At 37.9% G+C, this 121,896-nt stretch overlaps 1 protein-coding gene and 1 long non-coding RNA gene across 6 annotated transcripts; both read right to left on the bottom strand.

The window, feature by feature from the left end:
• Positions 1-881: 881 nt before the first annotated feature.
• On the bottom strand, positions 882-96,078 carry LOC124174223 (myelin regulatory factor-like). The gene is made up of 21 exons (XM_046553318.1): positions 95,588-96,078; positions 45,480-45,573; positions 24,983-25,249; positions 23,723-23,805; positions 22,123-22,686; positions 20,845-21,052; positions 20,037-20,130; positions 19,536-19,714; positions 17,344-17,551; positions 15,881-16,081; positions 14,711-14,950; positions 13,867-14,023; positions 13,590-13,785; positions 13,405-13,482; positions 11,343-11,625; positions 10,120-10,228; positions 7,216-7,373; positions 6,555-6,723; positions 6,258-6,438; positions 5,058-5,265; positions 882-2,918 (listed from the first exon to the last, which is right to left on the bottom strand). Exons 1-21 carry the CDS (start codon positions 95,769-95,771, stop codon positions 2,835-2,837), a joined length of 3,945 nt encoding a protein of 1,314 aa, XP_046409274.1. The 5' UTR covers positions 95,772-96,078; the 3' UTR covers positions 882-2,834.
• Positions 32,151-35,582, bottom strand: LOC124153684. Of its 5 annotated transcripts, XR_006863730.1 has the most exons (7): positions 35,253-35,582; positions 35,049-35,172; positions 34,590-34,810; positions 34,132-34,329; positions 33,619-34,025; positions 33,145-33,350; positions 32,151-33,003 (listed from the first exon to the last, which is right to left on the bottom strand). It is a non-coding gene; the product is annotated as an uncharacterized LOC124153684 (long non-coding RNA). The 5 variants fall into 5 exon arrangements; XR_006863728.1 differs by lacking the exon at positions 35,049-35,172 and having other exon boundaries at positions 33,619-34,036; XR_006863727.1 differs by lacking the exon at positions 35,049-35,172.
• Positions 96,079-121,896: the final 25,818 nt, after the last annotated feature.

The raw sequence follows: 121,896 nt of genomic DNA, 5'->3' as shown, positions 1-121,896 counted from the left end.
GCTTCTCGGAAGTTGATGCGGTATCTTTTCCGAAAACATATATCGAGTTACAATTTATGAGTGGTGCTATAAATCTTTATTGTTACAGTCCCAGACGAAGGGATATTTTCTCAGAATATTTGGTTTCTCCCTGATAGCAATTCCAATTCATCTTCTTATCTCGTGAGAACTTCCAAAGATGGACTGAAAATAATTGAAGAAAATCCGGTGGAGAAGAGCTTGTATTTCACAAAATGCCTCAGATTGTCAGCTAGCACTTGGCAGCAGGAGTGGGGGTAAAGCGATGTTAGTTGAATTAATTATATGCCCAATTGTTTCCATAAAATTAAAATATTCCATTAATCAGCTAAATTCCTGTTCGAATCCTTTAAAGGAAATCAAAATTACTCCCCAAAATATTGTGTTGCCTGCTGCATAGGCAACCGAGTCAAACATTCCAGCATTCATCGTTTAGTATTCGAGGTATTCGAATATTGGAGCAATGATTTAATATTCGAATTCGATATTCGAGTTCGAGAAATCTGCTATTCGACCCATCTCTAACGGTTAGTGTAATAAATCCAAGCAGCAGCAGCAATATTACCATTTACAAAAATACCACTTATTATTATCAAGGGAGGAAAAGTGGATGTAATCAATAAATTGACTTACTATCAGATGCAGCAAATAGGGTGTAACCTATCCCCCATTAAAAAATTTGTACAAACCTGTATAAAATTTGTATACATTCTTATAAAATTGTATACATTCTTATAAATTGACTTAAGTGGATACATGAGGAGGAGATAAACAAGATTCCTCAAGATAACATCTTAATTCACCCACAATAAAACTTCAGCTTTGAATTAGCGGGACATATTAGCTAAATGATGGAAATGAGGTAATTTTTCACCAGGCTCATAAAATTATGTTCCGTGGCTAGATTCATGATTTTATTTCCCATTAGAAATACAAAGGTAATTGGTATCTTCTTTCTACATTATATTTTAACATGGTTTCCTTTACATGTTTAATTCAGCAAAATATATGTACAGCAAATATTGATCATTTCTTTTTACAATTCATAGTGTAATTTCCAACTGCTTGTTGACTGCAGTTGGAAAATATTATTAAAATCTATAATAATTTGAATCACCTTATATTTTTACAGTTTAAAACCAGTTCTTGTGAAATATAGATAAAATTTTCCAGAAATTTTCTGAACTTTAATGACACTGATTATAAATTGTGTATTCACTATGTACAGTATTATTTAATTTTAAGTTGATTTTGATTTTGCAGCCACCAACCAATGAGTACTGTTTTTCTCAAGATCATAAACCACAGTGACTTAATACCTAAAAGATTGAAGTATCTACACAGTTTTCACATTGTAAGGGCTATACATACATGCAAAATTACATTTATGGTATCATTTATGTTCCTATGTGAAAAAATATTATACATTATCTCAACCCCAAAAATTTACCTTAAAGGCATTAGAGTCACATTTATTCCTATTTTGGCCCCCAGCTTCGATATACTGTACTTGCATTTACATTACAGAGCCTTTCAAAAATATGAATAACATACAAACTTTAGATTAAAGTATCCAAAATAAATCACAGATTGAAAACAAAAATAAAACCTACGGCATAAAAAAATCTTTGATTCGGAACAGGTACGCAGAGAAAAGAAAATAGAATTAACTTCCATGGACTATTAATCAGCCTGCCTATAAAAAAGGATGAATTTATTTTGGCTAACCAATACCTGTGCCAATACTTCAGCCTTCTACTTTATTTTTATGGCCCCACTTATCCCCCTCCGAAATCTAAAGGAGAGCTTCTCCCTTGACGATGACATAAAAAACACAGACAATGAAAAATGAAGCTAACGCTTTATTCTTATAAGTTTTACCTCAATCTGTTTCCATTGTAGAGATCAATTTCATTTGTACAGAATCTACACATTCAAACCTTCATTATTTAAACAGTTAAATTGTACATCCTTGATTTAAGGAACTGCACCATCCATCCCACTGTAGTTATTAAGCACTTTGAAGATGGAAAATCTTCTCAGAGATGATATATTTGATGTATTTGGTAAGGTAACCAGTTCACACTCGTTTGTCCCTTGATTTCTTTCTCGTGAGTGAAACTTGTCGATACCAGTGTGTTTCACAGCTTCAGGCTTCATTGGTAATGAAGACAACATTACTATAGTGTAGCACACCAAAGCAGAATCTGATGTAATTTCAAAACTGCCCATTCTTAATCTCCATTACGCAACTCAATTGAGTTCTATAGACTGCATGTCATGTGCAGTAGCTTTGTATATGGAAAACATGACAAGATCCACTACACTGTTAAAAACTACTTCTTCATGACTTCCTTTGAAGGGCCAATGCTGCTCAAAAATAAAAATTCATAACAGCTTAATTGAACAAGATTGACATATGTCAGTATATATTTGGAAGTCCTACATATTGTCTCTTAAGTACCAGATTAATTCTCAAACGCACTCTTGAAAGAATATATCATAAATTAATTGTTTGACATTTCAACTTTGATAGCCAAAACTGGCAAATGTACACGTACATATCTCTATATATTTATTAACTAATGGAGCTGTGTTCAGGGTTCATAATAGACCACCACCTCAGCATCCACTTTTTAAGGACTAGTTCAGCTTAAAAGATAGTAGAACAACCAAAACAGTATTGGGAGTAATCTATCTTCAATCCAAACACCTAAATTGGTGGTTAGATGATTGAATGGATAGCTTGACTCAGAGGTCTAAAGCTCCTTTTAAACATCAATCTACATGAGAAACAAACATGTTCCTTACATGGGTCATTCATCACATATTCTATAAAAATGTAAATTGTACTCCAGGAATTCAGTTCCCAAATCATTTTCAGGAAGCAAGCAGGGGTTCTGAAATAGAAACATTATAAAATTAGATATACATAATTATGGAGATCCATGAGCAGAATCCATTTGCATAAAAAGCATAAAATATTGGTTTCAGAAATAATGAATGACTCTTTACTTAGGCATACTCATGATTATCTTGCCATTTTTTCATCCTTTTTATCAATTTATAAAAAAAGGTTTCATGAAAAAATTGTTGGGTAACTCTTAAAAAGTTAAATACATAGTTGAATGAAAAGCGGCGTAAAAATAATAAAAATGTCAAATTTTGCTTCCCAGCCGAGAGAAAAATTGTTTGAAACAAATTGATGGACCAAAAATATTAAATAAATATATTTGCATACATTCAAATACACTAAAGCCATTAAATAGCTCGTTCAACAATCCATCCAGCCAGAAATGATGATGGGAATGGGGGAAAAATTCTGCGGAAGAAAATATTTTTGCCTTGACCACTATTCGAACTCAGATTCCCCCAAATTTATTCGCGTTCTTTATTTACTCGCCACCATCACCCCAAAAAAGTGGAATTACATATTTATCATCTCCACTTTTGGGGATTTTCCATAAGCAACAATGGAGAATCACAAACATCGATGCCTAAAGCAGGGGCAACCTACCCAAGTGGAACTTAAACCTGTGACCTTTATTTTGATAGGTGAAAACTTAATCCTACCTCAACCAAAGCCAAAAACTTGTACCAAGATCCACGAGCTAAATCAACCAGAACATCCCACAGTATCTATATCAATATAGGAATATGGCTGGTTAGACCATGGTTTATTTCTTACACTTAGTTTTGTAGGAAATCCATGAGATTGTTCATCAAAACAGTACCATGCATAGCACAAAAGTAGACAAAGCCCAGAACATTCCAGTTCTTTTGTAACCTGAGGTCATGGGCAACAAACAAGTTACCTTTACAGAAGATCTGAGCAACTATTTTTCAAGCATGATGTACAGTGGAAGGGCTCGATTGTGGAACCATGTCATGCAGCAATTGCCTCTAGATGATGTTACTATGTGGCATGGTGTCTACCAGTGTAGTTTCCGATATTTTGTATTTCTTTGAAGTATCTTTACAAATGCATCCCCAGATCTGTGATCACCCTGCCGTGGATTTTTGTAAAACAGCACTTAAGCAGCAGAGTGATATGATATAATTTGTTCCAATGATTCTTTTGAATGATTTGTAATTGCAAAGGTTTTGTTTGAATGCAAATTACAAGATGGTCAGTCCCTCAATGCCATACCCTCCTCTCTCTATCCAACCCTCCTATTCCTTCTCACTTTTCACACTTGTGGAGTAGGCCATGTTCAAATATAAAAAAAATTGATTCATTTTGTTCACAAAGAGGCTTTTCTAGCAGCAAGCAATTCAGGTGCATTCATGGAGAATGCTGATTTATAGTAATTAGCGCATTCACCAATTCTTTTTTAGTAGATTGTGATAGATGATTAAAATTGCAAGATTGATATTACATATTCTATTTCTTGATCCATTGTCTATTGTCTAGAGCTATTCATGGCAAAATTATGACCGCAAATCAATCGCAGATAAGTTGATGACACCATATGCTCCTACCTAATGGGTCAAAGTTTGTTAGCTATTCCACCCTCCTTAAAAGTCGACAGCAACTTTCGATTTTTTACATTTTACTTTTGACAGGATTGTTCAATATGGAAGATTTTTCCCACATAACTTATTTGTCCCTTGCATCTGCCAAATTATTTTTATGAATGATGATTTTGAGTATAAATGAACAACCTCATTTGAAATTTCAAAGGAAAAACCTTGAAAATCTTTGAAAAACATTTAAAAAATTGAATCTTGAATTCTTCAATTTCATTCCGTAAAATTAGTTAGGGAAATGGCAGAGCACCCATTATCTCTTAAATCTTCTCAGAACAGGAACTTGCAATCCTTATCTCTTTATGCAAGTCTAATTCCGTTACCAATTCTGCATTCCCCTGGGAGATTCATGGTAAAGCAGCCAGTGATGCAGGTGTGTCATGCGGGTTGCTAAGATATATTTACATCACTTAAAAGTAACTAAAAACTGGTTTTAAGACTACTTGGGCAGGACAGCAATATTTTACTGGATAATATTGAGCTAATGGAGAATTACTTTCTCTACTTACCGTAATCAACTCACGCAGAGGTATCCTGAATCTGAATGACTTGGCTATGTATGGACCCACATTCAAGGAAAATATACGAGGTTCTTCTGAGGAATTATCAATGTGGAAAGTTGATGGCAAGGCGACTTCTGGAGCTGCCATAGGGCAGTTCTTTGAACCAACTCTCGCAGTGCATTCCACTGGTTTCAGTTGAAGGTCTGGTGCCATACTAAAAAAAATATACGTTGAAAAATCACAATAGAAGTCACGGTCATAAATGATACCCTAGCTTTTGCTGGTTTCATGAAGTTATAAATGTCTGTCAAAATTAAATAGCTGCTGGTTCCAGCCTTCTAAAACAATGCCATATCTCAGCTATTTCATAATGCTCTTCATCCAATCCAGAACATGTTTCCCCTTTGACATCTTAAAATTTCCCAAATTTTGCCCAAAATAGGGTTCGAAATGGTCTGCATACAATGGAAGAAAGGAGATAACTGAAGGTAAAAACCATGGATGAGAATCAGTTGAAAGAGTTTCCCAGATGTACAAAAAGACGGAAGCTCAATGTCCAAAAAGTAGAGGATCATGTTCATTGGCGAGATCCAATATGTCAGGGTAGCATAGACCATGTCAATTGAAATGGCCCGCAAGGAATAAGCAGCACGAACTCTTTGCTTCTCCTTACTTAATGCAACCCACATAACATCTAAATACATATTATGAACTTTGGTTGGACAAGTTACAATTTTTATGGTCTCCAAAAATTTGCTATGGAATGGCATTATTGTTCAACCAATTGGTATCAAACTAAACAGCCCAACCATTACCTTACATTATCGATTTTCTGAAACCTTTTATGTTATGCTACTTGGCAAAGTACTAACACTTGAATTATTCAAACAGGTGCTCATTGTAGAGTGCATGGTTTCTCTGTCCAAAAGGCTACACCGGCATTAACAAAAGTCAGTGATTAGTTTTTCCAAAGGAATCTTACAGAAACAAAAATGTACACACTGAAATTATTTATAAGCCAGAGACTGAGTTTCTGTTGGCGATAATCTCAAAATCACCACAGCATAATTCTTATTCAAAACTACACCAATATTGACAGCATTACATGTATCTATGTATTTTTAAGTAAATATATAATCCAAACCCTTGTCATAAGATAAGTTTTAACAGATGAATAGCATTTAAGGAAACTATGAGTCAACTCACATAATTCGAAGTGCCAGGGTTGTATCTGGCATGAATCTGCTTAGAGGAATCCCATAGGTGAAGTTAAAGCCCTCTCCTCTGATACAGTTTCTATAATTTTCCATGGTTTGCATGCAGTATTCTGTGGTAATTGTACTGTTGAAATGCTGCCCAGCAAGTACTATGGTAACTCCATTGTTGACTGTGAGAAAGAGGATTTAGAATATGATTATGTCAAAGTATTTAGTTATAAATTCAGCCTTGCATTTGCAGGACTATACTATAGAAAAAAGCTACATACTTATAATCTTGTCTTACCATAGAAAGAACCATCATGGTATTGGAATTGTCCCCGAGCATTGATTCTTTGCAACCCACCAGTGCTGCTTCCACTATTTCCTTGAGCAAAGTCTACACCATTTGTTTCCCTCCTCCTTCTTCTAAGCCCTTCCAATTTCTCTCCTTCCCTCTTCTCCCAAAGTGGTGACTGTCAGGGATATTGCAGAAGATTGTGATTATTTGAATGAAGCAAATAATTTTTAAATAACAAGTTTCTCATATATTCTAGGGAATATAGGTCACAAAAGCAGAGGAACTAGGCAAGCGATAACATGAAAAAATGTACATGCATCTTTTAACTAAATGAGGGAATGCTAGTCAGTAATTCAACATGAATAATCCTTGATATAAAGTAAGCATTAAATAGTGTAGGAACTGAATACATACATTCAAAAATAAAGTTATTAATTTTTCAAGAATGCAAGGAAGCAAACCTACATGACTTCAGCTCTAAGATCAGCAGCTTTATGTTTCATGAATGCAACAAATTTTATAATAAAAAATGAATCAATTGGTTAAAATCAGATTACATATCATAAGGTTGATGAAAAGAATTAGCTTTCACAGCACAAAAATTACACAGCAATAATTGGAGCTATGCCATTAAAATGCAAAGCAAAGAATCCAGTGGACTACTCACTTGGTTCAAAACAGATTGGTCAGAATTATCTTTCGGTTCTTCAATTCCATTATTGGGTTCCTCTGCAGTGATTTCATCAATTTTTCCCTCCATATCATCCAGCTCATCAACAGGTGGAACTTGATCAGGATCCATTTGGGGGCCCAGCTGATTGTGTGCTGTGTGAAAATTTAGAAATAGGTAAGTTGACTTCAAATCAGCAAATAAAAATGCAAATAAGTTGCTGAGGCAAAGCAAACTGCTACAAAATACACATTTTTAATTTGCCTATGGAGCTTTCCCCTCACACCCTGGGCTTGGCAGATATCAATGAGAAAAGCCCCATTCAATAATCCTAATCATCACGAAGTTTCACGAAAACCTTCATTGGTACATTCAGGAGGAGTAGGTGCTCAGAATATTGCCACTGCAGCTGTGGAATTTCCCCCTGGATTCAACTGCTCATGTGAGCACTCAGTCATTTTATTGGAGTGGCTTTTTCGGCCGGAGCACTCCTCTGTGATTGGGAAGAGCTCAAACATTAGATCTATAGGTGCCCAACAGTGTGTTGCCACAGATGATGATTGAAGCCCCAACGTAGCTTTTCAACTTTTCTGATTAACTTACTAGTTATATGCCGAGTAAGAACTCTGAACGCTCACTCCTCTCAATGCGCCCCACGTCACCTAGCCTCCTATGATCCTTTTCAAATATCTTTGCAACTGGCCCAGTCATGCAAGCATTGGAGTGTTCGGAATGGCGTCGCGGCAGGAGATGTGACCTGCGACACTTGGGATATGGAATGGAGAGAGGCGGGCATTGCCATGTTTTCTCAAAAGACTTTGTCAGGGAAAGGGAACAAATGACTGTCTCAAAAACCCCCTTCTCACCAGGCAAAACAGTTAACTTACTCAAGAAGCGCACACCACGAAGGTCTGAAAGCGACTGAATTTCCCAGAGACGAGGCTCTGCCAATCCCATTTTAGTTGGTTCTGAGGAATTCACATGTCCTCTTCCCTAACCCCTTAAAAAAATTGGGCCAGCCTCTCAGACGCAAAGATATTTGAAATGAACTATTATTCATTCACTTTATGTTTGCAGGTGAGCTTTCGTGAGAGCACAGACACTCTCGGAGGGCTTTGCTGATCGGAGAGGGGTAGTACTGAGAGAGTAGGAGCAAACTTAACATGGCCAAATGTACATAGCCGCCCTAGTTAGTCACTGAAAACGTGTGGGTCCTGGGTGGCCACAGGTATTTGTGGTCTGGCTCCGAAGCAATATGCTGACTCATTTGGAAGTTATTGAGGATAATCCCTTCACAGAAGCCCATTAAATTGACAGTTTCCATATTGAATTTAGGGATTAGTATAAAAGGCACAATTAAAGACATACAAGGAGAACACATGAGGTTTGGCAACACTGCTCCAGGAGCAGATTCACTATGTTAATACGATGGAGGTCTGAGAATGACTGAATTGCCAAAGCACTGGGCCTAGCCTATTTGCCAATTGGCAAACGGAAAGTCACGTGTCGAGAAACTTTCTCTCCCCTCACTCCCACTTGCATTAGCCACACCAGTTCACCCGCAAAGATAAAGCGAAAAACAGGATATAGTCTACAGTTCAGTCCTTCTTCCGTCAGGGAAGCCACCCCTCCCAAAGCCCCCTATCTTCTTAAGTCCCTTCCTCCTCCTACTTCCTCACATCCCCAGGGTCTCCTCTCTGCATAGGCCCCTTTATGTCACAACACTGCACTCTCTCACAAGTCCCCTAACACTCCCTGGGCCTAATTCTCTACCTCTCTTAGGCCCACTTCCACACTTGGTCCCACTCAAGAGGTGGGTGTGCTACCAATACTGAAAACAAGTCTAAGGTGGCGGCATCACCGACTGAGCTGAAAATAAGATATGTATCTCCCGGATCATACTTGCTAATAGAATAAGTTTTACTCCATTGGTGAAAATGGTGAGGAAATTACGATAGGTCTCCTCAGTGGCACAGCAAGGGGGAGGTTTTAGGGGATAAAATCCTCCCAGAACTCAGACAAATTTAAAAATTAAATCCATTTTTCTTATTTGGATAAATATTACTTATAGAATAGTGTAAGGATTAATAAAATATCCCTCAGCAAGCTGTAAAACTCACTATTTTGAACCATTTATCTTAAAAAAATTTCTGGGGGAGGGCACCTGCATCTACTGTATTCCATAGCCCCCAGTATTATTTGTGTCTAAAACCACCCCTAGCCATAGTTCCTAGCTGCATGCCTGCGTGCCTCTTTCCTTGGCTGCCTCTCTCTCTCGGCTCCTCAATATCCAAGGGGAACTCAAGCGGTGAAGATTTCTCGAATTTTGCAACGGGTAAAGTCCTCCACATCTTCTTCCAACATTTAGATGTACCTACAACTGGCCCATTGTCGTGACAATCCCTATGCCATTCCATTTGTGCCTCTACTTTATATACAACTGCCACAGTAAAGAGCAACTGCCCTCTCAGCCTTGTATCTTTATAACCTTGTAACTCAGCACTGTACATACACCCAAGGCACAAACAGAATGGCATAGCATTCCTGAATCCTAGAGGAAAATGGGCCAATTGCACATCTAAATTTAGGAAGGATACGTGGACGACCTCACCCTGTGTGAAAGCCGAGAAATCTCCACTGTCATTGTTCGCTGGAAAAATACCAGACATTAAAATATTGGGAACCCTACTTAAGAAGGACACCTCTTGCCCAAGGCTGCATTGCCTCCCTACGGCACCTTCTCTGTTTTGGTTCAAAGCTCTCTATAGGCAAAAATAGGGAGTGTATTCCACAAGAATTTTTAGACATGCTTTCACACACTGTAGAAAAAATTTATGCCAATCAAATTCACATGAAGTGAGTAACAGGAGTTTATAGTAGTTTATGCCTATAACAGCTTACCAATTTCTTCCTGCAAAGCATTGTCACCTGATGACACCCCTGGAACTGCTGGTGTATCAAGAGAATGCTCTACAAAATCAGGTTGTCCTACTGATTGACAGCAAAAATTCTGAGAATGTGAGAAAAAAGAAAAAATAGAGCAATGATTAATTTTAATGCCATATTTTATGAAATAAAACTTGAAATAATATCTGATGCCACCCATGCATAGAAAATTGTGCCATGTTCATCATAAATAGGAAAGCCCATGAAATGTTAAAGGCCAAATCACTGCATGTTTATAGCTCAAGATAATTGACTGGTTGCCTAAGACATATTTTTCATAGGCCTGTATTAAATATACACTGCCATGATTGCACAATTCAGAACAAACACTACTTGTGTACGCCAATAAAAAATTCCCTGTAAAGATCAATGTTGAAATCCACAATAATGGTAATTGTTCATTTTACTAAGAATTTTTTACTTCAGCTGAAGTATTCATTAGCTAATCACCCCAAAAGTGTCTATGTAGCATTATGATGAACATACATTTCATATTCATCACGACTGTGATATTTTTGGATGTATTATATCAGTTTTTATTATTTTTGTTATCACCATTACCACTATGCTTTGACCAGTTTCATCATGACAGCAAATAGGAATTTTCAAATGTAATTTCCAGAAGATGCAGCATGGATGGCCCAAGTTCTTTTATTGACAGCGAATTGAATGCAATAAGAAGAGTGTTTTGAAACTATAATGTTAATTAAATCAACATATGTACTTTATCTATCATAGAAACCGTCATGAAAATGCTTCAGGTAAAGGGAATGGGGAGGACATGGCTTAAAGCAGAACCCTGTCAGCCTTTCAAGACATCTTGGCCTAAGCCAGCAGGCAGAGCAATGGTTTGGAGGATCAAGGGCATTAAGCCCCTCAACATTCTTCAAGAGACTCAGTCTTAAATACACCCCCTCAAAATGAACTCCCTGAGAATACACCCTCGTCCAAATGAAACCCTGCAAAAAAATTTTTGGCAAGGGCCTTGAATGGCACCCTGCTCACAGGGCGTTGGTGAGGCCTGAATCACCCAGAATATTAGCTGATGGCCAAAATTTTCATTGTTACACCTCTTTTATGAATAAAAAATATGAAGAACAGGAATTTCTTTAATTTGGAAGGTTAGGGAAGCCAAATGATGCTTAAAGTGCAGTAATGGAGGCAAAGGAGTAACATACCTGGCATGGGCGGAAAGACTCAGGATAGTTTCTGCGACTTCTGTCGAGTGGAGAAAACATCTTTGGACTGCATTGACTTGGACGGCCTATGATTGGAGGGAGGTATATAGTCTTTTTCCTTGGTGGTGGGACAACATCTGGGACCTTGACTGGCTGGAAATCCGTAGATCTAAATCTCAGAGCTTCCTCCAATGATGGCTGGTAGGAACTGTGACTTCTATACCTTAAAGTTTGATCAATACCATTAATATAATGATCTGGTCCAATTTGCCTCTCCGCATATCTGGTTGAAAAAGAAAAGAACGGGGTAATTAAGAAATGTAAGATTTTTCTGGGTATTAACCATAAATATATAATCAAGTAGTTCTAAAATAAATTTTCAAAAACTCAACGCATTGTTTCATCACAAACTGAATACATATTACTATTTTTCTAAAATACAGATTCTAATAATTTATGTCAACTTCAAAACTTGTGAGACAATTTTTTTGTGGCAGAAAAAAAACATTCATGAGTGCCACTTCTGATCATAAATAGATGTAAACTTTCATTTGCACAGAGTGTTATTGATGCTAGCAGCAACTTGAAAAAGTTCATACAAGATCTTCTGAATCCAAATCACTGCAGCCACCGAATACCTGATGAGGGAATAGCATACATTTATATACTAAGAAGCATAAAAGATAACTTTTTTAAAGTTGTTGATTCAAACATACTCATAGGCAAGGGCACTTCTGGAAACAATAGTCATGTCCAACACAGAATCAAATTCCCCTCACAGAAACACAGGTCTCTGGAGCCCCATCTGATGCCATTTTATTCCATGCTAATTTATACCCCTATTCTCTCAAAGAAAAACCTCTGAATTAACAAACTCAGAATGTATCGTATCTCTACTTGTGTTTCATGCCTCAACTGTTATGAACGGTTGCAGCAAGTTCTCCAAAGATGGTGCACCGTAATTGTTTAGTGCGTACTATGTATTCGCCTAAGGCTGTGCAATCCTGAGGAAAGCTAGCCAGGATGCGCCTTCCACAGGAGAATTAACAGTACTCTGGGTCAGACCCTTTTTCCCAAAGATTAGCACCCCTCCACCAGCTGGCAGTATATGGTACTAGAGTGGGCCTTAAATTTTTCATCACGAAAGACATATCTAATGTAATTGTACCATTCACTAATTCATAGTATCACCTACAGTCAAATAAAAAATGTCATACACCTATTAAGGTGTATTCTTTGGCCATTCACGACAAACCCTACTTGGATAATTAATAGTAGTGGGGGTTACTTGGTGGAAATTCATAATCATAGAAATAGAATCGTAGGAAATGGCAAAGTTATTATTCCTTCTAATCCTAGAAAAGCCCTACTTGGACGTATCCGGAGACATCTTGTGCTTTGCTGAGCATGGAACCAAGGGGCTAGAAAAAAGACTGAGAAGCCAAAATTAAGGTGAAGTGCTGTTTAAGTAACCAAGAGGTCCAGCATGGGGGTGAGATTTTGAACATGGAACCAAATGGCTGAGATAGGTTCCTGCCAGGAAATGCTCCAAGCCACTGAGGTTAGTTGGAATTAAAACAATACTTGGTTTTTAATGTTATTAGGGGAGTATGGTGGGCCACTGGGTAGAGCTTTGACTCTATGATCAGGGCCCAGGGTACATATCCTGAGTGAACACTTTGGACATCCGCAAGAAAAAGTCTTTGAAGTACAGGGTGTCTCAAGGATATTAACTGACCATCCTACTCTGCATAGGTGGTATCACACACCTTAGGCTGAGTTGAGTTCTACCCTCAAAAAAGCAACTTGTGGGTTGAATCACTTTGTGTGTGAATGTGTTAACATAGTATTTTCTACATGCAAATACAGTAATGTATTTCAGCTTTCAGTTCTTTCAAAATTTTTAAGTAAGGGGTGGTTGTTAAATTAAAAAATTAATTAGCTGGTGACATTTTAACAATGCTTTTGCATTCAATCATTGGTTAATAAAATATGATACTTATAAATCCTAATTGCATTATTTCATTAAATAAACTCCAGCTTCTTTGGTGGCACTACTTACATTGATCCAGTGAGTGGATAGTCAAAATTGCTTCTTTTTTGGTACTCCAGAAAATATAAAGTGGCCATGGCTACTAAACTGGAAAGTAATAAAAATTAATGATAAATTTTATTCATAGAGAGTCATTCATCTTTTTATTCAAACAGTAAAGCAATGAGCCTTAATTAGGTAGATAATTTACTAACCAGATGGCCATAATGAGGATGAGAAGAGCTATGACAACTTGTATAAACTTATTGGAACAAAAAATTGAAGAATATGGTAAAAATTCATCTTCTCCCATTGTTAAATGTTTTTTGGAGCAATTGGTATACTTTTTATGCCTTTGAATGCATCGAGGTCCACTACTCCATGATTTGTTGGAAGGTGTACAACTGGATACTGTGAAATATTTGAGGCAATTAATAGTGCATATAGGTAGTCACAATAAGGGACATTTGTAAAAATAATTACTACTTTTACCTGTGCTGATGCTTGGATTTGATTTCAAGCTATCCATCCTTTTGAGACTCACTAACTTCTGATTCATTCTTTCTAATTCATCAATTCTACTTTCAAGATTATCTGTGACTTTACACAACTCTTTAACTGCTCCAACATTCTCCATAAATATACGTTCCTGAAATTTCAAATTATAAAAGTGATTACCATATATACCTCATATAATTAGTTACCTAGTAACTAACTATAAGTATGTACTATGAAATATTTTCCAAGACAAATGTCTTTCATCTAACCACTTTATAGCCAGTATTATATAATTTAAGTCATATACAGTAAAAATCGCTTATAATGAATTTCGGGGGACCATCGTCTTATTTTGTAATTAGTGAGATTTCATTATATCCATAATAATGGCTTTTGCCCTACACATCTCTCGATTGCCGGATAATATTCCGTAAATCGCCTTTATTTCAATAACAGATTCGTAGCATTTCACTATCATCCCACCCTTTCCATCAAACGGCTGTAAAGGGAAGGATTTAAAGATCAACGGTAGAAGTATGTGGTCACATGTGAGAATGACTAATGATAAGGTAAGGAATGGTGAAGTAGCAAAGATGGCCGCAATTTCTTTATAAAAGACGAAATAAATCCCCAAGGGATCAAAGAATAGTTAATAATAGTGGGAATTTCTTATCATCCGAAACCATTACATGTGGGGAAATTATATTTGGTGATCGTAAGAAAATCCAAGGGACCTGAAACTCACCTAGTGCAGGATTTTGTTACATGCGTGATCTTTATAAGCGAGTTTACTGTATTTCATTCAATTCATATATTCATCATTCATATAATTACTTACCTTATTAACTACCAGGAAGTTATCTATTCGACTGCCATCAGGTAGTACTACATCTCCAGCAGCTCTGACGGCCTCTGGAATTATCCTTTGGACTTCTTGTGCAATCACACCAGTGTCAGTCAGGTCATCCTCACCATCTTTTTCCTTAGTCAGACCAACATGCTTCGCAAATTCACGAGCATACCGATACCTGACCACCCTCAGTCGTTGGACATTTCGTAACTGTTCCCTTGTGTCAACCTGTATAAAAAATATGTAGCAAAGTGTATATTTATTACATTCAAAATATAAAATATGAAGGTAAGATATCTAATGCATTATGAAGAAATATGTAATAAAACTACTTTGAACAGTAGAAGTGATCATTCAGTGGTGGTGTCTGAGATCTAAACTGACTAATATAATTGACGAGTGGGAATTGATCAAATTTTGGAATCATAGTGGAACCCAGTATATGCACTCTCAAATTGGTATATATTCCCCCTTATTGCATAGTTTTTGTCTGAGTCCTGCCAATGATTATTTCTTTCACCTTTTCCCACATTTCACGTTTTCCGCCTTAAAGCATTTGTTTTTTATGGTCCATGGAAAAATGAAAAAAGAAGGTTTCCCTTTTACGCATCTACTATGTTTAACACATACGTCGATAGTTAATCTGAATGATTAAATGCATATTTATTGCATACAGTAAAGAAATATTGTACGGCTTCATTACAACTCAGTCATGTGCATGTAGTAGTCTGAGTTTACCAGCTAATTAAAATGGAATCCGCAAAAACTTCAATATGATGCATGGAAACATGTCACGATGTTTATCAAGAGGAGAATCCACTGTCAATATTTCATTCTTAAGAAATTTCACATCAAGAAGAGAATCACAATCGAAAAATGAATCACAATTCTAACCTAATTCTTAAGGGCCCCTCCCAATTTATACTCCCCGGATCCACTGCTGGTGGTACCAATGAGTAAAAGACATTTTGTACCCCAATTTCTATTACATCTGTAGTTAAATTGTATGCAAATGTATACATATATATATATATTTTTTTTTACAATGATGTTCACAGAAGATATGGAAATTAAAATTAATAATGGATACAAAAGTTGAAAATAAATATTATTAATCAGTTTAGAAGAAGATTAGTGATTACATATTTCAAGGCTTACCTCTGATATGTTCTCCTTAGCTCTTGCATCACTAGGTTGGACAATATGCCCAGTAACTTTAACATTTCCATGCACAACAAGGGCTTCATCAGGTCTATCAGTGTTGATGCCAACCCTTCCAGCATGAAAAACTGACTCTGGGGTGTGGCCTCGCTGCCAGCATAATTCCACGTCACTCTCGAACTGGCCCGGGTTGGAGGCCTGAAACAGGAAGGCCTAGTGTCTTCAGGCAGGAGAAGTCCTCCATAATGGCTAAACAGCAACACCCCATCAAATGGGAGCCAGCTTGCGTACATTGGGTTACAACTTATGTACGATTGTCACATCTCAGATTAATTAGAACAAGCACACAAACAAACTTGACTGAACTCCTGGGTACATACGTTTACACAGTCAAATTGGCGACCCAAAATTATTCAATTAATATAGTATAAATTCAGAATCAGAAACTAGTGCAAACATTCATGTAAAAGAATTTTCTCTGACCTTTACTTAGATTTAGTTTCTTCTGAATTAAAAATTCCTCTTTGCATGGGGGAAAAGGATAATGCAGAAATAGATCAACAATAGGAATTAATCCACCAAAATTTTACTGATTAGAGCAAAAATTCTCGACAGCAACATATGTCCTTTGCTGGGCCAGATTTAGGATGTGGGTGGCCAGGGGCCCATTTTGGTGGGAGGCTTAAATACACAAAGAGCTACGCACGCAACTCATGTTTCCGACGACACCGCTTGGTGTGCCACTGGTTGCATTCAGAGCTACATTGACAATGCCGACGTATAAAGTATTCATTTATCAGCAGAATTAACCATTTATTAACCCTCTTGGTGCTAGCCTTCTTCCTGAGGCACTCGCGAGAAATGGGGAGGGTATTTTCATAAAATGTAGCAACTAGGAAAAAAAAACAATACAAAGCTATTTTATTACCCACCCATATGCGGTCTTTTTAATTGATGAGGTTAAACTGGTTAATACGTACAGACAAAATATTTTTATGTTTACTGAAACATAAATCTAATGTAATAAGTTATATCAAATTAAATAATGAACTATGTAGGAGCGGATTTATCAGCCTGCTGCACTTTTTGCCTGAGCAACAATAGCTAGTACATATAGTTCAACTAAAATAATTTTAAAAAAATCCTGCATATGGAAGAACAAAAAATTGCTTCATAATTTTTTTGCATCAAATAATAAATTTTATTAAATTGCACTCAGTATTTCTTGCCAACATCCCAGGAAGAAGGCTAATGCTAAGAGGGTACAAGGAAGGACTTTCCATCATCCCTGGAAGTTCAATGAGGTAACTATGTTCATACGGGTCTTGGCAAAAGAGGAATTTTCACAGATGCTAAGGTCGCTACCAAACTAATTGAATGACTTGCAAATTTGCACATAATAAATCATATTCAAGGGACAACATCTTACGCAGATGGACAAGCATTGACGAGCCGCTTACCCTGACAATTATCCTCTCCGACGCATGCGCAACAACGGGGTAATCCGTAGGATCTCCTGGACAATGAGCATGCAGGCCCACTACCAGATGGAAGTACCTCTGGTCTGGATTTGGCTTTCCCTTCTTCCTCATGTTGTTCGAAGTGGTCTCGCTGAAGTGCAGCCGTCCCACTGTCACTTTGGTCACCTGCTCCCCCTGAAGATCCACCCTGGGCCCCCCACCACCCCCAAGGAAGCCACATCCAGGCAGACAGAAGGGTCCATGGGTGGGGCCAGGGGATTGGGGTGGAGCGGGAGGAAGGGAGAAAGGCAGATGGCCAAGATTACCACAGGGAACAAACGTCATGTCAACTAAAAGATACAGCCATTGGGGAAGATTAAAAAGGTTGCATCATTATGGGGACCTTTGTCACGTGCCTAAGGGGGGCTGTGCTTGGCACTGATTGGAATTTATTCTGATCAGTTTTCATCCAGAATGGATTAGTAAGCAATGTGATCTGAATCAGTTGAGTTCGAAAATTTTCATTCCCCATCGGCAAGATGAACCCTTACAGTGAGCAGTCAGAGTGAAAAATTTCAGACACAACGAATTATAAATGCATTACCAGCAATTGGTTACAATTCAATTGAAATTGGCAATGTTTCACTTATGCAATTTGCAATTTTGTTAATACTAATCGGAATAATTCTGGTCTGTGTCAAGCAAAAGATCCCTCTGGGCACTAAAACCTTCCTCTGTTGATTGTGCCTGGCTCATGTAAATTCTGCCTAACACTTGCAGACAGCAGGCAAGTGGAACACATTTTAAGTACAATAGGGTGGTTTCCTATAATTTTTTTATTGCCTAAATCGAAAGATTATTACTCCTGGAGTACGAATTTCACACTTTTAGATTTTTAAATGGCAATATCTATTTTTTGCGATTAAATGAAAAGTGAACATTTTCAAGCGCGCGAAAACGTGATGGTTAAGAATGAATGCTGGGAAAATCCCGTGTGACATCATTCTGGTTCCCGCTGTCGCAAAGTGAGGTGACCTTGGGGCGAGGATGTATGCACCGCTGATGCAGGCTAGCAGGTGGCAGAGTAACCTGCTAGCAGGTAGCGCTTGGCTTAAATAAGGATTATTAATACCTTATCAAACGAAGGAAACTTTCCGACCGTAGGCAGTGTTAATAGGTGATTATTAAGAGATGTTTCCCTGAGCTCTCTGCCTCATGCATGCATTGGTAATCTCAGACGATGTAAAACTCCTATCTACTCATATAGAAACTAGGTCCCTGTGATGTCACGTGGAGTGGCATCGCATGGGTGCCAATCTGGCCTTTTTCAAAAGAGGTTCAAATTGACCATTAACATTTGTCTAAACTGGATTTCTAGAACCAAATAATTTGTATATTATGAATACACTAATGGTGGGTAATGAATCGCAATCAATGCCTTTTGTTTTCTTTGATGAAGGAAACTACCCTATTGATGACCCATCCAACATTAGTTCTGGGCCAGCATTGCTTAACTTAAGTAATCTTACAGGAACTGGTGTGCCAATATTTCTTTAATGTCTAATGACTAGGCCATTACCCTACCATGATATAATGAGCTAAACCTCTACATCCAATGACCTTATGGGAACTATCGATGGCACTTTTGAATAAATTCAATGATTTTGCTGAAATCTGTAGGTCATTTTTATAACACCTCTCTTTTGATATTGAATACAATGCCCCACTACATATTATCACCAACAATTTTCCATCAATTAACCTTTCAACTCTAGGGAATGTTCATGTATGATATCTTCACACAACCGAGGAAAATGATCAATTTATCAATCTTTTAGCACAAGCAAAATTCTTCTTTTTTACATCTTTCGTCAGCTGTTCCATATATGTTACCCAAGGCCTTCTGTAATAGTCATTTTCTTTCACTTGTCCTTTAATTTTTTAATGTGCAATTGATATTCAAGGAGCAACAAATGGGTGTACAAAAAGTTAATTAGATATTACAGAACATCACAAATACAGTAGGTAGCCTACGAAAATAAATGAATTAAGCGAAACATATAGGTTTTCCTTTCTGATATGAATCATATAGGCAACCCTTTCAAAGAAAGTAAGTTTCTATGATGGTGGGGAGAGTTCAACTAATAGATTTTATGGAAATTCGGTCATGAGAATGAGGCTCAGGTACTCACAGCACAGGGTGAAAGGCTTTTTTACTTCTGTCACTTTGAGATTGCTCCACTTTGATTGTCTGTGACGGAGATTCCACTTTGACACCATAAAAATGTAGGTGGAAAGACCCAATTTTCTTGAGACCCTCAGGAGTTTTCACAAACTGCGCATCTCCTTGAAGTTGAGCATGGCATGTTATCTGGAAATAAATTTGATTAGTTAACAAAGGACGACTGGTAATTCAAACAGGGAACTTCAACGAAATGCAATAATAATAAATAACCTCAGTGAAAATGATCAATACAGTAGTGTGCACAACACTACATATATACAAGATTGGTATGATTCTAAAATAATAATTTGGCTTCTTACATCATAAAAGTAGTTAATCCTTATTTAAGGTTTCTTTCTTTTGAATAGATAGCATTGAAAAATATTTAAACAAACAGAATGTTAAATTACAAAATAATCCAAGAGAATTAGCAGGTCACAATGAAATGGAAAGAATATAATGGCTATACCTGGAAATGATTTTTCTTCTGGCAGACAAAAGCATCATCTGCATTGGAGAAGTTGAACCCTTTATCTGCATCAACTCTGTAGTGAGGGACAGGACTACAAGAAGAAGAAATTAAAAATTAAAAATAACACATATTAAATATGAAAGGAAGTAAATTTTTGTTCTTTCCATGCAAATGGCCATAATTATATATCATCCTTACTCAAATATTTATCAACTAATATTCCTCTCCCTCCCTTTCACCTTCATTCCATTTGCATAGTTGGGACTTAGATATTCCAAGATTACTACCTACCAAGCAATTTAATGATTCGGCAGATAATAAAATAGTTTATAGATGTACATTTGATCAGGGGGTTCAAACCCCCAAGAAATGTTTGGAAGAGAAGTCTTAAGAGCACCTCCTCCACACTAACCTCCTAATTTTTTTTCCTGGCAATAGCAGCGGTCTGTTTTTAGGGGCTTAATTGTCAGGTTTGAGAAATGGAGCACATTAAGCAATGGGTGGGGGTGGGCACCCTGCAAGTAAGTATTGAATCAAGTTTTTGTCCTAATTCTGACATTTTTTAACAAAATTAACAAACATAGATTCAGAAAAAAAGATTGACCTAAATGATGAATAGAGATCAATATGTTACAAAATTTGCTAAAGGCCTTTCTAATAGGCAATAGTTTATACATTTTGTGAGTTGGAAGTAAATCCATATTTAATTAAGCTATAATATTTGTGACTCAGTACATTTCCAAATAAAAAATTGGGAGATTACTGCTCTCAATGTGCAAATTGTGTAGCCAAATAAAATTCTTACAGCTCTTTCAGGTTTTGGTCACACAATGTGTGCCATGACGATTGCTGGAAAGGTTGGAAGCGAATACACTGGTAACTGGAATCAAGGTACACTCCAGGTTCTCCTCCTGAGTTATTGTTGCTGACACCTCCAGTACTTGAGCTATCAAATCCTGCAAAGTCTTCATCAAGTAAAGCAGTTTGATTGGAGCTAGGGTCAGGAGACATATCTGAAAAAATTCAGCAATAAATAAAGTATGAATATGTCAATTCATTAGCTTTTAATTTTAGAGTGGACTACAATTAACATTTCTCTGAAGAGATGGTACTTATATATGTATTATATGGTATATATGTCTTATGAGCTAAAAAAGAGAGGCAACATCTTTGTTTAGTTGATTTTCCCAAATCCAAAGTGGGTAATGAGTGAAATACAATGATAAGTGAGTCTTTTACCACTTGCTTTATTTTTACCCGTGATCAAAAATCATAGACACCTGAAACGTGCCTAATCAGATATTTTGAAAGTTCCAAAATTCTGTAAAAAAGGTGCCAAATGGTGAAGTAGTTATACGAGGCAACTTCAACAGAATGACTTTTATAAGAATTGGTTGGAAAGGTAGACATTATTTAAAAGTTATTCTCATTCTATTCTTAGAGTAGTTTTCTATTTCACTGATTTCAGATAGATTATTTTTGTCACATAGAAAATAATCCTACCACAGTTGTAACTTTTTCAATACTTATAGAGTAAATTCCTCTCCAGCTCAGAGAGAACAGATTTATGCATACAAGCTACCTTTAACCAAGGGTTTTAGCAAAATTTCCTGACTTTAGTCTAGGTTTCACTGGTGAATAAAAAACTTTTTGAATGAAGTTGGTTTAGATAATTAATCAAAAGGAAAAGTTAAGCTTCCTCGATTTATTTTTGAACACATGTATTCAACACAATCGATGAAGTTGAATTCATGGATATTATTTACTGAGGCTTGCCCAGTTCACAATTGATTAAAGTAAACTTATTTCAGGTCTAACCATGAAATCAGGTTGTCATGATCTATCAGAAATGGTTGCTTCTCATGTAGGAATAGCGAGTATTGTGGCCATTCACACAAACGCAACATCCAGCAGGGGTAGCTAAAAGATCAGGATAACCTGTTTACAAATTAATACCCAAAAAAAGTCTATTTTAATCCAGGAATTCACTTGGGCATGGACCCCTTAGCCCCACCCTCATAGATTTGCCGCTGCTGATTAAAGGCAAACGTTGGAACTGCTTCAAATGCTGCAATTTCCTCACCAGTGGGTAGCCCTGCCAGCAGTAGGCCTCCATCTGACGGCTCTGCCTTGACCTGCACATTTCTTGCACTCCCGTCGCACATTCTCCGCCTCTTGCCACCCCCACCTTGCGGTGTGGACGAGTAGAGCGTCGTGAGTCCCGGAGAGTGGGGGGACATGATTCCACTGTTTGGAGGGGACGGTGCCCCGCTGCCGACCATGATGGGGGCCGCGGCTGGAGGGGGTGGGGCAGGTGGCGTTGGAATGCCGTGCTGCTGCTGGTTCGGCTGTTGTTGTTGTTGTTGTTGCATGAGGGTGAGTGGAATGGGGGTGAGGTGAACGGCAGGGGATGGCAGCATTGTCCCGATCGACTGCTCTGGAGTGGGGGGCAAGAGGGATGGAGGGGGCCCTTTGGGTGGGACAAAGGCATTGAGTTTGAATGAGTCTGTGATGGCACCCGGACCTGTGGGATGGTGCTGCGCCAAGTGCTGCGGTTGGTGCTGCAGGTGCGAATGGTGTTGGTGATGATGATGGTGATGGTGTATGAGCATGTCCTGCTGCATCGGTGGAATGATGGATTTTTGTTCTGATAAAAAGAAAAATAAACCTAATAAGTAGCACAGGTATTTGAGGTAACCTTAAATTAAAGTTATCATTGCTGTGAGGGAAGGGTAAGGAAGGATTAAAGGAGAAACTTAGTGTCAGCATTAGCCTGGTTTTAACACTTATTAATTGGTTTATATGTTATGCAGTTCCCAAAAAGTAATTTTATTTTCTGCCAATGGCTTTAAAATGGCAAGTGAAGTATGGATACTACAATTTGATTTTGATAATGAATGAATTTTCCACCAATACTTCCAAAAGGCTCCTAAATTTGACTTATGATTCACAGCCAAATTGAAATCATGACCAGCATTTAAACTGGACAGTTAGAAAATTTTTTATTTTTCCTTTAAAATTTTATAAAAATGTAGATAGGGATGAGTACCGACTGCAAGTAGTATTCTTGATGTAGGCTTACAGCATTTGTGAATTTCTAAGCTTTTAATCAAAAGTACCAAAACTATTTATTTAGAAATAATAATTTTAAATAGTTACTTAATGAATACCTTGTTAAATTGAAGATAATGAAATGGAATACTTAATGTTTTTCAACAATACTAAGATTTCAGTGCAACATTTGACTTAAAACATATAACTTGAGCAGTTAGGGGTGGTATGTGCAACACAATGCTGAATTGAATTTAGTCAATCAGGGTCACAACTTGGAGATGATGAATGTAGACACAATTCCATAGCCAAGTTGATCCCTTGAATGACACTCTTCCTCAGGAATGATTTGAGTTGATACTTCAATAATAAGCAGTATTAAGGCAGTTTTATATGGGGCACATAATTGCGCAGGTTAGAAAAACATTAATTTCCCTTTACCTCAAGCAATTGCTCAAATGCATGAAAGAAATTAGAACAGGGACTTATTTGCCATTTCATGTTCACACAATTTCGACTGTGCCTTGGTACACAAGTCAGATTGTACAATTACGTGCCGGGTATAAAGCGGCCTTAAGAATGCGTTTTCAGTTGAGAGTTTTATCGTGTGCACATCACGGAAGAATACTTACGAGGTGAATGACCGCCATTTGCATCCTGGGGTGAATATGGTGGCTCTGACCCAGAATCAGGGGGACTCTCAGGAAGGCTGTGTCTGCAAATTTGGAATCATATCAGCATCTCCATTAGATAAATCACAATCTTAGAGACCTCTTTAAATACCTAAAGACAGACTTGATAATTTAACTCACAACCTATTTAGATGCTATCAAAAGTCTACAAATGAGGCCATTAATTGCATGGCCATGAATTTTATTTTGCACTTCAAGGTGGATATTGGTCCCTTTTTCCTGTTGAATCTTCAACTACATTACTACATTGACAAATAAATTAACTATCGGCTACATTTTTTTGCAGATTAGAAATATAAAAGAAAAGCATTGATAAGAAGAGACAATTAACAAGGGTGGAGGGTGAAGTGACTGCCACCACCCCTAATGCCTCGTAAAATAGAAAAATGGTAAAAATAAAAGCGATTTTCAATACATGCTACGAGTTTAATACAAAATGCTTATGCGTTTCATATCTTTTATTACTTCTAAATAGATATTCTCAATGTCCCCATATAGTGAGAGGTAGGTATTGCATACCCTCCAACCACAATGAAAAGTAGAGATTCCCCCTTCGATCATATAAACAGTAGTTGCATAGCATTAGGGCCTTGTAGTGGTCCCAGAATCATAAAAATTTCATGAGAAGCTTAATCTGGATCTCTTTCATCAGGTGACTCACAAGTCATGTTGCACAAGTACAACCCCAAAAAATCACTAGGTGTAATCCATGCCATGAATAATCATTCCTCCCTGGTCTGACTTAATGCTTGGCCCAACTGCCTCCATGGTGAAGCAATTAACAGGCATATCTCATTACATACTATTTATATACATGACCAATGGACTCGACCACCCACTTAAGAACGACCTACATCTTATATAAAAAGTTGTTTCAGACTTAATCTAGTGGAATTTTAACATATTAATAAATTCAAAGTTACAGGCATTTTTCCACAAATACTTAATCTGCTCACAACCTGTTTTGATGCATTTTGTAATATCTTCAGGCATTAATGTATTCGTGGAAAATTGCCGGTACTTTTAATCATTTAATGATTCACATCTTTCTCTGATGGTACAAAAAAATGTGGATAAATTACCTCTAAGGTAATAACTATACATATTAATGATGGCGATTCATGAGATAAATCTCATGCCACATCACTAATTCAAATTTTCCCATGCAAAATTGAAATAAGAAGGCACTGCATCACTCACGGGTGGGAATAGGCGGTGGGTCCCCCATCAGAAGGTGGCCCCTTGCCGTATCCTGGAGGCGGTTGCTGCGGTGGGGGTGGCGGGGGCGGTGGTGGTGGGGGAGGTGGAGGGGGTGGCGGAGGTGGGGGCCCCTGGTTGCCCACCGGGGGCTGCGGGTGGATGTTGGGCGGTGGTGTGGGGGTGGAGTGGTCCCCTTGTGTCGTTGGAGCACCCCCAACCGGCCCGTGGCGGGACACCTCATTGCTCGCTAGGGTGTCCGCAAAGTAGCTGCAAAAAGAAAATTAGAAATGTTAGAGAGAGGGACTGCAGCCATGGGTAGGGTGGCCATAAATGTTTTGGCCTAGACCGTGACACCTTAATACCGGGGGATGGGGTCTCCAGTGAAGTTCGAAAACCAGCAAGTTTACATAAGTATATATAGCCTTACTCCATGGTAATGGGTTTGCAAGATCAAAACTAAGATTATTTATATTACTAATATTTTGCAAAGCTGACGGCCAGCGCAAGCGCGGTGTTGTTTGATAATACCGCTATTTGATCATTGTACCCTAAAGTTGATAAGGTACTTTTTTTATTTTAAACTCTTATTGCCGTATTGTGTATCTACGGAAAATCGTAGAAATTTACTTCCTCATAGGAAATTTTTTTCCTTTCTGTAGAAAAATTAAATCATGGTTTCGCTGGTAGTGGGCCCTGGTCGCTCTCATAGCGGCGGGGGTATTCCCTATGCCTCCTTTCCATCCCTATCCCTATCCCAGAGGCGTCGACGGGCTCCTATCGCGGCAGCGCCTCTTTCCTTTCTCCTTAACATTCCACTCCCCTCCCCGGAAGCGCGGACGTATCAGTTGAAGTACTGGGTCCCGGCTCCGGAGGTTGTAACCTTCAAAGAACCCTCTTTGGGTTCTCATTGGTGCCGTATTATGTTGCGCTTTCTGTTATAAACTGTTATTATTAAAACATAATGCCCGTAATTTTTTCACGAAACCGGGGCATTGCAGAGAAGTTTTGTAAACCGACGGGACGCCGACAAAAGCGGTATTAACCGGGACTGTCCCGGAGAAACCGGGACCCCTATATCCGTGACGTGAGCGTAGAGACATTATTAGCGGCTAGAGTTCGTATCGTGTCGGAAGCATAATGAGGAAAAAGTGGAAGAAGTTTTTAATAAGAATTTGAGGGAGGTTATGAAAAGATCACAACTCCAGTGCTGGAGACTGTAATTTTAACTTTTGCGGGAAAGTATTATTTCACTCTTGAAGCATTATCAACGTGTGAAAAAGTAGTTCATAACCATTTATGGCTTAAAAAGCCTTCATCCAAAGCTCTGAAAGCGAGGGCATGACTATTACTCATTGTTACTAAAAAAATTTCACTCGCACTAAACGAAAATTTTAAATTATAAGTGATGAATTAGATGAATTACAAGATGATCCCTTATGTAACGTTCCGAAAATCTCGAAATGGCCCTATAATTTCATTAGAGACGTGTGACTCGAATAATAGTAATTTTCTATTCGTAAGTTCGATATAAGAGCAGAAACAGTAATTCCTAATTCCACTCACCGTAGCGAGTTTGGGGGGAGGGAGCGAGGGTCAAGGGGTTAAAAACACCCGAAATGTGCGGGAGAGGCAGTTTTGGGAGTTTCCACCGACAAAATGATCCCCCATGAAATAGACCTCTTGTTCGTGTTCTGTAAACACCAGTGACGCAAATAATCATGAAAGGAAAGGTGAAAGAAAGAGCGACAAAGGAAGGACTCGTAAGAGATATATGAATTAGGTGGTGATGGATTTCAAAAGGAAGAATTGCGCTGTTGTTGAAAGAATTGATTGAAGAGTTGTGTGAAACCAATCTTCGGATTGCTGACTGTTGATGATGAAAAATCAGTCACTTCACGTCACAGCCATTGAATTAACTGTGGGAAATTTTATTTAAATTGACCGCTGCCCCGTAATTTTTTAATCGGTCTCTCATTTTTCGCCGAAAATTAGATGTCTGAACGCGATACTAGAAAATATATACACGTGGCAACCAAATTAATGTTTCCAAAATAAAATAGGTTTTACTGGAAGTAACAGCGGTGATGATTTATTTTTAAATATCATTTTGAAATTTGGAATCGAAGATATACAATATTATGAACGTATTTTTGCTGCTGATTGTACATAGATTTTTGTATCCGAGGGTATAAATTTCTTCCGATTCAAACGCCTGTGATAATTCAACCAAATCTTTTGAGAAAAAAACGGTGCAGTCGCACCAGATAATGGGAAATGGAAAGGAATGTCTTAGATCACTTGGTGTCAGAGGACACCAAGAAGTTCAGTCGACTGTAATGAGCGGTCACGTTCTTCAACTCTTGATTCCATTGGAAGATAAAGAAGTACTGGTTCATGAACCATTTTCGGAGAGTCATTTGAGATTTAAAAGAACGAATAATACTACCTCATCGAAGTTACTATGGCATCACGTCAAATAGTGGTGTGCTTCCCTATTGGAAATTTCTTATAAGAAAATTTCCTATCAGAAATTGGGCATTTTTCTTATAAGAAAATTTCTTATAAGAATTCTTCTTATAAGAATTTTTCTATAAGAAAATTTCTTATCAGAAATTGGGCATTTTTCTTATAAGAAAATTTCTTATCAAAAGTATCAATTACAAAATGTTATTTATTAGAAATTTTCTCATGGAAATATTTATTATAAATATCATATCATCATGCTTAAAACACTTGTGCAAACTTCTATAAAAAGCTACATGAGATTTACATCCCTCCTGAGAGTACAAAGTTAGCATTATACCTAATTTTTTCCAAATGAAGGTGCCTATATCTGGTACACAGCAAACCTAATGATTTCCCATGTACCAAATGTAATGTCTATCTTTAGTGTGCATCAAGCAAGGACATTCAAGTTCTGTAAAGTTCACCTGACTGGCCAGACAATGCGAGATACCATAGAGGTCCTTCAGGTCATGGGTTCTGCATAGGGTTAACGCTAGAGCTGTGCGAGAGTCTCGTCTCGACGGTCGAGACGAGAAATTCATTTCTCGGCATTGTCGGGATGAGACTCTCGGCGCGGCGAGACTCTCGCCTGGGTCGAGAGTCTTGACGAGAGTCGAGAAGTCTCGCCCCTTCGAGATTTCTCGACACCGGTCGAGACTCCCGGGCAAGGCGAGAAATTCCGATGAATACTGCATTCAGTCGTTAATAGAGATTACTGGGGTATCCCTTACTACTTTTATGGATTTATTCACACTATGAAAATATTTTATTTATTTGATAATTTAAGCATATTTTATTACTTAATCAATCAAAATTGACTCGTAACCATGAACCTTAGTTACCATAAATAAACATTTCAAAAAGATATATAAAATTCTATTGAATTGTATAGAAAAAATAAAATATGCTTAAATTGTCAATGTCGATCTTATGTTACAACTATTTTTAGTTTTGGAAATATTTAATATAAAATTTGAATCATGGAGTGTAGGTCTTTAAATTGAAATGTAAATTGTGCCGACGTTTCCGTTTATTTACAATCCATTATCAGGGCTTGTAATGAAATTGAGCAAATAATTTTGATACACAGGCATGTTAAAGGGTTACATCAATGTTAAATATTATAGTAATATAATAGAAAAGAAGCATTCACTTGATAATTAAAAAAAAAGAATAGAACATCGTTTAATTCTATAGAATTTTATATTTTTTTTTGAAATGTTTATTTATGGTAACTAAGGTTCATGGTTACCAGTCAATTTTGCTTGATTAAATAATAAAATATGCTTAAATTGTCAATGTCGATCTTATATTACAACTATTTTTAGTTTTGAAAATATATATGATGTCTTAAAATAATCTTTTTGCTAAATTATTTTCAATGTCTAAAATAGAAATAGCGTTATTTTTTCGGGGAGCCGGGAGTCTCGACAGGTGTCGAGAAATCTCGAAGAGGCGAGACTTCTCGAGTCTCGTCAAGACTCTCGACCCAGGCGAGAGTCTCGGCGCGGCAAGAGTCTCGTCCCGACAATGCCGAGAAATGAAATTCTCGTCTCGACCGTCGAGACTCTCGGGTGGTCGAGAGTCTCGCACAGCCCTAGTTAACGCCCCCCACATTTTAAAACTAAAAAACTAAAAGCAATGAAACCAACGATATCCTGGAATGATGGACTGATAATAGAATATGGCTTTGGCAATCACTACGCAATGAAATATAAAGGAATTGCAATATGGAATGATTTAACCTGGAAAATTGAAGAAGCAAATGAAATAAAATTCAAGTTCGACTTGGGGTACTTCAAGAAATTATTTGGGAAGGAAAAGGAAAAATTGATAAATCGAATACATAGGAGAAATGTTTATTTAAGATACCAGAGAGAATTACCTCTACATGCAGATTTGGATAGATAATGAAAGAAATAAATAAAGTAAAATGGAATTTGATGCCATTTGGAGAAAAGGATAGGTAGAATATGGCTAACAATTAGTGCAAGATTTAGGGAAATTAATAGGAATCCCAGAAACACTGATTGAGAATAATAGTTGATGTATTTTCAATAAAATAATAATTGTGCAGATGTTATTTAGGTTTACTCATACAAATTCATTCTCTCCAGAGACGACTAAATCACTCACTTTGTCCATTGAAACACTGTTTTCATTAAAACTTCCACTTATATTAGATATGTCACAATCTGAAAAATATACAAGTCTATCAAAATTAACGATGAAAAGTTTAAAATTCCACGAAACTGTTTGTTTAAGGTGACATGATTTTAGGAATGCCAGTTTTGTAAGACTTACCAAATGAGGTCAATGCCTTATTTTTGTTAGAAGCACACGACTTATTTCATTAAACAGGTCACACAAAAACATGGTGAATGATTAACATATAAAAGCAATACCTAGCAACCTAACAACCAAACAAGGTTTCCATGGCAACCGTATCCTGCAACGTATGCAATCGTAGTATACATCGTGCTTATTCATGGCCCATATCAAACTTCCATCGGTTAAGTAATCTATAGACTCGAAACAGACAGATTTTATAAGTGTACAATTTTTCGTGTGCTCTTAGGGATATATATTAACAAGTCTCATAAGAAGAAGCCTCAACTTCTTGGAACCATTTATGTCAAATACCATGCTGAAAACGCCAATAAATTAGCAGAACATTACTTAACAAAGAGTTATACATTATTTCCAAAAAAATCTTATAAGAATTTCTTAAATAATTATAAATTGCCAACATAAGTTATGGTGACTTAAATGCATGCCGGATAAAAACCTGAAAGTTATGTGACCTGCGCAACATTCTTATAGAATGCTATAAGAAATGCAAAGTTCTTGTAAGAATTTCTGTAAGACTTATAGAATCCTATAAGAATTTCTGTAAGACTTATAGAATCCTATAAGAATTCTGTAAGACTTATAGAATCCTATCAGAATTCTGTAATACTTATAGATATCCATAAGTCTTACAGAATTCTTATAAGAATTTCTGTAAGACTTATAAGAAATTTCCAATAGGGTTGAAGAGCCTAAAATCAAAAATTATAGTCTTCATGTTTCATTTACAGTGTCATTGTGACATTTCTACTTGAAATATCTTGAAGCTGATTGCAAATAGTTCATGTTAAACAATGATCGAAATGCATGGTGGAAGACTGTAAAAGTGTATCCTTTACTGACTTACTGTGATTTTTAAATTAATATAATTTTTAATATAATTAATTAAGTAATTTTTAAAAAATAATAAGGCATATCAAATTTCACTAATTCTGTCATTATAAAGAACCCCAATTTCCTTTAGGATTCCAAGCATTGTGCTCCAATCCACGTTGTCAAATGCTTTCTCTAAGTCCACAAACGCAACGAATGTTGGCTTGTTCTTTTCCATTCTCTTCTCTATGAGCAGTCCCAGCTAGCAAAAGAAAGGCTGTTGCCCCGTAAATTACGGCAACTTTCCATCAACGGTAAAGAAACGGTTGAATATGATGATATAAACATGACGGCAACGAGGAAGCAACGAAGGGGCAAAAGTCTCATATAAAGTCACCAAAAATACGGCAACAGTTTCTTTTCGATGACGTCACAGACACCAGTGACACCTACCGGCACATGCAGGAACTAACTGAGCAGCACCGCGACGGTAGCGCCACCTGGCGGATTTATTTGATACTACGTTCTTCTGCTATACCACGGCGGGCTATTCCATTACATACAAAAATAATAATTACTAGATCGGGATTTATTATAAAAATGAATAATGGACAGAATTTAGATAATAACATATCATATTTATTGCATCACTAGAGAAGTTAATTCACACACACATTATAAACAGGACACAAAAATTTGATACCATAAAAGCTCCATAACAGCATGAAAAGGTACAATGCAAAAACATCCTAAGTAAACATAAGTCAATAGATCCCATGTAGCAGAAGGATGAAAAATATCAGTTACGTTTCCAAATGCACACTTCTCTTAATGAAACACTTCATAGGAATTGCTGACAAAAAGATCAACCATGCTTTGTTTGAACTACACAGGAAAACAGGAATGTATACGACTACCCAAAAACAATTTTGAAATAATTAGAAGATAAAGAATTGAAGTACCACCTGTCATTTAAGTAGTTCATGAAAAATAGTTTCAAGCATGGGATTCACATGATCAGAGTTACATAACAGCAGGAGTATGTGGAAGGCCAAAAAATCCAAATTATAATTCAGTTAATACATCCCAGGGTGCTGATGGATGAAAAATAACGGTTACGTTTCCAAATGCTCACTATTTTTAACATAAACCTTCATACGAATAGTTGACAAAAAGATCAGCCATGTAATGGTAGAACTACGCAGTAAAACAGGAATGTATATGACTACCCAAAAACAATCAGTCTCATGCATTACTCCAATATCAAGATAAAGAATCAACAAATATTAGTTATACATCATTAATTGTACAGTAGGGGTTGAGGTCTTAACAGAAACTTGCATTCAACTTCGTTGAGACTTGACTTAATTTATTTTCAAATTTTCTATTGCAGCAGGTTCTGACGGGCAAGGGAATATTTTAAAAGTTGTATCTGACATAATATATTGAATTCTTATTCCGAGCATAGAGGCATGAAATGCAATAGCAACCCTGGTGTGCACATTTTAATGTGGCCTCTCCTTTTAGTCATCAACTTCCTAATTGCCATGGAACACAGCGATTTTATACTAGGACATTCACATTCATGCTTGTGGTGACAGTGAACATCAGCACATGGTAATTAGGTAATGTTATTCTTAAAGAAGTCTTCTTCATATAATTTACACATTCACTTGTTCACTGCCATAGCAAGCGTGATTATGAATGCCATAATATGAACTTGCTATTTTATCTGACAATAAGGAAGCAGATCACTGCAACAAGCGCACCCTAGCATTTCTACAGCATTTTATGCCTCCATATATGGAATAAGATTAACCTTCGCCACTTCACCAATGGAGCTGTTTAAGGGTAGGGCATTCTGTAGTAATTAAGTTAGGTTCAATTGGAAAAAACGAACTAAAATTAATTTATTTCAACTATATGAAAGGCTATTGAACTAAACTTGGACCTATTCCTACCAGCATTTGGCATTCTGAAAATCATAAAAAAATATGGCATTTAAGAAGGCAAAGAAACATTCCTACTCTCCCCTTGTGAGACAAAGATCCAGGAGTATTAATGGCATATCTGGCTGTGCCTGTCATAACAGTGATCATATGCTGACCTCACCTTATCCCACAATCATGTTATGAGATAACAAGCCAAACTGCCCTTCCACACTAGCAGGTTCTGAGATAGGCAAATTGGAAGAATAATGCTTCTTCAAGATCCCTTTCCAGCTGCCTTTCAGAACACTTTCTCGTTTCTTATTCCAATTCTTTGTTTTGTATTTTGAGGCCTGGAATCATTCCCTGATGCTTGTTTTCATGCTGATTGTATCAAATCAGGCTCATTTTTGGCTTTTACATTCTCTGCAAAGTAATTATAATTGGATTAGATGTTACTCTGACACACTTAAAAGCATTTCTATTTACTAAAGCTTTTTTCATTCAACTCTATTCCAAGATATGGGAAGAGTAAATCAAAAGCACCAATGATTACAAAATACTCACCAAATATGACATTTATAATGGAGCTAAAATGCACTTCAAAGGCAATCATATTTTCTGAGTGGCCCTTCAAAGAGAGAGACAGCCAACTCATTCTATATTAGGGAAGAACACATGTCGTTGACAGTTTTTTAAAGTCCAGTCCCCCTTTGATAGTTCTGACTACACTTAAATATGATGTTCGAAGATCTTTCCTTCATGAAACAAATCTGAAAAATGAGATGACCAGACAATTAATTATCTATGGTAATTGCTTAGTACCATTGGACATATCGGTATAAAATGTTTAAATTTCTCAGTACATCCCAGTGTAATTAACTTTGTTATCATAAAATTAAATATCAACAAGGAGGTAATGATGGCACCATAGCTTAAGTTTCATGACTCAAAGTGATAATCTATAAACAGTACCATGAGCATATCAATACTAAGGTGGCTATGAAGTCAAACAGTTGACAATTTAAGTGAAATACCAACCAAATACTCTTCTTTCAGGCTCTTTCCCAGCAAACAATAGCAGTTAAAATTCTCAGGAGTTGCACCGGGTAAGGTCTTCCATTTTCCTTCAAACGTTTCAACAAGCAACTCACCCATTGTCTTCAGGGATTCAGAAATCACACGATTTGGGAATCCAACCTTGGATTCCTGAATCCCCAAAGACGATGGGTGAGTTGCTTGTGGAAACGTTGGGAGGAGATATGGAGAGCCTAACTTGGTGCAAATCCCGAGAAATCTTCATCCCTACCCCTGAACTCATTGGGTGCACCAGGTTCTAACAATTGGACTTCACTGATTCTTCAGAAACACACTGCAATTCTATAGAGAAGTTTCAGGCTCCTTTACTCCAACATTGTTTGATGAATCTTTAAGTGCAACCTTCCCTTCTTAGGAGGCACTCATGCAACAGAAAACAGAACAGATAAGCTTTACACTTATATGTGCACATGCTAAAGCACTCAAAAGAGCAAATTATTAAGTGCAAATATTTACCTGGTGATGGTGGTTTCAGTATCCTATCATCATCAGTCTCCATTGATGAAGAATTACTTATATTTGGATACTTTCAATTCTTTTTTGTCCTTTTCCTTTCCCAGTCTTTTTAAATTTCAGCAACAAAAAAATGCCTCCACATCTGAATCTTCGCAAGTAGCCATCTCTGTTCAATAGCAATGGCTGCCACAACAGTCTCTGGAAGATAATTATATTACAATGTCACCATTTGCCACACATGTCAAAGCATGCACTCAATGTCAAAATTAACTAAAATAAAAAAATTAATACTTGGCTTAGCAAACTAGTAACATGTACATTGTACATCCAAGTCAGTGCTCTCACACATACCATGAAACAACCCCTATGAATACATTTAAACAGCACCCTGCTCTTGCAAGTCGAAAATTTTAATCCTCATTTTTAACTAAATAAAACAAATATTGTCCCTAACTCACCAAATGGTGCATGCAGAACTTCACGCCCATGATATCTCATTCATCACTGAGTTGAGAGCCATTTTATGACCTGTGATACTGAAGACCAGTTATAGCTCTCATTGGGGTAATATTCAATAACCTTATCTGCCTCCAATTTCACCCATGACTACGTAACAGCCTGCACTGTGAGGCCAGTACATTTTTCATGTGGAAGAAATATTACCACAAGCCAAGGCATCCTGAAAAAAGTGGGGAAAAAACATGACTATGAGGAGTCACTCTTCAGTTACTAAAACACATGAGATCATAAAATTCCATTGAAAGCAAAGTTAATTATTGTAAATAATGGCTAGTTAAGAATGATGCATTAAATGATTGTATACTCCAGTAACTGAGGAAAAATCTCACAGCAATTCCACTAAATTTTGGTCCTAAATTCGAAATTTCAAGGGTGTTGGACAGGGGGTGACTTCTCACCAAAATGCAGTAAATACTGCACTCCACGGAAAGAAAACTGAAGTGTTCCATTGTGAACCAACAAACGCGCAGCAAGAGCACTCACCAGACATCCATCAATCCATTCAACAGAAACACAACAGAACTAATGCAATGGTAATGAAAACATAAGTGTACTGTTAACGAATTTCACAATGAACGACAGTAAACTGTGTCTAGACTTACCTTTCATAGACATAGAGTCATGGTGGAATACGGTGGTTGAACCCTCGAAGAGACTTCTAACTTGCACTGCCCTTCCCAAAGTCAAAAAAACTTCTTATAACCACCGAACACTGTTTCTCACTATGATCACAATTTAACAGGAGTTGAAATCACTCGCGAAAACTTACGTTAGCGAAAATTACAAACGAAAATTCACGTCAGTGAAAATTACGAATACAATACGGCTAAAGTACGACGGGTGGATATGATGATCGGATATGAAGATGAAATTAAATGAAAAGTGAAAATGGAGAAGCTGAAACCACGTTAAGTTTGATGGATGAAGTTATTGAACAAATTATGTGAAAATGAAAGTTATTGAAAAAAGCTATTTAAAGGTTTAGTGAACCATAACCGTCCTTCGACTATTCAAACAGAAGAAAAGCATCGCGACGAACTTAAAGCACGAATTCACAACATCAACAAATTTACTAATTGTAAGATGCCATGATGGTGTTCACGGTGGCGGCGGATAACGGATTCTTCCGTTCTTCCCGAAGTGCATTTCGCGTTGCGCGCATGATGGTCTCGGATGGCCTCGGTCGTGAGCAGACGATATGATTGAGTCTTAAATTTCACATAAAGGAAGGAATCGTAATGGTACAACATCGAATTATCAATCGTATTTAAGTAATATCACTTCAATGATAACGAATATCCAGAGATCCATCAACCTTGAGAGACATTTATATTATAATATCTCAATCTTTTTCCATCGCCACCGGCGAGTGACTTGGAGACATATTAATTAATTAATCCACAAAATCGTCGAATAAATACCACTTATCCCATAAAACACATTATGCAAAGTTAATTGCGTAAGTCGTTAAACATTTTATTTACAGCAGATCGTTAATTAGAGCGAATGAATTCACATAAAATAGGATATGAACCAGCCGTCCAAACTGAGCAACTTCACGGCAACGCGTTGCCGTCATGTTGCTATCATCCACGGCGCAACGTCAAAGGATAAACTGTAGCCGCCTCGTTGCCTTGGACGTTTACATAAACGTCGGAGAGTGTGCTAGCTGGGGTCTTAGGGCCAATATTGCTTCCCTTGTGCCTTTGTTTTTTTCTGAATCCAAATTGGTCCTCATCCAAGTACTCTTCTGCTTTTCGTTCTATTCTTCTATAGATGATCCTTGTCAGTATCTTTGACGCATGTGTAGTAAGGCTTATGGTCCTAAAATCTTCGCACTTCTCCGCTCTTTTCTTCTTAGGAATAGGGATTATAATGTTCCTCTCGAAATCCTTTGGTATCTCACCTGTCGTACACATCTCACAAAGGTTTTTGTATAGCTGGTTCAACGTCTTCTGTCCTGAATTTTCTATTAGTTCTGCAGGAATGTCATCAATGCCAGACGCTTTATTTATCCTGAGGTCTCTTACAGCCGCATCAAATTCCGATCTTAAAATTGGGGCTCCCATGTCATCGGCATCCACTTCCCTCTCGTTTTCGATAGCATTCGTTCTGAGGCGACTTCCTTTGTACAAATCTTCCAGATATTCCTTCCATCTCTTCCCTTTTTCTTCGTTTTCAATCAATAGTTCTCCGTTTTTGTCCCTAAGGGTATTACATCTTATGCCCCTTTCCTTAAAGTGGTTCCTCACTATCCTATAAGCGGCCTCTACTTTTCAATGTTTGAGATAGTTTTGCACGTCTTCGCAAATGCTTTTCATCCACGTTTCTCTAGCCTTCCGCGCTTTACGACATATTTCGTTCCTTATTCTCTTGTAACCATTCTATCCTTCCTCTGTTTTCGCAGCCTTGTATTTTCTTCTTTCTTCAATGAGATCTAGTACTTCCTGCGTGATCCATGGTTTTTTCATAACGACTCTTCTTTTACATCTACATCTACATCTACATATTACCCTGCGAGCCACCTCTAGGGTGTTTGGCAGGGGGTGATCAATCACCAGCATGCAGCATGCATTTGGACTCCCACATGCACACCACACCGTCCAAGAAACGTCCCGTATAATAACAAACTATACTACTATATGCTGTTAGAAATAGAATATAGAATAGAAATTCAGAAACATGCAGTAAGTTTTACATAGGTTAGTAGGCTACACTACAAGTCATGCAATCTATTTACGCGTTCTATTGCTGCCGTTATAATCTCTTATTGATCGTGGAAAAAATGACATTCGGAATCTGTCTGTTCTGCAATCTATCTCTCTTATTTTATTTATATGATCTGATCTTCCGTAGTACGTTGGCGTCCGCAAGATATGGTTAACTTCGTCAGAAAAGACACTGCTCTTGAATTTATCTAAAAGGTTTAGTCTATTTTTCAATCTACGGTCCGACAGAGATTCCCATCCGAGTTTATGTAAGAGGTCAGTTACACTAACAAGACTATCGTAACGACCTTTCACATACCTGGCAGCTCTTCTTTGCACGCGTTCTAACTCTGTTATTAAGCCTTTTTCATGAGGGTCCCAAACACTGGCAGCGTATTCCAAATGTGGTCTAACGAGGGAAAAGTAGCTAATTTCTCTCACTTTGTCGTCGCACTTTCCTAATATTCTTTTAACAAAACCCATTTTACGATTAGCTTGACCGGTTATTTCTCGAATATGTTTATTCCACGATAGATCATTATTGAGTCTAACCCCTAGATATTTCACAGATTCAACTGCCTTTAACTGCGCGCCCCGAATGACATAGTTACGCTGTAGGGAGTTATTCTTCTTCCAGAAATTCATTACGACGCATTTTTCCAAATTTAATTCTAACTGCCAAGCATCGCACCAAGCTTGGATAGCAGCAAGGTCATTCGTTAGTTCATCTATATCTTTGCTGGAACGAATTTCTCTGTAAACTACAGCGTCGTCTGCAAATAATCGTAACTTACTCTGCACTACTTCGCCAATGTCGTTTATATAAAGAAGGAATAGGAGTGGGCCAATGACACTACCCTGAGGAACGCCAGAAGTCACTCTAACCTCATTGGAGACTGCACCGTCTAATACTACTCTTTGGACGCGGTCGCTCAAAAATTCTCTAATCCAGGAAATGACATCTTCGTCTAGACCATAAGATTTCAGTTTTAATATTAACTTTCCGTGGGGTACTTTATCAAATGCCTTTTTGAAATCAAGAAAAATCGCGTCTACTGGAATGTTGTCTTCCCCGGAGACTAAAATATCGTGGGCGAAAAGCGCTAACTGAGTTTCGCACGATCTGCTTTTCCTGAATCCATGTTGATTTCCCATTAATAAGTTTTGCGCGTCTAGGTGTTTCATTACCGAGCTGACTACGATGTGTTCAAGGACTTTGCAAGAGATGGACGTTAAAGATATCGGCCTGTAATTAGATGGCTGTTCCTTGTCTCCACTTTTAAATATTGGCGTTACATTAGCGATTTTCCAGTCATTAGGTACTTCGTGTTGCTTGATGGATTTACTGAATATTAACTGCAAGTAGGGGGCAAGTTCTGAGGCTAGTTCTTTATATACGCGAGAAGGGATTTCGTCTGGACCAGGTGATTTATTTGGACTAAGCGATTTCAATATATTTTCTATTCCGAGCGTACTAATGTCAATAGCTGGCATCTTATGTAGACAGGGATTGTCATCGGTCTCGGGTGAGTTTTCGGAAGGCTCCGTGAACACGCTCTTAAAGTAGGAATTTAATAAATTGGCTTTATCGTAACTGCTTGTCAACACATCTCCATTGTCGTTTCTCAGCGAACATACGGTAGATCGTTTACCTTGAACTTCCCTAACATATGACCAAAATGCTTTTGGGTTATCCTGTAACTGCTCTACTAGTGTTTTTCTTTTAAAATTCGTGAACGCATTCCTGAACGCTTCCTTCGTGGCGGCTTTAGTCATCCTATATTTTTTAATTATTAGCTCGCGTTCATTAGCGGATAAATCCGTGCTGACATTTTTCATTTTAGCATGACACGCTCTCTGTCGCCTCAATGATTTTCTCACTTCCGCGTCGTACCATCTCGGTTCGCTGCCTTCTTTTACTATTTTACTAGGGATGTAGCTATTTATTCCCGAAGTTACGAGCGAAAGAAAAGCTTTCCAAGTATTCTCTACATTTAACTTTAATACTGATTCTTGAAAGTCGGGGAAAGCATTTTTCATATGACTCTTAAACCCATCAAAATTAGCTCTTTTAAAAATGAAAACTTTACGCTCTTTTTTAAAGTTTACAGCGGTATTTAGAGAACTTCCAAGAACTTCCTCAGCTGCCGCCTGCAGACCACTTCTAATGGTTTTCCAACTCTCTTCCATTGGTTTGTTGGTCGTATCCTCCCCTATTTTATTTTCTACAGCCTCTTTAAAAGCCAGTTGTTCTAGGATTCTACCTAGAAAACTTAAGAGAAAGTTAAAAGAATTCAACTTAGGGACTTTATTTACCTTTCAAATGTATTCCATAGAAAATTTGTCAAATTTCACTCCACGGAAATGGTATAATACAGCCAAAATTGTCCTCCAGATGGCCCCTTCTCGAATTATGACCCGGAGAATTTGGAAGCGAGTTCCACTCGGCACCTTGACCAGAGCTTAAGATGTTGTGTACAATTTTGTAAATGGACTAAATAAATTAATTGGCTACAGGTCCTTTATTGCCGTAAATTTTATAAACCATTGACATAGTTAAAAAAGGGATGAGCATCGTACATTAACATAATACACTGGAGAAATCGTTAAACGAATAAGGATTTATACCGCCCTTACGCCATGAAAAATGAAAAGAATATCTCGTCAACACAATTCAGAAACTTAGGTTGTGCTCTCCAAGTCGATTTTATGCGAATAAAGAGGGTAAAAATTTGTCTTGCATGACTTTTAAAAACTGTTCCCACTTAAACTCGGCTCCAAAACACTAATGGACATAAGTATGGGCTACGAGCAATGATTTCATGCGCAAACAATTTGTGAATCAACCCTTCAGATTTCCTCATAAAACTGAACCAAAATGCACAAAGCGTTCCTAAAAGGGTTTCCGGACGGGAATTAGCAATTATTTAAACCACCCCTTGGTTGAAAAGCATACATTCATCTTTGTCCTTGTTCTAGAAGAGTTTAAAAAATATTCAAGAGTCAGTTTTTGGCACGAGAATAGGAAAAACACTCCCCATTACTGCCCCAGATAATCGCCCTCGTCGAGTGCAATTATTCTTGAACGCGGCTTTCCCTCATCAACCGAAATTTCCTTTGCGCAACTCGACGGTAAAAGTCCCTTTTCGTCGAGAGCACGAGAGTGAATTCGTGATTTCTTGAAAATGCGGAGGTAGAGGATACATTAAAAAAGAAAAAGTTTTTCCTTCCCGTCTCCCGCAATAGAGACATGGGAAGTGGAGTTGCGATCGAAAGAAAAAAAATATAATGAGTCGGACATTTTGACTGAGCATTCGCTTTTGTGGCGATAAGGATCCTGCACTACTACCCCTCCCCTGTTTGCAGAGAGTTCCTCGTTTCTCCAACCAAAAATGACCGTGTGGAGAACGACAGTAGGGGGGCGTGGCAGGTAGAGAGAGATCAGAGGGGAGATAAGGCCCCCTCTACCGGTGGAGGAAGGAAGCGTTTAGGGGTGGAAATGGAGAGATAGCATCGCGGAAGAGGGAGAGAGTTATTTTAACAGCCACGCGTGGTCATGATTTGCTTCGTCCACTCCCCAACTCCTCCCCTACCCTCCCCTCCTCCCCCTCCACACACCCCTCCTCCTCATTCTACGTTTCAACCGAGAATCACTGACAATGGGCACGCGCTCGTGTTCAGCCGGTTCATGAAAGCAAAACAGGGGCGGACTAAAGGTAGTTGCTTTTTGAGGGGGGAGGGGTTCTTTGCTTTCCGGAGCGACTTGGTGATATGCAATACGTATCTGCGACAGTACGTTTGAGGCCTGATATGCGTAGACAAGCGACTTTTAGATAGATATTCATTACTTGTTTTTAAATATTGCTAAGCTGAAGAGATAAAAACATTGATTGAAGAGCCGCATTAAAGGCTGTCATTTTTTATTTTTTTTCAGAAATTACGGGGGAGAGCGGCCCCACCTTTGTCCACCACTAAATCAAACTTATCCGACCTCATACTCAGAACGCAAAACACGAAGTTGGCTGCCAGTTAATATCCTTGTCTTCTGGGAACAATGAGGACACTAACTCAGACACAAATTCGTGAGCCATTAAAAGAATTCGGTGCATATGAGGGAAAGATAATTTATAACGACAAAACTCCACCCTATACATTCTTTCGCACGTTTAAAATAAGAAAACTTGAAATTGGCCGCTCGCTTTTTATGAGTTGGTGACGTCATTATAGCTCTGATATTTACTCATTCAAGAACGACCATTGATTGAGGGAAGGAATTCCTCACTATCGTGTGACGAACAACAAACCATGGGAGACCGATTCGAGCTTTAGGTGTAGCTGAGATGCGTTGACCGACTCCGCATGATTGCGTGACGTCATCAACTGATCTGCGAATGGTGTAAGCCAGTCGATTTTTAGCCGCGAATAGCTCATGCGACATGCGACGTCATGCGACGGAACGAGAAACGGTAAATGCAAGGGTTTATCTATTTTTCAAACTCTATCACAGTCGATATAAAAAAAATGGTGAACATCCTCACACTCGAGCTAATAATGGTGAATCAAGGGAACGGGGAAAAATAACCCCCATAATCCAAAAGGTTTTTTTGTCATTTACCGAGGCTGATGCTTTACGACAAAATGGCTTCCCTGCAGAAGGGCTGGATTCTAGTTCTGGTGAGGTGAATCGTTTTAATATTACGTTACAATGTTATATAGACAGTCATTCAAGCAAATAATCCTTTCTATAACTAATGTTTGCATATGGAAAAACGATGACCTCTTTCTCCGATGTCTCTTTCCGGAGGGATGTTATGCCGGCTAAAAGTGAATTTATCCTGATGCTGGGTTTTTCTTCCTCCACTATGTCAACTCCGAGTCCTTTTACCTTCCAGTTGCGAAGTTGCGATTGGCGCGCAACGAGCTAGACGTGTATTAGAGGATTAACGAAAAGCCATTTAAATGTGAGCATTAATGACTCGTATTCTTCGATTCGTGAGAATGAGTATAGGCACTGTACCAACATAGGTGATCAAAATCTGCCAAGAGTTGACATCATCTAACGCTTCCGAACACCTTACAAATTTGTCTCAAGGAAAGGTTCAACAAAACTTATGCCAACAATATTTTAAAAAATAATGGCCACCACACGGATTTTGAGTTAAAAAAATGAGTCAAAATGAAAATAATACAGCTGAGTTAACTGCAACGAAATACTTACGATGATGAGTAAAATTTTGTTGCATCGCAAAATACAGTAGACTTATCACATGGCTTTAAGCGGTCGGAAGATCTTTGCAATCTTCACGTGCCGTCAACTGGAACCTTGGGAGTAACGCAATGCTAATGCGATCAATCGCTGCTCTCGAAGATGCGATCATGCTCTCTTCCTGCGTCATCAATATTGCGAAATTTGCATTTATATTGATTCCATGGTCTATTTCATATTTTAATCGATGAGGTAGCCCCAAATAAGAATAAGTCAGAAGACAGACAGACAGAATAAGTCCGTAAGAAGCGGTCAGTAAATTCATTTTTATGCACATGTTAGAAAGCATGGGCCTCCATTCGGTAATCAGCGACCATATCGAATGAGAATAATATAAAAATATATAAATAACATTTTTATAAAAACCACATTTTGTTAAAAATAAGAAAATAACTGCCGACGGCCTCTTAAATTATTGAAAATTTCAAAGTGGTTGGTGAGAAAGTAAAATAAGTTTTAGAAGAATATTTCTGATATCAAAAACGAAAAACGTGGTCCGCATGTAAGATTACATTTGCTTTCGCTGGGAGACAAATCTGATGTATATTGATCACCAACTACTAATTTTAAAATCTCACATGTGTACCATATACAATCATATAGCCATCTACCATCGATAATTTCAAGCCGCTCTGGGTTGTTCAAGATATGAAACGGATTGCAATTTTACCACTTCTTTCCACCGGTTTTACTCTTGTCATCGGATACAATGAGAAGAAAAATGGATGTTTAGATGCATCGGAAGAAAAACTTTATCAATAGGCTTTTAGGTTTTCAGATTTTGTTGGGTATTGAAGCCTTAAAAGTTCAGAAATTATTACTAATGATGTCGCGTCGTTGGATTCACGGCGCTGGGATTTTTCGCAATTTTCTTCCTATCATAGCCGGAGTTCTTTTATTCCCGGAGTTTGTTTGAATAGGAAATAACAGTGATATTCTTTTCATAATTTTTAACAGCTGTTTTTTCTACCGATTGTTAACGATAATATAGCTTATAATCTTCTACTCGGTATTTTTTTCTGTTTGCTGTCGTAGTACATTCCTATAGCGGTCCTGATTATGGTTATTTTCAAATAGATGTCATAATATCCAATACATCTGGCGTTAAATATATTTTCAGGTATATTTGATGAAAAATTTAAGCCATATTTACAATCCACAAATAATCTTATTTTTGATACTTTTCTACTTATAATTCGAGTGATTTTTCTATTGAAAATGCTTAATTAACAACACATTCTCACACGTTGTGCTTTTAATAGTGTACAGAACGAGTTCCAACATGTGAATAACTAATTGAAGATATAAAAAAGAATGGCCAATGAATTTTCTACCCACCATGATTGCTGTAACATTTTTCAACTCATGTTTCAGTTACTAACACAAAGTAACAACAAAATAGTCCCTATAGAAAGTAGCCAACTCAACTTTTTATGTGCGAAGAGGTATCTGATCCCCTTGAATGGCCATTATGACGCGTACTACGCAAGCAGGAAGTATCAGCATTGAATACTGTGAGTCTATACCAGGGGATCGTCTCAGAAAACCCTAGAGTTCCCTAGGAAAATTAAACTATAGGGCTCCATCCACAACTAATTGGAATGCATTCTCATACACAAGCGGAACGGAATATATACCTAAAATACCATTTAAGAACTATCGATGACTATAGAAGAACAAAATAATTAATGTAACCCAATGATCGCTACAATTAAGAAAATGGGAGGGATCGCTACAATTAAGAAAACTACAGCACATATGGACGTTGCCAGAAAATTTTTCGTGAAAGATATGAAAATGGGGTAATATTTAGCAAATATACTTCAATTATATACCAAAAGTTAATTATTTTCATTAGCAAATATACCAATTGATCACAACAATTTCCAGCGTTTAAAAAATGATTAAATTAAAAATTTCCACGGAACACTATGATTACATGCGAATACATATTGTGATCACTCGATACCGCGGATTTAGATTGCTTTGGTATTCATTTAACTGTAACTGCATAGGCAATCTTTTATACCTAATGTTTTAAGAGCCGGAAATTTTTTTCGGGAATGATGTAGTCTCCTACTGGCTCGTTGAAAAATGGCATTTAAGTGTTGATAGTTTTGCTGGGACCACGGTCGTATAGGGTTCGTAGAGTGGGATGGAATCAAAAAATAGGCGGCACAACTTAATAAATGACGCTTTTCGAGGGAGGATATTAGCATGACAGTAGGTACTCACAAATGACTCGCAATCAATGAATCGGAAGCCAATTGCCATATAAATTCGCCATTGTCTAGACACAGGAATGAAAACGTGACAAATCTTTGTGAAGAGCAGCGGTTTTAAGTTATCTGGAAAAACCGTACAGATTAATTATCTGCTGAGGCTATTGGAATATTCACTTTATTACGTTTTCAGCCCACCATGCGTCGTGCTGATGACCATGGTTGGGATCATGGGCATGGCCTGAATGAGGCTCTACTGTAGCTGGTCCATTATTTAAATTAATGGACTCACAGTATGATTCCGATATGTGCGGCTAGCTGATAATACGTCATTATTACCACCCAAGAAGATCTTTTCTCTCTTCGATCATGAATGACACGACGATTACTACCAATAGTTGTATTTTTTCAGTACGATAAGGTAATATTCTAGTCACTTAGTGTTGAAGTAGCTCATAGAGTGATCGGCTAAGGTACCCAAAAGGACCAACCTTGAATCCATGGGGTATCAGAGAACTACCCTTTTCCAATCGCTAATAAGGCGCGACAAGAGTGCATGCTAGAGTCGTCCCCCTTAAGGCTTCGGAGCGGCGTGCATAATGAGGTACACGTGTTCGGCCGGTGCGTACTCACTTGTTAGCGGCGTTGTCATCGTCGTTGATGAAGTCCTCGAGCTGGCTGAAGTCGAGCGCTTCATTGTCAATCCCACCGACGAAGTCGCCGCGACCTGCGAAGGAGAAAAAGGAGAAGTTGAGAAATGGCGGGAAGCAAGATATCACGAATACACAATCTGGATTTTGGACATCGGTTCATAGACGATCAGAGGTACAGTCACTTTCAAAAGACGGTCCCCACGGCTAGCGCGAGCAACTACGTTTTCCGCCGAGCTCGAACCTCGGGTGTTGCCTATGACTTCTGTGCCTTGAAGGGACAGTTTGACTTACACTCAGCGTCCGCATAAGTCCTACCGAGGCATTCTTCACTATTCCGAAATTCTTCCCGACTTCCCTGACTCTCAGTGCCAGAACACAAGGCGAAGCATACGTTCTCAGTAACGCAATACCCACCCTGATTGTATTGTGAGATAAATGGTCTGAGTAGTCTGCTTTGTACTCAAAAATACCGAGATGTATCAGCGCCTCAATGCACATGTAAAGAAGAAACGAAAATCGGAATTCATGTCTGAAAGGGTGTTCTAAAAGTTGCCTACAAAATAAACTTATAGATTATCGCTTTAACATATTATTACCAAACACCATCGATGCATATTGCTCTATTTTTAAGTAAATTAGACACTCCGATGTGCGCATTCATAATTCAATAGCATTTTCTTGGTATAAATATTATCCTACATTTTTCTACGTGTCTCATCACACAAGAAATCAAAAATCCTTATAAGCGCATAAATTATTATGTTTACTTTGGTATGATATTTATTCCAGTCGTTACTAATATTTCCCCAAGCAAATATTTAAATGAATCTTAGTATGTTCCAGGTATCAGTAAGTAATTAACCCACATTTTGAAGTTCATCGAAAGTTCGAATGTATTTATAGTTAATATAATTACATTTTCCATAATTAAGGAAACATCGGAAGAATTAATTAAAGGAAACTTAAAAACAATGAAGAGGCAATCAAAAGAACAAATATTCTCATCCTTTAAATATTTACGATTTCGGACATAGCAGCTACCCAAAAAAGTTCGGCAATTTGACAGGTGTTGGGACCAAAGAGGCAAATTACAATCACATGTAGCAATTTTGGTGATGTTTCGACCGTGGTCTTCGACATGTATGTACAGGCCGGAATATCCAACTTTCGATCATATTTCGATCATTATCTTACAAGGCAATCCGATCTGAAAAATATAATGGAAAAATAATCTTCCCTCATGAAAAAATTGCCTTATTGGTAGTTTTTACCACGTAAAAAATTAAAATACTTCTTATTGTCTATATATAGGATGGGAATAAGTTGCGGTATTCAAAATGTAGGCACCACATGTATAAACTTAAACTTAGGGAGTAATTGCTATTCCACTTATAAATATTGAAAAATGAATGAAAGTCCTTCGCCGCCGACACGGGTGAACGCGAGCATGGATGGTAACGGTGACGCAAACAACAATATTAAAACTGGCGTATACATGAGCATTTACTTTTCTCTCAGAAAACGATAAGAAGAAAAAATATTGGAGTATAATGCTCGAAATGTTCAGAATATTTTATATGTAATAAATGTACAGTTTAAGTTTAACCAAACTACTCATATGTTCCACTCTCTTCCTCGCGCGATGGATCACTGGCCGGAAAAAAACCTTAAATTCTTCTCCTCTTTCTTCGACGGTGGAAGCGTTTGGCTGCGGGGGAGGGAGGGTTCACGGGGGCTCCTTACCTCTGAAATCATGCTTGAGCCTCTTGGTGAGGGTAAAAGTAGTCACTTTACACCATTTGCACAAACCGATCAAGTCAAATCGATCCCGAGTAGACAAGGAACGCGTAAGCAATACGCGAAGGTCGACTTCGGAGAATAACGGAGACGGCTGCGCCGGGTATGTGGACCGACTTTTGAAAGTGACTGTACAAGTACCCCGAAATCTCGGCATCAAACTGAAGCGTTGCCATGGCCATGAGCGGATTATGGTCGCTGTTTTTTTTGCGGGAGAGACTTTTTACTATTTTCTGTGACGCCTTCGTGGTATTAATACCTCTCCGCGATGACTTCTCTCGCATATGGTTGTAGATGGAACTTCTAACGTCTTTAAACATTGCTTCTTGAGCTAATGAAATAAGTTTTGAAGAGGCACTTTGATGATTACCGTCTATTTTATTTTTCCTGGAATTGCGGGAAGAGGTGGGTATGAGGGAAAGGTCCCCCCACTCCCGGCCATAACAAAATTACGACATGGCGATCGCATTTTCGACATCCCTCAATATGGTACCAATAATAATATGGGAACATGCGTGCGTTGATGATATTTAAGCAACCTAAGGAAACGGTGAATAACTTAAGGACCGCCCTAGCTATTTTTTCTTCCCTCTGATCGGTTATCTTTCCTTTTTTTCCTACAACAGGATTGAATGAATAAAAACTTTGCTATTTCCATACGGTGATTTATTTTGTCCGACCATGGTTTCGTTATCGCGTAACATTTTCAAGGTGTGGAAAAGACTTTGCGAAAAATCCACAGAGAAAAAAATCAGAGAAAAAAATTTACCAGGGTCCTGGTCAAGGCGAATGATTTTTGAAGTGAAAACTTCTTTAGCGGCGTTAAGCACTTTTGCGGGATGGGGAACAAGCATAGAATTCGCGTGAGCGTCACCGACCCGACACCGCTATACTTTTACATACTGAATACTGGCATCTGTCTGCTTCTAGTTCTATACTGTACATATGTACTTTTTCTATACAGTGCGTATTATTTTGTAGACTTTTAAGAGAGATTAATTTATACACTTTGTTAATATATTGTTAATATATAGACTGTTAAAGTCTTTTTGTATTAAAATTGAAAATAAAAATCTATAGTGCATATTGTATAAGTTCATTAAATATAAAGATCTCGTGCATGAACGTGCAGAAGAGTGTACACGCTATAAAAATACAGGTCAGTACAATTTAAGGCAGTTTCTTTTATGTGCATAGTGAACAATAGGATAGTTTCCTTCATCAAAGAAAACAAAAGGCATTGATGGCGATTCGTTACCCACCAGTAGTGCATTCATAATACACAAATTATTTGGTTTTTGAAATACCGGTTTAGACGAATGGCAAGGGTCAAATTTTATCCTCATTTGAAAAAGGCCAGATTGGCGCCCATGCGATTCCACTCCACGTGACGTCACAGGGACCTAGTTTCTACACGAGAGGATAGGAGTTATGCATCGTCAGAGGCTACCAATGCATGCCTGAGTCACAGAGCTCAGGGAAACATGTCTTAATAATCACCTATTAAAACTGACTAAGGTCGGAAAGTTTTCTTCGTTTGATAAGGTATTAATAAACCTTTTTTAAGTCATGCGCTACCAGACAGGAAGGTACTCAGCTACCCGTTAGTATCCTGCGTCCTATCAGCGCTCAGAGCCTCGATCAAGGTCACCTACCAGGCGGGAGGGGGAACCAGAAATGCGTCGTACGGACTTTTTCCCTTCATTCCTACTTACGCGTCGCGTTTTCGCGCGCTTGAAAATTTTCACTTTTCATTTGATCGCGAAAAATAGATATCGTCATTTAAAAATCTAAAAGCGTGAAATACGTACTCCAGGAGTAATAATCTTTCGATTTAGGCAATAAAAAAATAATAGGAAACCACCCTATTATAGGTTTAAAGCATATTAAATAAAAGAAATAAAAGCATATTATATTTTAATACATAAATGATGTCACTTTCTATTCATACACATCGTATTTTTAATATATATTTAATAATAAACAGTTTGCTGAAAAAATTATTTCAATTTTTGCTGAAAAATGAGTATTACTGGAAAAATTAGTTCTTTAATAATATTAAATCTATATAAAAAATAAATGGGTGATAATTATTTCAGTTTTCACTTCTGTCGGCCAGTCCCATGACTGCCCCGTTTTTTTTTCTCTGTGGACTTTTCGCACAATTTGTGCATTATGGGTGACTCCCATACAAGTTATCACTGTGGTTAGTCCCGGTATACTTAAAATTGTGGAAAAGACCTTGAAAATGTTACACTTTAACGAAACCATAGCCGGAAAAATAAATTACAATGCCGAAAAAGCAAAGTTTTTATTGCTTCAACTCCTACGATTAAGGATTTCCACCAAGTCAGCCAGCTACTATTACTTACTACTCTACAACAGCAGTTCCCAACCTTTTATCCTCCCGTACCCCTCTATATGTATATAACTAATTGTATATACCTAATATTGTACCCCCAAAATTGTAACGCGCACATTTTTTACATAATTTCACTACGGGTAGGTGAGACTAGAAGCTATAAAGAATTGTATAACTAGAAACTTTGTTTTAATACACCATGTAATATGTGAACATTTTGCCTGATTGAGAGATACATAGTTCTCGGCGTCCGCCATTACCGATTATTTTCGGCGTATCCCCGAATGGTTCTTCGCGTACCCCCAAGGTGTACGAGTACCACCGGTAGGGAACCGCTGCTCAACAACATGAAGATATTTTACAAATTACGTAGGGCAGAGAGGACGTTAGAGACCTTTGAAAGAGGTGAAAGGTTGGGTATCAGACGCGTACACGCAGCGCACTCTTCCGATGAAAATAAAGTATTAATATTCTTTCAAGAGATGGAGCAGAGGGAGAGAGAGAGGAAGAAAGAAAGGGAGAGGTCGGAAGCGAAGGCGGCGGAATAGCCAACAAGCAACGGCCGCTCCGGCGGAACGCAATAAATCGTGCGCTATTATGCAAATCAGACATTCACCAGTTCGTTCCGCGTGTTCTTCCCCATGATTAAAACTAAGCAGATCTCGACGAATCTATGTTTAAGAGAGAATGCATCTTTCGAAATAACCCGCGTGTAACAGTCCAAATGTCAACGGGTGTGCAGGTGCCTAGAATAGATTTCACACCGATGCGATGGATTTTCATGAGTTAAGGAAAGATGTCCAAAGCCATATTTATATAGAGGAAAGCTTTCTCATTCATTCATGCGAAAATCAGAAGGATAAACAAAAAATATCGATACCTCCACTGCATAAAAGCTCAACAATCGCCCACCGAATAGAATCCGCTCATCTAGATAACCCTTATAGTACTAGATGAGCGGATTTGATTCGGTGGGCGATTGTTGAGCGTTTATGCGGCGGAGGTATCGATATGCACAAAAAGATGCTGCAAGGGCTATTTCATTTCAGAGGCTTCCCACTATACCTGTAGCATGCTTGTTTCATTGCGACATTTTTCTACTAACAATACTAATTTCCTTTTTCCCGCATTCATTATGAGCTGTTCATCATTTAATTAGAGTGCGATCAGAAGTTTTCGCTTTGAATATCAAAATCTTCATCGAAGTGAAACCTTAAGTAATTTATTTAAAAAAAGAAAAAGGTTTCTGCGAATATTCACATTTTACCTGAGAGTGCAAAAATAACTGTTACAGATTCAAAATTAAGACATTATACTTCTACTGCTACTCATCTGAGTATATTAATATGTTCCAAATAGAGTGCATTTACAGTAGATTTTCATTAAAGAATGTACCATGTTTGGGTTAGAGAATCGAGTCCAGTTTCCATTGAAGTACGTCATTTTTTCATATTCTCGTAGCATTAAATAAAAAATATTTGCCATCCTCAAATAGCTTCCACATTTCCATTGAGTTCAAATTGTATTCATGGAGACTTTTTTTGGCAGGAACTATCACTGTTTTCTCCTATTCCATAAAAACTGTTTCACTTTTCTCGTAAAAATTTTAATGAGACGGAAATAAATGGCCAATCACATTTGATGCACTTAAATGCGGAAATTCCTTCAGTTACATAATAATTACCAGTTTGCTTTCACTTGCAATTCATAATTTAGCAAACGAAATTGAAAATATCATGGAGAAACCACCTATGCGGTATAACTAAAAGCAGATGAAGATTATAATATTCCGCGAGAATCCTTGCGCATGCGCCATAGGAATCTTTTGAAAATAAATAAATTCAGCATTATAAATTATCACGAATTTCCATTTGTTCAAATTTTTTTAACCCTCGAGAATGGTTAAATCCATTTAACGTTATCACGCAAAAAATTAATTTGAGCAACGAGTATGAATATGATCTAATAGAGCAAATTAATATTTAATTCACACAATGTATAGCATTAAATATCAGACTGGAATTCGAAATGCATATAGTTGAACCTTAACGGGAATGGAGACCGATTTTGAGAATATTTCCTCTGTACGGTAAAATCAAATCTATGAATTCAATGTTGGAAGCTTAATTTGCAACTTTTTCTTAAAATTAAAAAAACTCACCTAATGTACATTTAAAAACAACTCATAATTTCACATTCAAAACTCTATAATTGGTATCGGGTGCACTTATTGCCTATGACTGCAGATGAAAACGATCGCTTAGTCAAGCCATGTAAATCAAAAGGGCTAACCGAAGAATATCACCTCACACACATGGAAAAAGGCTATATTTTTATCGAATGACAAATATTAATCACTATTGGCGAATGATATTGGCCTTTACCACTCTTCGCTCTTCATTCTACACATTTATTTCCCAGTGTCTTCTTGAGCGGCCAATATTCTAACTAAACCGCCCATTAACGATTCACTGCATCTTACTTCCAGCATAAATTTCACAGGTGAAAGGAGATCAGCAAAACCAAGGATATTAAATATGTTAGAAAATCCCTGAGGGGCATCTTTTACCGTAACATTCTCCCTTTACTTGGCATTTAAAAATTTGATACAAAAGGAAAGGCGGAAATTTCGTTAATTTACCCGCATAGAACCATTTCTTAAACAACATCTGCTCAATAGCCAACATCTGCTCAAAATTCAACATATTCTGATTTTCTTGCCAAGATAGTATCAACTGAGGCATTAAATAATCTCCATTTTTCATTTCAAATTTGAAAACTTTCACTAATATACCTCTAATGGAAGTTTTCATAGTAGTGACATCAACGCTTGAAGCGCCGAAAATATATAAACCAACACCGTTTTACTTAAGCGTTATAAGTTCCGAAGAATATGAGCTATGAAGGTACAAATTTTCATTTTCAAGTTCAAATTTACGACTTTTGAAAAATTTTCCTAAAATACAAGTTTTTAAAACAGTGCAACCAACGTGAGAAGCGGCAAACGATGTTAATTATCACCTTATTTACTCCAGCACAGTTTCGGAGAACGTGAGATTTGATGAAAATATCCGGTTTCCAATTCAAATTTAACAAATTTCACTTATTCTCCTGTAACATAAACTTTTTCAGTATCGGCATCATCTCTTAATGCGGTGAAAAATATGTAATTAACACTAGATTTACACTCGCACATATTTTGGAAATACAGGAGCTTTGATAAAAATATCCATTTTCCAATTAAATTGTAGCAGCTTATATTTATTCTCCTGTGACATAATTTTTTACAGTCACGGCATCATCTCCTGAAGCGGTGAAAAATACAAAGATAATTGATGCCGAATGACATCCAACATCTGAGAATTTCGGAGAATATGAGCTCAGAAAATAATATCAATGTTTCAATTCAAATTTCACAACTTTGAGTAATTCTCCTGTGACATGAGCTTTCTCAGTACAGTTATGAAAAACGGGAGTTGAAATGGGAGAATGCGTTGGGGGAGATGTGATGTGTAGTGTGGCTTTTCGAAGGGAAGAGACCGTTAGGAATATGAATATTTGTTTTTTTATATTTTTATAAATTATTTTCATCGCCTGAAACGATGAAAAATATATAATCAATGTCGTATTTACTTAAGCATACGTTTGATGACATTTATACAGGAAGCTACCTACTTGTTTACAAGTGAAAAGCTTAAAAATCGAACTCTCGTTTTTCACTGGAAACGCTTGCTCGTGGACATTTCTCGATCGGAGCGTTGGGATGAAATTGGCTGCAGTCCAAACACAGTCATGCAAAACGCTTTTCCGCCGCCCTCCCACCATTCTCCCCACAACACTTAACCCAATATTCCCATTCCGAACGCTCTCTTCCCTTCGAAAAGCCACACTGCACATTTCATCTCCCTCCACGCATTTATGAGGGCATTCTCCCATTGCAAACTCCCGTTTTTCATCTTCAATGAAACGTCCCGACGCCATTTTCATTATTGCGGGCGGAGGATTAATCACATGTGCTGTCAAATAAGTGCCCACGGTAACACGAGACTTGCATTTGTAAACTGTCTTCGGGCTCCTTCCGAAGCACGATTCCCGCCGTGGATGCGGGCGAAGTTCAGGGGGGAAGAAAATGAATTCATTGTTTTCAGGGGCCGGCAGTCATCTTGCGGGCAATCTCTCCTCTTATTTCAAATCCCTCACGGCACGAATGGCGTACCTTTCACCTCATACGTGGTCCACTCGATCTGCGTCGGACAGGATATGCCGTGACTAGAAGGACTATCCATGAAATTACCACTCAAAATCGTGTAATAGGCACTAAGCTATTATCCGAAGAGTTGCGGTTAACCAGAAATCTGAAATAGATGGTAAAAGATCGGACAATCGCTGTTCCATAGTACCCTCATCAACCTTTTGTTCTTCCTTTTAAATAATAAATAACTCCCACACGTATGGCGCATGCTTTTACCATTCTTAGGGCAATGGTGACCATTCAAGGATTCTTACGAATTAAAATTCTTTGCAGATTGAAATGGACTATTATCACAACTAAATGCACACATAGGAAAACGTAAATAAAAATTCAACAGATTGCTATGAAGATCAAAATATCCTCAGCACAATTTATTGGAAAATGATTCATACGACTGACCGGAAAGAAACGATCCCAAGCAAGAGTGTTGTATTGTGAAGACCGGGAGAGCAAAGATGGAAAACAAAGGCAGAAAGCGGAGAGGCTTTGGGGCAAACTAAAATTGAGGCTCGGGAAAAGAGCAGCAGCGCCCATTGGATGGACAAATATTTAGCCAGGCAACAGAAAAAGGGATCAAACTCCGAGCGAAGACAGTGCTCAAAACGATTTTTGGGGGAGTTGCTGGCGTCGATCATTGACTGCGTGCGTGCTAGATAGTCAGTGCGTTTGTATGAAGAGGAGCGCACCTGAACCAACGGTCAGTGGACACTCTCTCCCACGCCCCGCACCGACCTCACATTTGACCCCCCTCAGGGAGGGGGCGCTAAATTATGGGCCGAGGAGATGATGCCTCCTCGTTCGGTAGCCTTTTTAAAAAATATAATTCCTGGCCAGGGGGAATGAGGGGCCATGAACTATTTGGGGCGATACCTTCCCCCTGTGTTGGGTCGGGGGTGCGGATGGCAAATGGGCGAAGTGAATGGTTTGGGAGGGGGTGAGGAATAAAGGGGTGTGCTCCTTGGAGCGTGTACAGGATGTTAATTGCCGGGATGAATGTCAACGAGGGAGGAGGGTGGGCAGGTGCGGGGGTGATAAGCCAGTAGTGAAGAGAAGAGGGGAAGGGCTGCGATCATCGCTCTCAAACAAATGAGATCTCGAATCCTTCTGTTTCTCACTCGCTTCACAGAACTAAATGCTATTTTCAATGTACACAGAAAATTAATTTCCTTCTTTATTTTTAAGCACGATGAATTTTCACCATGAAAACTTTGTGTGTACAATTCCAAATTTACGATGCTCGGTTACAAAAAGATTAGCTTTAGAATCCTCACGTTTTTTTGTGGATTAAAATGCAACACGCCTTATTTCTTGGCGTTTTGTGAAAATAATTTTCTTCCTTATTTTTGTGCAATGTGGATTTTTATTACGAAATATTAGCAACTACTACTACAAATTTATGATCTTCGGCTACAAAAATATGAGATTTTGAACCCAAAGGTTCCTCAAGCGGATAAAAAACAATACGCATTATTATTTTGCGTAAAGAGAAAATGTTTCTTCATCATTTTTGTGCACAGTGCATTTTTATTATGAAAAATTTGTACGTGGTATTCTAAATTTACGATCTTCCGTTACATAAGAAATGATCTCTCTAATACTTTGAATTCTCGCTCGGATTAAAAACAAAACTCTTTATTATGTACGCATAGGGAAAATCAATTATCTTGCTTGGATTTTCACTATGAAAATTTTTGAGTATTGCACAATAACTAGGAAGTATCTAGATGTTCAAAGTTATAGGCTGCAAAAATGTGTTTTTGTCCCTCCTTCCGTAAATTTTCCCTTCCATTCTATAATCGGTTCGTATTTTTCTGAACAAAGTTTGTTTGGATATGTCAGACATTTGAATCGGGCGAAATTTACAAGCACGGATACTACGTATCTAAATACAATCAACTGAAAAATTAGACGTTCAATAAGAATCAATTTAGTAAAGGCCGTTTGGAGGGGCATTTTTCAAGTGCTGAACGAAGGGTTTCATTTATAGCATTCAGTTCGCGTGAGGATGAGGCGAAGCGTAAATCGGGTGTCCGTGGACAAAGAAAATCGGGTAAAAAGGGTCAAGGGAAAGCGGGAATGATTTTCGGCGAGCGGGTGCACCATCAAATGCTCTTATCCCCCACAGTATTCACGCGTCACGTTCAAAAAAAGGCACGAAGGAAGCCTGGCCGATAATAAAAAGCTTTAAGAAACCTAAGCTCTTAAATCTAGATAAATAGACAATCGTTCCATTTGTAGGGTCTGTTACTTTGAAAACTGCTGTAAAAATGGCATAACGCTTGTGATGCAATGTTATCGAAGAAAAACATTAGGTGTTTCCAAAATGCATTCAGTTCTCCCCTTAAACTGTTAGGTTGGAGAGAAGTTAGATGCACAAAAAATATGAAGTAACTTCTCCTATAGAACAATAAAAATTAAAAACATTACCATCGAAATTTAATCACACAGAATAGGTAAATAATCGATCATTTGTAACTTAATAAAAAACTTTCATACAAGCATTTATGAGCATGTACAATTGTGCTTCAATCCTGAAGAATTTGTAATTAATCGAAGTTTTCATTTGTATAAGCTTTAGATAGTGATGCTTCTGGAAATTTTAACCAGAATACTCATTTGCACATTCAGAAAGTATTCAGAGCATCATAATTACAGAAACATTACCAAAAATAGTCACTGATTAAAAGATAGGGCCGTCGTTATTTGTAAGACATTTAAAAATGAAATACAACGAATATGATTTATTAAAATGATGCTAACACAAGAAAACACATTCAATAACGCATGCTTGACGAGTAAATAAGAAGAGATTTCCATGTGTACAATAAAATAGCCACCTTTAATGGATGAGACGGAAGCGATCACGAAGAAAATATTTAAAAAGTAAAGCCAACGCTATTTCCCTAGTATAGCGTCCGTAAAATTTTAATATGGCATTTCGATAATACACAATACAGCGACATTAAAAGGGACTAAAGAATTTAATTTATTAAATTTGAGCCAAAATCGTTGATTATCATAACCACTATCAGAGATCATGTTAAAAGTCGCAGATTCTCATCAAGATAACTGTAAATAGACGAGATGGGAACGGGATTACAAATTAATTTATTTTTCGGAAATGAGAAAATAGCAAAATATACGCATGTTTTCATTAAAAAAAAATTGTCATATTTCCACAGAGCGTTCTTTCCCATGATGCCTGAAATAATACTTCACGTTGAAATTGTAAACTCTAAAAAGAGTATGCACTAGCAGGCTCTTCGCCAGCTTTAAATACAAAAATGTCCTAGTTCCACCAAAGAATCACGCACGTAAGATAGAAGAAAGCTAGCACGATAGAATAGTAGCGACTGGCAATAAAAAGAAACAGCTGCAAATAAGCAACGTTACTACTAAAAAAAAACAGCTGAATGCAGGATGTAATTTATGTCCGCAGTCAGAACGTAAATTAAAACGAAGAAAACAGTGAGAAAATTTGAAATCGCTACGGCTACACAAAATCTTCTGACGTAGCGGTGGCCGAAGAACGTGCATTGTTGCAAGCCAGACGTAAATTTTCCCACACCCCACACTCCTCGGAAACGTATTCAAATGGATCGACGTCAGGTTCACCATGCACGTGCCCTGATGGGCCGTTCCACTCCACAGTGTATGAGTGACGCCGGGGAGGGGGAAGTCACAGCACGTTGCTCCGGACAACCGCGGTAATGGCAGTAGCAGCTGCTGCCTTGGCAACACATTCGCGTTCGTTCGGAAGGGGGTCAGTTACAGGTGTGGTTGTGCCAACAATTCGTTTAAAAAGGGGTCGGGGGAGTAGGGTTTTTAAGGCACGACGATCAGTGGCGAGGGGACTAATTCCAGGGTCGACGGGATGGGGTGGGTGTTTTCCATGCCGGGGATTCCTGACTCGATCGGTCTCTGACTTCCGCTTCCTCTTCATTGGATAGGAGAGGGGTGGGTGACTCGGTGGGGTGGGTGGGATGGATGATATAATTTACGGGGTAGGCGACCCGGGAAAGATTGATGGGCGACGCAAATTAGCCTGCAGAGCCCTCAGAAGCATGGAAGAGGAATGCGTTCTTTGGATTTATTTTGAAGGATAACATTGCTGTTTGGCAACGATAGAACTTTTAATTAGCAATTATATATGACTTAAAAAAATAAAATTTATGTACAATACGATTGGAATCTATATATTTATATTTGAGTCCAAGGCACAAAATATAATTTTAAGAACTTTAAATTAGCAGGAACAATAGGGTTTCTATTACCGCATGTTAAGAAATAAAGTAAAAAAAAACTTTTCAAGAGAGCTACCGAAGATCATTGTATAATTTGACTTTTCATGCATTGTATTTAAATGCTTGATTGTACATAAAATTTTATGTTTGGCATTTTTATGATGGCAATGAAAATATAATCCCAGTCTTACATTCACACGTGAAAGAAAGTTGGTGCCTTGATTTCGGAAATATTGTAATAACAATTGGCGATAGCAAATAAACCTCGGCGATAAGAGGCATTCAAAATTTTCGGTATAACATAAGTATTTTATGTAATGATTACACTAATGTTATGGTAAGTTGGAGCAAATTTAATCTTTGGATACGCTGTATCGACAGGAGAAAGAAAAATTTTTTGAGTCAGTTATTTCTTATCACAGACATTGCAACGCCAATAAAATAAGCAAAGTCCAAAATTATTCCCAAGTTTCTCCTTCGGATAATACTATAGACATGACTTTTGAATACGTAGAAATTTTTATTTGCTAATGGTTAAGTGGAATCCAATCACCTTCCGATTGACGTAAATAAATACAAAATAAGTAACAAAAGTCGTGATAAATTTCTGCTTTCATCAGTAAAAAAAGTATGAAAATTTGGTTAGTATGAATACCGTTCAAAGAGGAGGCCAAACACACGATAATTATAAGGGCGACATTGTAAAAAAAACATGAGAAACTCTAGAGTGAGACAAACAAAAGTAATCACACCTTCCACTAGAATTCCTATAAAAACACGCGAAAAACAAATTAACCCTTTAACGAATACCATTCCATCAACAAGAAATTTTTCGCTCTATTACAGAAACTAGCTTGTCCGGGAGTGCTGTCTTCGAGACATTTCCATTTTCCATGGAAATGATCAGCGAATTTCAAGAACGTAGCACGAGGGAACTACACATATATACCTATATGTATACACACATACAAAGAGATGGCCTCCGGTTTCCTTCGGGTGACTCGTGTCCCACCGAGAGTTTACAGTTTGTTCCCAGTCATAACTCACGAGAAGGGAGCGACAAGTGCACGGCGGAGAGGAGGGTGGGGCTATGTGGATGAAAAAAGAGCAAGAGAGCGAAGGGTTTTCATCACGTTTTAGAGGAAGGAAAAATATGGTGCGCTTTGCGGACGGTGTGTGCGACGGTGGGAGGAGGGGAGGAAGGCGGAACTCAATGGGGAAGTGGAGGGGGAGAGGTCTGTGGGTGGGGGAGGAGACGTTGAGATTAATGCGTCTTGCTCGGTCTGGTTGAGCGGGGAGGGGAAGTGACACTCGCGCGTTGATCTTTGCTGCTCACGAAGACCGCGACAGGAGTCGCCAGCGAGAGGCACTCACGCACTCCGTGTTCGCATACACACACACATTCACTCACGGCGTATGCTTCGCGCCATTTGAGAGATGACGACGGCTTGATGAAATAACCATTTCAAATCTCTACGCCGAGGCTCCTGGATCCGCACACGTGACGCGTTTCACGTCGTGTCCGTCCCTGCGTGCGACGACCTTCGCGTTTTTCCCGGCCGAAAAAAATACGCCGCCGCGACACGTCATACGATTGCATTCGGACGAGAGATTCTTTACCGGAGCAGGACGTTTCATCAAAATCCTAAAACTGATTACTAAACTGCCAGAAAAAATAAATTATGCGAAGAATAAAAATAAAATTTGGGGAACTTTGCTCCCGATTATTTCATGGGAAGGCGAATCCTTTTCATCAATCTTTTTCTCATCATTACTTTCAAAACATAAAGCTTAACTTGTCGTGAGTGAGACAAGCAAAAATAATGACACCTTGGACTAGAATTCCTATCAAAACACGTGAAAAACAAATTAACCCTTTCACGGATACCATACCATTAAGAAGAAAGTTTTCGCCCTATTACAGAATCCAGTTTGTTCGCGAGTGTTTCTCGAATGTTTTCGCAGCAGAAAAATTGAATTATCAAGAGATCTCTGTACAGTTCACTGTATTAGCCGCTAAAATGAAAAGGATAACAGTTCTCCTAATGGTTTTATACCCTCATAATCCAGAACTTGTAGGAAAATGACCGCATTGGCTTGAATAGTAAGTGCCGTAGAACAATAAGGACTTCATTCAGGTTAGAGGGTAATTAACTAAGTTTCGCTGTAATATTCGTAAGTGCTCAGCAAAAATTTATTAGAAAAACATAGAACACACTATAAATTGAGCGAAAAACTGGAATCTTCAAGTTTAAAACGTGAAAATCTAAGAAAAAAATGTTGTTCAAAACGAAAAAAATCTGCAATAAAATGGGGTTGGTATTAAAAAATATTAATCATGATTAATGGTATGCCTCAGTAGAGATTTCAGTAAGGTTCATATCAAGGACGTGAAACTCATCTTCGAATAAAGTTTCACTGACGGTTCATTTTCATATAGTTGTATTATCGGCATAGATTTCTTAGGATTAGTTCTCCATACCACCTGAGATTAATGCTCTCAAATTTTGTGATGGTGAATATAGCTTGACAAATTTTGCAAAATCCAAGCAGTAAGTAAATGATAACACCACATTGGTTTAATTTTAATATAGATTTTCAGTGAGATTGGGACGGATTTAAAATAATCTAATAATTTTTTTAACCCATTTTTTTGGTACAAATACAATTTATGGTGTACGATAAGCTATGAAGAAGAATACTACGGTAAAATTAGACATATTCTAAGCTCTTATTTATCAATCCGTCTTTCCTCTACCACTAAGATAAATAATAATCCTTTCAGGAACATACTAAATTGAATACTCCATAATGATGATTCAGGAAGCTCCATTCATATGGAGTTTAGCAATCAATTTCCCATCTCACGCCGGAGATTTCAGCGATTGTGATAGTGAAGAAAATAAGTCGATTCAACGAGACAAATTTACAACGCCTCGATAGAAAGGTTATTATTAAGACAATCGAGTGTTTAATGCGCGGACATTAGCCACGATGGTGAGTCCCCGTTCGAGTCGATTAACCAACTAAGGAGCAAGCCGCGGCGGAGGTCGCTGTGGGGATAAGGGGAAATACGATGCGGCTAGCTCAAGAGAAAGATATCCATTAAGCCCGGAGACTTTAACGAGCGAAATGAATGAGGTTCAGATGATCCTGGAAGGGTGGTTGGAAGTTAAATACCATAGGAAAGAAAAACAAAAGAGATACGAAGGTCTCTGTCGCATGATGCAGAGATGATATGTTATGCAATATATAACCCATAAGAACAAAGTTAACGTCAGATAAATCAAGAATTTTGTGCAGGTATTGTAAAATACTTAAATTAAAATAAAATTTTGTAATTATTCCATAAATTATTATCATTTGCTAAATACATATGGTAATTGTAAAAATATAAAAATTATTATTGTCTTTAAATATGGCAATATTCATTGTATGCATAATGCAGGCTTAAAAATGAAGAGCCATGAGTGGGATACATACGTTGAAAATAATTTTATAAAGAAACTGTAAAAAACGTTTTATCAATGCTCTATTCATTTGCTGTTAGTCAAAGGGATAGTTAAATTTAAAACGGTTAGTGGGTTGCACAAGAGTATTTTCAATAATTTCCAATTGAACTCATTGATATATGGGTTTGGACAATTGAGTGTTTACTGCACGCACTATGGCCATGATGGAGTTGGAGCTGATAAACCCACCAAATTACGGTAGGTACAATACATTTGTGAAATATTAAGTCCAATCTTTCACGCAAAATTATCTAAATGGCTCTTAGGTGTTTACAGAAACATTAAAAATTATTGACCACCACCTTTCACTTTTATAAAAACTGACATAAAACCGCCGACCAAAAAATTATAATGAAACTACACGCTCCCAAATAATTTCACGCTAATTGAAACTCGACAAAACCGCACGCTAATTCTCCCGTAAATTTTGCCCTTTCCATATGAACGCCGCCATTCACCTACATATACAGGCAAAAACCTATAAGCAAAAACCTAATAATATCAACCTTAAAGCTCACAACGGGAGAATTTCTGCTAATTATTTCCATAAAACAACCATAGTGAGTTAGCCGCGGATGAGTTGGTTTTGCGAGGGGAGAAATATATCCCTACTTTCGCCGCGATCACGAGAGAATTAAATAAAGAAAGATATAAATAAATAAATAAATTTAGGCGCCATTTAGGCGAGAGACTTTAACGCGCGAAACGATTGAGACGATCCTCTGGAGTGTGGTGGAAGTGAAATGATCATGAGAGGAAAAAAAAGAAAGAGGCTGTCCGCTCTCGCGTGGCGCTGAGAGAGGATATAGCGATCGGAGAGCGGCGAAGATCGCTTTCACTTGATGATCGGTGTGGCCGGGAGCCAGAACAATACAATGGGGGTGGGAAAGAAAGGCGTCGCGGGGGCGGTGGTCAGCCGAGCGAATAAACGAAGCACGCTTTCGACGGCTATCACTCGGACCGCGTGCCTCGCCCGACCCACCACCACCCGCCGACAAAACAGATGACACTCGCCCCTCGCAGCTGCACTCCACCCACGCCTTCACGCTAGACCTTCCCCCCCCTCGCTGGGAATCATCATCTTCGCCGCGCAATTTTCGTGAAATTCGGCATAAAAAGCATTGCTGGACAGGTAAAATCATACAGTTCAGTGAAATTAAAAAATATTATTAATTATGATTTGTGAAGCCATAGGGTACAATATGGGGTACAAGTGATTTTTATCTTAACAGAGCTAAGTACAGAAATTGATAAAGAAATATACTGAAACTTGGTGTACAAGGATTCGAGTAGCTCAGCGAGGGTTTCGAGTCTCTGTTCTGTGGTGATATCGAGTGAAAAATCAAAGGCAATACTAAATATCTAGTTGATCTCCTTTATTTTCTTTACCTATTTTCTACACCTTACTCTGTTTAGGAAAAAAACTAGTACCCATTGACTTCCCACCGCCTAATATAGTGTAGCATTTATTTCTCTCTTATTAAACTTCAGTAGCTGCGTTTGGCGTTGAAAGGTCACAATCATGCAAGTTGGAGAATTATTTCCTCCTCCCACCTGATGGGTATTATCCTCACCGTGCAATTCCCTCGAGAACACTTTTATCTTCCATTCGCGTGAAATACAGCAGAAAATAATATTGCTTGACGGATAAAATGACACAGTTCAATGAATTAAAAATAATATTACCCCCCTACATAGGAATCATCTTCACCGTTCAATCCCCTCTAGAGAATTTTTATCCTCCATTCGCGTGAAATTCAGCATAAAAAGTATTTCTGGACGGATGAAATGACACAGTTTGGTGATATATAAAAAGTTTTAGAGATCCTTGAAAGTGGCTATGAGTCGACACTGAATTCGGTGTAATTAAAAAAATGTAGGTCATGTAGTGCTGTATTTTTTTTCTCTACTTTAAACTTCAATAGCTTTGTTGGGCGTGATTAGAATACCACAATCATTCATAATGGAGAATGATTAATTAAATCTTGATCTTAATTGAACCGCGGCATGCCATCTATGAATTAAGAGCATGCAGTTGAGCAGTTGGACAAGGCAGAAAGCTACAAAAAGGGCAATAGAACTGCTTATTAGAGGAAAAATATGTCAGGAGACGAGAAAGATAAAATCTATCCATTATTGTGAAGACTTCAGCTATATCGAGGAAAAGTTTGGCTAAGGGTAAGAGCGCTTTAGAAATACCTTTGCTTCTTGGGAGTGATGAACAATGCACGATCTTGCGATTTTGGAGACATGCAAGAGAAAATTTTAACTTAATATCACTCTAAGTGATCTTCCTAAGCAACTGAGGAAGAGTTTTGCATACTTTGACGATTTTTTTATCGTATGGATTGATTGATGGACTACCCTCCACTGTCATCACGGTGCGGTGGATCATAATTCCATTAAAATCTACGCCATACAATCCCATCCTTAATGTCCCGGTTGCAGCTGGATTAACCTGAAAGCCCGTATTAAAAAAAAAGTTAGACGCATAATCGAATACGTATACCTAATAGTTTTCTAGTGAAAATTTTGATCTCAGGTCGACTAAAGAACATTTAATGGAGCGGTTTCCCCAAAACGTTGGATATGTAAGCTATAAAAGCAAGCATGAATGGCTATGGATTTGATTTCATCACCAGACGTGGACCGAATACTCAGGAAATGTAGGCGAATTAAGAAGAATTACCAAGGATAAAGCGTTATGACAAATCTTCATGGCAAAAAAGAGCCGGATGCAAAGGGCGAGCCCTGAAGCGTATCGAATCCACAGAATGAATGAAAAACAAAACAGAAGGAGAAGGACCAATAGAAAAACCGAAGGTCATATAAATAGGGCAAATTAATGAAGGACGGAAACAATATTAGAACTCAAAAAATCTATGAGTAAATTGAAAGCAGCGGAGGGATGTAGTGAATTAAAATTACAGTTGATGAATTTGTGAAAGAGATTGAATCATGAAATGTAAAAAAATAACTAGCTACGTTTCCAGTCTAAGTAATGGGTGAGCCAAATAGTGAAAGCATCATTATGTGAACTACACAATCATGATAGGGCTTTCTTTTCCTCATTCCACCGTTTCCCGCAAAATAGACGAAAAGATCTACTATCATAGAAGTTTGTATCCTTCTAGAAAAAATTTAAATCTAAATGATAGCGGCTGCGGAGGAAGCACCCCAATGGAGTATTTGACTAGTTTTCACAACTAGCACAAGCCGAAACAGTGTGTATCTACCCTATTTCACGTGATAAATTTCTTTTCAAATTCAACGCAGCAGTCTCGGGGCGGCGAGGCCACGTCCTTGCTTGGCAACATAACGTTGGCCGCGGATTCAAATCCCCTCGGTGGATTTTCATTACCCAACCTATGGAAGTGTGAGATTATCCAAATCATTAAATGTAAGAAAGGACTACATTATGAAAATTTCGCGAGTCAAATGAAGACACAATTATTATTATTTTTTTATTATTGCAATAAGTTTGTGAGTTACTTATTCTATTATCGTTCGGTGGAGATAAAAATTATTCAAGAAATCCACAGAGAAAAAAATCTTTCGCCTTGACCGCGATTCGAACCCGGGTCTCTCGATTTCTATCCACTTTAGCTACCGAGGCGTCGCACAATTTCGCATTTCGCACAATTTGTGAATTACAAGGGACTCCGTAAAGTCACCACCGTGGTTAGTCCCATTATACTTAAGTTATTGATAAAAAAATTACATTACAATATAATTTGTGCTTTAAGTACGTTCATTATTTGTTATTTAAATACATAATTTCTATAGGATTATGAATTATCGCGTCAAATCTCGTTACATTCTAGAGAGGAAAAATTCGACAGCATAACTATCAACGAATTAAGAAAAAATGTTACGTATTTAACCCTGAAGTAGTCCGTTTTGTCCTCGTATACTAGCCTCGGTAAAATAAAAACCTGAATCGAATCATTTTTCATTTATCGAACATTCAGTCTCTGAAAAGAATAATGATAGCTAGAGCTATGACTACGCTGGTTCACGGTCCTCCGCCACAACAATCGGGACTCGACCAATTCCGCCCCTCCTAATACTGAGCTTAAATGGTAACTTCAAATAATCAGTAGCCTTGAGAATGGGTGACGAGACGGAACCCGAAACATCGGCTCTCTCTTACTGATTTGTGAATGAAAAACTTTGCTGTTTCTACAATTTGGAACTTTATTTTCCTGACTAGTTTCGATACTTTGTATCATATTCATAGGACTAGCCTATGATAGAATATGGGAATTCTAGAATATGATACAGTGTATCGAAACTAGTCAGGAAAATAAAGTTCCAAATTGTAGGAACAGCAAAGTTTTTCATTCACAAATCAGTAAGATGGATTTCTACAACGTGAAGGCCTCTACTATTCAGCGCATCGGCTCTCTTAGGCTGTCTTACCGGCGCGGAAACCCGAGAAAAGTTTATTCACTCAGTAAAACACTCTCTCTCTATGAACAATGAATCCCATACGCGATACAAACTTCAACTGCCATATTCGAATGAGGACACCGCAGTGATTACCCATATGAACGTTCTACTGGTTTCAACCAAACTAATATTCTTCTACATCTACATAATATTCCGAAAAACGGCTAAAAGGCGTGAGGCAGGGGGTGTTAGGACACCAGCCGTTCTTACATAAAAAAGGAAGTGCTCTAAGTCCTTTATGGTTCGGGGGAAAAACGAATTCTCATATCTATCCGTTCGGCAAAACATATCTCTAAATTTATCGCTTCTGTCGGACCTGGAAATACAGTGCGGCTCTAATATTATGTTCTCCGTGACGCTCTTACATATATATCCATTCTTAATTGTTCAAGCAATCCAAAACTAGCGCGCAGCCTCCGAGTCTCCAGCGGCTCCTAGCCTAATTCGCTTAACATCTGGGTAACGCTGTCTGTACGCGCGTAGCGGTTTTTGGCGAACCGTGCAGCCTTCCTTTGTATTTTGTTCAGTTCGCGGATTAAGTCCTTCAGCACCGGATCCCATACGCTCGCTGCATATTCAAGGTGCGGTCAGACGAGTGTGAAATAGATTCTTTTACTTTCTCATCCGAAAATCTTCCCACAATACGCATGACGAATCCAAATTGCTTCAGGGCTAAGCCGCAAATGTTTCTTATATGTATTCCACACGATAGCTTCGAGGCTATCGTAACTCCCAGGTATTTCACCTCGTCTGCTGCCTTTATGTTAATACCATTCACAGCATAAAAATGTTTATAGTTGGGCGAACTCTGCAAAAAAATGCATCGCGACGTGCATTTCCTCAGATTAAGTTCAAGTCCCCACTCTTGGCTCCACAAATGAACATTGTTTAAATCCGATGATAGAATTTCATAGTCAAAGCGATCCCAAATGCTATATGTGCTGTGATTTCCCGTCCATAGCGACCGCATGCGACCTTTACTTCGTAACCGTTTCCCAAGCGGAGCAATTCACTGAGGAAACCAGAGGAAGCGATCGGCCGGGGGGCTTTAAAGGAGGAAAAACGTCGGAAACGAGATGGAAAAAATCAACAGAGCAAAGGGATACTGTTTTAATCCTTTACTCGGACGGGCACGATCATTCAACCGAAGCGATTTCCTCACGAATGCGCCAAGTGGAGAGAATGCCTTCCTCAAACACGCTGAGTGACGGATTTTTACCGTTGCGAATACCACGATCATCAGTGGCTGATGAAATAAAGAGTTGACAAATGACTTATGCCTCATGATGAATGCGCTGAGGCGACCAATGAAGACGACTCCTTCAATAAATAATTTATCAGAATAATTTCACCACATTAAATTGATCCGTAAATCAAGACTAATTGATGTCCAGTAATGATTAATTATAGGAGAGTAAACGATCGTTTAATTATTCATAAGCTCTTATGCCACGCAACCGACCGTGGATTTTCTTTAATAAAGGTTTTACTGTGTTTATTCTAGGAACTACAAAACAGTGGCGACATCAAACTGGCCATCTTGGTTGCCAAACTAGTTCGCAGAAGTTTGTTTGAAACTAGGTCACATTTCCTAAAGCATTCTATTAATATTTATTAGTAAATATTCAGCCTTGCAAATAAAAACCACTATAAAAGCGCAATAATAGAAAATAAAAACGTTTAATAAAAATAAATACCCACTAATTCCTCTGTTGTACACAGTCGTTAATTTGTACAACGTTTACGCAAGAATTTCAGTTGCACTCTGCGTAGAAGATATTTATAAAATTATGCAAAACTCTCAACATACTGATTGCAGCATGAAATTTGTCGTAAAACTGCTTTCGAAAAAGGAACTAAAGACGCAGCTTCATCGAAACTTAAATTCACCAAGAATGAAGAGAACGTTAAAGTCAAAATTAATTTTCTGCAGCCGGGACCGAAACCTACCACCTTACTTTAGCAAACAAACAAAATGATCTTAGACGCTAACATCAAAATAATAACACAGGTTCCTCAGAATATTATTTTATAACATGCTTCTGATGATCCAAAATGTTTATAAGTTTCTTTATCAACTTTTCATCCTTAAATTGTTTAAACATTTTTCGCGACATAAAATTCAATCACTCAGTGATTCAACCCTAAGGTTGGCTCGGATAGATGAGGTGGAGCTCACCCCGAACCCCGAACCCTGAACCCAAATGCTGACAGGGTAGAGGGCCACTTCCATTCCCTGGGCCACCACGAGGGTAATTGTTTGGGGGAATGTCCGAAAGCTTCACTCAGGATTTGAACGCTAGACCCTCAGTATAGGCGAATTTAGGGGGGAACGAGGGCACGTACCACCCCAGACGCTTAGAAAATAGACAAGATTTTAATACGGTTTTCATTTCGTTCGATATGTTTTGTGTATTAAGGAGCCTCAATCTAAGCCAAGGACCCAACTCAAGAGGACAGATTTGCCGATCAGAGATCAATCGCCAGACAGAACTCGAAAATAGGCATCGCCAAAGAGGGAAAGAGGCTCGAGAATTGTCGTTATTATATATGTATGTGACTTATTAATATTTTCATGTTAATAACTTACATATTAAAACAAAGAGAATATTTTGTACAGTAATTATTGCACTTTTTTTTAAATTTCAAATATGAGAAGACCGTTTGCTTGCCACATCCTTGTATCCCCTTCAGAAAAAAATCCTGTATCCGCCCTTGACTCTTAGGAAAGTAGCCAAGCACTCTACTTACTAGGATACCATGCCCACCCGAAAAAGTTGTTTTTAACTTGGAAGATGGTAATAAGCAATAACACTACGGTGCGCAATAAGACTGCTATGTGGAAAATACTTTGCAACCCCCGTTAAATCAAGAAGATTTTCTCACGCTTGCTGTTTCCTTCCATGTACATTGTGGATCCTAAATTCCTAATTTGCGTAGCAATTCTCCTCTGACATCTCTGCATTGATTCTTCTCTCTGGATTGTCAGATCTTAGAGCAATATGTTATAGCGAAAGTGTTTTTCGTTGGGGAAACAACTATTACAGCGCTCAACGCTGTCGTAATATACCAGAAATGCCGTAAACTGTCAGTACCTTATCTCATTTTGCCACAAATTTCTAAATAGGCTACAGCACTCGATTGAATTTTGATCAAATCGGAAAGAAAATAAGCTTTTCTGAACATGGAAAACCGACGATATCTGTTCCAAATCATTCCAATGAATTCTACTAGATGAAACAATGAAAGATTTTGGGGTGATTTAGATCATACTATAGTTGTTCGTATCCACAACGACCCAAATTAGCGAACACGGCACAAGCAGGATCTGACCTCTACTGAACGGTTCATTAATAATCAAAATTTAGGAAAAACTGTTTTCTGGCGAAGTGCGGAGATGGTGACCTTAGGCATTCTAACATTCACTTGAATCCAATAGAGTGGCCATAAGGAAACGCCATGATAGCTGCACTTGACACTTCCACCGTCGCGTTGCCAATCAAGGTGAGAAACGAAAGCGCGATCAATTTCCAATAACACGTTGATCCTCGTTGCTATGGCGCAGATCTCGGTATCCATGCATACCAGGAAAGAAGATGAAAAGACAGCTGAGAACGAATTTTCCATTTTGATGATATTTGCTTAAGTGACTTGGACGATTTTTTTTCTTTCCATGAATTCACTTGCTAGGAACTTCGCATAGATAGAGTCCGAGATAGTAAATTTTAGATTAATACGTTTAGTGCCACGCGGTTTTATAGTGACTTCCCTGTCAGGCCACGTGCGCAATATATAACGTGGTATAGCAATGCGAAGCGCAATGCTGGAAAATTGGAATTTACGAGTTTCAGCAGTGCAAAAATATTGCAAATCGTGCTATGAAGAAAAAGCGGTCCATAGTGGTCGAAAAATAGCACGAAATTTGACTAAACAATCACAACATTTTGTGACACTTGCGAGGGACAACCATTTTTATGTTTACCTTATTTTAATAAAATCCATTCAAGTTTTCTGAAAAAATGTTCAATTTTTACCTTTTTTATCATATTTTATACTGTCAGTCACCGGTGACTCAAGTGGCCTAAACGGAAAGCTCGGTGTCACTCAATCAACGTGTTTATAACCCGCAAAGTTCCACAGGCTTATGGCTATACTCTCCTATGCGGGATAAAGGTAGATCAAAGCTAAGATATGAAGATCATATTGGCAATAAATTGATGCAAAGTGCGTCACACGAAAGCCACTGTAAAAATAATGCATATGCACCAACTACTAAATCCAATCATTTGCAAATTGATGATCTAACTATAGACGTCAATTGAACGAAAATTTTGCGACAGTCGACTCAAACTACAGGTAAACATATGAAATGAAAATTTTATCAATCAACTGAACAGCATACAATGAAGATAAATCACGATTTCAATCATCAAAGGATAGCGCATGCGAAAGAATTATTTTTAAAACACACGGTAGAATGAATGAGATTAAGAGGACGCATCACTTCCACTCGACGGGTCATATTTTGTCTTTTTTCGTAACTTTTAAATCGGGGTATAAAGATTGAACACTTTCAAGATTATATGCTTGGTACTACTAATGCATTAGTACCAGTGTACCTGATTCAGCGGACAGGTTTACGGGATATGCTCCGCGTTTGTCCACCTTTGCAGATTACATTTTCGCCGGTATGGTAGCTGACTTCTTCAGGTCACTTAACTGCAGAGTGGTGGTATCGGCAGTCTTTTATACGAATCCGTTGGAGGTAGCCGTCCTCTATATTGGTCAGAATATGAAACAGGAGACTTCGTAAATAGACCAATAAGAAGACACCTGCCTCTGACGGATGTGTATAAAAGACGGTCTATGCCACCACTCTGCATTTCAGTGACCTGAAGAAGTCAGCTGCAATGCCGGTGAAACTGTTGTCTACAAAACAGACAAAAGCGGTGAATATCCCGTAAATCTCTTCGCTGAATCTTCACGGCACCACGAAAGCCTACATGCAGATAAGTGTTACCTGTATAGTAGTGCCATGATTAACTGTATCTCAAGTACGAAAAATTTTCGCAATGATAGTTGCTAACAGATAATTTTAGTTGAGATGATTGCACCTGATTGAATGAGATATTTTTTCATGTTTGACATACTTAAAAATATTGGTGATGGTCAACTCCATGTGGTGTGAAAAGTTCGAAATGATAGATTTAGGTAAATTTGAACCAAGTAACGGGTCAGCAGAACAGACCAATAGAGCGGGAGTGAGACGCCCATTTAAGTGTTTGTTTTGAATCCCTTAGTCAGAGACCCTCCCACGAGACGTAATCGGCGAGACCCTCTTAAACCTGCCGTCACCTGAAACGGGAGCGTTCTGGCTTCATATCACTCATCACAGAGTGAACACCAGCCGTCCTCAAACACGTGCGTCGCAGGATCGAAACTCCGGAAGGCGACAGCGACCCCTGTCGAAACGTGGGTACAACCTGCCGACCGAGCGGTGATGCAAATAGCGTCCATCCCCTTTGCGTTCTCATGTCCATCATCACGACTGGCCATGCGTGAAATTGCCTCTCACCCTTCCCCTGGGAAAAAAACGGGTCGCTAAAGAGTGCACAGAGAAAGAGAGAGAGAGAGAGAGGCTGCCCAATACGATGCATATGGACGGAAGAAATGAAACAATTTTGACGAAAGTCGAAACCACGAACATGGAAAATGGACAGAAATTGGAAAGCGCATCAACGATGACCCAAATATTTGCCATTTTTCGTCATCGTCAGGAGAACAGCTGAATGACTATGCACAGCTGTGAAACCACTATTGTAAATAAGAGAATAATCTTGGGAGTTCGCGCTGGTTAATCATATATTTGTTGATTAGAAAAAAATATTTTCGGGCTTCCCACCGGGTCAGCCTTTGGTCAGTAGGGCCTTACCCGGTAGAAAACTCGAGAATATTTCTTCAACGCAGGGGACGGGAGATATTGTTGAATTTTAATTTCCAATTACGCGAAAATAAGTGCTTCTGATTATATTGAGCAGAGCTTAATTAAATAAATATAATTAATGAGGTTGATTAAACAAGAGCTTTGCGCGAGTATCGACAAGACGATTGCGCAATCTCGCCCATTTTGAGATTAATTGTTTCAGACAATTATAATCGCACAATTTACTCCAACCGTATAATTTCATGTCCTTAAAATCCAGAGTTTAAAATAAAATGTTGAAAAGACTAGACTCCGAAGAAAAACGGTAACTGCATCCAAAAAATGTTTCAGTTGCTATAGCTCAGTAGGTAACTGAGGAGATGCGAGTCCATGTTTATGGACAAAAAAATGCTTAAAATTGTCTCCCTTACCAACTCCTGAAGTATTGCAGATTTCTCCTGAAACATCCTGTATAAGAAAGCTGGATATATCCCCAGCTGTTTTCAGAAACTAAATTGTTCATGTCACTAAAAGTAAGGATGTTGCTGTAAACAACGCAAACCTTTCCAAACTTCGAAACCAAAGACTCAACAAGGTATCGATAGTGGGTGTGTGCTGCACAGAGTAAGTAAAAGTATTGGAAGGATTCTGGTAGGGTATAAGTTGCATGTTAACATTGCAAAATAACTAAATAAATAAAATGTAGCGTTAAAACTGATATCTTCGCTGGGACCGTAGAGCTCCTAAAATCGGACGAACTGCTTTTTTTTAACATACAGAAGTAGGACGGAAAATATTTTTAGTAGATTCACGACCTTATTTTCAGCAGACTCGACGCCTAAGTCGCGGCGCGGACTTGTTTATGACGTCGGCGGGCCCAGTCTTATCCATTACTCGGCTTCCTCTAACCTTCTATGGTCCTGAATGTATTTCAAATAGTATAAGTCGTAATAGCAATAATTAAAAATATATATATCAAGAACGTTTACGCTTCATTCAGCGAAAAGCACAATCATTGCCAGCAGCTAGCTTGTTTTCTTTGCCAAGAGCCACGAATATTACAAAAGAGGATCCTCAAGTCGGCCTCTAAATTTGTTGTCACCCTCCGCGCATTTAAATGGGTTTCGGCTTCCGGGCGTTCCTCCGCGTTGAGTTTTCCATGGGTGACGACAGTTTCAAACTGTCGTCAACCACGGACAACTCAACGCGGAGGAACACCCGAAAGCCGAGACTCTCATGAAGAAACGCCGAGGAAACCTCAGATCAAATTTAAATGGGTTTACAAAAGTCGCCACTCGCGTCGCTGACGGACAAAGTTATCCAAGTTTCACGGGGAAATAAGGGATAATTAGAGGTGTTAACCGAAATTTATGTATAATGATGATGTGATCTATCAAATTTATAGCTTTCCGATGCTATTCCTCGCAAAAAAATACAGGAAAATATCGGAAAAAAGTGGATCGAAATGCACTCGTCACCGCACCGCGGACATTTTTGAAAACTGATTAAAATGCGACCGAAGTGGCAACAGAAATCAGCCTTCCAAGGAACGGAATTGGGCCTCCTCTATGCTGGCCCCTTGCCCCGTCCGAATGGTTTGAGCTCAGATTAGTAAAACCACTTGCCTGTTTCCACACACTTTTATTTAAACCGACCATGGTTTCGGGCAGTGGAGAAGTGTGTGGAAACAGACAAGTGGTTGTTATACTAAGCTGAATATCAAAGATCTCCACCGTATCACGCCGGACACTGTAGGTTTGAGCTCGTTGATCGCCATATCTCTTATGTTCATGGCCAGAAGGCGCACTTGCGCGCTCTTTCCTTGCGACCGTTCTCTCACCGCTGCCCACGCCCTTTCCAATTCCTCAGAGAAATAAACAGCTGAGAGTTTTCACGGCCACGGTAGCAATCCAACTTTTACAATTTGGTTTTCCCCATAAAGTCTCTCAATTGCCTCATCTTTCCCCGCCTCTTTACAGGTTACACATGAGGACGGAGATTCGAACGTGATTGCTTCCATTGTGATTCTAGGCGACAACATTCTGTAACGAATAATGATAGGTTTTGTTTTTTTCCTCACCAAGTGGCGAATAATTTAGTCTTTAAATTGTTTCTGAGGATGACTAAGTTAGTACTGGGTTTGTAGCCGATGGCTAAAAAATAAAAAAAAAAAATGAAATGTAACCACAAAAATAGAGGTTACCGAGTGCGTGGAAAATTTTGCGCGTCATCTTTAGAATGATGAAAAACTAAAAATTTCCACTTACCGTCATTTAAATTCACGGTACCACTGGTGCTTATTACTCAGTTGCCCAAGCAACAACCAACAAAAGAGAAAAGTAAATCCACCCTTTAGGAATGACGCATTTTAGCAAAACTCTTCTCATACAACACGAAGAGGTAGCGTTAAAATGGAATTTTAAACTCTCCATCTCTACTTTTAGGCTCTCTGCGACTTAATTTGTGCTCATCTTCCAAAGCGCCAGCAATATTTGGCAAACCATCAAATGAATAATCATTTACAAAGTTAAATGTTCCACTGGGTGTACACTGTACAGTGTAAAATCGAATGCACATTTTAATGAATTCGAAGACAAAAAACGGTAAAGTCTTACAGTAATTTAAAGAAAAACTTGAAGCCAGTTTTTAATATCCTCCAGATGTTACAAAACAATTTTGCCTTCTGTTGAGAATATCAATTAAAATTAAATGAAAAATTTTATTTACAAATCCGCTACCTACACCAGTGTATTCAAGAGCCTTGTGATGGAAGGGAGAAATGTAAACCATAAAAAGTGTTGTTACATACATTGATTCATACTACAATACATCCGTCGTTTTGCCAAGAATAGTGATGACTCTTTACACCTTAATGGCCACGATAAAAGTATATCCTCGACTCGTCAGTGGACCACCTTTACATTTAATAGCAAATAATACTGTAATTGGAGGCAAATCACGTTCGTGGCATTAACATAGCTCCACGCTTAGCTCCAGTATCTGAAAAAATGTTAAATTAGTAATATAAAGTTTGAATTATATAAATAATTTGAACCCTAATTTTTCATTCCAACATCGATGATAGATAGATAGTCATCAAAGAAAGCGAAACACTCAAAATCACAAATGCGAAAATTACTTGTTTTTTATCTCGCAGCCGAAAACCTACCTCCCAGAGCTTAAACGATTTAAGAGGTTATTATAGAATTCGCTGAAAACTTCATGCGATAACGGCGGAAGGGTAGTCGATTAAAAAACTAAAGGGGTTAATTAAACCGCGGCAGTGCGGCGTCCACTCCCTCCGTCCAGGGGAGGGAGAGTTGAAGGGAGGGGGCGCAGGTGGATAGGGTTATGGGGTTGAGAGAGAGAGAGAGGGGGTGCGCCTGCGTGAGGGTCGAGACCCTACTGCGCCTGCCCGGTCACCCCGATCGAATCAACCCCGGAGTGAAAAGGGACGCTCCCATTGGCCAACGCTCGGGAGGACTCTCACGCGTCCTGTGAACCAATCAAAGATGGGCGAAAATTGATCCCCTTGCAGGCCACGAGTTTATTTTACATTTTTTTCCCTCACTCGGAGTCGCGATGGCGGATTGAATGTGTGAGCGTACGTGGCTTCAAGCAAGTACCCAGGACTTACACAAAACTGTTCTGGTGACTACTTTTCTCGGAATAAGAACTTCAAAAACCACTTAAACTGATTCCTCACCAAAAACGTTCTCAGAGGGGTTAAGTAGGCATATATCTACATCAAAATATAAAAACTGGCAGTGATTGAATGTATACTGCAAAATAACAAATTCTCATACAAATACTTGTAAATAGAAATGAAATTACTTGAATCAAATGGCTTTGAACGAATACTATTCTCACAAGTCAAAAAGTGGAGCTTTTGATATTATGAAGAATATATAATGGAAGGAACCACTAATTCCTTCAATGAACGTATAACCGAGGTATTATTAGGAAGCGAATAGATGTTTTAAAGCGACATATTATCAATGGGACGAAAAAAGACTTAATCGGTTTTGACATCGTGAGAATGTTAATATGGACGCTGAAATCGAAACAACAACTGACACAGGAGGAAAAAACCTACATGGTAACTTTTAAAACCAGAGACATTACGATTAGAATTTGAAATAACAGCATTTTTCCCCTCTAATAAGAGCAATCTATCGGCACAACGTCATTAAAAATAAATAAAATTAATTATAAAATCCTTTCAGGCTTGTTTTGTGGAAGATTGCTATATCCATGATAAAAATACAAATGGTAATTTCCACACTACTTAAATCAGCACTCAACGACTGACCATGGTTTCAACACTTTGTGTCACTTTCAAGTTGAAAATGACACAAAGTGTTGAAACCACGGTCGGTCGTTGAGTGTTGATTTAAATAGTGTGGAAATTACCATTTGTGTTTTTATCGTGAAAATTAATTATAGCTATTCGCGTGCTATAATAATTCGGACTTAATAGATGACACCCTTCGATGTTGAAATGTGTCCATGCAAAAATATTTAAACGTACACTTTTTTTCTCTTTTTAAGCAGATTTTATCTTCATTTTCATTCTGTAAATGCTTTGGACTTACATTATTTATTTACTAATAAATCTGAAATAATATACTATGCTCTGCAGGAATATTTCTCGGGTTTCCCACCGGGTGTCGTATGGGGTTGTAGTTCCCAACGTTTCCATGACTAAGTCCGTCATCGTCATCAGGGGTTATTTCGGGCGGAGCGGGGCTGTTTCCAACGCCTTCTACTCGAAGTCCTCCATGAATAGGTTCGCAACTAACATGAATAGGTTGGGAACTACAACCCGATACGACACCCGGTGGGAAACCCGAGAAATATTCCTGCAGAGCATACGCCGGGAAAAACTCAGATTCTACAATATACTATGCTCTTAACCTAGACCACTCCTTCTTTATGAATGGATGGGGATGATATTATTTCTCTATTTACCAAGCTTGCTGAACACCATGCAGGCGATATAGTATTGCTAGGTTCCAACGCCTAACCATATACAGGGATTTTCGTCAAAACGACTTTAACGTCCCCTATTTGATCCATATTTATTTTAGCTAACACAAAGATTTCCATACTAGCCAAAGGAATTTAGCAGATTTTAAGAGGCAATTGACGAAAGCGTAATTTTTAGCAAAACGCAGTAGAGAACTTCGGAATTCTCGTGAAAATGTCGTTCACTTCGTCCGCGGTGGATTCTCACACAATTCAACCTTAAGGTCCTTGCCGTAATGCACACCAGGAAAAAGTAAAATTCACGATTGGGTGGTTTAAGGAGGGGACTTGTACCCTACGAATGCTTGCACAGCCAGGAAGGCTTGTCATGGAGTGGAAACACTTACTAACTCGCAAAAAAATTCCAGAAAAGAAAGTTCTACGGAAACGTTCTCATACGCCTCGTAATTTGACGAAATCAATGAAAATACAGATAAATCATAACTGTGCTTACTCATATGGTATCCATAGTTACAAAAAATATGCAAATATGCAAGACAAAAAGATAGTGAAAGAGTGAAAATTCCTTTTATACCTGAGAAATTAATCCTGGTACCGCAGATGTGATACAAGATTCAATACAGATTTACGAAATCGACTATAAATTTCGTTAATGTTTGGTATAAATATATATACATATATTCAGGAAGGTGATACGTGACGACAAATTGCAAAAATTTACATCGTAACATATTCAGTTGAGTTGAAACATAAATTTCGACTTAGCTTTAACGGAATAACAATGCCTTGAAAATTATTGCTATGCAATCGAAACCTGGGATGAAAATAAAATTTTTAAGCGTAGCTCATGCATGACAAATTTTCCTCGTACCTGTGAAAACGTTCCACGGAGCTAAGTTTTCATCATCAATTTTATTTTATATTTATTTGTCACTCAGCCAGTTAAAAATATATACAAAAAAACTAAAGCGCCATAATAACATACTGAAAAAATTAAGTCCCCTAGGCAATGGGACGACAATGAATCTAATAGTTAGAGCGTGGATATTTTACGAAATAAAAACGAACTCTTTTCGCTACAGACCCAGTGACTTAAAGATAGTCTGCTTACATGAACGAGTGCCATAATAATTAATACTTAAGTGCAATTGGTATGATCAATAACGTGGAAGAGGAATTTCTGTAAATGGTAACCAGTAATTTTGAAATATGTATGGAATGAGTTTTCCTATAAACTTCAATTGTTTGAACAGAAAGATGAAAAAATGTAACTTGGTGGAATAAAATCAATAATAGCATCTCCCATAATGTCTGAAACTTCAATATTGACAGCCAAAGCCAATTACGGTAGGTTCAAGTTATTACAGGTAAAACATAAAGTAATACAGCGAAAATCAAAATAGCATATTATTACCAAAATAATTTCATGAAATACACCATATAAACTCATTTTTTCAATTATGAAAGGGCCATTGTGAAAAAAATTAAGAGTTGAGGGATTATTTAATAGATGGCACTGATTGGAACGCTGAAACAAAACATAAGACGAGAATTTAGAATTGTGCTACGAAGAACCGAAGAGAAAATACTCAATAAATAAATATGGGAATAATGTAATTAATACTGGTATTATAGCGAATCATGGTTTTTTAATATTTTGAGAAAAGAAATTATAGGAGAACAAAATTTAAAAAAACACTACCCGTAGCTCCGTATATACCAGTAGAAGCATAAAAGGATGAAATGTAACCAAGAAACAGTAATGATGCAGCGCAATCAGATGTTATGAATGAGACCATGGTAAACAAGACACGGAAATGATGACTAAAAAAAGAATGCAAAGACCTCGAAGAAATGGCGACGTGTTTGCGAGGTCTATCTCGCATAGGGGCGCACCTAGGATTTAAGTCTATAGGGGGTTTTTCGCGCAACTAATACTATAGGGTCTGGGGGTATAGAATACCGGCAGGGTAAGCGGGAGGTACGGGTGTCCTCCCAGAAATTTTTTACGATAAATAGATCAAAATGGTGATTTTTACGGCTATGTGAATAGTTTGATGTTTTATTTGTGACTCATCCGTCCCCCTAATATTAATCACAAAATTTTTCAGATTAAAATATTTACATAAAACAATTCTCTGAGCTCTGGGGGGGTGGGGGGGGGGGGGTTATCCCCCAAAACCCCCCTTGCTGCGCCAATGGCCATAGCCACTGATTTCCAAATTGAATGGTCACAAAAGTAGGTACCTTAATCGTTACAATTCTTATCAATCTCCACCCAATTCCTCGTAATTTCAATTCGATCTAAGGCAAGACTGGATATTTTGTCCATGTAATAGAACCTATATTTTGAGAATCCGCCACGATTAAAGAACTCTCCACGATTAAACAACCCAGTTTTTTTTAGCAACGAGATGCTGTCCTTGACATCTGAAATTGTTCATTAAAAATTGTCAAGTTAAGATATTCGGAGTGCAAACTGCAATGAGGTGTTCCAAAAACATTTTGGAGGAGATTTTGTTTCCAACGCCTTATGAGCCCAAACAACCTCATCAAAGGAATGAACGTGACCAACTCTTCGCGATGCCGACGATCCACCTCGGCGGTACTCACTTGTCACTTCTGCAAGCCCGATTTCAATCTATTCGCACCACTTATCGACGAACTGATGGAAGACTTTGGATTCTCTCACAATTCGGTGACCATTTCACTGAGGTTTTCCATTCAACTCTTAGTTTTTAGTATCTACAAAACAAGGAATGTTTTGGCAAGAAAATCCATAAAAATGGATTATATTCCAATTTTATATCTACTTATATTGCAATGAATCAAATGATTAACATTAATGCATACGCGATAAAATGTTTGCACTCTACGGACTAAGTATCATAATTTATAATTTCGTGAAATAAAATGAATTTGTTTTTAAGAGGGGACACATTAAGAGTTTGCTTTATATCGACTTTGAGAATATCTTACTTCAAGATGTTACTTATGAGAAACTATGGTCGCACGGAATACGCGAAAAAAACGTATTTAGATGAAAAAAGTAAAAGATATCCGCAAAAACTGAAAACCATTACTTTGAATTTATATTTAAAAAATATTTACCCACTGATGAAACCGATGTTGCAACGCGAATAACATATAAATTAAAAATCTACGTAAAAGAGTAAATATTTTCATTATTGTAAATTTTGATAGCGTACAACGGCACTGATCCAAAAAATACTGAGGGAATATTTTTCGGATGACAATCATACACATACTTGATGCATATATTTTGAGAAATTATAAATTTAGATATGTAGAATGAAAAAATTCCATTTCCATTATTTCCGTTTAAGATTAAACATTGTCTATACACCTAATTTACAATAACTTACATGTAAGGATAACACACCTAATGCATCAACCAAGGAAATATGAAATATTTAAGGGTCAAAATAACTACTTCAGGGCTGAGAATATGTTAACCTAGATCCAATTTTTATATTGCGTCCGGTCACAATCACATATTGAGTTACTCTACTCATCTGTACATAAATACTTCTCCAGACTCTGAGAGCGGAAAAAAGCACCAAAAATATTAGCGCTGATTAACGCCTCTTGAAACACAGTCATAATTGATTAAGAACGCACGGCAGGACATACGTCACACAGAAACGTCAGGATCTCATTTGAAAGCATGCTTGATGAAGGCCATGCTGAAAGGAGAAACCTATCTCACCCACGTCTTTGCCGTTCCATCTTTCCAAAAGATTGTTTCTTAAGAGGAAATATGTGTGGTTTGAAATTGTAACATATCCATTCAATTCTTTAGTCAATGGGATTATCCCAGCTAATGATGCATAATTCAATAACAAAGGCCAAAAGTGGACCTATGAGATTATAATTAATCAGAATGGAACCTTACTAGCGTATATGTAGAATATTACATCTTATTATATGCAATTTTAACATTAATATACACAAGAGAGACTTTTCATTACTTCCATAAATTCAATGGCATAATATTAGGAAAAATTCAAATTGTAAAAGGCGTTGGCTGATCAATAAAAAACTTTTAGGGCATCAATTGATATTGATTTTTTGAAAATATTTATAATATACCTTTCTTTCACTATATATTATCATAGATATTCAGTGTATACTCCAATTTTCTATTAAATCTCGCATGACACAGTTGAATTTGTTCATAAAGTCTTGTTTTCCATATTTCACACTTTTATATGGAGTTGATGAAAGTATACAAATTATCATAGTAGCATTATCTGGTCTGTGCGAATAGTAAGGAATGATCAAACATAGTTTTTGCAAAAATTCCGGACGCTAAAGTAAAAAATTATTATTATTGAACTAATTTTTAAAGTACCTATTCAAATTTGGCGCAACGGATTCGATTCTCAATTTATTTCAGGCACTACCGTTTATATCTACCATAAAGTAGAAAAAATTGTTATCTATTAGGACTGATAGTAAGTTTAGTTTGCTCCAGTCAAGAAAGCCAAATATCGACACGCAAGGTTGAATAAAGATTCCATTGAATTAGCATGTTTAGTTGCATCAAGGCGACCTAGTTCAGTCCGATTAGGGGCGACAACTAGTCGGAAGCCTCTAAGAGAAGGTTGTCCTGGCGAAAATGAAAAATGACTGCCTCGTGAAAAGCCGACGCAAAATGAAGAATGAAATCCGAGTGACACAGCTCATGGTTCGTTGGAAGGCCGATCCTTCAAGTATACGCGAAAAAACACCAAGTTTTCCAATAATTAAAGTTAATTAATCATCATAACCTTATAATTATGCGGCGTCATACATGAATAGATTGCGTTAATACGTCAATGCAGTTCCGGATGAGAAATTCTAAGCACATTGTTACACATCTGTCTCGATGCGGAAAGCTGGAATGATCACTGAAACAAATCAATAAGTTCAATTAATCAGTACTTAGTAAAAGTTAGATAAGCCTTTATGAAAAATCGCCGAATTATTATTATTGAAAACGTTTCACATTGGTTTATAAGATTGATATGCACCAGTTCTCACAATAAATCCAGAGATGGTCAGTGTTCGTTAAAAAAAACAGAAACAACACTTCTCAACAGTTGTCATGCAGCTAAAAAAATGTAGGCAAAGAAAAGAATACCTACCGATCAATAATGAATTCAAAATATTTATCATTATAATTTTTCCCTTAACTCCAGAAAAGGTCACCCCACGCGTACAGCATTTGATCATGCCATTGTGTACCTATTGGAATAATTAACGCGAGACCTCAGTACTGCATGTTTTTTTTTATCAATATTACATGATATTGTGAAGTTGAAGTTGGGTAACATTATTTTCGACCAGCTTCGCAGAATTTATAATGCATTTCAATCATAAAATCTACTCTGAATAAATCCAGCCATGAGGAAACAAATAACTACGGTTTTCCAGCTACCCAAGTTGAAATCTCTTTATTGATCGAATACAGCCAAAAACTTCATACCTTAATAATCCTATTAGAATGACGTAAAAAAAGTCACCCACAGCGATGAACTTTCAACTGAATGATAAAGTTCTCCAAATATGTGGATGGCGCTACATTCATCAACTTGGCAAAGCAAATAGCTTAAATAAATACACGCAAAAGTCACAGGACTGAAAAACAACTTCGTCATTGGGTTAGGTACTCATATAGCCTTGCTACCCTTTTGGATTGGCTTGACAGTAAATACCTTCATACATATGAGTTAAGACCATTCTTCAATTCCATTAATATTTCCATATGAATTTCTTCTCTTCGATAATATTCCCTTAAAGATGATTTATAGCTAATCAAAAATAAATATTCGTAAGCGTAGGCTTCAACATTAACTGAAAAGAAGCTCTTTTTATCAACAAGATCGAAGGTTAATCGAATCGAGAAGAATTGAGAAGGCCTTAGCAAGAGAAATTTTTCAGGGGGCGTTCTGTTGGAAGAGGTACTCTTTAGACTGTATCTGTCAGGAATTTTGGGAAGGAGTGTAAAACCTCTGACCCCCTCGCTTGTTACGGCCTTCCCTGAGTGGCAGAATATTATGAATAACATACATAAATAAATATTTTTCTCGTGATGGCTGTTTGCTACAGCAAAATCTTTAGGCAGTTGCACATTCAAGAACAATATTTCCATAAAATTTACGGATAAAGATTGCAATATTACAGCAGTTACATTATTTTACGTTATCAGATCAAATATATCCATCTCTCTCTGAATGTATGGCAAATGACTTCCCGTTATGGTAGGTAAACCGCCGTAAATAACATAGAGCATTCTCGAGCGATTTATTTTAACTCTCAATCATCTTTCCGATATAGTTAAGCAGGCCGCGCCATTCTCATCGCACCATTTTCGATTTCATTCCTCGATTAATTAAGTTTCTGGGTATATAATCGGACAAGACTCAAACTACACATCTTCCGCCATATTGAAATACTGTTACGTCTTCACTCCCATCTCAAGCATATGGCATGACCAGGAAGATATACGCACTCCCATATGAGGATAATGAATGCTGGCACAATTCAACGCGAAAGAAAAATATAGGCTTATTGGAGCAGTGCAAAATGTACTTCATCGTAGTAAGATATTGCTATACCGAAGCTTTTGTCGGCCATAAAAACTACGGCTGAAGAGATCAAATTATGGGAAGGATGTTGACATTTTTCTCTCAAGACAGAGAACAATTATGTCAATTATTATGAGTTACAGTGCCTCGTTGTAGATAGAGAATTTTTCTTCAAAAACTTTTAACTAAAAAGAGCTAGAAGAGACCAATGTGACACCGTTTCCATTTCTAAGATATATTCGCAGGAGTATCATAAGAATTTCGTCATTAAAAAGGACACACACATTTCATATCCTGAGTGGTATTGCTGATTTGCAATTATTTTTTTTACAGAGCAGAGTTGCGAAACATTTATCATTTACCATATACCTACTCTTCAAATTAGAAAATCTCGATTAAATGTTGTCTTATCAACAAATACGTCAAAGGTATAAATTAATCATTTCAATTAGTTCAATGCTAAGTGGAATGGCACTTTTACGCTCCGAGGTAACTTATAGATTTAGAAACTGAAACTTAAAAATCCAACGAAGAGGTACCTTGTGTCCTAAATGAGCCGAAATAATACCTTGCAATTTACTATTGCTACGCAAAATGATTGCTTAGCTCAATTTTCCACATACTTATTTAGCCATGTAAGCCTAATACTGGATTCTTAAGCCATTCTAATTTTCATTCAACTAACAATCTTAAATATTTTAACTATCAGGTTTCATACCGTGGGTATCTGCAATTTTGTCGTGGACTTTATAATGGTAAGTTTCCAAGTGTAGGTAAAGCATACGTTGCTAGGAAATAGGAAGCTTAGGTAACGATGGGCCCATGGGCCTTCTATTAAGACTTGTTCACGATATCTTAACTCGGCTAAACTTGGCATTGCTATGGAGTTGAAAGCCTTGCTCGCAACGACTTATCTTGGCACAAGCATAGAGGTGAACACATTAAGCGTCTACCGTTTCACAACAACTTAAAGCCACGAAACTAGAATAAATGTAGTCATAAGTTGAGATGGGTGGAATTTCTCTTGAAATTGGAAAGAAGAAATGATTAAAGTTATTTCTATCGAGAGTAATACACATCGATGAAAATTCTCGAATATCGATTACATAATTTAGATTTCTGAGCCGTGACTGGCGGAATACTTTACTTAACTGTATGTGGAATAACGAGCAAAGTTACGCCAATTTAAGATTTTCTGACGTGGGCTGAAAACTCTATAAGGCTTGTCGGTTCACCTAAAAAACCTAAAATGGCGTAACTCGACGAGTATAGTCATAAATTCCGGGAAATATTGAATTTCTCTTTAAATAAACCCGTAGCAAGAAACATAGTTTTTACTATTGATAGCAATAAAGGCTGTCATAAATCCTCAGAATTCGATTTTACGATTGATGCAGGGTTTGAGCTGCGATTGCGAAAATTTGCCAATAATTGGTTTTGCTCATAATGAATCAAGTTACGCCAAGTTAATTTGTTGTGTTGTGCTTGCATGTTGTACACTCTATCTCGGAGTTCCCGAACAATCTGTCTACTTCCTACCAGGGAATTCAATAGTTTTCCTAAGAAGTAAACTTTTTCGTCTGTACAAATGGAATATCATATTAAAGGGATGAAGCCCGTCAATGAACCGGAAGTTTCCTTAAATAAGATAACATTTTCTGACTATCGCCAATCGAATCTAACCATGCTGTATAATGGCTCCATTCTCTGAGCAGTATTTATCAATACTGCAATAAAGTATTTCCGCGGACGGCTCCCTTTATGGCTAATTATGTTTTGTTTGCAGAGAGAAGTCGTGTTTCACAATAGATATTTTCTCGCCTTAGGGCACTCTTTGCTTATTATACGTCGAGCTTCCTCCTCCCCACCTGAAAAAAACCTCCTCACAAAGGAGAAGGGAGGAAGGTACAATTCAAAAATTAATATCATATAAGTAATGAATTCCTTTTCCCATTATACTCTGAAGTACGCCTGGACATTTTCATAAAACCTAGCAGCGGCAGATAATATATAATCACGTTGAAATGCAAGAACAATCCCCGCAACATCGCACACTACTTTACGACAGAGAAAGTTTCCACCGACTTTAATTTGGCACTAGGCGAGTCATAAAAATGAAACACGGCATCGCTTATTGTCCATTCTTGGAGGCGATAAAGGAAAACCTAGTTTCGCCGTGTGATGCAGCGATGATGGAAGAGACGCTTGAAGGAGCGGCGCGTGTTGCGTCTTTTTTTTTGTACCTTGAAAAATCTCGATCAGAGCGGGCGAAAGAGAGTTTCTTTCTTTCTTTCACTCCGTATGGGAAGAGGAGAGGGACAAAAAACAGGGAAGAGCAGCCAGTAAATAGACTATGAACATTTTTCGAGAGTGGGGGTGGAGGGGAGTGCCGGCGGAGAAGAAAAGACAAATGCCGTCTCTGTCCGTCTCTCTTCCTCTCTGTTTATCCCGAAGCCTAAACTCAACATGATCAATAAAACTCTAGTATTACTGACATGCAGGGCTGGGCAAAATACAGGTCGAGAAGTGTTTGATATACAAAATACCGCTCCAAATGTATTTCAAGTCCAAAATAGAAAATACCTTTGAGTTGGGTATTTGAAAAACAAACAACAAAACAGTATTTTAAATACATTTTAGATAAAAAAATACATATATATGGAAATTAGGAGATCTTTAAAGCATATAATCTGCCTTAGTACGTTATGGATAGTTTCAACCATAAAGAAAACGATTCTAACGAAGACGAAGTAATCTCTGAATTATAACGTTACAGAATTGCTATCAGAGCTATGTACTTCAAAATTAGTATTTTAAAAAGGTATTTTTTATTTTATAATGGGAAAATACTAAAAATCTGTACTTGAGAAACAAAACACAAGATACGTTCAGATCGTGTATTTTAAATACCATATAAAACTTACAAAAGTATTTACAATACGTATTTTAAAATTCTTTAATTTGAAATACTGCCCAGCCCATGCTGATATGAAAACACAAAATAAAGCAGAATTCCTATAGGCCAGTAACTGCACACACGGTACAAATATTACTTTCTAAATACACGTATAAAGTGGCAATTCAAACTTATATGCGCTTCGTTATGGCGATAACGTGAAGTAGGGAAGGAATAAATAAAAAATAGTATATTTAGTCATCAATGGAGCCATGCGCGGAAATACTTGGTTACACTATTGATCTATACTGATCAGAGAAATTAGCCATTATGAAGCATGAGTACATTATAACGGAGGCATTCAGAATACGGTAGATTTATTCTCGGGTTCAAAATATTAGTATGGTCAAATAGAGCAATAAATACATATTGTAAACCTGTAAAATTGAAACATGTATGACATTTGTATCCCTAAGAACTTCAACTAATAACAAAGAACGAAGAAAAAGAGAAGTTAACATGGCCCTAGAAGATATAGAATAGTGTCTTTCATGAATTATGGGATACAGCAATTGAAAATGAAAACCAATTACTGTAGGTTAGAGTTAGAATATATGGGAGAGTTACATATATTGTACCACTTTTTACATTTTATTAAATTAGCTCAATTAATAAGTTACATAGTGATTGATATTATTTTATCTTGTTCGGTGTAATGTAATGCATAGAATTCGATAGTAAAATGTTCCAAGTCACACAGTTAAAAGCAAAGTATTTCTGAATTTATAAATACCTGCATTGGTTTCCTTAATTGGACCACGTTAATTGGACCCTTGCCAATTATTTGGCCGAAGCTAAATAAATTCATTGAAGTTTATATCAATGCTATTAATATAAGCATTTTACTGAATTTTGCTGGTCAATACATCCATTTATAGACATTACAGAAAAATGTTTTCACTCTTTTTCCCACCAATGCGCTTTTAGGATGAATCCATATACTATTAAAGTACATACACCTTATCATATCTTCCATTTTTCTTCCTCACACAGTTCAACACTATTCTATCGCAGGTCCATCCATTAGTTTCTTTGTTGATATCACTGCAGTGTCACCAAAATATTTCCTTTTCAAGGGTAATTTTGGCCTTTTCCTCCTTCACTAATCTAAGTTTTTCCAAACATGGACTACTCTTCAACCCACAGGCTCCCTGCCCAGGTCATGAAGCTCTAATAGAAGCTACTCTTGCTTTTACCTTCGTATTTGGAGAAATCCCCATTTTAAGGTACCTACTGCTAATAATGAATGGAGTTCATCTACTCTCTATTTTCTTCATTTTCTTATGGAACCCATACGATAATGCAAATTATTTACAATAAATAGCAAATTAACAATGAATAACATTAGCGATAGTACATCAACTAAAATATATTTACAAATAAAAAAGAGGTAAATCATCATTTAATAGCACTACGGTGTCCTAAATTGTACCGGTAAATAATGGGAAAGTGCTAGTGGTACATTTTAGGTAACTCCGCCATTTTGTCTTCGTTACTTCCTTATAAACTAACCATAATAGAAATAGAATCATATCTTCATGAAAACCAATGTATGTAAAAAAAAATACATGCATGTTCAGCAAATAAGTAACACAGTTTGTTTCCATTTATCTTGTTATTGTTATTCTCCTAGATGTGTGCAGAAAAAAATTCCTTCAAAATTACAAAATATTTTATTCTCTCACACACAGGCCGTTCTCGAACGCACTAAGCTGGCGACTGTTATTTTGGCGTCTAGTACGACCTAATTGAAGCTGGGCACGATAGAAGTCTCAAGATTCCACCGACTTCGGTTTTACCGAGGTGGCACAAATTAGAAGCCGGTACAATAAAGGCAACTCTCCCATAATATTGGTTGTTCTACGTCACTGGAGGGCGTTGCAAAAAACAGGGAAGCCTCCAGTTAATAGACTATGAACAGGTCTCGGGAGGGGAGAAAAGCCGGCGAAGAATGAAATGCACTCTGTTCGTCTTCCCTCTCCATCCATCGCCAAGCTCTCCTCCCCTAAGGAGGAAGAGGGATGTACAAAAAAGGAACACATTAGGCGGTTTTTGTTCGCGTGTAACTTCTGGAGCGAGTGAAAGAAAATTCAGGGAACCAATGAAGAGAAATTTCGCGTCATAACTTAAGGAAGAAGGCGGAAAAATTGGCCTCTGAAATATTGCTGGAAAGAATTTTTGCTAACATTTATCATCGTGAAAGAAATGGGACATGATCAATGGTGCATTTAAAGAATAAGCACCTTTTGTTTTCTCAAGACTGAGTTCTAAATAGAATATAATACGTAAAATAAAGAATGCAGACAATGCCTCGTTTCAAACGGGAGAAAATGAGTTTTCTGCGCAGCAACACTCAAGTTCTCATCATAGTTTAATATCGTCAATCATACTAATTTGGCTTTTACCAATTTCTATCGCAGGCATTTTTCACAACCCAGAAGTCAATACAGGATAAAAAAAGACAGCTTTTTTTTACACAGCTGGAAGAATCGATTCATAGCTGTTTAAATTTCCCCATGACCTTTATGACAGCTAATGATTTTGCAACGAAGACAAATTTATTAGAAGTTTAAATTTAATCATAAGTCGTTTTTATAGTGACAAGCTTTCCTTTTTGGCATATTTTGCGGAAATAAGTACCTCTATAAGACTACAAATAGTCTTCAGATACGAAGTAATAAACACTAGTTTCTATGAACTCCAACTACTGAAGACCGAAGTAAGATCTTGAGCTTTGTGGGCGTACACTATCAATGTAAACTATTTGGGTTCTCCAGTTCGCATGTTACTGCCGAAGTTTTGATGACCGAGTCATCTGTAAACGGTATAAATTATTTCACCAGGTAAATTAATTACAATATTTATCCAGGTTTAATGTTGAATATGGTGAATTTCAAGTATATAAACATTTGAGACTAAATAAAAATTCGGCAGCCACCGAAATATCACAACACATAGTTGGACCAATATTACCCACTTGACAAATATACTACACACCCTTTGATCAGTCTCAGTAAAGAACTATTTTTTCCCATACATCTTGGATTAATCCATACCTACTTAGGGGATATTTAACAGATAAAAATAATAATTAATAATAACAACAATAATAATAATAACAATAATAATAATTAATAATTGTAATTATGAAAAATCTCTCCAAGCATGGTGGCTCAGGGAAAGGCCCTATACTGATAGTGTCAAATTCACACACTTATTCCCTGCATTATGGTGGATTCTACTCTAATCTGTCCATATTATTTTTCGGGTCATAGCGTTGAAAGTTAAATTAAAAGAAAAGAGAAGTACAGCAACCAAAGAGACCCAAAGGAACGATTCATATCTGATAGCTACTTTTTCATCATAAATAGCTAATAATCAAGCTTACTCTGTATAAGTGACACTTCCAGAATAAAACACGAAATAATTTAATTAACTCAAATATATACTTAAATTAGAAAGAAATTTTTGTAAATCAGAATTTTCTGATTGAAATTTCTGATAAAGTCTTTGTTAATTATACCTTAACACTTTTTTGGAAAACTGCGAGACGATAATCCATTCGACACAAGCCCTGAAAATGAGACGACCCACATTGAACAACTCACTTTTAACTGCCAAGACAAATTATTTCAGCCCAATAGTATTTCTGCCATACAAAATAAATAATAAAAGGACGAGAAAATTAATGTGTTATATTAGAAGAAAAGTAATCTATAAAAGTAATTCTGATGGCAAGAACTTACTCTTGGACATTCTACTTGAGATAAGATAAAATACTATCACGTGTCGTCTATTACAATGGGAATTTTCATTTTCATTTCAGTTAGTCCTTATGTGTACAACATTGCGACACCAGGACGCGACGTCAGACGTGACTTTGCGACATCAGTACACCACGGTACAGTGATACTTCAACTTATAAGGGTAATGCATTCACTCGCCTCAAAAATTTGATACGATATGCATTTCTGATGTACCTATACACGGAACGCTTTTGTCCGTTTATACTTTAGAAACGTATCTAAGTTTTCGTGAAAACGTGTCAACACATTGAATTTCGTAAAAAATGTTTTTTTTCTTAGCATGACTAGGTAAAAGCGCGAGTTAAATTTTCACAAAAATCTATAAGCAATACAAAAATCGACTCAAACATTTGATTTAAGTAAGGTTAGGACGGGAAAAATTGAAGAGATGCGGTCCGTAATGAACACATTCTCAAGTATTAGGAATAAATGCCTCAAAAATGTACTCACTTCGAAGGAGGGCACTGAATTGGCTTGGATATGATAAAAGGTAGACAGAATTAAATAAAAAACATTCGCTTTCTTCCCACTACTTATTCAAGCGACTTAGAAGAGGGAGTACGAGATACGGGGAGTGTGGTGAAGAGACTACTAAAGGAGGGATTCTGCCGTATCAAAAGAAGTAAGTGCCCGTACGATTACAGGAAAAACGAAGAATACATTTTAGGAATGGGAAGATGAAATATTTAAGATGAAAAGGTCATGTTATAGCCAAATATCAGGAAAAGTTTTCAATGAATCTATTAAAAAATTAACGGAACTATACACAGGTGCGCAAGAATAATGCAGCATTTATTAAAACATTGATGCTACAAAAGATAATAGAAACAGAATCATCCACAGTATAAAATTAATGCAGTCAATAATAAAATAGTATAAATTTGTCGATGAGAAAATTAAAAAAAATAATAGAAACACTACCAGGTTGAAAACATGCTATAAGCTTAATAGATACTTACTCTAAGAACAACTGAAAACTTGATTTCAATTCATGTATAATACGGTAGCAAACACTTTCAAATATATTTATTAGAAAAAATTGTGAACCTGATACTAAACATGGGATATTACATTTTTATGCAGCTAGGGAATATGGTTTCTTAAGTTCCCTAAATAATGAAACAGTGAAACAAGCAATGAACTATTTACTTTTTTCATCCCGCTAAGAATACAACAGCTTGACTTCCTACCAGAAGAAAACAATGAAGTAATAACGTCAATGAGGAAAAAAATACGGTGAAGAATAAAACACAAATGAGGATAAGCATCTAGGTGCGGTGTTTTACTGAGGATCTCGAAACTCAATCAAGTTCTGGGAATTGATTTTCGAAACTAGTGATTCGAAGAAAAAGTCAAAGGCACTGACGTTCCCGAAACCTGGCAGGGATCAACGTCCTCTGTTTGACAACTGTCCTCAGCCACTTTCTCATCTCAACTGGTGCAGCAAGACTATCTTCTGCAAAAAGGGGGAAATTGATTTTTTTCCTATCCTGCACTGCAATTCGAGCTCGGGATTTAATTTTACCGACGAGAATTACCGAAAGAGAGACTGAATATTCACAGTTTCCCAGAAAAAACTAATGCTTAAATACAGCCGGAACGGCTTTTCGGCATCTTTTAGGGAACATTGGGTCGTGTCAAAAATTTCTTTGTTTATGTTTGGTAAAATATGATTCCTTGTTGTAACTTTTACTACAATTTTTAACACATCGGAAATTTTAGGGGAAATTTCATAATAAAAAACCGCGTGGGCTGAATTTGCAGGTGCATAAAAATTTAGAAATTAATCGTATGAGAAAACTACTGGCTTACTGGGGGAATAAGGGACCATGGAGAGGGTTATCGTAGGGTCGCGCATCGTAACGTCCAGAATTTTATGAAGCCACATATTACATTATTGACAGATTATATCCATAAATATCAGCATTGATGGTGGTTGTGTAGCATTTTCGCCTGCCTGCCCAAGGGTATGAGGTTCGAATCCCGTCTCGGTGGACCTTTCCACAACCCAGGTCATGGATGCATGTAAGTGCCATTTATTGATTTCATTGTAAGAGAAAAAAAGTTGGTCCTGAATGCAATTACATATAATTAAGAAATTATTATTTAATTTTTGCAATGGTACATTCAACTGCTTGATACCTCCAAATGCGATAGGCATAAATATATCTCGTATAAAAAGTAAGTTACAAACGATCTTTATTAAGCAGTATCATCCAAAGTATAAAATTAATATAGTCAATACAAAACATTCTGTCAATGAGAGAATAAAAGAAAATAATGGAAACATTATCAGCTTGGGAACATGGATTGTAAGGTATGTTTCAAATTAAAATATAGTAAAAAGACAGGCAGACAGCCAGTCCCAACATTGGATTAAGGAAAAATAAGGAAAATGTTATTAGATGCAAGCATATGTGCCCTCAGTAAGCTCATAGGATTTATGAATCGGCGGTTAATTTCTCCAGGAAATAATTATTTTAGCCTAGCGGAAAATAGAACCAAATGGGACCGCAAAACGTGCGAACGCCACAAATTCATTGACGCCCGAGATTCGCCGCTAAATAGACCGGAAAATACCAAATACGGCGATGTTCGAGTTTAAAACACAAAAAATGCACTTTTCGAACAGACCATAGAGGGACCTGGACTGGGGAGAAATGTCTTCCGCTCTGGAAGTGACAAAACACAAATAACAAAATCGGTCAAACAAGCGCCGGAAGAGACACGTGGGGTATGAACATCTGCTCCATTATTTTCGTGGGAATGCCTCAGGTCTCGACGCGAAAGCTATACCCACCCGCACAAAAAATCAATGACCACATATAAAAACATATATTAAGGAGTAAATAACCTACGATAACTGGTTAACAATTAATGACAAATATTACTTCCTTTACGATTATTCTGCTTTGAAGTGATAGTTGAAAGAAATACACCAAGAAACATTAATCTCCGACTCACAGTTGAAAATGGGCAATTATATCGTCATAAAATTGCGGAATAAGTGATTAAAGACACAAAATAAATTGACTTGAAGTACATTTGTCATACGAAATATTAGTTCATGGTTTAGTACGATAAAAACTGTGCAGAGTGCGAAGCATGCTTTATAAATTCATGAGAAATGTTTGCGAAAAAGAATGATTTTCGCAGGTCGACAACAACCAACTGGAAATGTAAACATAAACCCCCAAATTCTGAACAAAAAGAGGGTGTGAAAAGGAGAAATATTAATTTTTAGGAAGAATAAACAATTAACCGCTACGAAAACACTACGTCATATACTTTACAATACAAGAGGATTTGGATTCACATTCAAATGAAGATAATAAAATATTACCGATAATCAAGTCTGTGTTCATTAAAATACTAATTCATCATTGACAGAAAATTTCACATGCACGCAGTTTTCCATCGGCACCACAGTGCGAAAATGACCCTCATTACCAATGCTAAGTAAATGAACATGATACTGCATTGATTGAAATAAATAGATTCAGAGTATTATAATACTGAAATTTATTCCACGCAGTCAGCGCATTAACCTATTTTATTTATCAAATTACCCGTGATTTGATAAATAAAATGGTACTGATATTTTAGTAATGCAACGGGTAAATGGTAGCCGTAAAAGGTACAATAATAATCAAAATAGACTGAGATTCTTCCGTATCAAGTGGAAATGTTGACATTACTCGCGACAGCAAAATGCATCACAGGAGAAGTGCCAGCAAAATAAAATTAACATAGAGCGTTCGCTTATTGTCCCCTTCATTAAGGAACTAAAGCATTTTTATCGACGTTTATTCACTCAACGACTAACGTGCCGATAACTCCAATGAAAATAACATAAATAGTAAAAAAAAAGACGAATTCTTACGCATACTTAACGAGGAAGAATTGATTTCGTTATAACGACTCATAAAGAAAAACCATAATTTTCAGGTAAGTCTTTTTTATATAATCTTATTTGATCTATTATTTACATTTAGAAGGAAGCTGCGTAGTTGAATATATTTTTCAAGAGCACAAACATATTAAGCGAATATTTGGTTAATTCAACATGTTATTCGTCATGTTACTAGTAAATACTGAAACTTGCCGGATGTTTCTAATTTTCACTCAACCCCTCCAAGTTATTAGTCTAACGATCACCCACTTCAATTTACCCGTATATACCATCTGCATTTCATGCCTTGCGTTGAGGCGCTATTAGAATGGGCAGGAGTTTGCTAGCACTCATTGCAGACGCTGCCACTAATCGATCCTAACGCCCACCGGTGATAATTTTGGGTTTAAAAATACATATGTGGGCTTAAAAACAGTACATTCATATTCGCGGTAAATTAAACTGTCAACCTATGCAGAAATTAAAGCAATAGAAAATTTAGCGGGAAATTTAAATTCTGCACTCTTAATGTAAGTTATGCGGATGAACTGTTAACAGAATGTTATGGACACACTTAAGATACCATTGACGTCACAATAGCAACAAGATCCTTGATACCGGTGGAAAATGAAAATAATCGATGAATAAAAATAAGCCAGATTTAGCAAACTCAATACTAACTTTGTTCAAAAGTTCGCGTGGCTAGATAATACGTATTACAACCACTCCTCTAATTTTTTACACCAAATGGGAATAATTTTCACAATAGTTAAGGGCAATGAGTTTTGGTAGAGAGTATACTATAATTCATTCTCCAAGGACCCTAATAGGGCTCATCACTTCCACTTATTTTGGAGATTTATCGCGATGGAGTGATTGTTAGAACCAATTATATTGACTGGAGATTTTCAGGGGATACTAATTAAAACCTTGTCAACATTTTCCTGTACCTCAAATTTGAAAATTTTAACTCAATATATTATCAAATTTAATCTCATACTCTGCGTACCCTAAAAAATTAGCAATGATACGCGCAGTTCATCAAGAAAAATATATGACCGGTTGAGCGGAAGTGATGCATCATCTTAATTTGCGCAATCTTCGATGGTTGATTAGCGAGGCTTTAGAAGGACATTGTCAGAGGCTGTCGCTGACGGTAGCACTATTTGGTTATCACCAACAACTGAAGGAATCACACATACGCCCATAGGAAGCCACCGAAACACACACAAAAAACACGGACAAGATATCAATCAACTCGGGTGTTTGCGCAATTCGGACAGAGGAATTTTTGGCGAGGCGCGACCGACCTGTGAGGTGCCGCCGATCCAGCACCATCCTGGAGGGCTTGCCCTCTTCCACCTCCTCCATGACGACCACGGTTCCGGGCACGCCTACCGGCACACCGCCTTCAACCACCACCACAACAGCCCCACCGCCGGCACCATCGCCTCCGCCGGCCGCTGTCTCGTCCAGCGTCCACGCGTAGTCCATGGCGGCCGATTCGACCAGCAAGTCCACCACTAAGTCCGCTGAGTTTCACGGGGAACCTCCCATTTGGGAAGCGAGGCCGGGATTAAAATCCCTAGAATCCAAGCACACGGAGAGACCACCCAAAAACCCAGCACACGCAGCGTCCAACGTCTTTTGTTCTTATAAGAGTCACTCCACACACCCGTTTCCCCTCACTGCCTGCTTGACGGTCCTCCGATTCTTTCAAGAGGCGTTCACGGAAAGGTTTAAGGGACACACAACGTTGAGGTTCCTTCTCGTCCGGAAGGCCGTCGAGGAATCATCCGAGTCGGCGTTGGAGGCAAGGTGAGTCGGAGGAAGAGTGGTGGGGGGAACTATGAGGGGGGGAGGGAATGGTCGAGTTAGTGAAAGAGAGGTGGGAGGGTGAAAGGTATAGAGAGAGAGGAGTCGGGCGTGTTTGCGATCGCGAGAGGGGGCGGTGGGATTGAAAAAAAAAGAAGAACGAGGAGGAAATATCTACGGTGCTGGAGGCAAAACGGTTGCGCGCGCGCCGGGCTGAGGGAGGCGTAACGGAGGCGTATGGCGGGAGGTAACGGCAAAGGGGAGGGGGACGCCGGGAGACTTCAACGCGCGAGTGGTATGAGGACCTTCCCAACTTGGGAGAGGGAGGGAGGTTGTGGGAGGAGAAAAACGTTTTTTACCTTTCACTCTCAATTCCGCCGACGTGGGTGGGGGATCGGTGCGTTTATGAGGGGGTGGGGGTTTCACATGGGGTGATGCGGAACGGGGCAGGGGGTATGGCGCATGTTCCGAAGGACGCTCTCCGCCACTCCCTCGCTTCCCACCCCCGAAACCCCTTTAATCCAGTGCGTCCGAAACTTCCTCTCCCCTCGTACCCTGAATAACCCTCAACCTCCGAGGTCTCAAAATGTAAAGTCTGCATGACGGGCGTGTCGGTGGAGAAATTTCGCGGCGAGGCTAACTGACGCGAGGTGGCCGTTTAGCGCATTCAAACTCCCAGCGCAATTCAGTCATTGTCTGAATATCGAACTCAGAAATTCCTTTCCCAATGATTTTCCCACGATTTTAAATTTTTTAAAGTTGATCGAAGTACTGATGAAATCAGCAGTGATTCGAAATAGCGGATTTTTCCCATTATAATTAGGTGCGATATAATCCATCTCAACGAGAGAATATTGAATGTACTTCGAACTGTAAATTAGAAGCAAAATGTACTCAGAAAACGATAAATAGCACTAAAGAAAGTGACTGCAAAATTTTTAACTTAAGTTTCATCTACAAAATGCATTTGCTGAAGAGCTCAGAAATACGTTAATATCATAAAGTAATATGGAAATACTTAACAATAAAACTCCGATAAACTTAATTTAGAAAAAACAATAATTTCAAATCACTTGATATTATTTTTTGTAGGAGAAAAGGGAGATGAAAAACAAACAGAAAAGCAAAAAAGGTAAATGTTAACATATAATCCACATAATTATCTCGCACCAATGATTATTTTGCCTTACAACCGAAAATTCTACACTGCTAGAATATTTTTCGGGCATCGATGATACCGGTAAAACGGGGTGAATAGAAACAATTTTCAACTTTGGTTTGAAATTTTGCATATTTGCAGTTGTTCCATGTACACAATTTTTTGCCCAAACACAGGTCTCTGTTAGACCTATTTGTTTATAGTATTTAATTTATTTGATTTTAAAGAAAAAAAATTAAAACATGGTGTTTCTATTCACCCCCGCAAATGGGGGTGAATAGAAACAGTACTTCAATTTCATGTGTTTTTCTATTGAAACGAATCGGGGGTGAATGGAAACAGTTAAATATGGTATTTTTAATTTGTAATGGATAAATACAAATTTATTTCTCAACATAATGATTTAATTCAGTACATAAACAAAAGAAGTTACATAACTATAAGTAAACAAATTGAATAGGTTGACAATTACCGTATTTAACTAGATTAAATTATGATAAATAAATTGTGAGATCTGACCGGTGATCTTTGAAATATTTTTCTTGCGAGGTGAATAAAACACTAAAAATGATTTGTTTCTATTCACCCCATAAATTCTGAAAACCTAACCTAAAAGATATGAATAATTTTTGAAATAATATTGTTAAAGCTAAAGCTTAAAATAAGCCTGAATCTTTTATATGAATAATTAAACTGTGTTTTTTACAGCTATTTACTTTTAAGAACACTACGTATTCCGACTTACCTGGAAAGTTCAAAGTGGATAAAAAAAACAAGAATCACGTGGTAAAATTCAACATGACAAACAAACAGGAACCAGTTCTGCCAACCAAACAAACCATTACTTAACTTTCAGCCAAAAGTGTACCAATCTAAAAAAAATAATAGTTGCCGCTTATACCCATAGTTATATAGGAAATAGATTATACATAAAAAAAAAGAAGTTTCGTTTCTATTCACCCCAATGTTTCTTTTCACCCCGTTCTACGGTACTCAACGACAAGCGAGAATTACAGTCAATCCATTTGTATTCTGACCTTAAAGGAAAGGAATAATTTGCACAGCATATATTTGACATACGTAGAATTTAATATTGAATGATAATGAATATGTTGGAAGATCGCGACTGACTGTGATGATTCACCCCTCAAGAACATACATATTTTCCAGAAGTCGCATTCGAGGACTAAGTAATCCGAGAAGGTTTATAGTACTGTGGACTTAAAATTCTTACTCCATACGGACACATTCATCACAGTCGCCATTAAAGACCTCAATTTTAAACTGATATAAATATTGTGAAATGAATTAACGTAATTCATTTCAACTTTTTTTTACATTGTTTGATGAAAATATCATAAATTTCTGCGGTCGCTTACTGTATTAATTTTCATACATATAATCATTTAACTTACTCTATGGGACATGAATTTCTTGAAATAAATTATAAATTTAGGGGAAGAATGATTAAGTCTCAAATAATTTCAATTCAAATTCTTCATAGAAACATAGAAATGACCATATATGATGTGTAGAGATGAAAATATAGGATCAGCCTTTCAACGAGGTATGCATAGTGATGATTTTTTACATAAATTAATAACACGAGTAACACAAAGCTTATGAATCTGGATTTCCATTTAAAACGCATTAAAGTGGACAAAAGGAATCCATACACCAAGAATTGCAATGCATCAAATCAATAGTCCCACTCTACGCCCCCAAAATAAGTCTTCATCGACATATAATTCATCATATTCAGCCTATATCACAGTGATAGTTTTCAGGAATAATTTTTATTCATTTAGTTTAATAATTTATATAAAAAATTCTGTATTATTTTGGACGCTTTATTAATGGGGTATATTTATTTGAAAAAAGTCAAAAGCCTGATCCCTCGCCATTACCACAGAGCATCAAAGAAACTTGTCAAAATATTCATATATATTTTCCTTGCCTATATTAGCGATTATTTTCTAGATAAAACTCATTTCTTTTGCTACTAAATCAACTTCATTATAATTTAAATTGAAAAGTGACCATTCACAGCCAAAATTTTGGACATAGACTTGCGATAGCTGGTGGGAGAGGGAGATAAGGGACACAACGCGCAAAAAGGTGCTGTATCCAAAAAATGAAATAAATATATTGTATACAATAAAATGTAATCAATCGACCCGAGTCTCTCTGTCTCCCAACCCTGATGACACCGAAAATCTCTATAGAGACGGCGAAATCCGAGTCGGTTAATTAAATTCTGTTGTGAGGTGTATACGAAGCATTTATTATTTCATCAAACATCTAACTCCGATTTGTAACTCCATAAAATTCTTATTCTTACAACCGAGGCTTATTCGCTACAACCAAGCTATAAATTGACGTGATCGAGGAATAATTCAAATATGGCATTTTATTTAGTTTTAAAAATGTCACCCTATAGATTGAGAAGTACCTCTTATGGCAAGGAAGACCATACCCAGGATTATCACTTCGCAGGCCACTTACGAATGAGAAATATAAAAATAGGCCATCAGCTAATAGCTATGGGTGGATTTGGTAAATTATTATTTTCCAGCTAATGATTTAATGACGTAAATGGTAAATCTAGTGATTAATTTGCTAGAGTATTCGGTCATGCCGTATACTTGCTAATCATCAATAAGAATGAAATGAACATGACGCTGCCATTTTGAGCAATAGGCTCTGCTGCTCCTTAATAATAGATTCACTTACTCAACACCTCTAAAGAGAAAAATAAGCGAAAACAAAGCTCATGCATTTCTCGTCACCAAAGAAGCTACTTTAATAAAATTTAACTAAATTATTGACTTAAACAATGGAATAGTGTGAAAATCGAAAACGCATACTATTATTCAAACGAATGTAAATATTCTCGCGTACTTGTACGAAATGCACTTCTTTGCTTTCGGGTATTCTAGGCCGTTTTCCTTTTCGTGCGACAGAATTTTTAGCGTAAAAAAACTTATCAATCCGGAAAACCAATCAGAGCAGAATTCCAACTAACCCTTTCGTGCTTAACTTAGCACATCCTCTTGAAAAGAGAAAACCCAGCGAACCCTGCGTACTGAGTGGACAGAAATACACGAATCGAAAGCGCACCGGACAAAAATCGAACGCAAACATGGTGTCCTAATATCGAGCCTAAAAACAAAATCGTCGAAAAGGAAATGGAGGTAAGGCTGATTATCCCAAAACGCTTTGATCTTATCTTCCCACCTCCCCCTCACGACAAAAAGTGATTTCAGAACTTGGTCTCGGCCCCTTATCGGCCCCCATTTTCATTGATTGGTGGGGTGGTCCGACACATGCGGAAGAGAGGAAGCGAAGGGGCCGAAGGGAGGAGGGCGCGGAGCAGGGGGTGTGGGTATCAGAGCGCCTGTCTGCGTGTGTTCTTGTGGTGCGGGAAGGGTGGAGGGGGCAGATAGGGCCGTGGGGAGAGGGGGTCTGGCGACGCTAAGCCTGAGACCCCTTTTAGGCCAATGGGTGGGCGCCTCTCAAACATTCTGGGCGGTTACCTTATTCATCGATGAATTTTTGTCCGGCGCACAGGCGCAGAGCAAGCGCCGCTATTCCAGCCTGCGTCACTGCCGCGCCCTCCCCGATCCCCTTGCGTCTTTCCCCTTCTTCCTCGAATTTTCCCCCACCCATATTACGCCGACCACCAAAAACTAACCACTGTCCGCCCTGGTAGCCATCATTCCCAAATATCTCATAATTTTTACTTCTCTTCCGTTAATTAAAGAGTTTCCTCAGTGACTTTGCAATTCACAGTTTTTGTTTTCTACATCTACATTTACATCATATTATAAAGCCACTATATTTCCAGGTCCCACAGAAAAGATAAATATATAGATATAGTTTTCCGAACGGATAGGAATGGGAATTCGTTTTCCCCCGAACAGTAGAGTACTTAAACAGATGCTAGGCGTTATTTCATTAGAGGATATCCTTTTTATTTGTAAACGGCTGGTGTCCCAACACCCACCTCCACACGCCTTTTGAGGTGGCTTGTGGGGTAATATATATTTTTTGGATGAATAATTTTTAACTTCGTTTTTCCATAAAATTTTTTATTAAAACATGACCATAGTTTCGACGGTTAACGTTGTCTTCCGGTGAGGAATACATTATAGTAGGGTAGTATACAGATGTAGGTTGTGGGTTGAGGGTAGTATGTAGAGTAGATAACAAAAATAATGCTAAAATTTTCATATTTGAAATGAGTGGGTTGGAAGCCAAGGGGTACAAGTGATTTCTCTTTTCTAAACAGAGTAGAGTACAGAGATTAGGCATAGAAAACAAACGAGATCAACTAGATATTTAGTAGTGCATTTGATTTTCCACTCGATATCAGCACAGAACTGAGACTCGCTCGTATCCCTAGGCAAACGATTTTTGTGCATTTATTCTAGCAATTAAATTCTCCTAACTCCGTTGAGAAAAAAATCACTTGTACCCCTTGGGTTCTCAACCCCTCAATAGGGTAGTTGTCTTCACCAAAGAAAACGAAAGGCATTGATTGCGATTCGTTACCCACCATTAGTGTATTCATAATACACAAATTATTTGGTTTTTGAAATACCGGTTTAGACGAATGGCAAGGGTCAAATTTTATCCTCATTTGAAAAAGGCCAGATTGGCGCCCATGCGATTCCACTCCACGTGACGTCACAGGGACCTAGTTTCTACACGAGAGGATAGGAGTTATACATCGTCTGAGGTTACCATTGCATGCATGAGGCACAGAGCTCAGGGAAACATGTCTTAATAATCACGCATTAAAACTGGCTAAGGTCGGAAAGTTTTATTCGTTTGATAAGGTATTAATAAACCTTTTTTAAGCCAAGCGCTACCAGCCAGCTAGCTACCCGCTAGCATCCTGCGTCCTATCAGCGCTCAGAGCCTCGATCAAGGTCACCTAACAAGGCGGGAGGGGGAACCAGAAATGCGTCGCACGGACTTTTTCCCATCTTTCCTACTTACGCGTCGCGTTTTCGCGCGCTTGAAAATTTTCACTTTTCACTTAATCGCGAAAAATAGATATCGTCATTTAAAAATCTAAAAGCGTGAAATACGTACTCCAGGAGTAATAATCTTTCGATTTAGGCAATAAAAAAATAATAGGAAACCACCCTATTACCATTCCTAGTTTCAGTTCAATCTAATCCTCTATTACTATCCCCATACCTTAACCTCCCTTAAATTTATCCTCATTTCATATTGTTCACAAAATTCGACGATCTTTTCTTCTATCTTCGTGAGAATTTCGGGATCCTCTGCAACCTATGCCAAACCGTCCGCAAATTTGAGGCAATTAATGATATTTTCTTCCTCTCTACACTCCTACACGTTCTTCTAATTCTGAACTCTCATTAAAAGCCTTCCAAAATGAAAATGCGCTCAATTTATGACAATTATCAGCATTACTACAGCTCTGAATCTATTTTGCCCACTATTATTGAAAAATAAATGATTTTTAAATAATAAAAATTATATACTTTTAAACAATAGTAGGCCCTATTTTAAATGCAATTCTAAGAAAGTACACCATGGAAATTGCATATTTTGATTGATAGCCGATGATATCCACGACAGACGAATATTTTGAAATATCCATGACAAAGGCTTTTACTTTGTTTCTCGTTCGGAGTCAGAATCGTTGCTGTTAGACATCGCATGATCTGCGAAAATTTTCGCGAGTTCCAAAGGTAAAATACATGACATTTTTGCTCTGAGATTCCTTGTAGCCATGAAATTACAATTTGTCGAGTTAATAATTAACACTTCCCACCAAGACAGGCATTATAAGTCAATATTTAATTTAGATCCTTCGCGCTGGGCGACATTTCTTGACACTGAATGAGCTCTCCGTCGATACGTCAGCCCTCGAGAAACTGACCAGATGGAGAACCACCAACCTGACGGGAAAATTTTCAAGATTAGGTTTAAATTACATCACTCTCTTCCTAAACGATCTCGTAAAATGAAGAAAACAGTAGGTTTTGCCGTGGAGAAATGCAAATATCCGTCATTCTATTCCGTCCGTCAACCACGTCCATTCTTACAAAGCCTAGGTCGGTGTCGAGGGATTACTTAGCTTGAAATAAAAACGTAAATAATATTTGCCAAACAAAATTTTCGGGATATTTTTTATACCACCATCCGAGAAAAGTAAACAATTTTCTTTCAAGGATAGCGCAAAGGTACACAAAATGTTGGTATGGAAAATATTACACCTATTTATTTCACACAGACCGACTTCTCGACACTAAGGCGTGGTGAGAATTAAAATATTTCCTTTTGATGACCCTTCTTAGTGTTTGAGGTTGAAAAAAATTATAAACTTTTTTTCCTTCCACACTTGCATCCTACTCTTTTAGCTTCTAACTACTCATCAGGATAACTGGAAGATAGCTCAGAAAAGGTCTAAATTATGATGTTTAGACGTACCTAAAACAACTGGATATCAAAAATTAAATTCTGTATTTAGATTGACAGCCTTAAATTTTTGTCCTAGCTTCACGAAATATGTCTTGTACCCATAGAAAATAATATGTTAATGTCCACTTATTGTAAAATGGCTTCCAATCCTTCTGCAATTAGCAAATAAAAATGAAAACATACGAGCCAGATGACATGATACATTTTCAATGATTTCCACCTAGAATTATCAATGATGAGCCACATTAAAAAAAAAAAAAAAAATTATTGCTACTTTTCGTAAGCTTTCGGAAAATACTTGTCTTGTTAAAAAGGCAACTTACTCCGCAGCTTGACATTTTGAGCTCAATTTATTGGCAACCAATTTTGAACACTCAAAATTTTATTCCTATCTCGCTCAAAACCATTTTGAACAATTTCCGGAAGAACAAAATATTAATGTAAAGCTAGCCTGCCAATAAAAATATAAAAACAGAGTTTTACTTTTAAAGTTAATTGCTATCACATGACATGGCTGGATACGTTTTATTTTTATTTGCAGATATAATATTTTAAATAAGAGTTCATATTTATTGCCAGGAGCAGAGGCACCCATGAATGAAATTTTGTCTTTGTTTCAGTTCAGTTTCAGATTTTGAGCCTTTCTCAAGGCAAATTCTCTCTTAAATTGACTATATCGACCTTCCGTCATCCCACCTCCAACTCTCCGCATTGTCAAGGTGAATCGAAGTTCAAAATCGAGAGGCATAAAAGAATCAAAAAGGGACTTCGTCATTTTCCGCATCCGCGGAAATAGACTTTTCTTTTTGATCGCTTTTCACGGAAATAAATGATTCGCAAATGTAAAATCGGTGGTCAAACTACACGTCAAAAAAACAATAGCTTCTACGCATGCAATCCTCTCACTGTTGAAACTCCGCCAGGCAATTCCATTACAGAGGGGAAAAGTAAGCCAACACCAGACTTGACATAAAATGGTAACGAGCGACAGCATAATCACCCGATCAAATTTACGCAAAATGCGCGCAAATCCACTCGAGCAAATCGAGGGAACACGACGGTAATGTCGCAAATGATCGATTTATTTTCCACGACTAATACCTACCAAGCATTCGTCCACTCATCAGCGTGTGACCACGCTGAATTCAGAGCGGCCTTGCCGTGCGCAATCCTTTGAAGGACTCTGCGTAGTTCGCCGTGAGAATTATTTGTTGTAAAAAAAAGCGCACAAAATCACCTTGAGAAGGCGCATCTCTCTTGTTCGACCGGTATTTTTTGGAGAATTATTCCTCGTTAAAAACTTAAATCATCATCTTATAATTTCCACGATGTATAATATAGACTCTGGTCAACATTTTATCGTTATCGGGATTAAACCATTTGAACAGATTACGGTAGAACAACTGATTTACTGATGGCCATGGTTATGCCAACGATTTGGATGATCTGGGCACATAAATTAAAACAAGAAGGGTCGGATCAAGGCCGATTAATGGGAGTCCCAGGCACTTCACTTCTCGCCACGCCTTTGTAGTATGCAAAGACTGATCATGAAATGGAGATCCGGGATTATCATTAGCCATGGAAAATAAAAATAAATGCATTACATACGCGACTCACAAAACCAGTGTATGATCTGGTTAACGTATAATCTTGCGTTATAAATCCTCGTAAAATATTTTTCTATTTATTCATAAGCTCATGAATTAGCAGTGGGTTCGCCGAGTCACCCTTGCTAAGAAGCTACAGCTAAAACAACTGCAGGGAATATTTGCTGCTCTCACAAATTTAGAAGCAAATGGGGGTTAGAGATTCAAATTCTATCACTGACTATTAGCATTCTAATGTATTTCAAAAAAAAATCATGATAACATTTATCTGGATAAAAGTATACGTGATTCATGAGAAGACTGCCTCTGCGTGATGCAGTGATTTTTCCCCAACCATCTATCCATTTATCATTTCGCGTGATTTATGGATGACCCTTAACTGTTACGTCAGATTAGTAGCCACATTCACACGCTGGAACCCGAAGGCCTCACGGTGTATTAGAACCAACTAAAACAGTCCTCAACCTTTTCGAAGACGCCATTTCTTTTAACCCTATAACTTATCATTGGATTTCCAGTTTTAATCGATAGCCTTACCATAACTTACGACGCGCATCCCAACGCTACGCTGTGGTATATTTTCTTCGCCGAGAGCGCCGCTAGGGGGATTACATTCCTTCAAACCGCAGAGCGTAGTAGGACAATAAAGTAGATCTTCGGGAAGTGTTATGAATTTTTTTTTCACCACTTTGAAACGGTTCGTTACCTCCTCCTTTGATACAGATCTCGAGTCTAACCTATCAGAAGCAGGAGTCGTCAGCCAAGGGAACGTCTTCAGAGGAAATCTTTATCATCGCGTGAGCTGGAATGCGAATGAGGGGTTTTACGGCATATTTAACGGAGATGAAAATACTGTCAGCACTATGATATCATCGGGTAGACACCATTGAAGCACAACCATGAGCAATGGACCATTTGAATCGGCCAACAGATGCGGAGAGAATACCAGTGATCAAGATAACAGAAAAACCGTGATACCACGATTATTCCTCTGAACACATGAATTATTTGTCCATGGCCTCATGCCAATGAGATGGTTGATGACTATGTAAATGGACGATGGAGTACAAAATGAGCAAGTATGGAGAAGATCAGAAAAAAATATATAAAATATATATAAGGAGCGCAGTAGGACATGCGAAACGGAACCTTGTGAGGGAACCAGTTCATCAGGACGCACAATGTAGAATTTTAAATAAAAGTATACTACCGGTTTAGGTACGTAGCATTTTGCAAATCAATTCGATTCTCCAAATCAGTATATAACCGGTAGATAAACTCTTGACTCTAAAGTTATGTCAGTTAAACATTGAGAAAAGGGATCACAATAATTCCCAGCAAATACTCTAGTATTTTATTTAAGGTATATTATTAGCTTCCAGTTTGTTAATAAGATTCAGTTTGTACTTCCTCCTCTGAAGTCACAAATTTATTTTTTGATTCTATTCTTCATCCTCACAATCGCCATTTTGTTGATACATTTTAACACGAACGCAAGAGGTAATGTTTTCAATTTCAACTTTACATATACACCAAAGTGGCTTGACAATTTAAATTTTTAGCATACAACGAAGAAGCTTAACTATTATTCTCCCTAATATCATTATACTGCATAGATATTCAATCTTCAGCATCACACTTCCGTGTATTGCTATTTTGATTTACTCCACACAGGTTTCAGCACATATGCAAGAAGAACAGGCTCCATTACACTCAACGAGCCACATTGATCTTCACGATTCCCTGCTAGGGGTAGCGATATTATCTTCGTAACCTGACATGACCGTATGTTACCCAAACACCTTAATGTCTTCCTCTCTTTCTGGCGGCTAATATTTCTCTCACACTACAAATAGATTGAAAAGTGAACATGGAAAATTTTACATCCGCATCTCACCTCTTTCTCGACTTTAACGCCCATTTTCCATGTACAACCTAGCACAGCGATTTTTTCGGCTCCGCCCTTATCTTATTCTGGCATCTATTCCCTGCAAGAGAGATGAGGACCTCAAGGCAGGAGTGCAAGCGCTAAGTGGCCCTCCATAAGTTACTGCGCACGTTTTCCCGTATTCCTTGTCGGACTGTAACTTCTCGTCAATAATTCGTCACACTTTCCAAACATCGCCAAAAAAATCGAAATGCTCCAGATCACTTTCTTTTCATGGAGAGGACTGAGGGTTAGTGACTTAGACCGTATGCAATCCAGTCTAAGACTTCGCTCTCTCCTCTTGGATATGTATTGGAGGTAAGATTACAAACAATTCATGAAGAATTATAAGAGAAAAAGTTTATGGGAGCAGATTTACGTAATACAGCAATTTGGTGCTAGAAAGCTAAGTGTAAAATACCTTAAATTGATTTAAAACATGGATTGCCTTCGATTTTTAACACCAATCTCTATTTTAAATCAGAAATGATGGGTAGGAAAAGCAGTGATTCAGTTTAACGACTACCTCTAAGACAGGAAAACGAGTAGAAAGAAGAAACAACGGTTCACCTCATATTTGTTCGCATGTTCGCAAAAGTGATGATCGTGATAACGTGATTCGATGGATTTGACAAATTATAGTGCATACCTAGTAAATTTAAGATGAAATGTATATATAATTCGCCAACAGTGCATTTTTGGGGCAACACGAACCGAGGAAAACAGTAGACTCGTGATGTAGTGGTTATGTTCCTTTCATGAGTGTCGTTATAGTACCAGACTGAAGTTGAAAAATGAAGACACACGGAAATAAGTAAGTCTCTTCCAGATATACCCATTTCGTCACGAGTCACGCCAATGAAGAGAACCCATCACTGAGGTAATTAAAGCAAAGAGTTATCAAGTACATACACTGGGTAAAACGGGGTTGTATAAAATTATAAAATTGACTTCCACAGTTAAATAGACATTCATAAAATTTATTTCGTCCACCTACACTTCTCTGGATCACTCAACGCCCTTCGGTTCATTCAAGAGGCAGCTTAGAAAAGTCATCTTCCCCTGAACCATTATGTAATATACCTTGTTTTAGTTTTTTTTATAGTTTATATTTGTGAAAGCTGCAGATTATAGGTTTTATATTTCATGTTAAGGCCATATCAGCTGTTTTTGAATGTTTAAAAAAATAAATGTCACTCCATTCCACATCAGTAGAGATATAAGAATTTTAATGTTTAAAGCTCTTGCTTACCGAACGAAGGAGAGAACCCTCATAAAAAAGCAATTCGTTAAAAAATAATATTAGTTTAAATTAAAATTTGATTTAATAAAATTAACAAAATTTTCTTGAAGAAGCTGCACACAACACATAATTGGAGACAATGTAATGTTGCTGTAATCGATGTTGGCAATAACAGCGTGTGCACCGAACGACGGATTGTATTACCAATAAAAGTGTTTCGTTATTAGAATAAATAAGCCCGCACCATCATTAGAGGAGTAAACATATTTTTTACCAAAATGAAAACCAGAAAAAACGAAGGAAACCAAGAACTTTAGGTGTGATATCTGTTATTTTTTTATCCGTACGGGTCCTTGCGCGCCATCGTCTTCAACCAGTGCGAGGTGTTGTTCGTGTTGCCCGCGGCGGTGGCGTAATGCCGGCCACCGTCGTATTTTGCACGCATCCCTTCCTTTCGCGCGATGGGTCATGCAGGCGCGTGACCCAAAGGAGGGGAGGCAAGGAGGAGGGAGGGAAAGGTAGGGGAGGGGCACGCGCTGGAGGGCTGGGGGAGGAAGGTTGGTGGCAGCCACCGTAGAGGAAGAAGAAGACGAAGCGAGATATGACCAATTTTGCCAAATATTTATGTCTCAAGTTTTTATTGCGTTATATTTCTAAATTAAACCTTATATACACATTTTTGAAATATTTTACGCCAGAAAATATTTTTTCCTTGTCCTCAATTCATTAATTTATTATTCTTGACCTAAAATGTTAAAGTAATAACTGCTTCTGCTGAAGTCAATATAATCTTTAGTTTACATTGGGAGTGTTAAAGTTTCGTTTCGCACATTTACCATGACATCTTGCCATTATTTCTTCTAAATATTTCTAACTAAATATAGTAAAAGCATTTTAAACCTGAATTAACCCATCAACTCATAAAATTTTTATCATATAATAAGAGGACTTCGAAGCGCAGGTTCCTCCTTAAGGGTGGATGGCGGTATTAGGTGGAATTGTGCAACATGAAACATAATCACAGATACAAAAATATTATAAGTTGCATAAATTTTTTATTAGTCTAACAGGGCCGATTCAAAATGGCCCAAGGGGCACGGGCCCTGGGCAGCTCACAAAGCATGAGCCTTCCGCCAATATTGAGGTAAAAACACATAAAATCAAAAAAAAAAGAAAAAAACCATCACGAAGAAAGAAAAGGGTATACGAAGTGAAGCTGGGTTTTGTTTTTGGTCAAAATTGACGTTAATAAATAGTTCACGCTGCTGATAAAAAAACATTCGATCCACTGGCGTTGTTCATGTAGTATTTCCTGTTGTTACGTTACAAATTGCAATACCTTGAAACAGTGGGCCTCCCACCAAAATGGGCCCCGGCCCACCCACATCCTGAGTCCCGAGCCCTGAGTCTGACCCAAGTTTCGACACTGCGCACAATGTCATTCTCAAATGTGTATGGCCTACTTATAAAACTACTTATACTTGGCCTACTTATATACTTTATGGCACTTCATTTTACGTTATTTGCAATTATTCAATGATCCGAAAATGCATGATTTTTATGTAGTGTAGATTATATATGGGCATTAAAAAAATAAGCCGGAGCTAACGAATGCTGCGTTGCCACGTCTTGCGCGCGAAACTTTGCTTCCTGGTAACCGGCAAAAAAAAATTTCCAAACAAAAAATAAATTAGAATTGAGAATGAAATTTCCTTTAAAATGACGTATTATTCATTATCATGGTATGCAATGAAGTCTATACAGAAATTTGGAAAGTACAGCGGCACATCATTTTGACGCCGACAGTAGTGTACACAGTCCTGGGTCAGAGAAATAAAAAAGTTGTGGAACATACTATATTAGCGTATCTGTGATTATGTATTCAAGTAGGGATGGCAAGTGAAACGAAACGAAAATGCTTCGTTTTGACCCGGAGGGGAAACGATAACAGGAGGTCTAGGATTAGTTTCGTTCCCGCACGAAATTAAAACCACCAAGGAGTTTAATATCGACCCGGGACGAAAATTTACCCCCGGGAACGAAACTAAATTAATCGAAACTCCGCTGTTCATGTTATGTTTCGATCCCAGAAGTTAGGTGGAAGGGGAAAGGAGGAAATAGTTTCGACCCATTACGTTTGACATTCGTGCAGAGAGGTTTAACCATTGAGCTTAAAAATCGAATGGCCGGTTTGCGTTCATCGCTCTCCTGTTAGTGGTAAAAATATGAGTGAGCTATACATCTAATGGCGGTAGGCCGAACCTATGCTTCATTTAACCATGCTTCGTACTCCGAGTGTGGGTCGAAACTAAACCTTTCGAAGGTGGTCCCTCCGGTGCGAATCATTATCTGCGTTTCGTTTCGTACCAGAATTTTAGTTTAGTTTCGACGCAAAGTAGCTTAGACTCCGATTTCGTTTCGACCCTGAGTTTAGCTCTCTGGGTTTAAATCCATTTCGTTTCGTTTCTACATACCGCTCCCGGGAATAAAACTATTGAAATTTTACTGGTTTTGACTTTCTTTTAGTTTCGATTGCCATCCCTGGTTTTAAGCGAGATAAGAGGAAAGAAAGCTAAAAAATGTGAAGATGCAGAGAGAAGCATTAGTATGAAAAATGAGAGACTACCATGATAATGGAAATAAGATCCTTCACTCAAACCCACATCGCAATTCATTAAACCGAGTTTCTACAAGTCTGAAAAACCTGAAGAGACTTGAAAAGCCAGGGGAAAAATGAAAGGGATACTGAAAGTCATGAAAATATTTGCTCCGTACTAGAAAAATTGAAAATGAAAAATCGTTTAATCTGCCATCACAGTGGTCCCAATCGCGGAAGATGGACTAAAAACCAACCATTGAGCAGTATAAATGTAATTTTATGCCTGCATTTTCGAGGTCCAACTTTGATTCCAACTTAGACTCATTTATTCACTAAAAAAACGATGGAAGGGGAAGGAAAATCTTTACATTTTCTGACGAAATCGTTTTACTACCTAGGGAGATGGTTAAAGTACATGCTCTCTCGTGAGATTTTGACACTATTTTATGATAGGAAATTTAAAAAATGGTCTCCAAAAGTTCTTTTCATGATTAACACACTGTTTTTTTTAATTATTCTGATATCTTTTAAAACAGTTTCAAAATTAAACTTCATGCAAACCACATTTTTCATCAAAATTCGCCCTTTTAAAAATGGCTGCCAAAAAAAGGTATGGCTTCTAATTTTTTTTCAAATGGTGTTTTGTGATTTTCTACTTGTAGGGGACCAATGATAAAAAAATCGGACAATTAAAAATGCTGAGCAACTTGGCCAGGGTGATTTGAAATGGATTGACCCTCACTCATTGATCCCGAAGGTTGAATTGGTTAGGTGAGGGTAGAGCTCACCCATACTTCAGACTAGGTCAAGAGCGCGCAAATTTCACATGTTCAGGGTAGTGGGGCCAGTTTCTTTCTCTAATTCACCATGATTTTCAAGGATTTAGATATGGGGCGTCAGTAGGCATCACCCGGGGTTTGAACCCGGAACCCCGCGAAGAGCAACCAAGTGCTCTACCCACGCTGTAGGAGCACGACAATTAGCCAATTACGTTCATTTCTCTATAGAACCTTTATAATTTTATTTGCGCACTATCCTCCACTTAGAAAGACATCGGTTCGTTTACAATGCCTAATTTATATCATGACCTTAAAGACTACACGTTCAAATTCCACTGAAAATTGTCAATATGTCAGTGACCAGTAACGTTTTCATCCTCACACTGAGAAATCAATAAAGTAAAACAGTCTGTCGAACATCCATGATAAAATATAAACAACAAATGCTTATTTCCACTCATTAATATATAACTCCAATACCGACCATGGTTTCGACACTCTATGTCATTTTTGAGGTGTAAATGACATAGATTGACGAAAGCATGGTCGGAAGTGGAATTGTATACGAGTAAGTGTGGACATTACTATTTTTTATATTTTATAATTGGTATATCGTATTCCCACCACGTCAAGCCTGAAATGATTTCATATTGTGTTACGAAGTTCCACAAAATATTTACGTTTTCCATAATCACGCACCAACCACTATGTTTGTGAGAGTCCTTAAGACTGAAGATGCTGGTATCAAAGGTTTTATTCCGTACATCTAAATTTGGGCACATACTTGGATGACGTGATGGATTCATACAAATTTGGGCATTATTTTTAAGTCCGGTAAGTGGCCGCCAATGGAACGCGAGTAAAGGCACACTTAAAAAAGTCCCACTTTCACGGGAACGGTTCTTTTGCATCGTGTCACCGTCGTGGCCTCGAGAAATGAGTCACTCATTGAGCGTTTCATTTTTTTTAATCCAACAGCTCATCGAAAGTGGTCATTTTCATTCGGAAATACAGGGATGAAATCCATCCAGGGTAACCCCGAGAGAGAGACAGTCGAGAGGCTGTGGGTCAGGCAGGCGCGGCGGGGTGTTAGAACGGACCAGTGCGACGGCGGACGAGGAGCAAGAGAAGGGATTCAGCCGCGCCGGAGAACAGCGGACACCACTACACTTGCGGGAGATGGCGAGAGGAGATCGCTCCCTTCCCTTTGGGGCGATGCACGCGCAGGAGAGCAAACAGGGGGGGGGGGTACTCGCTCTCCTATTCAAATCTACCCCCCCAAGAGATGGAGGCTCTCGATAGAAGGCGACAAACGAGCAGAAGATTTCATTACGTTCACTGAAACCGGGCGTCGCGATTACACAATGGGCGATCGAGAATCTATGTCAGATGGTCCGCGCGGCAACACACTTCCCCGTTGCAAACAAGAGGTGGGAATGGTGGCTACCGAACGGCCGCTCTTTCTCCGCAGTGGACACGGGATGTTCAGCGTAGGCAGAGGCGAGATCATTCCCATGGGAAATGGACGCACTACCTACGAAGTTTTTTCTTTGGAATTTTGATTTACAGAGTACCTAACTTGTACCGGACACTGAGTGTATTTTATACCGCTCAGTGTATATTACACTGAGCGGCATAAAATTTTCAGTGACTAGTATCGTTTTCACGCTTATAATTAGATATCAACAAAATAAAACAACATTAACCCCTTGCGCTGTAATGACGAGTCTAGCTCGTCATGAACTTGCGATGCCAAACCGAGCAATGACGAGTGTATCTCGTCATCGGATTTTCATCATTTTAGCCCTATTTAGAGGCGCAATCTAATTATTTTGAAAGCTTAGCAATGTTAAAACATAGTATACATAAATAATTCATATTTCATTAAACATGATGCTTTGGAAGGATTAAAATGATTTTATTCGAGTAGCGACAGGTGTGTTCTCCATTTTTAATAATCACATTTTATTTCACGGTTCTACGATGATTATAAATTACAAAATATCATTTCATTACCTACCATTTAAAAGAAAACCACAGAAAAAGTAAATAGAGAATAGGAGCACGGTATTCAGAAAATTAATCGAATTAGACGGGGTTAATAATTCTCAGAAAATGTTTACCTCCCAACAAGCTGCCTGCAACCACTCCAAGTTTTGCACTCAACCACTGCAAAGTTCTAAAAAACATTACGTACTGCAACCAATGCAGCCCTGTGGGTCCTTAAGAGAATGGCATCAGGAGGTTTACTGTCCTTCGTAGTACTCCGTACCAAGGTACCACCATTGCATGATATATCAGGTCTTGTTCCGACAAACTTGTACATCCTTCGACAAATAAATATTGTAATGAGTTGATGGCAGCGTTTTTATTTTCTTGAAAAACAGAAATAAATATTAAAACGGATTCAGTTATCATTTCACTTTCAATTGAATATATCTGGTGAATATATGTCGGGTTCAAAAGGGCCCTCACTACTTGGGGAAGTGGAGTACGGAGTTATTTTCCATCAAATCACGAACTCGTGACATCGGAATACAAATTGATTCAAACGTCTCCTACGAGTAGGTAATCTGAATATTGGATTGATCTGTGTATAGTCGATGAAATAAGTCAATTTATACTTTCTGCCACCCATATTCTGAGAGAATAATTCTAGATATTGGCAAAAGAGTAAAGAAACCTTATATTATCGCACGAGCAAGTAAGCAATACATACTTCTTTCAGCATAACTACGATCACCGCGTATCATTCATCAACAAACGCATAGTAAGGATAATAACTGTCGCATTTTGCCTTTATTGAACGTTTATTCTTTAGACGATGCGAAAGTCATAATGAACTATTTATTAATAGCATAATTCATCCAAAACATATCCTTTGAAAACTTGCATTGATTTCGTGATCAAATGGGCCCTCACCATTTGGGGAAGTGTAGTACTGCCAACCTGAAATAATTGTTAGCTACCGCCATAAAATTTTCAGTCGGGGAGTATTCAACTAAAACATTTTCAGCTAAGAATAGAGTAAATTGACTTTGAGATGAGACATTAAGCGCATGGGACTAATACTATTCAAATAGTAATAACCACGCGATGGATCTGATTGGATGACTACGGCGATATCACTTGTTTTCATGTTGCTCGTTTCAAGAGGAAATTTTATCCCTAATAAATACAGTACTCAATAAGAAATGAAGAGTATCAGAATTTTAATAAACTGCAAAATGAAATGAAATGAAGTTTCCAATTCATAACTTTCTTTCGTTGCCCATAATAACTTTGAATCCGGTATTTCAATGTTAGCCCTGGCAATTGGCTACTGTGCAGCCAGCATACGTACTCTTGCATTCATCTCCTCTAAGGACATAGGTCCAAAAACAATATTTCCCTACTACCGAAAGAGAAGACCAGCGTATGTATAGTCGACGCTGAAGTGGTCGCTCCACAGGTGCGTTCACTGCTTTTCCGTTGAACCCAAATATACACCCAAATCAGCCAGTTCAGATTGAAATGAATAATTAAAATGCGCATTCGCTTTTGTTGTGCGCGGAGTGTTGTGTGTCTTTGTGAATGGGAAACTGAATTCTACACATTTTCCACATTTTTAGAGATCTATTTATAGATCATTAAGTAAGAGTTAACAGCATATAAAGATTAGGACAATTTTTAAAATTATGAATAACCTTATTTTTAAAATTTATTTTCAAGTTCCCGACGGTGAAAATTTTTATTTAGTTTTTTTTACTAAAATTTATTTTCTCCGCTGTTTTTAATTTTGAATAAATCCATCTATCAGACAAAATATTTTAAATGAAAATATTTTTTTAATGAGGCATCTGGAAAAACACAGGATGGATCCATAGGAGAAGTGTAACATCCTCGTCTTTTCTATCTTTAAAGTTTTCGAGAGTGAGAAGTCATATAAGAGAATACCCATTCCGTCACACTCGCCATCTTCATCTTCACTCCAACTTTCACATGCGCTGAGGAAAGAAAAAAGATTTTGGGGGAACTTCCGAGCAATCTCCAACTCATGGAAAATTACAGTTCAATGGAGCGAAACGCAAGTCTCTTTGAGTGCAGAGAATTGAGTTAGCCAATTTATCCGTGTGAAACGCTTTAGAGAATAGCCAAGACGCAGTCAATACGACTAATTGACTAGTAACCACGAATGATCGAAAGTGCCGGACGAGAAAAGGCTTGACTTTATGGGATGTGAGTAGATATATCATACTTTTGATTTTAGATTTTGTTCTAACATGTATCAGAAGCCACACTACGCGGGCAGCTAGCTTGGAAAATGCCCTGCGTTTTAAGTCTTTGCGCGAGAAGGCATTATATTATCTAACTATATCGCGCAAATACTTAGCTTTAAAGCGAGCTAAAACTCGACGTTATACGACAGCTGGGAGCAGATACATTTGAAATGATAACATTCAATGTATTTAGGCTTACGCATATTTTAGCTTTTTCCTGGAGCAACGTGTCTAGATATATGACGTCGGAAATAACGTGTTCGCGAAAACCAAAATTTTGAAAACACTCGTAATTTAGCTGTTTTCCGATGCTCGAAAAACTCTTTAAATAGTATATTTTAATTGAGAGCAGAAACATGGATACCAACTATCATCAAAATTTGAATGTTCAGGTGTCAACCTCAGTCTGGGTAGCCACGGCATCACCAACATAGGTACCTAATTCAGTAGATTTTCAGTACCAACTTTGCAGTCAGGTATTAAAATGAAGCATGTATTGTTATTTTCCTCGGCACAGAATTTATGGAGAAGTCTTATTGTGTATAATTGCAAAATTAAAAAACGTATTTTCATGAATCACAGCCGAATATCGATTTAGAAAGGATATTATTCGCTTATTTGCCGGAGAAAAAGTCATCGTAGGAATAAGCGAAAGGCTTAAATGAGATTTGAATTAGAAAGTAGTTCGTTCTTGAAATTTAAGGCGATGAACAGGGAGCAATGCATAAGTTTTATTAAGGGTGATTGTGAGTTTCAAACGCCAGCTCAAATGAAACAATAAAGACAAAAAGCAATGCTAGCTGTAACATTCAGTGCATCGAAAGTGAAATTAATTCGCGATTAATCTCAATCATTTTACGTGCATTCAAATAGAACATATTCACTATCGAATAGCATTTCCTATACCTCAACTGGATTTATGCCCTCATATCATCGTGTGTCCTAGTCAATTTCCTCAAGAAGACTTTTTCCTGGTAATACTAAAAATTACGACAAAAAGGGCTTAAAATGGTGGGTCGTTACTCAGATGTATGCTGATTGCTCTGGTGCACGAAATACATAGACTAAGTTCAGTCGAAAACATCTCATAAGTCTCAGAGAACGGCTATAAATATTTAATCGGATATCTTTTGATGATAAGTTCAACCATGTTTGGCAGGATGGAACACTATGCTGAATAAAATGATAAAAGTTTTTGCACTGACCACTGGTTTATTATTAATAACAACAATGCGTTTCGACACTTAGCGTCATCATTATAGTCTGTATATCGTAGGGTGGCGCACGCGCCCGCCAGCTACCTGAGTCGGTCCGCGAGCCGCGAGCGCTGGGGGGAGGAAAGGACCGACCATAAAATCTATGGGACCGACTCAGGTAACCGGCGGGTTCGTGCACCACCCTACGGTATACAGACTATAGGTCAAATGGGTCAAATAGAAATGACAAGTGAGTATCGCCGCAGCTGTAGCGCAGTTAAATATGAGTACCAGAGGAGGAGGGGGCAGAATAAAGAGGGGTAGCGAGGGGCAGAAAGAGTGGGGCGGTGCAAGAAGGTTAAATGGCAAAGGACTGAGGTCATAATCAGTCATTAGTTAAGGAAGTATGGGGAATGAATAGTGCTGTACATACAAAAAGGGTAGAAGTTGGAGGGGGAAGAAGGGGCCGAGGAAATGGAGAAATAATACGAAGGCAAAGAATAAGTGACGGCCGGCGGCCGTGTATGAGCACGGGCCATGCCTAGTCGAGCCCACCTCATCCCTTTTCCCAGCATCTCCCATTTCGCGCCTCCGGGCGCACGCAAATGGACCGCGGAGACGAAACACAATCGAGCGCGAGTGGATCTTAAAAAGAGAGGAGCGAGGGATGGAGAGAATAAAATAACAAACGAAGGAGTCGTCCCGCTACGAACCTCCTCGGTCACCTCCGTTCCAGTTCCTCTCCCTCCACTTTCCCCCCTACCCACGATGTCCATCCGAGCGTTCCGTTCCCAATTTCCGGTTGGAAGGAGGAGACTTCGATTTTTTTTGCCTTTCGCGGGTGAGAGACGGGCGAAATCAGAAGTCGGGGAAACAGAAAAGAGTGTTAATCAGGGGGAATGTGACGAAGACATTTACGATTCATTTCGATGATCAGCATAATGATGTTTGTCTTAGCAAGACGCTTTGGATATCATGAAATTTTAAATCTGATATTTTATGATCTGATAAGCACCTGAAATTTTTCGTTTTCTCAGTCGGTATTAAATGATTGCTATCAATGCGATTTAAATCTTGATTTTAACCCTGTGAATTTGTAAATATGAAATTTTATAATATGATAAACACTTGATATTTGCCATTTTGATAATTATAGTTGACTGGTTTAAAAAATGTGATCTAAATATAAGTTATAACTTGAAAATAACCCCGATTAAAATCATTTGTTTTTAAGTGACATATTTGATAATCTGATTACCACACCTCACGATTACCATTACTAAAATCATGGTCGATTCCTGGTTTGATAAATCACACTGATTCATATAATGACTTTTATTCATCATCTTTAGTCTACAATTTGAAGATTGGGTTGACGCAGCTCTGCATTATCTCTCTCCTATCCGCTAATATTTTCATAGTGACGTATTTCTTCTCTTTTGCGTCCTTTATAACCTGTCCTATATAACTCATTCGGGGCCGTCCCTTGCCCTTCTCCCCTTCCACCTGTCCTCCTACGGTTGTTTTCATCAGACAAGCAAGTCTAATAACGTGGCCAACTAAGTTGACTCGTCTTCTGCTTAAGGTTTTTAGAACACTTTCGTGACTTTTATCAGCAAGGAAATAAATTAGTCAATAATAAATATCCTACATTTTAATAACGTCAACCGTAGAACATTAACACTTCTTCAACAATTAATATTCGTTAAATCTACGCTCCTGATTCAAGTCATTTGCTTGTGCCAATGAATATTTCCAAGAGTTGATTCTCGCACACGAGCAACACGGCTATCGAGGAAACGAAGCAGTTAAGACGCGCGGATCGCGGGAGTGAGCAAAATGAGTCGGGCATCCGGCGGCTGCCGCAGTTGAGTTGCGAAGATCGGAAGACCGGCAAGCGCATCCATCACCTTACCATCCGTTTCCTCCGGCACGGAGAATCCACGAGCAAAGATTCTTTTTACTCCCCCCATTTAATGGCTTCCCCGACATGATGCACGCCACCTCATCCATCGCACACTTTCGCAAGATCTTCGCGCGTCCAAAAAATTAATCGTCCATCTCGATGCGGCCCGTCTCATTTAACTAAGTACCGCATTAACTCAACCTCGGAGAGGAGATCGTTCTGGAAATTTATGTCCGCGCAGCTAAAGACGCAGCCTCTTTAATGCAACAAGGAGTTAATTCGGAGATCAAAAGGTAAAATATCTGAGGGGAACCTCACTCCTTCCCTAATTGGCATTCACTAAAATGAGAGTTTTTTCTCTCCAGTGCAGACATATCCATTAATAACAATAAGAGGTGGCAACGAGAAATCAACGCAGAAAAATAAACATTTGGTATACTGCAAAGATACACATTACGAACAGACATATACCTATTTATTTAGCTCACACTCACCATAACTCACAAGGGGAATACACGACCTTCGCATCGCCGATCGAGCTCAAATTTTGCGAATCGGTAGTTTATGGGTACAAATGTAATATGCCGAAGCGAGACGACGCACTTCTCGTAAAATTCCGAGAAAAAAGCAATTAAAAATCGTTAAAAATGAAGGTACGCTATATAAGCTGTTTTGAACGCCCATGTTAAACAATAGGGCGACAGCCCAGTGGATACGGTGTCCGTATCCACTGGGCTGTCGGTGTCCCTATCCACCCTTCATCCTCAGTTCCTAATCCCAAGCTGATCAATTCCTGAATTAAATATTTTAAAAAACTCTTTTAATAATATATTCCATAGTAGTAACGAAGATAAGAAAACGAACTTAAAAAATTTAAACAATAAAACTCTTAAAAATTAACACAAAAAAGAGTCCCCTGAGCGTATCCACTGGGCTGTCGCCCTATTGTTTAACATGGGCGTTCAAAACAGCTTATATAGCGTACCTTCATTTTTAACGATTTTTAATTGCTTTTTTCTCGGAATTTTACGAGAAGTGCGTCGTCTCGCTTCGGCATATTACATTTGTACCCATAAACTACCGATTCGCAAAATTTGAGCTCGATCGGCGATGCGAAGGTTGTATATTCCCCTTGTCAGTGAAATGTTTCTGATTCTGACAATGAGTGGGGATAATGGGTAGTCGAAAGCATAAATAAATCCACCAAAAGAGAATTCTTAACCTGTCAACGCCTATACAATAAAAAACTAAATTTAAAAGAAAATATAATTAATTAAAATTAAAGTAATGCTATCTCAGATTGCAAGGAATTTGCATGCCGATGGTTGACTTCGAAAATTAACCAACTCTCCATGAATTCAAGGAACAAAAAATTATTTTGAAAATGAATTTGAGTAAAAAAAGTAAAATATTACTTGCCTTTACACCATAATTTACAAAAGCAATAATTTTAGTGATATCTCATACTCCGCATTATCAATAGCCTCAGCACTTCTAAAAAAAATTGAATATGATGCCTATGAAATAAGTGTGACGATTACCTATGCTAGGGTATCGAGAAGGATGACGATGATGGCCAAAGTGATTAGCTACCTTTGCTTATAAATTCAGAGGCCCATAGTTCAATTTTTCGGTCGAGTATTTCTCATGTAAATTTATTTTGCCATTGTTCCGGCGACCAATCAGAATACTTAATCACGCAATAAGCGTAAAAATTTTAATATAAAATTTAAAGTAATTACGAAAGTTTTAATGGAATTCATAGCCATAAAGTGAAACTTGGCGAAACTGATTAATTGAAACGAGAGGTCCCCTCGTAAGTGGAATACATAGAATCCATTGTTATCAAAATTTGACAATCAGCTGAAATAAAATTACTCACCGCCATGCATGGTTTGAAGAATTAGACAATATGCAAAATAGTGAAGAAAAAAATTTTGCACCCGCTTAAAAAGTGCCAACATATGGATCATCATCATCCCTGGTCACCAATCCTAAGATTGGTTTGACGCAGCTCTCCACTCAATTCTCCTATCAGCTAATATTTTTACACCTACATATTTCTTCTCTTTCACATCCGTCTTTACTTGTTCCATATATTTTGTTCGAGGTCTTCCTTTTCCGTTCTTGCCCACTTGTCCCTCGACGATTGTCTTCGTCAGGCCATCATGTCTCAAGATGTGGCCTATAAGGTTGTTCCGTCTTCTTGTTAAGGTTTTCATGAGGCTTCTCCTCTCTCCTACTCTTCTTAGGACTTCTTCGTTCCTAACTCGGTCGATCCATTTGATTTTGATCTTCATCATTCTTCTGTAGCACCACATTTCGAAGGCCTCTATCCTTGCTTTCTTCGCTGCGGTCACTGTCCATGTCTCACTTCCATATAGGAGCATACTCCAAATATAGGTTCTTATAAATTGTTTATTTACTTCCATATTTAAGTTTCCCGCTGTAAGCAGGTCTTTCTTTTAGTGGAATGCTCTCTTCACCTGGGCTATTCTGCTGATGATTTCTTTCTTGCTTCTCCCGTCACTAGTTATCTTACTTCCCAAATAACTGAATTCATCCACCTCTATCAGTTTTTGCCTCCCTATTTTAATGTTGGTCTTGACTTCTTCTCTTCTGCTGCATACTAAGATCTTAGTTTTCTTCGTGCTTATTTTCAGT

Source organism: Ischnura elegans, chromosome 2 (genome assembly GCF_921293095.1).
Source record: "Ischnura elegans chromosome 2, ioIscEleg1.1, whole genome shotgun sequence".
Lineage (NCBI taxonomy): Eukaryota > Metazoa > Arthropoda > Insecta > Odonata > Coenagrionidae > Ischnura > Ischnura elegans.
The sequence above is the reverse complement of the archived record's forward strand: the minus strand, read 5'-3'. Positions and strand labels throughout refer to the sequence as shown.

What these genes read in the sequence shown, in the direction of transcription:
- LOC124174223 (XM_046553318.1), bottom strand. Translation starts at nt 95,771, where the DNA reads ATGGACTACGCGTGGACGCTGGACGAGACAGCGGCCGGCGGAGGCGAT. An exon ending in AAATGGCGGTCATTCACCTC is followed by an intron (nt 22,687 to 23,722) that starts GTAAGTATTCTT and finishes TCTTTTTATCAG; the next exon opens with AACAAAAATCCATCATTCCA. An exon ending in TATCCACTCACTGGATCAAT is followed by an intron (nt 11,626 to 13,404) that starts GTAAGTAGTGCC and finishes TTTTTCAACCAG; the next exon opens with ATATGCGGAGAGGCAAATTG.